General features: G+C 40.7%; 1 protein-coding gene and 1 pseudogene across 1 annotated transcript; one reads left to right on the forward strand and one right to left on the reverse strand.

Moving 5' to 3' along the window:
* Positions 1–16626: 16626 nt before the first annotated feature.
* LOC126474885 (cilia- and flagella-associated protein 45-like) lies at positions 16627–110520 on the forward strand. Its single transcript, XM_050102378.1, has 8 exons — positions 16627–16752; positions 21260–21424; positions 43053–43238; positions 61002–61175; positions 76008–76181; positions 87901–88116; positions 109926–110095; positions 110184–110520. The coding sequence occupies exons 1-8, from the start codon at positions 16675–16677 to the stop codon at positions 110245–110247; spliced, it is 1227 nt and encodes a 408-aa protein (XP_049958335.1). The 5' UTR covers positions 16627–16674; the 3' UTR covers positions 110248–110520.
* On the reverse strand, positions 61569–61686 carry LOC126476147 (5S ribosomal RNA; annotated as a pseudogene).
* Positions 110521–144179: the final 33659 nt, after the last annotated feature.

The raw sequence follows: 144179 nt of genomic DNA on the forward strand, positions 1-144179 counted from the left end.
GATACATAATTCAGGTATAGTTCTCATTTGTTGTACTAAATTACTCTTCTCTTTCAAACTGTGTGTGGCAAAGTTGTGAAGAAGAATCCCACAGCCTGCAGGTTCACACTAGTGCTACCCTACTTGGGTTTCCATGCTTTCTTGACTCCACACTAGCATACACTGTGAGCTCATTTGCTTGCCTACTCATCAAATGGAGTATGCGTATATGATGTTTATTTCGGGTGATGTTCTGAAAGTAAGTTTCATCATTGTTTCTGAAAGAGAAGATGGTGCACCAGATGACATATGAATCCACACAAATTTCTGATTCAGTGACGGAAGGGGCATCATCGGAGGAGGAGTGATGGATGTGCAGAGCATCAAAGAAGTGTACACATCACAATGTCAAACAGATGTGTACTGACTACGTGGTCACCAGGGCTCTTGAGTGAAGGTATTGTGTTCTTATACGAAAACACAAAACCACACACAGCAAAGCTCACACAGGATCACATTCATCGCTTCAGATGGGCAAGACGGAATCACCCATCCTACAGGTCCTATCTTTTCCCTTAGGACTTCCACATATTTTATGCACTGAAAGCCACACTCGTGGGATGACACTTCCAAACCAATGCTGAGCTGGAGCAGGCTGTGTGACAATTCCTTGCATCACAGAGCACTGAGTTTTATCAAAGTGGTTTCTTCAAACTGATTGCATGCTATGACAAATGTCTCAGTATCATGGTGACTATGCTGAAAAATAGTGCAGGATATATAATTCATGTTACCATGGTGTATTTGTTTTTGGCAATAGAGTTCCTTGTGGAAACCAGTAACGAAACATTCTTTCAGAACGTCTCTCGTACAAACTGTTAAAACTGTTTACGGCATTGAGATAATGTAAAACTGTGTACAGTATATGTGGTTAGTCATTTTCCTTAATAACAGGCACATATTCTATAGTATCAGTGAAGAAAATACAACTTTTATTCCTTATAATCTCACACCAAGGCCTGCAATCACCTCATTGTGGACATGGTGACTGGGAATATCAGGTAGTCATGCTTCCCAGAGCTCCAGTGGTCACTTGTACAAACTGCTCAGAAAACATCGCTCCTCACTTGAATCACAACACTTACTGAGTGGAAACTTACAAAGTTCATTGAGAATCATGAGGAGTCAGCAGTGCTAACTCAAAAAATCATGTAAAATTGTATTTGACAGCTCATATAAGGGAGGCTTTTAAACTTTAGTATTTCCCTTAGTATCACTGTTGTTTCTAGTTTTTGCTGGGTAAGCAGAGCTTACCTTCAGTCCACTGAATACACACCACTACAGGATTTGAAATTATTTTTTTGACAGAATGGAAATGTGTACACATGAAATTCCAAATTATCCAGTTTAGTAATCTTGCAAATAAAATAGTACACACATCTTTGCTATTTACAGGACATCCAGATATTTCAAATAGTGTTAGGCAATAAATAATACCTGTGAAAGGAATAAACACAAACATAAATATACCATATCAGAAAAGATACAATGCATAGAATAAATAATTCACTACAGATTGTGTATTGCTTACTCCTATTCAAAAGCTAAGGATGTTACATTGCAACAGCAACCATTTTTTGATCAAAGGCTGAATCAAGACTGATAATTTTAAATTTCAAAATATATTCTTAAATGTCCGCTGCTCGTGGTAGTGTTCTCGCTTCCTGAGCATGGTATCCTGGGTTCAGTTTCTGGTGGGGTCAGGGATTTTCAACTGCCCTGAGATGACTGAGTGTTGTGTCATCTTCATCATCTTCATTCATTCCCATTACGGTCGGAGGAAGGCAATGGCAAACCACCTTCATTGGGACCTTGCCTAGTACGGCAGAGCAGGTCTCCCTTATCATTCCCCTACGCTCTGTCAAGAAGCATGGGACTTCATTTACATTTTACATATTCTTAAATGAAATACCAGAGGAATGGAAGGTAGCTGTGATATGCCAGATATATAAAAAGAAAGATGAATCAGTATGTGACGACTATAGGGGCATAGCGCTACTCAGCATCTGTTATAAGATCTTCTCCAACTGCCTATTAGAACAAATAAAATCTATAGTAACAGACATAATTGGAGAATACCAAGGAGGTTTTCGGGCAGGATGATCAGTCACAGACCAGATTTTTATCCTAAAACAGGTCTGTGAAAAAATGTACGAATACAGCCGAGAGATACATCTCCTGTATATAGACTTCAAGAAGGCTTACAACAGTATATATAGACCTAGCCTGATTAGAATTATGACAGAGTTTGGTATGCCAAAGATATTGGTCAAACTGGTAGAGGTATGCATAAATGACACAAAACTTAAGGTTAAGGTAGGCAATAAAATGACAGAAAACTTCCAAGTTGTTACAGGATTATGTCAGGGAGATAGGCTATCACCTGGGCATCCAGAGCATTCAAATTAGCAATGAATACATATCTGGCCTATGAAGATGACATTGCACTATTGACAGGCACACAAGAAGATCTGAAAAGAAGTATCCAGATCTTGGAGTTAATGCCAGCAAGGATTTGTCTGCAAATTAGCTCTGAAAAGACTGAGTATATGACCATGGAAGAGAGATCCAAAACTCTCAAGATTTAATTGTGAACCACACCAGGTATAAACATATGAAAGAGTTCATATGTCTTGGATCAGTTTTTACAGAAGTAACATCAACTGAAGCAGAAATAAAAGCATGACTGTAAATGGGAAACAGATGCTATCACTCTCTAGACCCTATATTAAAATGTAGAAGTGTCTCTCAACAACTAAAGCTACAATTGTATAAGACATTAATAATGGCAGTAGTACTTTATGGTTCTCAAACCTGGAGCACTTGAAAACAAGACCTTAACCGACTGCTTACATTTGAAAAGAAGGTCCTCAGGAAAATATTTGGTCCAGTCCAAGATCAGATGCCTGGAGAATGGAGAAGGTGGCATAACATAGAATTAGAAGAGCCGCACAAGGAGCCCAACATCTTGGGAGTGACGAGAAGGAAAAGACTACAATGGGTTGGACATGTAGTTAGAATGGAGGCAACAAGGTGGCCCAAAATTGCAATGGAATGGATTCCGTCAGGCAGCAGACTAGTAGGAAGACCTAGAAAGAGGTGGATCAATGTTGTGAGAGAAGACTTGTTGCAGCTGGGAGTAACCAAAAACTGGTGACAGATAGCAGAAGACAGAGAAAATGGAGAGCTCTAACTGTGGTGGCACGCGGTCCACTGGGCATGATCGTGTGAATGATGAATGGTGATGATTCTTAAATATCAGCCCTTGCTTGATTACCTTATTTTGTACAAAAGTAATCTTGTTCCATGTAACAGACATTTCTTCTGGCGAACTGGATACTGATTCTGACACCTTAAATAGTGAGTATGACAGACCACATCTCAGGCTTACAACAACACCATCTGACAATCTTCAGAACCAATACTTTCTACTTTTCTAGTTTCCATTTCATTGCCAATAGTATGGGTCAGTTCTTTCATATGACAAAATGATTTAATACCTTTATCCGTCAACATTTCTTCCTGTAAGATTAAAAATTACTCTTATCCCACTTCAACAGCTGGGGACTGTGACAACTGCTTTATGTGCCATTGCAGGCTGTTGTCTTACAGCTATGCCAAACAAGCACAGAAGGAAGTGCTTAAATGTTTTTAATGAGTACTTTTCTTCTGTTGGAAAATCTGTCAATGACCATTTTAAGAATCTTCAGCATAGATATCGGGGCAGTCCAATCAAACAAACCATATACTTGCCCCCAACCAATAACAAGGAAGTCAAAAACATAGTAATGTCATTAAAAAAATACAAAATCAGCAGGCTATGATGGATTGTCTATCAGTACACTGAAAAGATGCATAGACAACATATCTGATGCCATGGCCACAGCAGTAAATGATGTAATTGCATCAGGTTGTTTCCCAGATAGTCTAAAGACAGCACAAGTAACCCCGATTCACAAGAAAGGTGACAAATCTAAAATTGAAAACTACCGCCCTATCTCAATCTTAACTGCATTTTCTAACGTAGTTGAGAAAGTTATTTATACTAGACTAATGAGATTCCTGAGTCAACACAATTTAATATTTGAAAATCAAAATGGCTTTATGAAAAACAAGTCAACTTCAGTAGCTGCAGCACAATTAATAGACAAAATAATAACGGCCATAGAGAACAAGGAGTATGTAACTGGAGTGTTCCTTGATCTAGAAAAAGCTTTTGATTGTGTCAACATCACCATATTACTTGACAAGCTGTGGAACCTGGGTATCAGAGGAACTGGCTATGAGCTAATAAAATCGTATATGAGCAATAGAAATCAATTTGTCTTGCTTAAAACAAACAGTGGGTCTTACAAATCTAAAATTACTGATATCAAATATGGAGTGCCTCAAGGTTCTGTCTTGGAACCCCTTATTTTCTTGATTTATGTTAATGATATACAGTATTGTTCTCCTAACTGTACAAAAATATTGTATGCAGATGACACATCAATAGTGTGTAAACACAAAGACTATGAGAGTCTGGAGGTACAGTGCAACAGTGTAACTAATGAAATAGTCAAGTATTTTAATGAAAGCCATCTAAATGTAAGTGCTTCAAAGACTGCAATGATGGAATTTAACACAAGGAAACAAATAGAATTTGACATGAAATTATCCATAGGAAATGACATTGTAAAAAAGGAAAAATGGACGAAGTTCTTGGGAATTACAATCCAGGACAGCCTCAAATGGGACATGCATATTGATTCCTTAGCATGTAAGCTGTCGAAGAATGTGTCTGCTATAAATATCATTAGCAAATATTGTAAGGACATGTGTGTACTAAAAACTGCTTATCATGCCCTATTCTCATCAAACTTAAACTATGCTGTAGAAATATGGGGTGCAACAACTCAAGCCAACCTAAGTACATTATTAACACAAAAAAAACTGTTATCAGAATTATTTGTGGTGCCAAACCTCGAGAATCATGTCGGAATCTGTTCCCAAAATTAGGTGTGTTTACCATTATAGGCGTATACATATTGAAAGTTATATTGCTTGTGAAAACAATAAATCCGAATTTCAACTGTGACCTGCACCAGTATGATACAAGGCAAAAGTTCAGATACCATGTAAATAGCCACAGAACAGCTTTATATGAAAAAAATGCACTTCATGCTGGGCTGAAGCTAGCCAATGCCCTACCAAAAAGTCTCACAATCATTCCTGCTATCAAATTAAAAGATCAGCTAAAAAGAATTCTAGTTGAAAACCCTTTTTATTCCCTAGACAAGTATTATATCTGTATGAAAAGTGCTTCATAAGTATGTCAAGCTCATAGTTTTAAGTAACCTGCAACTAATATAATGTTGATAAAAACAATATTTGTAATATCGTGATTGTATACTACCAAATGTAAAATCCATCAAAATGTAAAATTTATTAATACAAACAAATCTTTAGTTTGTAATTTATAAACTGACATATTCAGAAGAATAATCTGTATGATGTCCTGAAACTGTATTATTTCTAGGGATTGTATTTGATTATTCGATGTTGAATAAATATTATTATTATTATTAAGTTTGCCAATTAGTGTGGCTAAAAATGGGTCTGTGCACTATGGGACTTAACTTCTGAGGTCATCAGTCCCCTAGAACTTAGAACTACTTAAACCTAACTAACCTAAGGACATCACACACATCCATGCCCGAGACAGGATTCGAACCTGCGACCGTAGCAGTTGCGCGGTTCCAGACTGTGGCACCTAGAACCGCTCAGCCTTATGAAGGCTTCCAGCGTTCAGCTGTCCAGCTTTGAAGTCGAACCACAGCTGGCTAATAATAGTGATATTTGTGCCCACAGGGATGATTGCACAGCTTGTCATGCACCGAGCGAGGTGGCGCAGTGGTTAGCACACTGGACTCGCATTCGGGAGGACGACGGTTCAATCCCGTCTCCGGCCATCCTGATTTAGGTTTTCCGTGATTTCCCTAAATCGTTTCAGGCAAATACCGGGATGGTTCCTTTGAAAGGGCACGGCTGATTTCCTTCCCAATCCTTCCCTAACTCGAGCTTGCGCTCCGTCTCTAATGACCTCGTTGTCGACGGGACGTTAAACACTAACCACCACCACCACCACCAGCTTGTCATGCATGTGTATATACAAAAGTGGCAATTGGAATGTTCTTACATGGGTGATGCTTTTTATTTTTCACAGTGATAAATTGTGGCCCCCATGGACTCCACATTTTTAGAAAACTGGCAGCAGCAATTGCACCTCTAGGATAAGAAACAAGAGCTGCAGCAGGAACAGGTAAAGGAACTGCTCAAATAGAGTGCAGAATTTCTCCGTATGCACACCGTGCTAGTGGCAGTCCAGGGATGTGCAAAAAAGCCTTTCCCCCTGACACTATTCACTGGCTGTGACAAATGTACTAGGAAGGTGGGAGAATTACCTGTACCTGTTCTTGCTGCAGTACCTGGTAATATGGATAATTGATACAGTCAATAAGGCTGCCTTGTTATTGCCCAGCCGTGCAGAATTGGATGAAATCAGGCATAAGTTGATGCCCTGTGCCAAGCCTGAGAAACTTAACTTTGAGAAACCCTATAAGTTGCTCATGTTGTATTTTGATCATCAAATCCATGTGTCAGTGGCACAGTTTAACCAACAACACAAGCGCCCAGGGCAGTCCTATATAGTGTGGATCAGTGACCTTCAATGCCTCTTGTGCAAGTGTCATTTTGAGTGTCTCCAATGGGCTGGCTACATCTGGCACACTCACTGATTAAGAATGTGATCATCTGGTTAACACCCAACCCTCAGGTCCAGACTTGAGCGCTGGCTTTGTCTGACCCCTCTCTAGCCAAAGTTGCTAAGAATGCAGAATCACAACATGAAGGACATAGTGTTCAACAACTGTCAGGTGGCAAAGTTACATGCACATGGCAAAAAGACCCCAGTGCGCCATGGGTGAGCTAGGTGGCCTTGCCTTCCACTGAGCTTTTGTGTGCTGATACTGTTGATGACTTGCGTTTAGTAACATCACAGCGCTGCCCATCATCACTTGTGTTGGGCTCAGCTGGTGTGACTCAGCCGAATCGTTGTAATCCCTGCTCATGATGTTTCATGGGTTCTCAGTGTCACTTCCCTTCTATACCAGTTTCCACTCAGTGGGCAAGTCATAATCCATGCTTCAGTCGCCATTTGGTACATATTTGCAGGATTCCCACATTCAAATGCCATGTATAGGTAATGCCACAAAGTAGGCCATTTGGCAATTGTTTGTGACAGTTAGTCATGATCATTGGAGGCCCCAGTGCTGTCACTGGACTTGGAGGCTGTCTCTTGTAACGGGACCCCCGCCCCCCTCCCACTCTAGCATGACTTTTGCTCAACAGAAGAAGTCGATACCAAAAATATTTTCGAGTTTTTAAACAGGTTAATATTATCTCAGCTGTCTTTCTAAAAGAATTTCATATGAGTTTGTGCATGACGTGGTATAATTGGGCTAAAAATCAATAAAAAGAAATTCCTTTACTTTTGTTACTTTCTGTATGTACAGTTGAAATTATTTTCTTTTAGAAACATTTAAAATTACAAAATATTTGGCACACTTAAAATTTCTGTTTTTAATTATGCAATCTGACACTAATTGTTATGTTTACTTCTGACGATGATGTTTGGTTTGTAGGGCACCCAACTGTGCAGTCATCAGTGCCCGGACAAAGTCCCGATTTTTTCACAGTCCAATTATTTTCACAGTCCAATCTAGCCACTGTCATGAATGATGGGGATGATGATGAAATGATGAGGACAACAAAAACACCCAGGCCCCGGTCAGAGAAAATCCCCAACCTGGTCAGGAATCTAACCTGGGACCCCTTGATCCAGAGGTAGCAACACTAGCCACTAGACCACGAGCTGCGGACATGTTTACTTCTGGATTCATCAAATAATGATATAAATTGGTGGAGATTCGTTTGTCAAGAGAATTTGTAAACCCTTTGCAATATTGTTACCAGACAGTAAAGTAGTAGTCGGGAGACATGCCTCTGATGTGATTGGAGGTGTTTTCATTTTTCAGAAGTACAATGTAATTTTCAGTTTTGTTGAAGTGGAAATTGTAAAGACAGTGTGATATAGAGAAATGTGAGAGAGTAAAATTTTGACTAGAACAAAAAATACATCGCAGGATTACTTCGAAGTTATTACACCAATTGCAACCATGAGAACTTATAATATCAAAAGTTTCAGCTTCAAGAATCAGCCCCTAGATGTGAAGAGAAAAGAAGATGAGTTAAAAAAAAAAAAAAAAAAAAAAAAAAAAAAAAAAAAAAAAAAAAATTGTAATTCTTACTTCTCTCGAAGCTTATTAAAAGAGTTAACCATAAAGACAGTCAACAAATGATGTGAGGGAGAGGTAGATTACAAGTGTTGTTATCGTTCGGGATCAGTTGACTAATACTGAAGCTTTGTCTGCTGCAGAAGAAGGGAGAGTGATTTGTGTCATTTGCAGTTTATGTATGAATGAATTTCCGATCACGTGAAGAAAGAAGACTGTGGGCTGCCCAACAAAGTCGTATCAACAGTGATATATACTACCAACAATGACAGACTGGATCGAATGATAGAGGACTTTACAGCTACAACCAGGGAGATCAAAAAGGAAAGATAAGTACAAAGTATTTGTGAAATTAATTTATTTGTGAACTCGTGTGCTTGTTAATGAAATGAATAGAGGTGACGGCAGGTGCGATGTAGAAGTGAAAGCCGTGGGATCCAGTCAGGACATGTTTGAGCCAAGTGAAATCATAGTCGGCAAAGAAACAGTAAAAACTGATATTTTGCAGTTAATTTTGACAACGATAGAGGAAGTGAAGACAGATAACAATGTCTGACGTAGATCCCATATACCTGTTTTTGCAATGTAAATAGGGAGAGTATATGCCATGTGATGCAAAGAAGATATTAAACAGCATATTTCGTACACAAAACAATTTTTCAGTATTTGATGTGCATGCTAGACAGGAAGTTACCTATCTGTTGGACTATGTAATGAGAAATCTAGGAAGGAAACTGAAAGACGTGGGTGAATCTACTCTCACACTGCTGTATGGGTGTACCCTGCTGGACAGTCAACCTACAAGAGATCATAGGCGCTAGGTAATGTACTCAAGCATCTGTCAACTAAATCAGTGTCATGACTGAGATTTATAAATTGTTAACCAAGAATTTATCCTATATGAAGAATTCATGGAACCATTTGCTTAGAAAAATCATCACTGATACGGACAGTGTTAATCCACATAAATGTATGTTTTTTCAAGTAGGGGGATTAACTTCCCAATAATTGCATAACTTGAAATCAGTATGTATTTTCTATTTTTTATCAATTGTAAATGAATCTTCTAGGCCTCTATGTATGTTGGTTAATTTGTATGGACAGTTAGCAAATAGTGTGGAAGACATTTACTAGGATAGACAATATAACAAGATGTATACATGTCTGATTTCATACACTGATTTTGGTCCTCAAGTTACTCAATTATGTCATCATTCAAAGCTATTTATGACTCTGATTATCTGTATTTATCCTGAGTACTGCAATATTGTATCTGATTGAAACCTGAGTTGTGGGCAAACTCATGTTAACTCTTGTTTTGGGTACCCCTGGTCATTGTGACTGAGTGTGTATACTCAAGGAGAGTGTGCAACTATTGATTGAGGCTAGATGATTCTTTTAATTACTTTTTACCTGTGATTCAACTTATTGATTGATAATGAGCTTTTTTCATTTTGTTGTGTCAAAACATTTTTTGCTGGTCTGTACCTGGTGTGGTTTGGATTCATGCGTCAGTTCCCTAATATTTTTTCATTGTTTTGACCTTTCATGAGTTAACATATCCTTAAATACTCTGGTTTATGTGGCTGATTGATTTTATGCTTGCTCATCATTGAGTATAATCTTCTGGTCTGTATGTATCGTTGTGAGTTTTTTGAGTCGGCTCACTCGTCGTACACTTAGGCTCTGAAGTTTTTCTCTTTTCTTTTGAAGGTTTTGAAGGTGTGATTTTATAGATGTAAACTTGCAATTTGTAATTCTAGTAGTTTACATTGGCACTGCACTTGTTTCTATAATTTTGTGTTGTAATGTTGTACTTTTGACTTTGTATTATTTGTCTTGTGACAGAATGTTTCGCAGATCTGAAAATCTCAATTGCATGTCCTGTTATATGTATAAATTATGACCTGTATAATAGATAGTTTCTTATGTTTTCTGTAATATGTTATGTATCAGATACTTCTATACATCTGTATTCCATCTTTTGGCATTATTTTGTGCACCATTTGACAAACCTGATTGTAAGTCACAAAATATTTTGAACACATTGTTTCCAAATTTTGTGAGGGGGGATACTGTAAAGGGATACCCTCTAGCATTACTTTTCCTCAATAGAAGTAGTCGATACCAAAAATATTTTTGACTTTTTAAACAGGTTAATATTATCTCAGCTGTTTTTCTAAAAGAATTTCATATGATTTTGTGCATGATGTGGTGTAATTCAGACTAAAATCCATAAAAAGAAATTACTTTATTTTCGCAGTTACAATCGATATGTACTAGCTCTGTATGTTCAGTTGAAATTATTTTCTTTTAGAAACATTTAAAATTACAAAATATTTGGCACACTTAAAATTTCTATTAATAATTACACAATCTGAAACTAATCCCGCTCCCGGGATTGGAATGACTCCTTACCCTCTCCCTTAAAACCCACTTCCTTTCATCTTTCCCTCTCCTTCCCTCTTTCCTGACGAAGCAACCGTTTGTTGCGAAAGCTAGAATTTTGTGTGTATGTTTGTGTTTGTTTGTGTGTCTATCGACCTGCCAGCACTTTCGTTCGGTAAGTCACATCATCTTTGTTTTTAGATATATTTTTCCCACGTGGAATGTTTCCCTCTATTATATTAATTATTATGTTTACTTCATTTATAAAATAATGATATAAATTGGTGGAGATTCGTTTGTCCAGAGAATCTCTAAACCCTTTGGAATATTGTGAAGTAGTAGTGGGCATGCCTCTGATGTGATTGGACATATTTTTATTTTTTGGATGAACAACGTAATTTTCGGCTTTGTTGAAGTGGAACTTGTAAAGACAGTGTGATATGGAAAAATGTGAGAGAATAAAATTTTGAACAAAAAAAAAAAAAAAAAAAAAATACAGCGCAGGATTACTTCAAAGTTATTACATCAATTGGAACCATGAGAATGTATAATTCAAAAATTTCAGCTTCAAGAATCAGCCCCTAGACCAGAAGAACAGGAGCCAACTGCGAGAAAAGAAGATAAGTAAAAAATTTATTGTAAATCTTACTCCTCTTGAAGCTTATTAAAAGAGTTAACCATAAAGACAGGGACAATTAACAAATAATGTGAGTGAGGGGTAGATTACACTCTGACACTCCACATGCATTGCTCTTTCAGGTAGACACTGGAGCAATGGTCAGCCCCATTGACAATGACATGTTCAGGCTCATGGGATGGACTACACTAGTGTCCACTACCACAAGCTTGTCTTACAGTAAAGAGAGTACTCCTTTGAGGGGACAATTCTCCATCTCTGCATGTTGTAAGGAAGTGGAACAGCAACTTATGTTGTTAGCAGTTAATTTACCAATAGTGCAAAATATTTTTGGGTTAGACACCTTTTCTGTTTTTCCTTCCAGTTAGTTGACAAAGTATGTTTAATGTCTTAATCACTCCCCTTTCTGAACTCTCCCCTATGGTCATACTGTTTGGGAGAAAATTTCGAGGTACTCATCTCACTTAAGATATCAGCAATACCAAAATTTGGTCACCCCTGCATCATTCTCTTCACCATGTGTGATAAGGTCAAGGCTGAGTACAGCATTATCATTACACCATGGACTCGTATCCAAAGGAGGTTTTGGCAAAGTTGTCAGGGGGCAGTATTTTTCACACACCGACTTCGGCAGTGCATACCTGCTGTTGCTTTCTTAGAATTTTTTAATGCTCACCACCCTCTTTGGGCTTTGGTCTTTACCAGATTAATTGCTTGCCCTTTGGAATTGCCTCTGTACTATCAACAATATTTGGAGCAGTTGATTCAGGACATTTCCTGTTGCATCAACCATCTTGGTGAAATATGGGGCTCGGGCTCCAGACAAAAGGAGCATTTATGAAATCTGCATGTGCCTTTCCAATGCTGTTTGGAGAATGGTCTTCATTGCATCTTTTTCCCTGAATGTGCATTTTTTGTGACAATGGTTAGCAAAGATGGCTTTTTCCCTATGGATGAGTAAGTCAAAGCCATCATTAACCTGCTGGCACCCAAGAACTTGAAGAAGGTCCCATCCTTTATGGACAAAATTTCTTGTTATATTTATTTCATTCCCCAAGCCACATACATCTACCATCCTCTTACCCAGCTTTGCCAAAATGGTGTCAAATTCATTTTGTCTGTGAACTGTCTATGGACTTTTCAGTACCTCAAGAAGTGTCTGTGCTCCACTCCCTGTTTGGCTTATTTTACAGTTGGTAAATCATTAACCCTGGCCCACAAAGTGTCACAGTATGGCATTAGTGCAGTTGTGTCGCATTGGAACCCAGATGACACTGAGTAGCTCATTGCTTGCATGTTGAAGACACTTTCTGTGGTGCAATGTAACTACTTTCAGTTGGAAAAGGAGGCACTGGTTATCATTTTTGGCATTAAAAAGTTTCCTGGTTTTCTATCTGGAGCAACATTCCTACTCATTACTGAACATGAGCGTCTGGTTTCTGTATTTGGCCTTCACTCTAAGCACCTGAATTGAACTGCCCACTGTTGCAGAGATGAGCCCTCTTCCTTAGTAATTAGTGCTATGACTTGCTTGCTGGTGTACTGCCCAGCATGCTTAAGTGGATGCACACTCACAGTTTCTGGCAGGAGCTGATTCACAGTCCAGTCAATAGCAGGCTCCCATTTCGGCACTGCACAATATCGTGCAGCAGGCACTGCTAGATTTTCCTTCAGTTTCATGAGAAGTCACTGCTGCCATGGCCACTGACCCTCCTTTTTTGAAAATTGTTTTGTGATGCAGATGGGATACCTTGAGAGCAGTCCTTCAGGAACAGATTTTATGTGGCATACGTTCTGGATCAGTTCTGTGTTGTCCAGAGGATCTTCATGCTTGCCATATGGGAGCAAAGCTGATGATTGGTTGTCCCTCTGGCTTTGCATTCTAGCATACTTCAGTTGTGGCATATGTCACACTGGGGTATGTGTATGAAGGGTTTGGTCTGGTGTCACATCTAATGACCAGCGATCAAGTGCAACATTGAACATTGTGTGTGGGCTTCCGTGTAAGTTTTCCACTTGGCCAGTTCTGGAGAACCAGTAGGATAGGAAGAATGTCAACTTTGCTGACCTATTTTTGTGAAGTGTGTGGTTGTAGCTGGTCAGTGCATTGTCAGACTTCCCTTATTTTACTGTACTGACATCCATGATGTTGACAGCAGCTGTCCATGTGTTGTCAATCATTTTTGCTGTGAATGGATCTCCTCAGACCCTCATCTCCAACAGCAGTCTGCAGTTCATGTCAGGGGGAGTTTGCAGATTTATGCATTTGCAATGGTATGCAGCATCTGACTACCATCACATTTCATCCAGCTTCTAACTCAGAAGTGGACATGCAAATGTTCGTCTACTTCATTCTGTGATGGGACACCAGTTAATGGCTGCAGTCCAGTGGAATGCTTGAATGAATGGCAGCCAGGGGTGTTTTGGATTTCTTGCACGTTGAGTCACATGCCCCAGACTGTCACGGCCCACCATGTTTTCCTCACAGGGCTGCTGTTTGGACCTAGTCTGGCAGCAGGGGTGGCAGCTGGGTGTAGTGGTGAGTCACAAACATCGGCACTTGTTTGTGGTGGATATCGGTTGTGAGCAGCTGAGTTCTCATTCTAGTCAGTTGCATCTGTGACCTGTTTGACCCTTGACACCATTGTCTTCAAGCCAGCTGGGCGACAGGGTTGGTCACAATGTTTTTCCAGTGGGACACTCCTGGTAATGGCAGCACACCTATGTGGATACAAAAAGTATAATAATTAAACATAAAATTTAACATAAAAAAACCTTGTTTTAAGACTGTGGGAGAGTTGTTGTGTAAGCAGTACCCCCATTCTCAAAACATTCCTCCATAAGCAATTATTTTTTTTACTGGTAATCTCATTGTGTTTAAATTTAATCTTGAATACCAATTACTCAGTGATAATACAGCTCAGGACCTTCAGTCCATTTCCCAAAATTTAACCACTGTGAAAATCAGTTACTAGTCCAGAGGAAGTAGTGTTACAGTACTGGCTGATTTTATAGCATGTTTATTTGGTTATTGATTAAAAGTACTGAACAAATGTGACACAATGTGTTATAAAACTGGACTCAGTACAATGTGGCTTTTCATGATGTGGAAGCATAACATGGCAGTTTGTACAGTATTCTTGCAGAGGAATACTTCTGCTACGATGAAGGAACTGCATGAGAAGACGCCTCTCTTGGAAGAATGGGCTCAATCAAAAAAGACAGTGTAGGGTAGTCAAGAAAGCAGTGCAGCCCTTTAAAATTTATTTTAAAAGAAGTTCATATAAGAAACACGGGTACAAATATTCTGCCACTTTAATATCAGTAGAGATAGATGTAATATTAAGAGACTGCCATGTAAAGAGTAAATAAGAAAAAAACTTGTAGAAAGTAAGTAAGAATGCCACCATGGTCACCAAGCTTCTTGTGGAGAATGCCCATATAATATTATTATCTTTCGATGACTGATCCCTACACTGCTGTCGTTCTGCAGTGGCTTAGTATCATCTGTCAAAATGCAGTTAGAATTGTTGTGCAGATGTTCTTCATTCTCATTTTGCTACTGCTATGATTTTAGATGATCTTCAGCTGTACTGTTATCTATGTCTAGCAACTCATGTTAACTTCTAAAGATAATGAGAATTAACTGGCAGGACTCTATAATATGCAACTGAGAAATCATTCAAATTGTGCAACCATCATGTGGCAGCAGCAGTGGCAAAAAATTGTTTTATTTTTCTAAGAATGATTGAGCTTTATGGTGCCAAACTCCCTCTCATCCTTTTTCTTTCTTTCTTTTTTTATTTGAGGGAATCATTATACTTGATAATGATATGAAAGGTGAAATGTATATTGTTTGAAGGAAATATACAGTCAAATGAAGTGGTGCAGTCCTTCAAAAAATACTGTATGACTGTGGCTTAGTACCATTGACAACTTTTCGCAGCAATATTTTCTGCAGCTTTGTAGGAGGGTATCAGAAAGGTGGATTCCAATCAGATGTTGCTGTTGACTGCAATGCCTTCCTTTCTCTGGTACCATACATAATGTACAGGAAGGGTTGTCAACACATTTATCAAAAAATAAATAAATTGATAAGTTATGTCAAATAGTGTGTCACCATGCAATTCTTCTGAATGTAATATGCTAAAAATAGTTGACTTGCAAGTCATTATACTGAGGAGCAGAGAGTTCGAACACTGCGTAAAAATGGGCGTAGAGAACCAGTGTGAACGGCTGACAGACTAAGCACACAGGAAACAGAGCACGTCGTGAGGTGAAGGCCAGATCCGAGATAGTTGATGTTCATGTAAGAACTGCTGGGCCAAGCGTATTGCCACCGGCAAGTCAACACCTGGGTCAGTGGCTCTACCCATACAATGTTTCACACACATTCTCCCTGACAGTGTTCCGCACTGTTTCATTGTGCTATGCGCACCAGCTCACCTGCATCCATTTCAGTGTCCATTTGTTGGGGGTATATTAATATTTATATTTTGGCTACTTCCATGCCCTAGTGACATGCATGCACAAATAGATCAATAGGAGGTATACAAAAATTGAAAAAAATGCCAAGTGCTCCTCCTCTGAGGTACATATGATATTGCAAAGATTGTATTAAAATGACAGTTAAGCTGCAACCATGCTTTATTATGTTTACAGAATAATGACATTATTTAGAAAATTGATTACATTTATTAACCAAGTTTTTTGACTCGTTGCCACCAATTGTGGTAGCGTTGTTGCTTCCCGCGCATGGGGTCCCAGGTTTGATTCCGGTGGGGTCAGGGATTTTTCCTGTCTTGAGGTGACTAGGTGTTGTGTCGCCTTCATCTTCATCATTCATCCCCATTACGGTCGGAGGAAGGCAATGCCAAACTAGCTCCATTAGGACCTTGCCTAGTACGGCGGTGTGGGTCTACCGAATTGTCCCCTATGCTCCTTGGAGTATGGGACATCATCATCATCATCATCATCATCACCACCGATTATTTCAGATTGTTCCATTTGAAATCATTACCCTCCTCCATTTGTCATTTAGTTTGTTATTGGTTGATTTGTAAGCATTATAATAATTATAATTACTGTTTTTATTTGTAGTTTTAGTAATTACTTGTTCTCTATATCAGCTCTTATTTCCCCAATTCTTTCTTTTCATTGTGAATTTAATGAATTATGTGATTGCATGAATCATTAATTTATTTGTTACTTCTAATTAACGTAATTTGACAGAGGAAACACCATTTGGAGGACAAAGAGGAACTGCAGGCAAAACTAATGAAAGACAGTGAGATTCGCAAGAAGAAACTCCATAAGTGGGATGAAAAATGCAAACAGAAGCTTAAGCCAGAATTGGTAAGAAAAATGAAACTGATCACTTCATATTAGTTTTAAGAGATTCATTATAGGTGCACTAAACTTATACTTCGATTGTTAGAGAAATGTTACATAGATTCACATTTTGTGTATAATGGTTAAAAGTAATCTCTTAGTTCTCATATTACTCTATACTGCTTAAAGTTTTTCTGTGGTTTGTGATCTGTAAAATCATTTGCAAATTGTGGACTCAATGTATCTGAATTTGGCTCCCTTCTTTAAGGTAGTAACTTTCTTCATACATTGTAAAAAAAGAAACAGAATAACTTCATTAATTTTTGATGCTCTATTTGTCTCTCATGTTGTTGTGGACTTGTCATAGCCTCTTTCATCAATAAACTATTTGTGGCAATGTAATCATTTTATATTGCCTGTAAATCTGGGTGAACGGAGCAGAACTGATTACAACAATGTACTTTGTTATTATGTAATGCTAATGTAGCTTGATGCATTAATACTGATCTAGTTAACCTACTTACACTTCAAAGGCCACTTCTAAGCAGTTGCAATAATCCTCAGTATATTGCAAGTCAATTTTGGAACACTGTTGACAATGTCTGTCTGTTGTCAGTAGTGCAGGATCAGTAATAAAGAATCATAATTTTTTATTCAGCATTGATCATTTTACAATGAAATAGGCTTCATCATTATAGTAAAATACATGGTGCAGTAATATGTACGGGTACATAATAATAAAATAAACTAATGTCAGTTAACTATTGTATACATATTAAGCACAGCAATAATAAAATATACTAGGCCTACTGCCATTGATAAACACAATTCACTGCATTCCAATATCTGCTAGCAAATGTGAGAGGGGATTTTTCTCAAATTAAAATTGTTTTAACTCCTTTAAGGGCATTACTGCACCTGGATATAGTTGACAACTTGATGTTCATCAAATTAGTAGGATATTGAATGAAATTTTCACTGTGCAGATTTTCACTGTGCAGCAGAGTGCGCACTGATATGAAACTTCTTTGCAGGTTAATACTGTGTGCCAGACTGAAACAAGGTACTGGCAGAAGTAAAGCTGTGAAGATGGGTCATGAGTCATGCTTGGGTGGCTCAGTTGGTAAAGCACTTGCCCAAGAAAGGCTAAGGTCCCAAGTTTAATTCTTGGTCTGGTTTTGATCTGCCAGGAAGTTAAGTAGGACCTTCTTTACATCTGTCCTCCCCAACTCTTTATGTGGAGACCTTGTTCCTGAAAGGAAGTCACTTGGCTACAGATAGTAAAAATAAAGAGTAGAAGCAGGAGAAATATGATAGTTATTTTCTGATACCAATTTGGATCAGTAAAACTTCCAGGTATTTACATTAACTCCAAACTCCACTGGGAGGGACATATCACGTATATGACAAAATATATCTCAGATGTCATGCCTCATTTTGAAACTAAGGGATTTAGTGAGCTTGTATCACCTTAGGGTGACATACTTTGGACTGTTCCAGTCACATACGCCATATGGTCTGATTGTATGGGGAAACTCCCCTAACATCAAGAATACTTTAAAAATACAGAAAAGAAGTCCTATGTATAATGTGTAAAACAGGTCGTTACACTGTCATCCTCCTTTTTCCAGTCTCAGAATAGTCACAATTATAAATATATACATATATGTGTCTGATTAACTTCTCATGGTTGGGATTCACAGTCATATAATATTTCTTAAAAGACATCATAATTGCCATTGACTGTATAAAATATTTATTGTTACTATTGCAATTTTGGCCTTATGGCCATTTTCAAGTAACACTGCAAAGTTACATTCTGTCAGAATATAAAACTATGTGACACGAGTACATGTTGTCATCAAAAGGCTGCATTTTGATGACAACATGTACTCATGTCAGATAGTTTTATATTCTGACAGAATGTAACTTTGCAGTGTTACTTGAAAATTGCCATAAGGCCGAAATTGCAATAGTAATAATAAATATTTTATACAGTCAACGGTGACTATGATGTCTTTTAAGAAATATATGTGTCTGATTAAAAATAATTCAGAATTTGTTACTGGGAAGGGGGGGGGATTCATGAACACAATACCAGAGCTAAGGCTAATTTAGATATACCAAGGCACAGGTTAACAAGAACAAAGCAAACCCACTCAAAATTTTCAATACCAATCTATGTTTGGTCTACAGATCGAAATTTTTTTGAAATTAAGTGGCACAGCTGACTATCAGATCACCCATTATACCATATTAATGAATTCTTCTATGATGGACCACAACAATTTGCCTTCTGTCAAAGTCATTTATGTAAGTGGATTTCCTTACTTGCAGTCCGTATCATTGCTAGAATGATCCCCCGTTTGACTCTGCTCACTTATGTATTTTCCTTACATCATATACCTGCAATGCTATCAAGTGGCATTCGGTCTTGCAGTGGGCAATGGTCATAATGATCTGTCTCATCAGTGTATGTATTGACACGTAAGTGAAAGAATCTCTGGGTCCTTCAGCAGACTACTACAAGATGTTCAGTTTTCTACTTTACACCATATTATTATTGTATACTTCTACAGAATAATTACATGTTTTACCTTAGCTGTATTGCACTAGAAGACTATGCCATAGGAAAGCATTAAGTGCAAATACGTAAAGTGTTCTGGAAATCCCATGCACAGGTGAACACAGGAATAAGTTTTTCGTAACTGACAAAGGAACTTCTTATAATTGTTTTATAAGGACCTAATTTTACATATTGAAGTATGTAATTGATTCTGATCAAAGGATTCTTGACTACATTTTATGCAATGTGCAATGTTAAAATGTCAGTAAATGTTCTTAATCTGATTCTGAATATTGCAGAAAGTGTGTGTCCATGCAGTTTTAAAGTGGGCTCTTCCCTTCTATTTTGTCTCTCTCTCTCTCTCTGTCTATGTTTGTTTGTGTGTGTGTGTGTGTGTGTACTGTTATGGTGTAGCAAGTGTACTATCTGCGACTTTTCATTTATATTGTATACACTGATGAGCCAAAACATTATGACCACATGCTTAATAGCTTGTTTGTCTGCCTTTGGAATGAAATACTTCACTGACTGTTCATATCAGGAATTCAACAGTTTGTTGGTAGGTTTGCAGAGGTATGTGGCATTAGATGTCTATGCACAGGTCATGTAATTCATGTAAATAATGGTCTGCTGATATGTGTACGTTGGTGATGGTACCTGATAGTGACCCAGATGGGTTCTATAGGCCTTACATCAGATGAATTTGGTTGCTGAGACATCAATGTGAGTTCACTATAATCCTCCTCGAATCACTGTAGTGTGGTTGTGGCTCCAAGTCATGGATAGTTATACTGCTGAAAGATGACATCACCGTCAGGAAAGACATCAAGCAAAGGGATGCAGGTGATTCGCAGCTGTCAGAATGTCTTCGATTACTACAAAATGCCCCACATAATCACAGGAGAATATCTCCCATAACATAATACTGTGCCCATCAGCCCATGTATGTGGTGCACTGCATGTTTCGAGCCACTGTTCACCTCATTAATGGCGTTTGGGAGACGGCCATTGACCTTGTGTAGGAAAAATGTGATTCACTTGAAGAGCCAACATGTTTCCATTGATTGATGGTTGAATCTCAATGGTCCCAAGCTCACTGTAGCCATAATTGATGATGTCATGGGGTCAACATGTGAACACGTAGGGATGGTCTGCTGTGGAGCTCCCTGTTCGACAATGTGTGGTGCATGGTGTGCTCCGAAACACTTGTGCATGCACCAGCATTGTGGTCTTTCAGCAGAGATGCCACAGATCACCATCTATCTTACTTTACTTAGCAGACAAGCCTCCAAACCCCATATTCAGTGAAGAGTCATGGATGTCCAGCCATTTAGTGCCTAGTGGTAGTGTCACTGTTCTTGTACGTCTCTCCATAGACAGTCATGACAGTAGCACATGAATATTCAAATGTTTTCGAGATACTCATTCACAGACTCTGCGTAATAATAATCAGCCCTTTGTCAAAGTTACCTGTCTCAATGGATTTCTCCATCTGCAGCCCATATTTTCACTAGGGTGATACCTGTCTATGTCTGCTCCACTTACATACTTTTGTTAACATGTCACATGCCCATAGTGCCACAAGGCAGCATCCAGACATTGTTGTAGACAGTGGTCATAATGTTTTGGCTTATTAGTGTAAGGCAATATAAGATCACCTACTAACTAATTATTGAAACTGGAACAAGCAGAGAAGGGCCTGCAGAAATATGGAAGGTGGCTGATGTTCTAATTAGGCAGTTCATTCCAAAAGCACACAAAATTCAATGGTAAGGAAGAAAATTCAGTAAACAGACCTAGATATTGGTGACTCATTGAGTCAAGGAATATGTGTATGTGTATGTGAAGAGTTAAAAGTAATGTAGATATGTTTTAAAACTAAAATGTTGTGTGAATACCAAATATATGTGCTAAGAATTACATTTAGTCTGAATAAGTAATTATCAATAAATACATAAATTACAGGTTGATGGAACTGAGAGCAGACGGGCTTCTCATTTAGCTCAGAGGGCACTAGAAATGAGACTAGAACTGGAAGATGATGTAAAAAAAGCAAATCAGCTTATCCTCAGCACCAAATGCCATGCCATTCGGGATGCTCAAGTGCTGGAGAAGACGCTTATGCGGCAAGTTAACATTTTCTTGACAATACCTAAATGAGAGCATAAGCTAAGGATTTAGATACTTGAGTGTTACTTCAAGAATTACTTTTTCCTGAGATTAACATTTCTATATGAGCATGACTAACTAGTCATACATCGTTTTACTTTTCTACAAGTTTTGCTTTTATCTCTCATTACTTTGATCTTCAGGTGTACGTGCTAGTGTAATTTTTATACTGTGAGACCATATTGTTTTGTGGAATGATTTTGAGCATGGTGCAAAGAGTCTAAACAACATATTCATGTGGGAAAAGGAGCAATAAGAAGACAGAGCAAAAAGAAAATAGCTGAACACTACAATGAGGACTTTTCAGAAACCCCTGAATTCAATCATTTGATGTTCATAGTGAATAATTTCTGACTACATTATGTGGAGTATTGCATTGTTTGTTCATTATTCTTCTGTTTCATGATTTACAATGACTGAATGATCATACAGACTGCATCTGGAAAACCATCCAGCAGTTTGATGTACTGATCCTTCAAATTCTGTGCATTTCTATGTGGCAGTTTGCATTCCAGGTATAATGACGTGATGTTAGCTATACTATCATTTAGTAATTCACTCATCATGTACCGTGGATCTTAATTAGCAACTGATCAATTTGATATGGTCAGTGGTCAGATCTCATATACTAGTATATTTATCTTTATTTAGTAAACATTAAAATGTATAATAGTTATGCACCTATTATTGATATTAGTCTATCTTGTACACTGTTTCCTTCTGTCATTAATATTCATTCAAATTTGATTGCTCTCAGGAACATCAAATGAGTCAGCCATCAGAAAATGAACCAGACATTAATACATTAGTAATATTCAGTAATGTATTCATTTCTCGGATGTCTCTTCATCACCACCACTGTCTTCTGCTTATAATAATTTACAACTACAGATTATTGCCTGCTGCTACTACTACTACTACTACTACTGCTACTCTTAGTTATGGTAGTATTATTGCTATTAATGTTTGTAGCCTGCCAACTTTACACTCAGCGCATTAATTCACAAAAGCTCCCTTGTATAATTTTCTATATAATTTTTTTTTTCAGGAGTGTTACGCCAACAAGGTACGCGGGAGAGCTGTTGTGAATTTGGGTAGTAGGAGAGAGAGGAATAAGGGGTTGCCATAAAGTTGTAATAATCGTCTCAATCAAAATAAGTTACATAAGTAATTTTTTATGTAAATGCTTTAGGGTTAAAGGATACCACTCAGTGAAAAGCAGAAGCATTGAGTTGTTGATAGGCACACACAAAAGAAAGAAAACTTTTCAGCTTTCAGATTTGTCCTTTGATGTATGCCCCCACATGATGCCAACTAGACAGACAGTGCGAATGCTCTTTTGAAATAATGGACTGGACTAGTTGTGGGGTGGGGGTGGGGGGGGGTGGGGGGGAAGGGGGTAGTGTCAGGTGGGGTGGCTGGAGGAAGAGGGAAGTGGGAGGCAGGGTGAGGGACAGCCATGTCATACCCAACTCTGCGGCAAACACTGCACAGCATTTTGTATTGGTATGCCTACCAACCAGCTGTCCATCAGCATGAATGGCCACTGCCAAATTGTTGTCAAGAAAAAAGCTGACCACCTGGTGGCACAGAGTGCTCAATCTTAATGGCGAGCCACCTTTATCCTTCTCTCCACCACCAGCTTCTATGATCTACGCAGATGGGAGTTACCCTTACAACCTTACAACATATCTTCCACTTCTGTAACTGTCCAGGACTCAATCTCAGGTAGCCAGCTCTCCCCCCACCCTCCAGCCAAAAGTTACCCCTCCTATGTGCTGTCACCCCTTCCCAGTTCACATTCCCATGCCACCTTCAGGCTGTGCCATTTCACACTAGCATCTACAATCATGCCAGAGTGTATACCTGCCAACCCTCCCTCCCACTTTCCTAGCCAGCAAACCATCTGTCTTCCGCTGAGCCGTAACCACCAACCCCATTCATTTCCCTGCCTCCCTCTCCCTTCTACTGAGCACCATGTAAGGGCGAAGCCATTTGCATATATGTGTGTGTGTGTGTGTGTGTGTGTGTGTGTGTGTTTGTGTATTTTACTAAAGAATAAACCTGAAAGCTAATAAGTTTTCTTTCTTTTGAACACTTCTGCGTTTTGGTGAGTTGTCTCCTTTAATCCCAAAGTATTTATGTTCTACAAGAACTTTCCTACAATAGTAATTAATTTTTTGTTTGTTTGGAGGTACATGTATACAGTCCTGCTACACACTGAAATTCCCTCTAGTGGCTAGCATGGCTACCTCTGGATCATGGGGTCTGGAGTTCGATCTCCGGGTCAGGGATTTTCTCCGCCCAGAGACTGGGTGTTTGTGTTGTCCTCATCATCTCATCATCATTTGGGAAGTAGTGAGATTGTAACTGGAAAAATTGAGAACTTATATGGGCACTGATGACCACAATGTAGAGCACCCTACAAACCAACATCGTCATCATCATCTGAAATTTCCACACCACATTACTGTAGTGTGCCACTAGAGGAGCCAAAATGAAATGATGCAGCTCATTGGTAAAATGGAATATCATGCGGTTATTTGTTTTCTACTTTTGAAGGAGATCAACAATCTGTACTGACTTTGTGGAAGTGCACAGCAACAGTGTGCTAACATGTGACACAGTAGTTAAGTGATGCAGATTCTTCCAGTGTGGTCAAACATGTGGAATGACAAAGAATGAAGTCAAAGATATTTCTCTCTGCAGAACCAGGAATGCAAGAGAAGTGGGTACCCTGTTATTTAAAGACCGGTGTGTGACAATGGAGGAGCTAATACAAAAAATGAAAAATCAGTCACGAATCAGTTTTCATCTTGTGTGGTATTTTGATCATGACAGAGGCCACTGGCCGGATTCTGCGAGTGCTGAAACCCATTGAAAAAGTCCACAAAGTGAGGCAGCAGCAGAAATGTTGCAGCTGTGTAAGACCAACCCAGGTGACTTCCATAGCCACTAATCGCTGTGGATGTGTTGGGTGCATCACTATGATCCAGAGACAAAGGAGCAAATCAGTAGTTGATGCACCACCACTGAAAAAGGCGAAGATTTGACCTTCACTGGGCAACTTTATGCTGAGTGGTTTGTGGGACTGTCATTGTGTGATCTTAACAGGTAATGATGATACTGGGCAAACAGTGGTAGAACCTTAATACTGAACCTCCTGGCAAGTTTATGGGAGGCTGCCAAAACAAGCATCAGAGGAAGTTCTCCAAGGCATGTTTTTTCTGCACAACACTCCCCTAGTTCACTCAACACAGGACACAGTCACACATGCTGCTTCCTTGTGCTTCCAAACTTACCTCACTCCCTTTATTCTCTTGACATACCACCCAGTGACTTCTTCCTCTTTCCTGATATGAGGAAACCATTGAGTGGCTGGCATTTCCGGAATGGCAGTGGGGTGAATTTGAGTCCCAGCCTGACACACACACACACACACACACACACACACACACACACACACACACATACAGTTTCAATTTGCCAGGAAGCTTAGAAACAGAATCCACTCTGCTTTACAATAAAAGATTCTAAAAAGATTCATTCTGAATGGAAACTCTTGGTTTTCTGTCTCTCTCTCTCTCTCTCTCTCTCTCTCTCTCTCTCTCTTTTCCCAGTAAGGTCACTCTTTTGCACACAGTCCATACTTTCTCCATAGCTTGTTGAATCTGTATACAACTAGAAATACATTCCTAGCTGTTCATTTTTGGCCCTCTTTCTTGACCTGTTGAAATTCTGAAGACAAGTTTTGGTGTGGCAGATACTAAGCGTGTGTGAATTTTGGATGCTGGATTTTCAATTCTAGGTTCCAGAGGTGTGGCAGCTTCCAACCATCAACCAGCCTCTTGGAGGATACAGACAGCCACAGATTGAACACCAGTAGTATACTGAATTTGCTAGTAGATATTGCTGACATTGTGTGTTATTTTTCCCCAAACCCAAAATGTGTGTGTGTCATGAGGATGACTATGATGAATGTTTGTACTGTGTAGTATTATTTGTCTTTTCTTGTTATGGATAAGTATGGAATGAAACTGAGGAACAAAGTGCAACCTGTTGCCAGCTTAAAGCACACTTTTCGAGAATAGCACTGGCAGGGCCACTAAGCTTTAAGTCCCCGTCTAATGTACAGATCACCATCAGTAGTTTAAGTACCTTCCTCACATGATGAACTCCAGAATGGTAAAGAATTTAACACAGGACATTCTACATACATACTGCGCAAACTACTGTGAAGTGCGCAGCAGTTGGTACATTATTTGGTGATCAGGAGCTGTGTAGCACCACTGCTCCTCAACTCCCCAATCACATTTTGATGATGTAAGTATCTTTCACTTCCAGGGTTTCCTGGTTTCAGTTTCAAATCAGTGCACTCACCATTGGAGAACAGAAATTCATTCTGGAAACAATTCCCTAAGTAATTCCTCTACAATTGCACTATGCTGTAGTCTGAGAAGGTGGGCAGAACATCTGAGAAGTTTGGAAAGTAGGAGAGAGATGCTAGTGGAAGTAAAGGTGTGAGGATGGGTTGTGTGTCATGCCTGGATAACTCAGTGTATAGAGCATTTGCTCACAAAAGGCAGAGGTACTCAGTTCATTTTGTGATCCGGCACAGTGTTATAATCTGCCAGGAAGTTTTAAGATTTCTGTTGACTACCTTTAGGTTGAATACTGCCCCATCAGATGTTTAATAACCCCAGCAATGCAGGCAGATGTATTGAAGTATACTGGTTAATTTTTCGTCACTGCCCCTATTTTGTCACAAGGTTTATACATTATGTGTGCCCAGAGCAGTCGCAATTTTTAATTGTCAATGTAATCTGTACTTTTTTGTGTAAATTAGTTCCACTATTGAAGATGGTGGTTTGATGAACCCCCTGTCAGGCAATTAAGTTTGATTTGAGAGTATGCATGTCGTTTAGGTTATGACACTTTTTGTTTCTTCCAATATTGGTTTTGAGCTGTGGGAACTAATCCTGTAAAGAACCTTGTAGTAGATGTGAGAATGGAGAGAGAACAAATATGAGAAAATGTGAGCAGCTTTTATACATATTGCTTGGTAGCATGGTGATGCTGGTAGCTCTGTAAGTGTTTAACTTTGCAGTGCACATCACAGCTATTGAGTGAGGGAAAATAAGGGGAACAGAAGAAGAAGGCAGGAATGCATGGTCCAGTGAAGTAACAAAACAGAGAATAGATGCATTTTTAACAACACAGGCTATTTATGAAGATAGAAAAACCGACATATATATTATTAGACAAAACATAAAGAGAAATATATGATCTGTACACAGTTGAGATGCAATTTGCATGGCAAAGGTCTCAGTTCATTAATTTGAGTACAGAAACAAACATATGTTAAGTTCATAAGGCGGAGCCTCCACTAAGATTTACACAAGTTTGAAAGTTCAAGGGAAACACTATATGCCTGTCCCTAGCAGAGGCCACAGGAAATGGTGAGTAAAACTAAAAAAAGACATAATGGCTAGGCACCATCACGCGTGCGGGAAGAGAATTCAACAGGTCTGTCCTTGTGGATGCATGGCACAGGCACAAAGCAGTAAAATATACAGCGTGTTTATCTGTGCCACTGCACATGGAATTAAGGCCCTCCAGAAATCAGGAAGTGGCTCTCCAAAGCAAGTTGGAAAAGCTAAAACTGCTGAATTGCAACTGTTTCTGCTCAGACAGCAATGGCACTCGCAAACTGTCTGCCCTAAGCAACACACAAGGCTTACTCAACAGATTTGTCCTCAAATAATCATTATGTGGTGGCTCTTGGGCCTTCATTGAAAGCTCTGGTTTACAGACAAAAGCACTGGTTCACAAATAAAAGCACTGGTTCACAAATGAAAGGTCAGGTACACAAATGAAAGGAGGACCATTTGCATAGATGCTACATCAGTAATTCAGTTCTAGCACATGCTGAAGAATGCCTGCCTTGCACATGGATGGGAATGGTGGGCAGAAGCCCCAGTTTGGTAGCTTGCAGTAGTGGGGAGAAGGACATTTCTGTTGGTAGATGTTCACTTGGCATGAGTGCAACTGCAAGCGGGGAGTCATCTGCTAGAGAAGACTGTGGGACTCACAGAATTTTATAATTTAGGGAGGCATCACACAGTTCCCACTCCCCCACTCCCCCCCTCCACTGCCCCCTACCCCATCTTGGTGAGAGGACGACATCAGCGTAACAACGTCAGATGCAGCTCCAGGTTATGAAACACTAGTGTGGGTGTTGTGGCGATGAGTGTTGTTGATGATGGCATGGGTGGGTGTCAGGTGAGGTTTGCAGTACCTGACAGCCTGATGTTAACAGCTGGCGTGTTGACAATGGGGTTTGGTAGTGCAGAGTGCAGTAGGAGAAAACAACTGGCCACCACTGGGAGTTGGGGTGGTGTAATGGTTATAGCGATGATGTACTGTGCATGGTGGCGGGCAGTAGTCCGGAACACATGATGGTTGACTGGCACGGTGGTGCGCTGGACCACATGGTCAAAGGTGCACTTGTTGAGATGCGACATGGGGCTGCAATTCAGGAAAGAAGCTGCTGCATGGCACAGAGGCAGGTGTGGAGGAGGCGTTGGGCAGTATGAGGAACTACAATGTGCTGCAGTCTCACTTAGTGCGAGTTGGGGCATGGGTATTTGGGCAGGTCGGTCTCAAATGGTTCAAATGGCTCTAAGCACTATGGGACTTAACATCTGAGGTCATCAGTTCCTGAGACTTAGAACTACTTAAACCTAACTAACCTAAGGACATCACACACATCCATGCCCGAGGCAGGATTCGAAGCTGTGACTGTAGCAGCTGTGTTGTTCCGGACTGAAGCACCTAGAACCAATCGGTCACAGCGGCCGGCCCAGGTGGGGCATGTATGGCTAAGCACTACATGGCCAGCATGTATGGTTTAGTGGTTACTGGAGTATGCAGGTGCCAGAAATTCCTGCTGCTCCTGTTTCTGCCATCTGCCAGATCCCCTAGTCAGAGGCTGACATGGCAGTGGGGTATGGTGTTGACTCTGAGGTGCTGGTGTGTTTGGAGTCGTGGCAAGGGCTGCAGGGCTGCTGAAGGTGCAGTGTCTGTGAATCCATTGGGTGGCGGCAGTGAGGTGTTGGGCTCAGTGTCAGGCTCCATGTGCTTGAAAAGTGGCAGTGGGAGGGAAAGTGTAGGGGAGTGAGATGGCTTGATCTGGATCCCAGGTGCTGGTTGGTGGTTCGGCGGCACTGGTGGAGATTGTGTCAAGAGTGGTGCTGGTGGTGTTGGGTGTGGCACTGATGTTAGCATCAACAGTGACATCATCGGCATTGGAAGTGGGCAGGGAGACCTCAACTGTTGGCAGTGTATGGGCAGTGCAGAGGATGAGCACCTAAGCTGACTTTAACCTGTGAATGGACACAACTGATGGGACATCATGGAGATGCATGGTAAATGTTTTGTCATTTTGTTGTAAAATGATGTGAATACTTGAGTATTGTGGGCAAAGTGGGGACTGGCTGGCATTGATGCATAGTATCACATGAGTGCATGGTGCAAGGTTCCGCTTTCCAGTGAACCAATGAAAAGGTGAGGGAACAAATTTTTGGTAACACTAACTATTTATTGAAATAGACAAACTAATATATATTATTTAACAAAAACGTGAAGTGGGAGATATAACGTGTACACAGTTACTGTGCAATTTGCGCAGCAAAGGTTCTCGGTTCATCAGTACCGGAGAAACAAACACATGTTAAATTCATAGGTGGGGCCTTCACTAAGATGTGCGGAAGTTTGCAAGTTCAATGTAAACACTAAAAGTTCATCCCTAGCAGAGGTCATAGGAAATGTAACAGTAAAAGGGACACAGTGTGTAGGTTCTGTCATGCATGAAGGAATATCCAAAACTGCATGAGAATTGTATGGGATGGTCCACATGGACTTTCAGTGCTGGCACAAAGTAGTACAGTGTACAGGGCGTTTACCTGCATCACTGCACATGGGATTAATGGCCTCCAAAAAGTGGAAGGTAGCTCTCTAAAGTGACTTGGGAAAGCTAAAGGAGATGTAGCATGTGAGCCATAAACTGCAGATTTCAACTGGTCCTGCTGGGAAAGCTAAGGCACTCACAAGCTATCTGCCCTAAGCAATGCACAAGGCTGACTCACCAGATTTGTCACTGAACAATCATCATGTGGCAGTCCTTGGGTCCTCATTGCTCCACAAACAAAAGCTCTTGTTCAAAAATGAAAGTTCAAATTCACAAATGAAAGATCTGGTTCACAAATGAAAGGAGAAGCATGTGTACGGATGCTGCACCAAGGATTCGTTACCAACAAACACTGAAGAATGCCTACCTTGCACACAGACAGGAATTCTGGGCAGAAGCCATGTTAGGCAGATTGTGATAGTGGGAGGGGGGAAGCCATTTCTGTTGGTATGTGTCCACTATGACATGGGTGCTTTGGAGAGTGTCTAGATGCAACTGCAAGGATAGAGTTGCCTGCTACAGCAGACTTTGGGACTCGTGAAGTTTTAGACTTTAGGGAGCCACCATAGTAGTTATATTATAGAAGCCCAATTGGAACTCAACAGGCATCTGTGAGCTCCAGCTGAACTTCGAATCCTATAAAATAAAGAATTTTTTTTTCTTTTCCTGGTTTGAGCCATTTATATTATGCACCATACCCACAGTACAGTTATAAAGCAACTACGTTTGAATCGCTCCATGCAGAAGGGGCCTCAGTCCATTGTACCTAATTTCAAGGGGGGGAAAAAAAATCTAGACACTAGAGTTTGAGGTCAAAGCTAAGAGAAAAAATATATGTTGTTTATCGACCGAATATCAAGGTCCTTTACAGAGTTCCTTCAATGCTGGATTATTCAGTAACCAGTAATCTATCCCCAATGCTTCAAAGAATGTAATCCCCATGTGCAAAACAGCTTCAAACACCTGAGTACTTTTCAAATGAGTTCTCATGTTAAATATTTAATATTAAGCATGTATGTCCTTTATGCTTGAAGATGAAAAACCCTAATTATGTTGGTTCCATTAGTTTTGGATTGTTCACCCGGAGACTAATGAAAAAATAAAACACACTGGATGAGTATAGTTAGGGTAATTTGCAATCTGTTTTAACAAAAAGTAGTTTTTCACCCATTTCAATGTTTATGACATCAAATCTCCTGAACTGTGAGTAATATAATGATATAATTTTGCATCTTCATTTAGTGGTATATGTGGATACTGCCTGAAAAATGAGTTATGATTAGAGTCAGCAGTAAAGCTGTAATAAAACATCATGCCTGATGTTTTACTTTACTGCATGAAAACTGAAAATGTGCGGGGCATCAGTGAGAAAAATTTTCAGAAAGGTTTGAAATTATGTGTAAAGTTCATTGGAAGCAGGTAAGTGCTCTCATTCTCAAATACTTCATGAATACAGTCAGGGTAATTTGTGTGATGTGATTTATGCTCCTTCAAGACATATACACAGTTTCAGAGTTCAATACTTGTATTATTTCGTTAAACTTTAAATATAAGATTATACCTCTTGATGAGTAGATTATGGCAACATTTTAAATTTCTAATAATTATACGAAATACCAAACATCAAATGTTTGTTATCCCTGAATGCTGTTAGATAGGCAACCTGCAAATGGGACCAGTGTCCATTGCAGCTATTTAGTAACACAGATGACAGTAGTGTTCTCAATGTACTGTGCCATTTAGTATATTTAATATGCCACATATCTAAGTAGGTCATTGTCAGAGACAGGAAAAGAACAATGACAGAACCTTGTAAAATGCCATGTACAGTTATAAAGCAACTACATTTGAATCGCTCCATGCAGAAGGGGCCTCAGTCCATTGTACCTAATTTCGAGGAAAAAAAAAAAAAAAAAAAAAAAATATCTAGACACTAGAGTTTGAGGTCAAAGCTAAGAGAAAAAATATATGTTGTTTATTGACCGAATATCAAGGTCCTTTACAGAGTTTACAGGCATTTAAAGTGTTTTAATTTAGGAAAAAAAGTTTTTTGGAGATGGATTTAAGTCCTTTCTGCATGGACCAAAATAGCTTTTAGAAGTTTCTTGAGGAAAATATAATGATTCATTTATTGCTTTGAGGATATGCTTATAGTTTAGGAATGTGAAATGATCATGAGCATTAGATAAAGCAAAACAACTGGTTTTCAATCAATATTTATTAAGAAAATAACTGAGAAGAAAAACAATTCAATACATCATTTTGAGTTTCTTTAGTCATCTTGCTCTTAACTTTTAACAACGTCATTTGTGGGCCAGTGTGTCAGTTCGTGGTGGAATTCTTCATGTTCATTTGATATATAAGGTAGTAATCTAGCAATGACCTTAATTTTTGCTGCTTTTATTCGAACTTTCCCCATGGGATATGCACAGTTGGGTGGAAAAGTAGAATGTGACATATAGCCAGGTTGAGACAGATGGAATGTGTGTTTCACAATACCATCAACACACTGGGATGTTATTGTACATCCACAGAGTTGGCTACTGTATGAAAAGTGCATCAATGTACTGATTCTGAAATGTACTTTCTGGTCTCATGGTACTGACTTCGGTATAGTTTCTTCTGATATGCAGTTTCTTTTATAAAGAATTGGCCACTAGTTCTTGAAATCCAAGATATCCTCTGTTTTAACTTAACATACTCCAAATTTCACAGATGTGCTACTTTCTATGATCAGTTTGGTTATTTCATGCACATAATATAGTCGATCATGCCTTCTAAGGGTGCGTTTGATTGTAGCAAAATCCCTGTCACAGGGCAGAAAAGAATGATCTCTGACTGGAAAGAATTGCTCGATTTGTTTAAATCGGTCAGTGTCTGTTAAAAATAGAAGCAGCCTTGCTAAAGTATGGTTCTTATTCTGCCATGCACAGTTACTGGAATACAAATGTAGTTATGTAATTTCAGCAGGAATGTCCTGCAGAATTATACAAGAAAGACCTCATTACATCCTTTTCTGGCAATTCCCTCATGATAAATGTATATTTTAGCTTTATTTTTCTCGATATCATGAATGCAAAACACATGCGCAGGTAAAAAGTTCCCTGGACAGGGATCCCCGGTAACTGAATGTTCTGCATAAAATCTATTGCCAGAGATAGTACATGGTGTTTATCTTTCATTTCAGTTTCCACTTCAAGTTTATTATAGAATTTTTTAGCCCGTCTCTTGTGCACCATCAACTCAGCCACTGCACACCGTTTTGTCGCATCATTAATATGGGGATTTCGAATCTTAACTCATAATTCTTCACACAAGCAGCATGCATCTACCTGAGGTTGTCCAAATGACAGGGAGTAGTTTTCATTGAAAAACAAAGCAAATGCCTGAGTATGTTTCTCCTTGAACATTTTATATATCAACTTAATATTGAGTCTTGCATCTAAATACTTAGTTGTTCTCCCACTGTAGTGGCATTCTCTTACTGGGTAGCTATTAATGTGTTCTCTCATGAGTTATCTAACTTCGGCTGACAAAGCGTTTACACTGGGAGTTTTCCCTCTTTTATCATGTGGCCTCTGATCTGATATAGACAGCTTTCTCAGTCGTTTCACTCTCTTGTCAGTTAAAGCTAGAAGAGCCAGAAATGCTTTGTAACATACCTTCCTTTTGGTGTTACTCACAATTACATACTTTGTCGACTTGTCAAATTGAATCGTCTTTTCTAGGTTGACATCACTGGATGTTATGTATGTCTATAAGTGACTGAATATAAACATCTTGTTCATCTTTAGAAGGCAAGTTATGGAGCTGTACTAAAATAGATTCCTTTTCATCTGCACTGATGTCTTGAAAGCACTTGAACCTCTTGTACCTGAAGACATAAAAGAATCCTATGTTGTTGTTGTGGTCTTCAGTCCTGAGACTGGTTTGATGCAGCTCTCCATGCTACTCTATCCTGTGCAAGCTTCTTCATCTCCCAGTACCTACCGCAACCTACATCCTTCTGAATCTGCTTAGTGTATTCATCTCTTGGTCACCCTCTATGATTTTTACCCTCCACGCTGCCCTCCAATACTAAATTGATGATCCCTTGATGCCTCAGAACATGTCCTACCAACTGATCCCTTCTTCTAGTCAAATTGTGCCACAAACTTCTCTTCTCCCCAATCCTTTTCAATACTTCCTCATTAGTTATGTGACCTACCCATCTAATCTTCAGCATTCTTCTGTAGCACCACATTTCAAAAGCTTCTATTCTCTTCTTGTCCAAACTATTTATCGTCCATGTGTCACTCCCATACATGGCTACACTCCATACAAATACTTTCAGAAATAACTTCCTGACACTTAAATCTATACTCGATGTTAACAAATTTCTCTTCTTCAGAAATGCTTTCCTTGCCATTGCCAGTCTACATCTTATATCCTCCCTACTTCGACCGTCATCAGTTATTTTGCTCCCCAAATAGCAAAACTCCTTTACTACTTTAAGTGTCTCATTTCCTAATCTAATTCCCTCAGCATCACCCCAGTTAACTCGACTACATTCCATTATCCTCATTTTGCTTTTGTTGATGTTCATCTTATATCCTCCTTTCAAGACACTATCCATTCCGTTCAACTGCTCTTCCAAGTCCTTTGCTGTCTCTGACAGAATTACAATGTCATCGGCGAACCTCAAAGTTTTTATTTCTTCTCCATGGATTTTAATACCTACACCAAATTTTTCTTTTGTTTCCTTCACTGCTTGCTCAATATACAGATTGAATAACATCGGGGAGAGACTACAACCCTGTCTCACTCACTTCCCAACCACTGCTTCCCTTTCATGTCACTCTACTCTTATAACTGCCATCTGGTTTCTGTACAAATTGTAAATAGCCTTTCGCTCACTGTATTTTACCCCTGCCACCTTCAGAATTTGAAAGTGAGTATTCCAGTCAACATTGTAAAAGCTTTCTCTAAGTCTACAAATGCTAGAAATGTAGGTTTGCCTTTCCTTAATCTAGCTTCTAAGATAAGTCGTAGGGTCAGTATTGCCTCACGTGTTCCAACATTTTTACGGAATCCAAACTGATCTTCCCCGAGATTGGCTTCTACTAGTTTTTCCATTCTTCTGTAAAGAATTCACGTTAGTATTTTGCAGCTGAGACTTATTAAACTGATAGTTCAGTAATTTTCACATCTGTCAACACCTGCTTTCTTTGGGATTGGAATTATTATATTCTTCTTGAAGTCTGAGGGAATTTTGCCTGTCTCATACATCTTGCTCACCAGATGGTAGAGTTTTGTCAGGTCTGGCTCTCCCAAGGCCGTCAGTAGTTCTAATGGAATGTTATCTACTCCGGGGGCCTTGTTTTGACTCAGGTCTTTCAGTGCTCTGTCAAACTCTTCATGCAGTATTGTATCTCCCATTTCATCTTCATCTACATCCTCCTCCATTTCCATAATATTGTCCTCAAGTACTTCGCCCTTGTATAGACCCTCTATATACTCCTTCCAACTTCCTGCTTTCCCTTCTTTGCTTAGAACTGGGTTTCCATCAGAGCTCTTGATGTTCGTGGAAGTGGTTCTCTTATCTCCAAAGGTCTCTTTAATTTTCCTGTAGGCAGTATCTATGTTACCCCTAGTGAGATAAGCCTCTACATCCTTACATTTGTCCTCTAGCCATCCCTGCTTAACCATTTTGCACTTCCTGTCGATCTTATTTTTGTGACGTTTGTATTCCATTTTGCCTGCTTCATTTACTGCATTTTTATATTTTCTCCGTTCATCAATTAAATTTAATATATCTTCTGTTACCCAAGGATTTCTACTAGCCCTTGTCTTTTTACCTACTTGATCCTCTGCTGCCTTCACTACTTCATCCCTCAGAGCTACCCATTCTTCTTCTACTGTATTTCTTTCCCCCATTCCTGTCAATTGTTCACTTATGCTCTCCCTGAAACTCTGTACAACCTCTGGTTCAGTCAGTTTATCCAGGTCCCATCTCCTTAAATTCCCACCTTTCTGCAGTTTCTCCAGTTTTAATCTACAGTTCATAACCAATAGATTGTGGTCAGAGTCCACATCTGCCCCTGGAAATGTCTTACAATTTAAAATCTGGTTCCTAAATCTCTGTCTTACCATTATATAATATATCTGAAATGTTCCAGTATCTCCAGGGTTCTTCCATGTATACAACCTCCTTTCATGATTCTTGAACCAAGTGTTAGCTATGATTAAGTTGTGCTCTGTGCAAAATTCTACCAGGCGGCTTCCTCTTTCATTTCTTAGCTCCAGTCCATATTCACCTAGTATGTATCCTTCTCTTCCTTTTCCTACTGTCGAATTCCAGTCACCCATGACTATTAAATTTTCATCTCCCTTTACTACCTGAATAATTTCTTTTATCTCATCATACATTTCATCAACTTCTTAATTATCTGCAGAGCTAGTTGGCATATAAACTTGTACTACTGTAGTATGCATGGGCTTCGTGTCTATCTCGGACACAATAATGCGTTCACTATGCTGTTTGTAGTAGCTTACCCGCACTCCTATTTTTTATTCATTATTAAACCTATTTCTGCATTACTCCTATTTGATTTTGTATTTATAACCCTATATTCACCTGACCAAAAGTCTTGTTCCTCCTGCCACCGAACTTCACTAATTCCCACTATGTCTAACTTTAACCTATCCATTTCCCTTTTTAAATTTTCTAACCTACCTGCCCGATTAAGGGATCTGACATTCCACACTCCGATCCGTAGAATGACAGTTTTCTTTCTCCTGATAACGACATCCTCTTGAGTAGTCCTCGCCTGGAGATCCGAATGGGGGACTATTTTTCCTCCAGAATATTTTACCCAAGAGGACGCCATCATCATTTAACCATACAGTAAAGCTGCATGCCCTCGGGAAAATTTATGGCCGTAGTTTCCCCTTGCTTTCAGCCATTCGCAGTACCAGCACAGCAAGGCCGTTTTGGTTAGTGTTACGAGGCCATATCAGTCAATCATCCAGACTGTTGCTCTTGCAACTACTGAAAAGTCTGCTGCCCTCTTCAGGAACACGTTTGTCTGGCCTCTCAACATCTACATCTACATCTACATCCATACTCCTCAAGCCATTCCAGTCTCATGTTGGTCGTGGAAAGAAGGATTGTGGTTATGGTTCTAAGTGGGCTTTAATCTCTCTGATTTTATCCTCATGGTCTCTTCACGAGATACCCCTCCGTTGTGGTTGCACCTTAGGTGCGGCTGTCTGTATCACTGAGGCACGCAAGCCTCCCCACCAACGGCAAGGTCCATGGTTCATGGGGGGAAGAATCCTATATGGAAACATATTCTCAATTGATTGCCATACTAGTAGAGGCGATACCAAAATGTGTGCAGTGAACATGAGCAGTGTCATGGTCAGTCCATAATAAAGTTTAGTCCAAACACTAGTTACAGTGTTCAAAAAACTGTCAGTAACACCCAATATAATTAAAAATTACCTGCAGTCACATCCTGTAATTTTAGCTGGTATCCGTTGTCCTTTATAGTTAATATATTCTTGGCTTTTTAGCTTTGCTGTTTTTGAAATATTCCCCTTCCATGTTGAAGGATTCCTTTTCCTTTTCTTCTCTTGTCTACTTTCTTCTTGTCGTGTTACAGTGGCGCCTTCCAACACTTTCGTAAATAAAATTGGAAATATTGCCAACAAACGAATGTGTAGATTAACAACATACACTTTCAGCTGTTTCCTTCCACCGAATAAGTTGTGCAGCTTAGCCAACATGCCCTACACATTGAAGTTAACATTTCCGTGTGAAGTGTCCAACTTCGGGGTGAAATGCAGTTGCTTAGCAAGAAGGGCTTCAGTCCTGGACTGAATTCCTTTCTGCATATAACTCAAAACAAGAAGCTTCAGTTTGTGTATTTCCAAGCACTGGATGGAATACATTTTTGCTCAGAATGATGAGAACAGCCATAAAGATACGATTTCCATCATAATCTCATTTTCACAATTTTGTGACTGAAGCCCTTTCTGCATGGAGCAGTTCATTTGTTCTACTGTCCAACATTATCACTACACTAAGGTAACCTTCTGTTGAGGGTACTGTGTGGAAGTGCTATGGCTAAATTCAAACTGGCAATGCCTGAAGTACAAAATAACTAATCATTGTGAAATGTTGGCCATAAAATATACTGATTAGTTTCAGATGGATGATAAAAGAAAAGGATAGTATTGCAGGATGGTAAACAATGACTCGACCATGCTGTTTACAGACAAGTTACAGGAAAAATGCTGGGGAGAAGTTTACAAAGCATACAGCGTAGAAGCAGAATTTAACTGTTTATTAACAGCATTTTCAGTCTTGTTTTCCCCTAAAACAGACAAGGTTAAAATTGAACAGAAGCGAGGTTAAGTGATAGATAATTTCTGTGATTAAAGTATATTGTTTGAGAAGAAGAGACCCATATCTGAATCAGAGTATAATTGTTTGTCAAGAGTTGAAAATCCATGACCACCAGTATTGTAAAATCTACCAGTACATTTTTGAGAAAGTGAAACACATCATCTGTTACTATAGGTTATCCATCTTTAGCCGACTGCAGTTTAATTAAAAAGAATTACATCAGATACATTTCACTTTTCTGTTTAAAGCATCATCTGTGGTTATGGTGTTTCTTTACATATTCTGCTCCCTCCCTCCTTGCTAGTAGCGGTTGGCATCAAAAGGCTTCATTTCTCACGTGCACTTGACAGTTTTTGCCATTCTGCAGTATTTCCTGCCCTGCATTATTTACACTTCACTTTCTTAAACTGTTTAAATTGTTTCCCATTCACATTAAGAAAGTGAAATGTAAATAATGCAGCACAGGAAATACTGCAGAAAGGCAAAAACTGCCAAGTGCAAATGTGAAATGAAGCCTTTCAATGTCAACCACTGCTAACAAGGAGGGAAGGAGCAGAATATGTAAAGAAACACCAATAACCAAGGAAGATGCTTTAAAAATAAAAGTTAAATGCATCTGGTGTAATTCTTTTAATTAAATTGCAGTCAGCTCAAGACGGATAACCTATATTAGCAGATTGTAACAGCTGCTGTGGAAGATGGCCACGCAAACAAACATATGATAAAACACATCACTATGCACAAAAATAAAACCGTCCAAGAATATGTAAACAACCATTTAAAACATTATCAAACAAGAAACAAAGAAAAATAGTGATACAAATGAAAGTGAGTTCTAGAAAATAGCTTTGACGGCAATGGTAACACTTTCAAATAATTGGTTGCCAAATTCAGTGGTTACTTTGTCACATTGTGAGCAAACATTGCACCAGTAGCTGTAACTAATGCAAAGAAATATAAACTCCATTACAAGATTGTTGACCTGGTGCGACCATTAACTTGCTCTCACATATATCTCTACATATATCTTAAAATGATATGAATATAATAGAGGGAAACATTCCACATGGGGAAAATATATCTAAAAACAAAGATGATGTGACTTACCAAAAGAAAGCGCTGGCAGGTCGATAGACACACAAACAAACACTAACATACACACAAAATTCAAGCTTTCGCAACCAACGGTTGCTTCGTCAGGAAAGAGGGAAGGAGAGGGAAAGCCGAAAGGATGTGAGTTTTAAGGGAGAGGGTAAGGAGTCATTCCAATCCCGGGAGCGGAAAGACTCACCTTAGGGGGGAAAAAAGGACGGGTATACACTCGCATACATATACAGACACCAAATATCTTAAAATGGATTGGCAGGTTTAAATGTTGGCCAATGGCAGTTCCACTGAAGAACATCCTTTAGAGAATGTTGCCAGGTAACTCTTCTCATCATGGATTGCATATTTTGGAGTCCAAAAAATCATCACCACTTACAGAAGATGACAGGTTGGTTGTCAGTACTTACCTGACACGACCATAGGTATGCACCACATCAAAACCACTGGTTGCCATCCAACATCAAACACCATGGTTGAACAGTGGCATCACAACATCAAGGCAACATTAAGAGTCTGACTTTCAAATGACTGGCTTGACAAGTTACTAACTTTTCTAATGGGTCTTTGTGCTTGTGTGACTCCATAATATAACACCACTGCACCAGAGATGACTTAGGGTATGAGAGCTATACTTCCAGTTGATTTTTTTCATTCTACATCATTACTTCACCCCAAAAACCACATGGCATCACATAACCCAGTAAGTGTTTGACATCATGCTACAACATCTGTCTTCATCTATACTGAATTCCTGACCTGTTCACTTTTGTTCATAAGATACACTTTTACAACCTATCTATGATGGGCAGTATCTGGGACATTCACACTCTGAAAAGCACTTTGCTGTTGAAACACCTTATAATCAGATGACTATCTCCATTAACAGACTTAAACCAGACTTTCTGCTGAAGAGTATGAATCCCAGATCACCCATGTCAACATCAAGTAAACAACCAGCTCCAATCATCATACCTTCATAGTATCACAACCGAGCCAGAACTCGTACATGTTCTGGTCACACAGCGCACTTCCCAAAGAAATATACAAACACTGTCACTGGGGAGGGAGTAGTAAGTGGCTGTAATGGATGCAGTCTTTTGTTTCGGTTTATTGTATCCACTGCAAAATTGCTAAAATATAAGTGCAGTCATTATACCTTTACCTTGTGCTGTACATCTGTTTAGTAAAAGTAGTGCTAAATAAATAGCTGCCATTAACATCACAACACACACATCTGAATTTGGGGTGGTGTTGTGTCTGAGAAGCATGGAATTCTGTTGAACAGCATTACATTGTGTTTGGTGATGAAACACGGTTCTACACTACACTGGATGACCATCATTGATAAGCATAGTGGTGAGTTAGAAAGAGATGCCGTTCTTCCAACACTTTTGAGAGGCATGATGGTGCTATTCCTGGTGTCATGGTTAGGGAAACCATTGGATATGTCTTCGGGTCATGGACTTGAATGTTACAGTATTATGTCACAGACATCCTGTGTCCTCCTCATGTGTTACCTCTCTTGCAACAGCATTGTGCTGCCATTTTTTGACAGTACAATGCTTGTCCGCATGTGGCACATATCTCTGTGAACTGCGTGTGTGATGTTGAGGTACCCCTTTGGCCAGTAAGATCCCCAGGTTGTCCGTGATAGAATATGTTTGGGACCAGCTTGGATGTCAACTCTGTTCCAGACCTAGTATCCAGGATATGAAGGACCAGTTAAACAATTGTGGGCTACTGTTATTTTTATGAGTGTTGCTGTTGTCTTCAACTTTGGCTGATTGTTGATAACAAACTGCATTTATGAGTAAGTGTAAGCTAATCCAAGACTGATGTCAGTATGCTCAACTGCTTAAAGAACTTTCTGCACAATGTTCTAGAATGTACACCATATATTAGTCTTATCACACACTTGTATGGAAAATGCACTTATTTCCTCCATGGTGAGTCACTCCGGAATATGGTACAATAAGACATTAGAGAATTAAAGTAGATAAAGTAAGTCAACTTTTTGACATTTTCATCTCCATAATCTGATACTACTCATAATGCAAAAGCTTCAAAGTTTATATGTTTAAGACAGTCTGTAATATGTGACTTCCAGTTCAGTATCTTATCAATATAAACAAAGAAAGATTTAGAATATTATGTTTAATTTACTGATTTACCCTCATGAATTATTTCTAATAGTGTGATCAGGCCTTGTGTAATACTGAATTGCCTGTCTTGTGTTTTGTCTAAATTGAGTGACAGTCTGTTTCCAAAGAGCCAGTTATTACTTTTCGAGATATGTCATTCACATTTTCAAGTGTTGAAACTACTCCATTTGGTGTGATTGTAATACTTGCATCGTCAGCAAAGAGAACTATTTCTGCTTCTCGGGTATATGATGGAAGATCATTTTTAAATAACAAGAACAAGAGTGGACCAAATATCGAACCCTTTGGTGCACCTGTAATCATTATTCCCCATCCTAAAGATGCTTTTTCACTGTGTACACTCCCTAAGTTTCTTAATACAACACTCTGCATCCATTTAGTTAGAATGAAGTTAGAATGAAGTTAGAATGAAGCTGCATAGCCTCTGCTACAATAATATTTGAGCTTCTCTGGGGTAATACTGTGAACTGCTCAACCAAGTGTTTTTGGCAAGTGAAAGAAAATACCATTTGTCAGTATTTTGTCACTAAAGCATTATGTTATATTGATTTGTGAATTAAACAACAGCATGTTCTGTTGGGAGATCCTTTTGAAAACCTGGCTGAGACTGGCTAAGTATTTTATTTTCATAGAGGTGTATTATGGTTCTTGCTTGCATAATTTTGTCCAGTGCCTTTGAGAATCTGGTCAGTAGTTATTAATATCTATCTTACTACCTTGTTTGTGAAGGGGTCTGACAATAACTTATTTCACATAATTTATTTCATTCAATTTAAAAAAAATCTCCTGTGATATCAATGAGTTGCATATGCAACTGAATACATTGCACGTATGTGAAGAACAGGATTTCAGTTCTTTATTTGTGAAATTGTAAACTGTGTGAGTTGATCTCCCAAAGATTTTAAAAGGTGATTCAAAAACTGTTGGGTATGCTGAAGAAACAAGCATACAGTTCAGTGCTCCAAACTCTACCTTACCAGATACAGCTCAGATGATGTCTGAATAGACCTATGAGTGGTTCATAGCTAAAATTTTAATCTTATTGTCACTGCTGAATGGTGTTTGAGAATAGTGTAAAATCTTATAATTTACATAAGGTTTGAAATCTATTGGGAATTCGTGGATGACCCAGAGTATATTAATGAACTCCTAAGAGTAAGTTAGAAACACCATTTGGTGTAATTTAGTAGTAACAATTTGATTATGCTTCCATTTTTAATTTTTCACATTGTTATCACTGAATACCAGAGGCAAGAATCCATCTTTTCATAAATTCTTTAGTTGAGTAAGATGCTTATGGCAAGTGAAGATTAAAAAATTAAACACTGAGAATATATTTGTAAAGAAAGAAAAAAACTACAAATGAATTTAATAGATAAATTGCACAATTACATACAAATGGTCCAGTGTATGCTGTAGTCCATTTCTTCTAGTCAGCTGTCATGTGTTCAAAGTAACAAAAGGTTGTAAAACTCAAAACTACCTCCAGTCATTTTTTAAGTGTTGTGAGATGTATTAATTGCAATATTTCATTGGAGCAGAATCCTTTAGCCTGCCAAAACCTAGCAATTTTCATTGCTCATGTATCACGTTCCTATATGTGCACATATGCACCAGGTTCATTTCAGTGGCACAAAATGCATAAAAAGTGTTGCATGACTGCCTTGATGCTGATTGCTCAGTATCTAGTATGCCAGCACAAGTGTGTGTGTGTGTGTGTGTTTGTGCAATATAGAGGGTGTGTGTGTGTGTGTGTGTGTGTGTGTGTGTGTGTGTGTGTGTGTGTGAGAGAGAGAGAGAGAGAGAATTTGTTTACATATACTTGGTATTCTAGGATTTCTCTATTTATTCGGACAGCATAATGATCATAGTTAATTCTAATTTTATTTTCCATAAATCTATGAAGCATTTGTTTAAGTGTATTATTTAATGGTCTGCAAAATTTCTCCCTGCAGGAAGGAGCTAGAAGAGAATGAACTGAAGCTGGACCATATGATGGAACAAGAACGTTTACGAGGATTGAAAGAAGAGGAGCGTCAAAAAGAGAAGAAAGATTGTCAAAAATATGAATATGTACAACAGATTATGAAGCAAATGAAAGATAATGAATCTGAAAGACTTAAAGAAGCAAAATATATTGAAGAGGTAATGAAAACAACACATACATAAAAGAGAACCAAATAAAATACTTTATGTCTACACAGTGATCAAAATTCATGCTTGTTATGAGATTGATACAGCTGACTTGTCTGTGTAGTTAAAAAATGACAAACAGATCAAAACAACTCGAAGGTGTTTTTGTGTATCTTTTGTGTGTGGTCTGGGTGGGGCAGACCTGCAGAGAGGTGGGGCAGGAAGCTGGGCAGGCATAAGAAAATTATTTAATATTTGTCTCTTATGAAAACACATAAATACAATTTAGAGAAGAAACTGAGTGGACATTTTCATGAAGCATTCCAGAGTTACTGTATATATTACATTTCCTTTTCAGGCTTTTTTTAGCTTAACTACATTGTGTGGTCATAGAATAAATATTTCTGCATCAAGCAATGAGTTTTTCTTCCGAGGTGTGGTAAATAGCTTGAGTGCTATAATTTTTTTTAATGTGTAGGCTGTATGTGCATGCAACATTAACACTATGCCTGAACTCTTTTTGTTGATGTAAAAATACTTGAATTAAATTTGTGATGATAAGTAATATTGAAAAGCAACTTATTAATGTGTACTCATATTGTTAATATGGGATAACACTGTACATGGTAGAGTAGGATTGCAATAATATTGTGTCTCAATTTGCATGGAATTCTGAGCATCTTTTACAGTCCTATTAAATTTTATCATATCTGATTTCTTAGAGTTACTGTTTTGTAGCCACAGGAGAAATTTCATTTCCTGGATTTGCATTATGCTAATGCCAAGTACTAAATGCACTACCAGTACAATGTAGCTGGCCAGGACACTATATCTGAGCTGGTGTGTCAATCCCCGAACTCAAGGCTGCTTTATTTCTTTTATCTGTCCATCAGTTAAGTTGTATTATTTCTCGTTTCTTCCTACTTTCTTTCAGCTTTTTGAATGAGGAATTCCCTCACAGTCTATTAAAGCAAGGGTTTTTCTTGTTATTTCTAGTGTGGTTATATCTCCCAACAACTGATTGTCCTTGTAAGATCTGTGTTGATGAAAAGGGGATGCATGCTTCTTTTATTCAATCACGAGTTATCTTCATATGTTCTCAAGTAGTAAAACACTATTTTGTTGATAGTCATCTGCATGTCACAGCTATGCTAGTCATTTGGCGTATGGGAAGATAACTTTTTCAACCATCCTTTGAGTACTGCCTTCTGGCTTCCTGTTTCTTGGGAAGATGTATTAGCTGCCAAATAACACTTGACTCTCTTTGCAGATCCTTCTTGAACATTTACTTATCAGCACAACATTTGTTTCTTCACAATGCTTTCACACAATCTGTTACCTCTGCTATTTCCCAGAATGAAGTTGAACAAACTCTTCTCTTTCCTAATTAGTTAACTATGTGTAATGCTTCCTCTATTATTGTAGACCTGTGGTGGAATTGGGTTACAGATACATAGAGTTGTATATTTTAAACAAATAACATTAGTTATGATCAATTATGGAAAAATATATATTTTCTGAGTAGAAACAACAGAGGCACAAATGGACAGCTTATAAATTGATGCCATAGGATATCTTGTCTGGAAGAAGAGAGGAAATGAGTGGAACAGATGTGACTCAATAGGAAAAACCCTTTGACTTTTCTGGACGTGTTAATACATGCCATTGTTACTGTCCCCGGGTGTTCTGGATGCCCTTATGTGTGCCTTTCATCCTTCCATTAGGTGCTCTAGATATGTATATGTACACCTCCTTGTCACTGCCTTTGTTCTCCTGACTTGTTAACACAGCCAGCTGCTTGGGTCCTTCTGAGCTCCAGATGCAGTAATGCATGATAGAGCAGCCAAGGAGCTGCATTTCCATTCTGAGTGCTCACCGGGTTTCCATCATTTGACCTATGTTCATTTGCTGCTGCGCTCTTTATGTATTGTGGTTTCCACCTTCATTATAAACAGTGAAAGAAGTAGAAGTAGAAGTGCCAACGTGGTTGTACAGAGGAATAAATCATGTAGATGGTGACAGGCAACTACTCCTGGTACTTGGCATCACTGATAAAAGAAACTTAAGCAGAGTATCAGATGCCTCCATATAAAAACCATTCCAATAGTGTTGCTGGAGAGACTAGTTGGCAAGCTGACATCAGTACATGTTGCTGTAATGCATTCTAAAGGTTGTAAATAAACAAAAGATCTTGATTGAAACTGAAATAGTTAAAAATTTAGCTACATAGTGATTACATCTTGTGACATAACAACAAATAGCTCTCAATTAAAGTTGAATATCCCACACAGAATATCATAAATATTAATGTGTGCAATGCCACAATATTATTTCTTGACGAGGTATTACATGCTTTTAAGAGAAGTACATCTTTCCAACAGAAAAAAATTATAGTTATGTCTGTATCTCATTAGACAAAAGTAGCTTAGAGTCTTAATCAAATGTGAATATATCACATCTTTTTGCATGCTGTCATTTGCAAAAAAACCTTGTTTCTTGTTTCAATACCTTGAACCATTTATGAAATATGATGGCTGTTACAACCACGTGATTCGTGTTGCGCATGGACAGAACTCTGCGCACGATGGGTGCATTCTGCTCATAAATACAAAAACCAATATCTTGAGTATATCACTCTGCTCTCACATTTAAATACAATTTAAAAATGTTAGCTATATTTTGTAAGCAGTAATCAGTGTCATAAAATGAACTGTGCACAAAGTCCTCTCAGTGTATTTTTACCTCTGCAAAAATCTTAAAATATTGTGCAATGCTTTATTTGATTCGATGTAGCACTAAGACAAATAATGAAAATAAGTTTACTTATTTATTGTGTGAATAAATCATACTTTAAGATGCAAGAGAATCAAATTTTTTCACCAAATAGTTTTCATAATATTGAATGATATGTATTTCATATTGGTCAACAAGTCCACTCAAGCACATCACTGACAGTTTGTGTGACCCACCCATAGAAATAAAAACTAATATCTTGAGAATGGTGAGATATATCAGTCTGCTTTCAGCTTTAAATACAGTTTCAAAATGTTAGCTGTCTTTTGTATGCTGCGGTTAGTGTTATAAAATGAACCATATGCAAAGTCTACTGTGCAAAAATCTTAAAATTTCATTCAGTGTCTTATTTAATGTGATGCAGCACAGTACCTAAGATGAATAACAAATGGAAGTGCAGCCACTTATCGAGAGAAGATATCATAGTGTGAGATGTGAAAGAATAAAATTTTTTCACCAAATAGTTTTCTTAAAATCGGATGATAATTTTTTTTTTATTAGTGAACCACATGTGTGCTCAACAAAGTCACTGACAATTTGTGAATAGAATCAGCAAATTCTGAGCAAATAAGTTATTAGTGTGATTCCTAATGACTGCAGATGTATTAGAGTGATATCACTGATAGGGCCATCCTTTCCATGAGTTATTACAGTTGTGAACATAGAACAGCAGCTTTATTGAAGACTAACTATGAAAGAACCCTAAGTTATGGAGATGAATACAAAGTGACACACCACTTTTGACATAGGCTTCTAACATCATATTAAAAACTTAGGCATGAAACAGTATGGGCATACCTCTGTGTCTGTTTATGCAATGATTTATTCCCAGAGATATAAAATGAAAAATTTAAGTTGTTATAGGAACTATATTTATTTTCTATAGGGGGCATTTAAACCCAGATCAGCAAACAAAATTGTCATACACAACACACCAGGAATATTCAACTCAGGGGAGCCAGACCATAAGGCAGAACAAGTACAAAGATAGCATGCCTGGAACATAGTCTCCCAGCTATGGTAGCAGTGTGACAACAAAGCTGCACTCTCCTTGGAATGCAGCAGGTACATTTGTAGCAGTCAATGGGTTCATTGAGAACATCAGCCATATCCTTGACTGAAGGGAGAGAATAGGGTAAGTCTACAGGAAAGGCAATAACTTTTTATGAAAAATAATATTTTTTGTAACTTTGTGATGTCAGTGATGTATATCCCAGTGAATGTTCCCACAGAGCCCACACCCGCCCCCCTTCTCCCCCTCCTCCTTCCTACAGTGTGGAGCACTGGAGGGGAGACAAAAGTGGGGTCAGTGACTGCTTCAGTGGTGGGTGCTGATGTGAATGACTGCTCATGCCATGGCTGGGACTTCCATAGTCATGACCAAATCATTTCTCAAAGTGATGTTGTCCAGATGCGCATGAATAGTCGTGCCCTGGCTGGCACTTTCATGAAACACAATTGGATCATCTCTCAAAGTCACAGTGGGCGTAGTATGAGTGCTGAACAGGTGGTTTGGCTGAAGCTGATGTGGAAACACCCAGTGTGACCACACAGATGCTGGTGGTATGACCAAAGAGGTGGGAGCAGGGTGTCAATGGTGAGGAGAGAGACTTTGATCTGATCAAAGGAATGGAGGGGGATTTGCGGTTGATGTGAGTTTCTAATTTATTTGCTGGAGTGAAAATCAATGGGCGTTATCTGCACAGAAGTCATTCATGACAGAATTGGGACCATTTAGAGCTAGGAATGCAGGGCACCAACATGTTTTGGATCATTGTTCAAGTTGGTATAGATGACGATGCAGTCACAGAGTCTGGTGGTGTTGTCGCGAACTTGTGTCAGGAAGAGGTGCTGTAGTTGTCAGTGGGGGGTGAATGCAAATTGCGTGCTTGAAAATGGTTAAAAAGGAATCATAGAGCATCATGAGCCTGTGGTAGCTGTTGTCGAACACAAAACAGGTAAAAATTACCAGTGGAGTCAGTGTTGTCATATGAAAATCAGCTGCAGGCAGCAGTTGAGCTACATGGTGGAGAGTCGTGTGGAAGAGATGTGGCAATGGTGTGCTGTAGAGCTGGAGGGGTGTGCCCAATGATGCCAGCAGCAGGGTAGCTGGATGGCGAGGCAGGGCATGTTGTACTAATATGTGTGCTTTAGTGTCAGTGGCAATGTGCGTGCTGGGAAGACTGAGGAGTGAGCTATGTTGGATGTTGGGTTGGTGTGACTCATTGGAGTGGGGAGTGAGTATGATTGGATGTTGGGGGGACGTGACTGATTGGTGAGACTGGGGCCACACATGTGCTCCCACTCTTGTTGTCATGACAGTTAACTGACAAGATCATGAGCTGCTTGCACATCTGGGTGAGGGCAGTAGATATATCTTCATTACTTTGCAGGAGCAACATGTTCCTCATATGGAATGTGTCCAGTGATGCACAGCAGTCAGTGTGGTGTTGGTGAATCACCAAGAGCTCTTCAGCCGAGGAGGCACACTACTTGGGTGTGTCGATGGTTGTATGATAGTCTTCTTGTTGTTTGTCTTGGTGGCAAAAGTCCTGGGATGCAGCAGCCCATAATAAAGTACAGGAGTGTGGCTTGTCATATGACCAAGGAGAGGTGGAATTAGCATAAAACGACTATTGCTAGGTCTGGTTTTGTGCTGTCCTTAACAGGGAATGTCCATGTGAGGTGGCGAGATGGTGATTGTTGTACAGCTTGGGTCATCAGTTTGTGCACTGTGATCAATGATCTGGTAGCTTAGTGTGACTAAAATGTCGTAGGTTAGTCCTTTGTCAATGAGCCGTCAATTAGTAGAGGGTTGATGTCAGAACTTATACCTGCCACAGGTTGTTCATCAGAGGGAATGAGGCAGGCAGCATATTTGAAAGCATTGTCCTTGGAATTGGAACCAGCAGAGGTGGAAGATTTGTAGAATGCTCATCAGAGTCCAAGTCGATGAGAAGTTTGGAGATGTAAAGTCTGGTAGCAGTCATTGTAGGTTGAGTGAGAGAAGATTTGCTACTGTGTGGGCCTTGAAATGATTAGAATAGTCTTCTTGAATACCTGAACTTGTTGCAGGCACTATTGAGTAGTCACAAGACAGGCAACCGTTGCACACAGTCGTCAAATTGGGCTCACTTGGAGAAGGTGGTTTGTGGGGCATAGTTACTTAGTGTGATGCAGTTAGGAGTCCCTGTGCAAGTGTAAGCATGGTGGGGTTGGTGGCATGTTACGACAGCGCAGGTGCGATTTGGTAGCAGATGTTTTGCACAGGTGTGGGTGCAGTCATGTCAGTGGTATAACGTGGTTGCATGGGTGTGACATGAAGGGTGGTGATCTGTGTAGGGTCAGGTGCAGCATGACTAGCAGTGTTCTGTGTCAGTGAATACAGGGAAGCAAGGATTTGTTGATGTCATGCATTAGTCATCACTCCAAGTGAGCATTGTGATGTCAGATTTTCTGGTAGTTGGGTGGTGTTGGTCAGACTTGACTGCTGGGTGGAATTAAGCATGGCGAAGCTGGTACCGCAGTGCATGGCCACCAGCACTGTTGCCAGTGGTATGAATGCATTGTTGGTATTTGGTGAAGTGTTCTTGATGTAGTTGTTCATGTGTTGTCCATGAAGACATTGAATTATGGCAAATATGCCTGAATCCAAGCCAACAGAATGCTGTAGTTCAGCAGTTGCAAGATGGATGTGGCAATGTGGCCCCTTAGTAAATTGTTTGTTGTTTTTGATTGTTCAGCTCTAATGTTGTAAGTTGAACGACAGTAGTGATGCACATCACTTGCACAATTGATGTCTATTAACAGTCAGAGAGCCAGCTGAGAAGCATTACACTGTCCATAAAGGAAAACAGTGTAATCTGTGAATTTCGGCACATGATGGTTACATGTGGACTTCATTGTTGTTGTGTAGTATCTAGTTCAGTACATATTTGGCATAATTTCAGTCGTTGTGGGTTGCCAATGCAGAAATTGTATAGTGTGGGTACAATATAATTGAGGTATGACATGATACAGAACTATAATAATGCTTGACTGCACAGTAAAAGATATATGTCTGTTCTGCTTTGAAGCTAAGAACACACTGAAGTCTGTGGTCAAGTCACAGATATTCCACTTATCATACATCAGTGATGTATATCACAATAGATCAGTGTATGCTGCCACCCCCCCCCCCCCCCCCCCCAACCCCACATGCATACATATATAAAGGTATTGTCTCTGTCTGTCATCAACCCCTTCCACACAGGTTGGATAATTTGCAGAACGTAATTGGACATAATGCTAGTTTAAGTGACTGTTAACAACAAATATGGTTTTTTAATAGGTTCATTAAAAATGACTCATACCACATTCTAGTCTTTACCATAAACATATATGGAACATGTAAGTAAATAACTGACTAACAAATGAACAAGAGTGTATTGTGAAATGAATTCTCCTCCCAATATGATTGAATGATGGAGGTGTAAAATAATGAGAAAATACATTATAGTCTTCAAATCTAATGCAGCTATAGCCACTATGATCATACAAATCAGAATGTTGGAGTTTCAGTCAGAAACAAGATACAGAGAAAAAACAGTGGAAGTGACATTTAGTGTCACAGACATCAAAAGGTGTGTGAGACCTTTATCACAAAGGCAAATCCAAGAACTTTGGACATTTATCTAAAGAACTTTAGAAATGTCAAAAATCTTTTGTAGTGGATGAGGATACTGAGTTGAAAAGAGACAAAATGTAGGTAAATGGAAGTTAGTCTGGAATGTTAATTTGTTAATATCAAAAATATTATTTCCTCAATTTCACTTCCTTCTATTTCACTTGGGAGCTAGTACCTTGGAGATGTTTGCTGCTTAGTCCTTTATTAATCTTTTCTCTTCAGTCTAAATTGCGACCCTAGCCAAGGCTTCTAACATCTACCAATACAGTGGTACTTTACATTAAGTTGAACCAAATCTTAATAGTAGAAAAAATTTTCTTCATATCTAGCTGGCTGCAAAGGTGAGAAAAATTGTGGGGTACACTTCCTATTCAGTAGACTGTCAATATTCCAGCAAAGTGCATCCCTCGAAGTCGTCCAGGGTGCTCTTTGAGTCTGGTGCGGCTGGCGGGATGGGGGAGGTGCTCTCTGCCGGCAGTGCTGTTCTTCGACAGACTGTGCAGCGACACAATGGGTCATGGGCAGCACCGTTCTCGGAGGTGCCGTGGCCCGCGGTCGGCGGCCTTCCAGGGCTATTGGCATCTTCATGTAGTCAGTGTAAGATTATCATGTCTCGACAGTGCCTCATAAAGTGAGGTATTGTGACTCTGTTGATGGTGATCCTTCCATTGGATTGTTGTTGTTGTTGTGGTCTTCAGTCCTGAGACTGTTTTGATGTAGCTCTCCATGCTACTCTACCCTGTGCAAGCCTCTTCATCTCCCAGTACCTACTGCAGCCTACATCCTTCTGAATCTGCTTAGTGTATTCATCTCTTGGTCTCCCTCTACGATTTTTACCCTCCACGCTGCCCTCCAGTACTAAATTGGTGATCCCTTGATGCCTCAGAACATGTCCTACCAACCGATCCCTTCTTCTAGTCAAGTTGTGCCACAAACTCCTCTTCTCCCCAATTCTATTCAATACCTCCTCATTAGTGATCTACCCATCTAATCTTCAGCATTCTTCTGTAGCACCACATTTCAAAAGCTTCTATTCTCTTCTTGTCCAAACTATTTATCGTCCATGTTTCACTTCCATACATGGCTACACTCCATACAAATAGTTTCAGAAGCGACTTCCTGACACTTAAATCTATACTCGATGTTAACAAATTTCTCTTCTTCAGAAACGCTTTCCTTGACATTGCCAGTCTACATTTTATATCCTCTCTACTTCGACCATCATCAGTTATTTTGCTCCCCACATAGCAAAACTCCTTTACTACTTTAAGTGTCTCATTTCCTAATCTAATTCCCGCAGCATCACCCAATTTAATTTGGCTGCATTCCATAATCCTCGTTTTGCTTTTGTTGATGTTCATCGTATACCCTCCTTTCAAGACACTATCCATTCTGTTCAACTGCTCTTCCAAGTCCTTTGCTGTCTCTGACAGAATTACAATGTCATCGGCGAACCTCAAAGTTTTTATTTCTTCTCCATGGATTTTAATACCTACTCCAAACTTTTCTTTTGTTTCCTTTACTGCTTGCTCAATATACAGATTGAATAGCATCGGGGAGAGGCTACAACCCTGTCTCACTCCCTTCTCAACCACTGCTCCCCTTTCATGTCCCTCGACTCTTTTAACTGCCATCTGGTTTCTGTACAAATTGTAAATAGCCTTTCGCTCCCTGTATTTTACCCCTGCCACCTTCAGAATTTGAAAGAGAGTATTCCAGACAACATTGTCAAAAGCTTTCTCTAAGTCTACAAATGCTAGAAATGTAGGTTTGCCTTTCCTTAATCTTTCTTCTAAGATAAGTCGTAGAGTCAGTATTGCTTCATGTGTTCCAACATTTCTACTGAATCCAAACTGATCATCCCCGAGGTCGGCTTATACCAGTTTTTCCATTTATCTGTAAAGAATACGCGTTAGTGTTTTGCAGCTGTGACTTATTAAACTGATAGTTCGGTAATTTTCACATCTGTCAACACCTGCTTTCTTTGGGATTGGAATTATTATATTCTTCTTGAAGTCTGAGGGAATTTTGCCTGTCTCATACATCTTGCTCACCAGATGGTAGAGTTTTGTCAGGACTGGCTCTCCCAAGGCTGTCAGTAGTTCTAATGGAATGTTGTCTACTCCGGGGGCCTTGTTTTGACTTAGATCTTTCAGTGCTCTGTCAAACTCTTCACGCAGTATTGTATCTCCCATTTCATTTTCATCTACCTCCTCTTCCATTTCCATAATATTGTCCTCAAGAACATCACCCCTGTATAGACCCTCTATATACTCCTTCCACCTTTCTGCTTTCCCTTCTTTGCTTAGAACTGGGTTTCCACCTGAGTTCTTGATATTCGTGCAAGTGGTTCTCTTTTCTCCAAAGGTCTCTTTAATTTTCCTGTTGGCAGTATCTATCTTATCCCTCATGAAATAAGCCTCTACATCCTTCCATTTGTCTTCTAGCCATCCCTGCTTAGCCATTTTGCACTTCCTGTCGATCTCATTTTAGAGACGTTTGTATTCCTTTTTGCCTGCTTCACTTGCTGCATTTTTGTATTTTCTCCTTTCATCAATTAAATTCAGTATCTCTTCTGTTTCCCAAGGACTTCTACTAGCCCTTGTCTTTTTACCTACTTGATCCTCTGCTGCCTTCACTATTTCATTCCTCAAAGCTACCCATTCTTCTTCTACTGTATTTCTTTCCTCCATTCCTGTCAATTGTTCCCTTATGCTCTCCCTGAAACTCTGTACAACCTCTGGTTTAGTCAGTTTATCCAGGTCCCATCTCCTTAAATTCCCACCTTTTTGCAGTTTCTCCAGTTTCAATCTACAGTTCATAACCAATAGAGTGTGGTCAGAGTCCACATATGCCCCTGGAAATGTCTTACAATTTAAAATCTGGTTCCTAAATCTCTGTCTTACCATTATATAATATATCTTAAATGTTCCAGTATCTCCAGGTTTCTTTGATGTATACAACCTTCTTTCATGATTCTTGAACCAAGTGTTAGCTATGATTAAGTTATGCTCTGTGCAAAATTCTACCAGGCGGCTTCCTCTTTCATTTCTTAGCTCCAATCCATATTCACCTACTACGTATCCTTCTCTTCCTTTTCCTACTGTCGAATTCCAGTCACACATGACTATTAAATTTTCATCTCCCTTTACTACCTGAATAATTTCTTTTATCTCATCATACATTTCATCAACTTCTTAATTATCTGCAGAGCTAGTTGGCATATAAACTTGTACTATTGTAGTAGGCGTGGGCTTCGTGTCTATCTCGGACACAATAATGCGTTCACTATGCTGTTTGTAGTAGCTTACCTGCACTCCTATTTTTTATTCATTATTAAACCTATTCCTGCATTACTCCTATTTGATTTTGTATTTATAACCCTGTATTCACCTGACCAAAAGTCTTGTTCCTCCTGCCACCGAACTTCACTAATTCCCACTATATCTAACTTTAACCTATCCATTTCCCTTTTTAAATTTTCTAACCTACCTGCCCGATTAAGGGATCTGACATTCCACGCTCTGATCCATACAACGCCAGTTTTCTTTCTCCTGATAACGATGTCCTCTTGAGCAGTCCCCGCCCGGAGATCAGAATGGGGGACTATTTTACCTCTGGAATATTTTACCCAAGAGGACACCATCATCATTTAAACACACAGTAAAGCTGCATGCCCTTGGGAAAAATTACAGCTGTAGTTTCCCCTTGCTTTCAGCCATTCGCAGTACCAGCACAGCAAGGCCGTTTTGGTTAGTGTTACAGGGCCAGATCAGTCAATCATCTAGACTGTTGCCCCTTCAACTACTGAAAAGGCTCCTGCCCCTCTTCAGGAACCACACGTTTGTCTGGCCTCTCAACAGATACCCCTCCGTTGTGGTCGCACCTACGGTATGGCTATCTGTATCATTGAGGCACTCAAGCCTCCCCACCAGCGGCAAGATCCATGGTTCATGGAGGGGGTCCATTGGATTAGACATTAATTTTGGTGGGCATCTCAGTAGTATTAGAAATAGGGTATATGTTGACACTTGATTCAATCCCATTATGGTTCATCATCAAAACACTGCTGTAGTACCACACTTTTCATGCATTCATCTCAGTGATCTACACAACTGATACATGTTAGATAGTCAAATGTCACACAAGAAATATGCCAATACATGTGAAGAAAAGGACCAAAAAAAAAAAAATCTTTCAGAATAATGAGTTCTTTTTTTGAGCTCTGCATCGAAAAACTTTCAAAGGACCCATCCATCTTCCACATTGCCGTTATTTATAGATGAATGTACATTTATTTCCTCATGGTCATTTGATTTCAGCTTAAACCAGTTTCAGGTGTATCTTCAAACAATGTTCTGTACTCCATTGCTCTCTTTTACCTAAAAGACTGATGTAACAGAGGTTCCTAAGCTTGTGTTACTCTTTACTGTGACTCAAGTTTTCTCTTGTATGTAGTCTGAATATTCACTTCAAAATAGATTGGTGTGGTTAAATAAATGCATTTCATCATTGAATAATGCAAAGGTGGAAGATGAATATGTCCTTTTAAATTAGGTGGCTAAGTAGCAGTCCCACAGGTTTTCCCTCGATGTTGTTTCCTCTTTTACTGGATGACGAAAACTTTTATTCTGAAAGTTATTATTTCTGTGGCTTCATGTTTATCCCCCCATAAGCTGTAATCAAAAACACTATCTCTTGTATCCCAGCTGGAAACAGAAGACATAAATACAGCCAGCAGACATAAACATGAAACTGATCATGGAAGTTGTTGATGGCAACATGGTGGGGGGTGCCTCCAACACGGCTTTGCTTTCTGCACTGTCACAACATAACTGAGAGGGCACCGCTAATCTTCACATGACCTGCAAGCCCCACTAGCAGCACAATGTGACCTACATGGTTTTGCTCATCCAGGGCTGTATATAAAGTCAGCTGCAGGCAATTTGTATTTGATTCTCACCATCCTCCAGTTGCCTTATGTTTCATGCGCCATTGTTGACATTCCTGTGACCTGGACTCTGTTTACAGCTTTACCATCAAACCAACAAGTGAGTGCTGTGCATTAGACTCTGCCTCAGAATGCATCATGGTCTCCAGTTATGGACAAACTGTCTAATTTAGGAATGAGCACTGCCTCTCTGTACTCTGCTCTGGATCACCGCTGGACTCAGCAGATGATTATGCTGTGTACTGTAGTGAGCGTGTAGTAAATACTAGTTGAAGTAGAATGTTGGTGAAAAGCTAAAAGGACTTCAGGATGGACCCAGTTTTGGCGAAGCTGTTTGAACAACAATGGCTTTAACTGACACTGATGCAATATTGATTATCAGCTCAAGAGAAGAGGCTTCACCAGTTCTTGGAAGAAGTTCTACGTGTCACTCAACCATTCAAAGTTATGCAAGTGGTGTCATTCCTGTTCCTCTTCAGAGTCTTTTTCATTATTAAATGGCACAACAGTTCAACATTAGTGCCAATCGCTCCCATATGTGAAAGCTATTTCAAAACACGGTGACACTTCAACAGTCCACTTTGCTAGGCAAGCTGTGCGAAGTAGAGATGTTGATGACATCTTGCAGTGGTGTGTCAGAGCAGTAGCGCCCATTTATGCCCACCGGGGCCCCATATGGCACACGTGGATGCCAGCAGAATAAGGCCATAGACAACAGACTCACTTAGAGTGCCAAAACATGTGTTTATGGGCACAGCTATAGAGAATACTTTAAACTGACAACCATTAAATCTCACACTAGAGAATGTTTTCAACATATACTGGTTATAAGAATGTTTCTCAAAATCTGCACATACTTGTAGTAGAGCACATAGCAGTAGAGAATATTTTTGGGTAGACTCCTTTTCACCTTTTTCGTTTACTATCACTGATAAAATAAGCCTAGTTTTGTACACAAATCCATTTCAGTCGATAGAGACACTGCATAAAGTATTTTCTGCCATAATTTCATTCAGACTGGGATGTGAAACAAACCATACAGCCGATATAACTTCTCATATACAAATTCGTCTTTGGCTGTTCCCCATTTCCTTGTGTCTCAACCCATTCTATTCAGATTAAATGAGGCAGTTAACTCTGAACTGAATCAATTAGAGCAGCAGAGCATTCTCAAACAAATCACTTCAAATCAATGGGAAACACCATTAGTGGTTATAAAAGAACCAAATTCGAAACTATGCCTTTATGGAGACTTTAAAGTAACAGTCAGTTCGCAAGTAGTTACTGATGTTTACCCACTTCCATGCCCAAAGAACTCTTATTCAATGTTTGTGACAGACAATACTTTTAAAAGATTGATCTTTTTGATGCATAACTGCAGATCACATTGTAAGAAGAGTGTCAGTAGCTGTATTTAATAAAGCTTCAGTTTCTACCAGTTTCACCATTTGCCTTTCAGCATTGCTAGCACACTACCACTGTTCCAACAGAAATCAGAGGATTTGTTGAAAGACATACCATCGTTCATAAACTATTTGGATGGCATTGTTGTCATGAGAGCTAATCTGCAGGAACATATCAAATCTACACATTTTATTCAAGAAATTGCAGGCAGCTGGGCTATGAAGCAACTAGAACAAATTGTTTCAGGCATAACTGGAATATTAGTGGCACATACTAAAAAAAATGGCATCTGTCCAACACAGTATCACTTAGAAGGCACTGACCAGGTGCCAGTACCAAAGAATGGAAAACAATTGCAATCTTTCAAAGGCTAAGTAAACTATTACGTGAAATTTATTCATATACAGCTACTATTGTCTGTGTATTAACCAGCTGCAAAAGAAGGGGATACAGTTCAAAAGGTCAATAGCCAGCAAAAGGTCCTACAAAAAGCTGAAGGTACATGTATGATCCATCCCATGCCTATCATCATTTGAACGCAGCTGACCACTGATCTTTACAACTGATGCCTCATCCTATGGCTTAGGGATACTATTGCCTCAAAAGAATGCTAAAAAGGTTGAACAATTAATACTATATGCTTTAAAAACACTAAAATCTGCTCAGAAGAATTATTGCCAGATAGAATTGGAAACCTGAGCCATCATGTACAGCATCTAAAATCTTCACACCTATTTCTAAGGATTGTTGTTCCATCTAATCACTGATCATAAGCCCTTACTGGCAATATTTAGGCTGTGCCATGGCAGAGCAGACAGCACAGTGCCTGCAATGATGGGTCTTGCTCCTCAGTCGCTACAACTACAAAATTCATTACAAGCCCACAACAAATTGTTCCATTTGCCCATGGGTCCCAATTTAACATTTGATAGTAAGGAAGAGGGTTGCTTCCAGATCAACTCATCATCCCACTATGCTGTGCTAAACTTTCCTATAACAGGCACCAAGCTAGCCTATGCCACAAGACAAGGCTTAACACTTCAGCACATCCTGCTCTGGTTTCATCCAGGCTGGCCTAAGTTGGCCATCTCCACAGCTTCCCACTGCTGACCCTCTTTCGTTTGAAAAATTGCCTTTCAGTTTTTGATGGAGTTATACTACTAGCTGCAGATTACAATGAACTTTGCATAGTCATTCTCCAGTCATCAAGTTCCCAAATGTTACACCTTCTTCATTGGAGCCACTGGGTGAACATGGCGTACTGACAGCCAACATGTACACTGGCCACTGACTGATAAAAATTCCAAATACCAGCACATGTTATTATCAGATGTGCTGAGCATCAAGCAGTTCCATCACAAAAGAGTGCACCATGGGCAGTAGCCCTCAGCTCGTGGTCTAGTGGTTAGCATTGCTACTTCTGGATCACGGGGTCCCGGGTTCGATTCCCGGCTGGGTTGGGGATTCTCTCCACCCGGGTACTGGGCATTTGTGTTGTCCTCATCATCTCATCATCATTTGGGAAGTGGTGAGATTGGAACTGGAAAGATTGCGAACTTGTACAGGTGCTGTTGAGCACTCCACAAACCAACATCATCATCATCATCATCATCATGATCATGGGCAGCACTACAACAGCTGTCAAACAAGATACACCTAGATTTTGCAAGGTCTTTCCTAAATACAATGTGGTTCATAACGGTGGATGCACCATTGAACTATGGTTATGTGGTCAATATGAGGTTCACCCACACAGAAGCCAACCTCCAGGTGCTGACAAAAATGTTAGCAATAGAAGGCCTCCCATGCACCATAGTAATGGACAACAGTACCCAATGTACATCTAAAACCATTCACAGAATTCTGCTCCCAGTATGAGATATTGCACATCAGGATGAGACCTTTTCACCCAGCATCTAACAGTGAGGCAAAAAGAATGGTGTGCACATTCAAACAACAGATGTCAAAGGCCAGAGAAGCAATGTCAGCAGAGGCAAGGATAATCTGATTTCTTAGCACTTGTAGGATTATGCCAGCAAACAGTCACAGCCATGCTGAAGTACTCCATTTCTGACAACCATGCAACACCTACTCTTGCTGTGGGTGTCATCTCAGGAGGGCTCTACTGACAACCACTAACATCAGGGATTCTACATCTGTGTTGTCTCTACTGAGAATAGTGAAGTATGTGCAGATGCAGCCCTGTCAAGGCATGCAGCCACCGCCACCTCACCAGGACTTGTACACCACTGGAGGCAGCTCTTCCTCTTACACCTGAACTTCACCGAGTGCCAACATCAACTGACCTCCAGGCAGCCCCACATCCATCACCACAGACAGTGCAGAGACAACTGCTAAAGCACCAGCCCAGGTCCAGCTTGGCTCTCTGGAACTATTCCAGCATCCATGCAGCTTTCAGCCAACATACAGGCAACTTCTGCCTCTTCTCCAAGACGCAGGCACGAGGCCATCCATTATTAGCAATGTGCACAAATTAAAGGGGGAGGAATCTTGTATGCTAGCCAGAAACAGAAGACACAAATATGGAAGTAGTTCCAGAGACAGATGACATCAACACAAAGGGTACTGCTGAGGCAAGTGTACAGCCAGTGGACATAAACATGGAGCTGACTGTTGATGGCAGCATGGAAAGCACCTCTGACGTGATGTTAGTTCCCAGAGCATTGATGCACAGCTGAGAGGGTGCTGCTGCTTGTAATGTGACCTCCGAGCCACGTGGACAGCACCATTTGACATGGGTGGTTCTCCTTGTCCAGGACTGTATATGAGGCCAGCCAGAATCAGCTAAAAGCACTTTGTGTTTGATTCTTGCCATGCTCTGTTTGTCTTAAGTTTCTTACACTTCTTGTTGGCATTCCTGTGTTATGGACTTGTTAATGAGGCTTTTTCTTTCTGTCTTTTTTTAAAATCTATATTCTTGTATGGAAAGAAGTTTATTCTACTAAAGGAAAGAAAGGGAACAGATGTGTAAGAGATAAGAACAAATTATGTTGTTTCCTAAATTGAGAGCTATGATTATTGAGTGTTTGGCAGAATGTGAGGAATCAGTTATATATTTTTTTTAATCATCTGGCCCTCTCCCAACTGCCATCATTTTATCATCCTACTTTTACTGTACTTTGTCTTTACTCTCAAAGTGTTTTCTTTTATCAAGAGGCCATCACCTATGTCAATTTTTTACTACTTGACTGTTGCTTCTTGTCAATTCCTGGTATTTTTAATTTCCTGTTTCATTCAGTATTTTTTGATCTCGTGTGATTCTGAACTTTCAGCGATAAAACACTGCATTTTTTATCAGCTAGTATTTCTTTTATGTTGTTGTTATTGGAAAAGAACTCTAAGTGTAAAAGCTTTGGACCCATTCTCTTCTTCCTTCTTCGAGTGTAGCACACCATTTTAATTCTGCTGACAAAAGCTTGTTTTGGGTGTCTGTTGAAGACAGCTGTTTCTACAGTGACACTAATGGTGACATACAGATCTATTATCCATCATAAGACTCCTTTAGTGTTCATGATAACTGAATTAACTGTTAATATTTTATTAAGTTCCATAAGTTTACATTCTGAATTATTTATCATGTCCATTATAATTATCCGGGTTGTTATGCCATGGTCGGTAGATGAATTCTGTGTCAATTCCCACCGTTTCATCCCCGACTGCGGGAGACATCTTCAAGGGGGTCTGTAACTCGATGGAAGGTCCAACACACCAACTGGCTCGCTGTCAGTAGCGAGCCAGTGGGTGTGTTGGACCTTCCATTGAGCTACAGACCCCTTGAAGATGTCTCCCGCAGTCGGGGATGAAACGGTGGGAATTGACACAGAATTCATCTACCGGCCATGGCATAACAGCCCGAATAATTGTTATGGACATGACATTTCCAGCTGTGAAAGTCTACATTTTAGTATGAAATATTTATGCAAATTATCTTTTTATTTAGGAGAGTGAGATGATGAATAAACTGAGAGTTCAAATGCAAATAGAAGAGCAAGAAGCTGTACGCAAAAAAGAAAAAGAACAAGAAAAAATGAAAAAGGGACTCGATGAAGTGAACAGACAATTGTTGGAACTACAAGAGAAAAAACGACTTGAAATCCAAGCACTAGAACTCAGGGTGAGTATAATACTTCCATTTTATTGAATTTAAAGCTTCACAATCTCATGAAATAGAATAGTGAGTTGGTTTCAGTACCTTGAGAAGGAGCTTATGGTTGTGACTTGGTTGGCTGGTTCATTGCAAGGTCACCAGGCCCTTTGTGCAGGGGTAGTTCATCTGGAGTTAGTGACGACCACCAGGAATGTGTTCTGTTTATGAAAATACATAAACACTCCACCTTCAGGCCACAAGTGGCCCATTGGGACCATCCAACTGCCATTTCATCCTCAGCTGAGGATGCAGAGAGGAGGGGCATGTGGTCAGCACACCGCTCTCCCGGTCATGGTGGTTTTCTTTGACTGGAGCCACTACTATTCGGTCAAGTAGCTCCTCAGTTGGCACCCCAAAAAATGGCAACAGTGCATGGTGGCCCGAATGGTCACCTATCCAATTGCCGGCCATGCCCAACAGTGCTTAACTTTGGTGATCATATGGGAACCAGTGTATCCACTGCGGTAAGGCTGTTGCCCATTAAAATACATAGGAGTGATAAAATTGAGGCAATGAAGAAAGTACTGATGCCAGAACTGAGATAACCCATGGAGGTGAATATGTGCAGCACTTTACACAGGCCAGAGTGCATGAGGAGTCTCCCAGTGCTCATCCATGGCGAGAGGAACCCAACACACATTCAATCCTCACCATGCCAATGTGATTAAAAGCAAAGACAGTTACAGAGCAAATAATGTCTTCTAGTCAGGAGGTTCAGAACAATAAAAGTGAGAATGCTAAAAACATAATGGACCGTAGTTCGGCCGTCAGCAATAAAAATAAGATGCTAAGACTAGAGAAAGTTGAGGTGGGGGATGACAGCTGTGACTTTTGCATAATTGGTCATCATGTTGATGGGATGCAGGCGTTCATATTTTTTTCTTGCCTCAGAAATGACAGATGATAGAGTGATTTTTATTTTTGTATTTTCTTTTCTTTTTTAAGTACTGGGCAAACCAGTGAATGTGGAGCATGATGTTAAGTACAAATCGCACACAAAAATGGTTATTCACAAGGATGACCTTCATGGACTGATTATCTGCAGTTTTTTTCATTTTGTGTCTGCTGTGCACAGGGGACAACATATGAACAAAGTGTAAACACCGGGAACACCTCATGGGTTGCGGGACATAAGGTTTCACATCACACCTTTACACTTTAAAGGTGGTAGGATGTCAAATGGGCTGACTTGGAGCAGACCACTGGACATTTTAATTTCCACTGTCTATTCTTTTAAACTTTGTGAGCATGACCTGGAAGGATTCAAGATTCACACTCGTAGCAGAGGAAGTACAAAAACATAACAAAATATTTTTTTTTACATGTGAAATTTCATCATTTTTTCACTTACTATTGGCTGCATTTGTTGCTATAGGTACACTTTTCTTCATAAATAACAGAGATTCTTCAGTGAATTTTGCATAGCATACAAACCATACTTACATCTAAACATAACAAAATATTTTTTTTTACATGTGAAATTTCATCATTTTTTCACTTACTATTGGCTGCATTTGTTGCTATAGGTACACTTTTCTTCATAAATAACAGAGATTCTTCAGTGAATTTTGCATAGCATACAAACCATACTTACATCTAAAAACAAAGATGATGTGACTTACCATACGAAAACGCTGGCAGGTCGATGGACACACAAACAAACACAATCATACACACAAAATTCTAGCTTTCGCAACCAACAGTTGCTTCATCAGGAAAGAGGGAAGGAGAGGGAAAGACAAAAGGATGTGGGTTTTAAGGGAGAGGGTAAGGAGTCATTCCAATCGCGGGAGCGGAAAGACTTACCTTAGGGGGAAAAAAGGACAGGTATACACTCGCACACACACCCATATCCAACCACACATACACAGACACAAGCAGACATTTGTAAAGGCAAAGAGATTCGGCAGAGATGTCAGTCGAGGCAGAAGTACAGAGGCAAAGATGTTGTTGAAAGACAGGTGAGGTATGAGTGGCGGCAACTTGAAATTAGCGGAGTTTGAGGCCTGATGGATAACGAGAAGAGAGGATATACTGAAGGGCAAGTTCCCATCTCCGGAGTTCTGACAGGTTGGTGTTAGTGGGAAGTATCCAGATAACCCGGATGGTGTAACACTGTGCCAAGATGTGCTGGCTGTGCACCAAGGCATGTTTAGCCACAGGGTGATCCTCATTACCAACAAACACTGTCTGCCTGTGTCCATTCATGCGAATGGACAGTTTGTTGCTGGTCATTCCCACATAGAAAGCTTCACAGTGTAGGCAGTTCAGTTGGTAAATCATGTGGGTGCTTTCACACGTGGCTCTGCCTTTGATTGTGTACACCTTCCGGGTTACAGGACTGGAGTAGGTGGTGGTGGGAGGGTGCATGGGATAGGTTTTACACCGGGGGCAGTTACAAGGGTAGGAGCCAGAGGGTAGGGAAGGTGGTTTGGGGATTTCATAGGGATGAACTAAGAGGTTACGAAGGTAAGGTGGATGGTGGAAAGACACTCTTGGTGGAGTGGGGAGGATTTCATGAAGGATGGATCTCATTTCAGGGCAGGATTTGAGGAAGTTGTATCCCTGCTGGAGAGCCACATTCAGAGTCTGATCCAGTCCCGGAAAGTATCCTGTCACAAGTGGGGCACTTTTGTGGTTCTTCTGTGGGAGGTTCTGGTTTTGAGGGGATGAGGAAGTGGCTCTGGTTATTTGCTTCTGTACCAGGTCGGGAGGGTAGTTGTGAGATGCGAAAGCTGTTTTCAGGTTGTTGGTGTAATGGTTCAGGGATTCCGGACTGGAGCAGATTCGTTTGCCACGAAGACCTAGGCTGTAGGGAAGGGACCGTTTGATGTGGAATGGGTGGCAGCTGTCATAATGGAGGTACTGTTGCTTGTTGGTGGGTTTGATGTGGACAGACGTGTGAAGCTGGCCATTGGACAGATGGAGGTCAATGTCAAGGAAAGTGGCATGGGATTTGGAGTAGGACCAGTTGAATCTGATGGAACCATAGGAGTTGAGGTTGGAGAGGAAGTTCTGGAGTTCTTCTTCACTGTGAGTCCAGATCATTAAGATGTCATCAAAAATCTGTACCAAACTTTGGGTTGGCAGGTCTGGGTAACCAAGAAGACTTCCTCTAAGCGAACCATGAATAGGTTGGCGTACGAGGGGGCCATCCTGGTACCCATGGCTGTTCTCTTTAATTGTTGGTATGTCTGGCCTTCGAAAGTGAAGAAGTTGTGGGTCAGGATGAAGCTGGCTAAGGTAATGAGGAAAGAGGTTTTAGGTAGGGTGGCAGGTGATCGACGTGAAAGGAAGTGCTCCATCGCAGCGAGGCCCTGGACGCGCGGAATATTTGTGTATAAGGAAGTGGCATCAATGGTTACAAAGATGGTTTCCGGGGGTAACAGATTGGGTAAGGATTCCAGGCGTTCGAGAAAGTGGTTGGTGTCTTTGATGAAGGATGGGGGACTGCATGTAATGGGTTGAAGGTGTTGATCTACGTCTGCAGAGATACGTTCTGTGGGGGCTTGGTAACCAGCTACAATGGGGCGGCCAGGATGATTGGGTTTGTGAATTTTAGGAAGAAGGTAGAAGGTAGGGTGCGGGGTGTCGGTGGGGTCAGGAGGTTGATAGAGTCAGGTGAAAGGTCTTGTAGGGGGCCTAAGGTTCTGAGGATTCCTTGAAGCTGTTAATTTTCACACTGACAAATTTTGTATGTAACTTTTTGTTTAACTGTAACACACACTTGCGCTAGTGTGATATTAAGCACATTAACCTCTGTGTGCCATTGTTAATTGCAGTGTTGTTGTCTCAGGGTACAGTGAATGACCATTAGAAAATAAAACCTCTAGTTTTCAAAAGTTTGTAGCAGGTCTTTCACTGGCTTCAAGAAGCAAAAAGGAAATAGAAAATGATAAAATGAAAAAATGCATGGTGTCAGAAAATAGAAAGACGTTTTAAATCAGTCAAGGAGTGTAATTGCTAAGATTTAAATGTCAAACAACTGATGATGAACTGCAGGTAGTTCATGGATTACCAGTCAGAAAGTACACACAGAATAAAAGGAAACATATCAGAACATATGCTTTTCAAATAATTTTCTCCTGTCTTCCCATCTTCTTGTGATCCATATTTTCATCCTAGTTTTATCACTTATTTACCTTTAAAATATATCTTAATCCAGTGAATTTTTAAAGTTTTATGCTTTTATTAAAAATCTCTCATTTACATTCATTATGAAGTAGAGAGACTGTAACACTGAATCAGTATGGTGAGGTCATTGTAACGTGACACATATAATAATGCTTATTTATTCAGAAAGCAATTTCTCTTTTTACACAATGCTGCATACATGAATTTAGTAGAAAGAGGGAGAAACAGAAACAGCACTAGGTAAGTATAAAACGGATAAAAAATGTGAAAAACACATTTAGTAATGACAGCAAAACCTAATGCGAATGAATAGAGAAGGAGTATTGTGAAAAGGATAGTTGCTACTCACCATACAGCAAAGATGATGAGTCACAAATAGGCACAACAAAAAGACTGTGAGAAGGTGAGCTTTTGGCCAACAAGCCATTCGTCGGAAATAGACAAAACACACACACACACACACACACACACACACACACACACCACACCACAGTTTGTCGGTGGCTATTCATGCAGACAGGCAGCTTGTTGGTTCTCATGCCCACTTTGAATGCAGCACAGTGGTTGCAGCTTAGCTTGTAGATCACATGACTGGTTTGGGGGTGATGCTTGTGACTGGACTGGAGTAGATGGTGATGGGAGGATGTATGGGACAGGTCTTGCATCGAGGCCTATAACAGGGATATGAGCCATGAGGCGAGGGATTGGGAGCAGCGGTTATGTAGGGAAGGACGAGGATATCGAGTAGGTTCAGTGGCAGGTGGAATGACAGTGTGGGAGGGGTGGTAAAGATAATGGATAGGAAATTCCTCATTTCAGAGTACAACAAGAGGTAGTTGAAACCTTGGCAGAAAAAGTGTTTCAGCTGCTCCAGTCCTGGTGATATTGAGTCATGAGGGGAATGCTCCTCTGTGGCTGGACGGTGGGACTTTGGGGGGTGGTGGGTGATTGGAAAGATGAGACACTTGGTATATTTCAAGAGGGACCACTCGTCACTGTAGGTGTGATGGCCATGGGTGGCTAGGGTATATGGAAGGGTCTTCTTGGTGTGGAATGGGTGGCAGCTGTTGAAGTGGAGGTATTGCTGGTGGTTGGTGGGTTTACATCGTGGAACATGGCTTGTTGGGTTGAATTGGACCAGTTGAAGCAAATGGGGGAGAAGGTGTTGAGGTTCTGGAGGAATGTGGATAAAGTGTCCTCACCCTCAATCCAGATCATGAAAATGACTTCAATGAATCTGAACCAGGTGAGTGGTTTGAATTCTGGCGTTTAGGAAGGAATCCTCTATGTGGCCCATGAATAGATTGGCATAGGGTGGTGCCATGCAGGTGCCCACAGCCACATGTTGGACTGGTATGTACACTACTGGCCATTAAAATTGCTACACCACAAAGATGATGTGCTACAGATGCGAAATTTAACCGACAGGAAGAAGATGCTGTGATATGCAAATGATTAGCTTTACAGAGCATTCAGACAAGGTTGGCACTGGTGGCGACACCTACAACGTGCTGACATGAGGAAAGTTTCCAGCCAATTTCTCATACACAAACAGCAGTTGCCCCCCCCCCCCCCATGAACCATGGACCTTGCCATTGGTGGGGAGGCTTGCGTGCCTCAGCAATACAGATAGTCATACCGTAGGTGCAACCACAACGGAGGGGTATCTGTTGAGAGGCCAGACAAACGTGTGGTTCCTGAAGAGGTGCAGCAGCCTTTTCAGTAGTTGCAGGGGCAACAGTCTGGATGATTGACTGATCTGGCCTTGTAACACTAACAAAAACGGCCTTGCTGTGCTGGGACTGTGAACTTCTGAAAGCAAGGGGAAACTACAGCCATAATTTTTCCCGAGAGCATGCAGCCTTACTGTATGGTTAAATGATGATGGCGTCCTCTTGGGTAAAATATTGTGGAGGTAAAATAGTCCCCCATTCGGATCTCCAGGTGGGGACTACGCAAGAGGACGTCATTATCAGGAGAAAGAAAACTGGCGTTCTACGGATCGGAGCGTAGAATGTCAGTTCCCTTAATCGGGCAGGTAGGTTAGAAAATTTAAAAAGGGAAATGGATAGGTTAAAGTTAGATATAGCGGGAATTAGTGAAGTTCGGTGGCAGGAGGAACAAGACTTTTGGTCAGGTGAATACAGGGTTATAAATACAAAATCAAATAGGGGTAATGGAGGAGTTGGTTTAATAATGAACAAAAAAATAGGAGTGCGGGTAAGCTATTGCAAACAGCATAGTGAACGCATTATTGTGGCCAAGATAGACACGAAGCCCACGCCTACTACAGTAGTACAAGTTTATATGCCAACTAGCTCTGCTGATAACGAAGCAATTGAAGAAATGTATGATGAAGTAAAAGAAATTATTCAAACAGTGAAGGGAGACGAAAATTTAATAGTCATGGGTGACTGGAATTTGAGAGTAGGAAAAGGGAGAGAAGGAAACATAGGAGGTGAATATGGATTGGGTGTAAGGAATGAAAAAGGAAGCTGCCTGGTAGAATTTTACACAGAGCATAACTTAATCATAGCTAACACTTGGTTCAAGAATCATAAAAGAAGGTTGTATACATGGAGGAAGCCTGGAGATACTGGCAGGTTTCAGATTTATTATATAATGGTAAGACAGAGATTTAGGAACCAGGTTTTAAATTGTAAGACATTTCCAGGGGCAGACGTGGACTCTGACTACAATCTATTAGTTATGAACTGTAGATTAAAACTGAAGAAACTGCAGAAAGGTGGGAACTGAAGGAGATGGGACCTGGATAAACTGACTAAACCAGAGGTTGTACAGTTTCAGGGAGAGCATAAGGGAACAATTGACAGGAATGGGGGAAGGAAATACAGTAGAAGAAGAATGGGTAGCTTTGAGGGATGAAGTAGTGACGGCAGAAGAGGATCAAGTAGGTAAAAAGACGAGGGCTAATAGAAATCCTTGGGTAACAGAAGAAATATTGAACTTAATTGATGAAAGGATAAAATATAAAAATGCAGTAAATGAAGCAGGCAAAAAGGAATACAAACGTCTCTAAAATGAGATCGACAGGAAGTGCAAAATGGCTAAGCAGAGATGGCTAGAGGACAAATGTAAGGATGTAGAGGCTGATCTCACTGGGGGTAAGATAGATACTGCCTACAGGAAAATTAAAGAGACCTTTGGAGAAAAGAGAACGACTTGTATGAATATCAAGAGCTCAGATGGAAACCCAGTTCTAAGCAAAGAAGGGAAAGCAGAAAGGTGGAAGGAGTATATAGAGGGTCTATACAAGGGTGATGTACTTGAGGACAATATTATGGAAATGGAATGGGATGTAGATGAAGATGAAATGGGAGATATAATTCTGCGTGAAGCGTTTGACAGAGCACTGAAAGACCTGAATCTTAACAAGGCCCCAGGAGTTCCCTTAGAACTACTGACAGCCTTGAGAGAGCCAGTCATGACAAAACTCTACCATCTGGTGAGCAAGATGTATGAGACGGGTGAAATACCCTCAGACTTCAAGAGGAATGTAATAATTCCAATCCCAAAGAAAGCAGGTGTTGACAGATGTGAAAATTACTGAACTATGAGTTTAATAAGTCACAGCTGCAAAATACTAACGTGAATTCTTTACAGACAAATGGAAAAACTAGTAGAAGCTGACGTCGGGGAAGATCAGTTTGGATTCTGTAAAAATATTGGAACACGCGAGGCAATACTGACCCTACGACTTGTCTTAGAAGCTTGGAAGCTAGATTAAGGAAAGGCAAACCTATGTTTCTAGCATTTTGAGACTTAGAGAAAGCTTTTGACAATGTTGTCTGGAATACTCTCTTTCAAATTCTGAAGGTGGCAGGCGTAAAATACAGGGAGCGAAAGGCTATTTACAATTTGTACAGAAACCAGACGGCAGTTATAAGAGTCGAGGGACATGAAAGGGAGGCAGTGGTTGGGAAGGGAGTGAGACAGTGTTGTAGCCTCTCCCCGATGCTATTCAATCTGTATATTGACCTATCAGTAAAGGAAACAAAATAAAAGTTCGGAGTAGGTATTAAAATCCATGGAGGAGAAACAAAAACTTTGAGGTTCACCGATGACATTTTAATGCTGTCAGAGACAGCAAAGGACTTGGAAGAGCAGTTGAATGGAATGGATAGTGTCTTGAAGGGAGGATATAAGATGAACATCAACAAAAGCAAAATGATGATAATGGAATGTAGTCGAATTAAGTCGGGTGATGCTGTGGGAATTAGATTAGGAAATGAGACACGTAAAGTAGTAAAGGAGTATTGCTATTTGGGGAGCAAAATAACTGATGATGGTCGAAGTAGAGAGGATATAAAATGTAGACTGGCAATGGCAAGGAAAACGTTTCTGAAGAAGAGAAATTTGTTAACATCGAGTATAGATTTAAGTGTCAGGAAGTCGTTTCTGAAAGTATTTGTATGGAGTGTAGCCATGTATGGAAGTGAAACATGGACGATAAATAGTTTAGACAAGAAGAGAATAGAAGCTTTTGAAATGTGGTGCTACAGAAGAATGCTGAAGATTAGATGGGTAGATCACATAACTAATGAGGAGGTACTGAATAGAATTGGGGAGAAGAGGAGTTTGTGGCACAACTTGACTAGAAGAAGGGATCGGTTGGTAGGACATGTTCTGAGGCATCAAGGGATCACCAATTTATTATTGGAGGGCAGTGTGGAGGGTAAAAATCGTAGAGGGAGACCAAAAGATGAATACACCAAGCAGATTCAGAAGGATGTAGGTTGCTGTAGGTACTGGGAGATGGAGAAGCTTGCACAGGATAGAGTAGCATTGAGAGCTGCATCAAACCAGTCTCAGGACTAAAGACCACAACAACAACAACAGCAGTTGACCGGTGTTGCCTGGTGAAACGTTGTTGTGATGCCTCATGTAAGGAGGAGAAATGCCTACCATCACGTTTCCAACTTTGATAAAGGTAGGATTGTAGCCTGTCACGATTGTGATTTATCATATCGTGACATTGCTGCTCGTGTTGGTCGAGATCCAATGACTGTTAGCAGAATATGGAATCGGTGGGTTCAGGAGGGTAATATGGAACGCCATGCTGGATCCCAACGGCCTCGTATCACTAGCAGTCGAGATGACAGGCATCTTATCCGAATGGCTGTAATGGATCGTGCAGCCACATCTTGATCCTAGAGTCAACAGATGGGGACGTTTGCAAGATGACACCATCTGCATGACACAGTTGGACGACGTTTACAGCAGCGTGGACTATCAGCTCGGAGACCATGGCTGTGGTTACCCTTGATGCTGCGTCACAGACAGGAGCGCCTGCAATGGTGTACTCAATGACGAACCTGAGTGCACCAACGTCAAAACGTCATTTTTTTGGATGAATCCAGGTTCTGTTTACAGCATCATGATGGTCACATCAGTGTTTGGCGACATCACAGTGAGCGCACATTGGAAGCATGTATTCGTCATCGCCATACTGGCGTATCACCCGGCGTGATGGTATGGGGTGCCATTGCTTACACATCTCGGTCATCTCTTGTTCATATTGACGGCACTTTGAGCAGTGGACGTTACATTTCAGATGTGCTACGACCCGTGGCTCTACCCTTCATTCGATCCCTGCGAAACCCTACATTTCAGCAGGATAATGCACGACTGCACATTGCAGGTCCTGTACAGGCCTTTCTGGATACAGAAAATGTTCGATTGCTGTCCTGGCCAGCACATTCTCCAGATCTCTCACCAATTGAAAATGTCTGGTCAATGGTGGCTAAGCAACTGGCTTGTCACAATATTCCAGTCACTACTCTTGGTGAACTGTGGTATCGTGTTGAAGCTGCATGGGCAGCTGTACCTGTACACACCATCCAAGCTCTGCTTGATTCAATGCCCTGGCGTGTCAAAGCTGTTACTACGGCCAGAGGTGGTTGTTCTGGGTACTGATTTCTCAGGATATGCACCCAAATTGTGTGTAAATGTAATCACGTGTCAGTTCTAGTACAATATATTTGTCCAATGAATACCCATTTATCATCTGCATTTCTTCTTGGTGTAGCAAGTTTAATGGCCAGTAGTGTAGGTAATGCCTTCAAAGGAGAAGTCATTGCGAGTGAGGGTATTATTGGTCATGGTGACTAGGAAGGAAGCTGTAGGTTTGGAATCCATTGGTTGTTGGGAAAGTTAGTGTTCAGTGTTGGTATGGTCATGGGCATAAGGGATGTTAATGTAAAGGGAGGTGGCATCAATAGTGACAAGCAGGGCATCGTATGGTAAAGGAACAGGAAATGTGCCAAATAAGTGGAGGAAATGGTTGTTATCTATTGTATAGGAGGGTAATAAGTTGAAGGTGTTGGTCTACGAGAGCAGAGATTCTGTCAGCAGGAGTGCAGTAACTGACCGCAATGGGGCATCCTGGTTGGTTGGGTTTATGGAATTTAGGAAGCATGTAGAAGTTAGTGGTATGAGGAGCAGTAGGGGTAAGGAGAGAGATGGAATCCAATGAGAGATTATGGGATGGACCTAAGGAATTGAGGAGAGACTGGAGATCCTGCTGGATTTCTGAAATGGGGTCACTGTGGCAAGGTTTCTATATGCATGAATCTGACAGCTGGCAGAGTCCTTCTGCCAGGTAATCCTTGCAAGTCAAAACAACAGTGGTGGAGCCTTAGTCAGCATGTAGGATTATAAATTTGGGATCAGTTTTTAGGTGGTGGATTGTGGTCCCTTCTGCCGATGTAAGATTAGTTTGCTTGTTGAAGGATTTGGGGAATGATAGGTAGGATTGGGGGCAAAAAAGTGTTTCCACTGTAGGAACTGGAAGAAGGAGAGAAAGTCTGTAACAAGTCCTGCATGGTTGAATTTGGGAGTGGGACAAAAAGTGAGGCCTTTGGAAAGGACTATTTCTGTGGGGCTAAGGCTTATGGAGGAAAGGTTCATGACTGTGTTTCAGTTCTGTTTAAATTATGGATTCTGTATGGTGGTAGGAGGGAGTTTTAGAGGATGGGATAAATGTAGTAGGTCTGGAAGACAGGCTGTGTCAGCTATGAGGGAACATGGGGAAGGTTCGGGGGTTGTTGTGGAGGTGGTGGATAATGGTAGCCCAAGGCGGGAGTAGCAAGTGAACAGGGTGGAGACTTTTTTGAGGTCGTGTTATGTTTGTTGCTCTAGTTCCTGGAGGGCAAGAGTTTCAATGTGTGATGTGGGATCCAGGAATTCAGGATTTTGCAGATGGAGAGGAGGTATTGCAAGGAGGTTTGGGCCTGATTGATAAGGTTTTGCAGGACTATGTTGGTGAGGGTTAAGGAGTGGCATAGTCTGACCGGATGGAGGTCATTGTGGAAGTAAGGGTGGCAGCCAGAGATGGGTAATTTGATTTTTGCATTGTTTGAATAGAGGAGGAAAATGTTCAAACAAGAAGATAACAACTAAGAATGAAAGTGATGTGTCGGGAGCAATGGCATATGTATAAGTTGGGCACTGTATTTGTTACAGGCAGCGAATGTAGTGCAGTGACACACTTAAAATGTTCTACCTTACTACTAACATTGAAAGTACTCAGCTTAGTTGACTCTGCAGAAGCATGCATGTATTTAACTGTATGATGATACTTTAGGATTAAAGGGGACCACTCACCGAAAAGCGGAAGAATTGAGTCGTCAATAGGCACACACAAAAGAAGGAAAATTTGCTAGCTTTTGTAGCTATCCTTTGGTGAGCTAGAGTACACAAACACACACACTCTTACACGCATATACCTATGCCCCTACATTTTGCTGGCTAGACTGACAGTGCCAGTGCTATTTTGTGGCAACTAAGGCTAGTTCTGGTGGGGGCAGTCACATGGGATGGCTGAGGGAGGTGGGAGGCAGGGAGAGGGATTGGATGTGGATGGCTAGCAGCTCAGAGGGAGCTGGTTTGCTGGCTAGTAATGCGGGAAGGAGTGGTGGCAGGTATAGTTTTTGTGGCCGGTGGGAAGCAGCACATGCTGAAGGCTACATGGAGGCGTGAATTGGAGGGGTTGACAGGATGGAGGATGGGGAAACTGTTGGGTGGAGGATGCATGGACAGTGGACTACATGAGAGTGAGACCAGGAAAATTACAGGAATGGAGGATGTGCTCAGAGAAGATGGCAGTGGTGGGAAGGATCCAAATGATTTGGGTTGAAAAACAGCCATTGAAATTGAATTTGCTGTGCTCAGCTGCATGTTGTGCAACCAAGTGGTCAACTTTGTTCCTGACAATAGTTAGACAGCGGCCATTCATCCTTGTGGACAGCTGGTTGGTAGTCCTATTAACATAAAAGGCTGTGCAATGTTTGCAACAGAGTTGGAGTATGAAATGGCTGCTTTCACAGGTGGCCTGGCGTCTGATGGTGTAGGATAAGCCTGTAGGAGTAGGACTGGCATAGGAGGTGCTGGGTGGGTGGATGTGAGTCCTGCTTCTCAGTCTACTACAGCCCCGAATGAGAGGTAATCAATGCCTCGGCAAAGGATGTGGTTTAGTTGTTCCAGTCCAGGGTGATATTGTGAGATGAAGGGGAGGGGGGGGGGGGGAGATCCTTCTTTGTAGCTGATTCTTGGGGGTGGAAAGAGGATTTGGGGTTGTGTGAGGATATGGCTTGAGAGAGACACAAGCTACTTATATAGGTTTGTGGAAGAGTATATATAACAAAGTAGCAGCTCCTCTTCAATTAAGCAGTGAGAGTGAAAATTTCAGAATGTATAAAGTATTTGCTTCAAATCTAGAATAGCGTTGGCAAAGGATGGTGAAACTGAACAGAACAAATATGGCAGTACCTATGAAATTAATTGCAGTAGGACCAAAATAACATGCAGCATTGGCATATTGATTCCACACCAGGAAAGTTTCAGTTATTTGTGAAAAATCTTGATACAGTGTTAGAATTATAAAATACTTTGAAGAACAAAAGCCAAAAGCTTGTAAGATATTAATAGAACTACAAACAGAATTACAACAGTTTGTTCTAACTTAATGAGTCATGTTTTTAGTGATGTATGTAACATATAATGAACAATGGGAACTTTTCAGGTAAGTTAAGCTATGCCATTTTTAATCCTTTTTAAAAAAGCAGCATCATTTTTCAGTCTAGTCTGTAATGTAACGTGTGTAAGAGGAGTGTCACATTCAAATAGACATACTTTACGTAGTAAATCACAGTTTTTGGTCCTAGATGCATCTGTGTACCAAGGTAAACGTACTATAAATGTCATCATTTCAGGAACAGCTCAGGATAGTGTAATTGTGCTGCTCTTCCATTGCATTTAGTGAATCCACACAGAAGATGCTTATTGATCATATCTTCAATAGCAAACCTTTCCATATTGCTATGTAACACTGTCAACATAGAACCAACACTGCTGTCATGTGTCTCAGTGCAACTGGTTAGTTGTGGGTATAGACCCTCCTAATAAAGAGGTGTTAACTGATCCCTGTGTTGTTAAGGGACTATTTTATCCCTTAAAGCTATTTTCATTAATCAAGTATGTCAACAGTTGAAACCATTATTAACCAACATAATACTGTACTTGCTTAGCATAGGCATCCACAAAAAGGAGGGGGGGGGGGGGGGGGGGAGGGGGAGTAAGACTGGGAACTAAGACATTTATTCATTACAGTACTCTTATACATTTCTGGAAATGATGGTGTGTGTTCTGGCAGACTTCAGATGTAGGTGACTCGAGCATACTGAGGACAATAACATTGAGAAATAATATGATTTTAGCAATAACAGCATAACTTATGTTTGTTTGGTTGTTACACTGTTCATGTATTCATGGGAAATTAAACAGTTTCCTTTGGTGCAGTTGTTTGTGCTGACCCAATTTCACTGGAGATACTAACCACTGAAGTATACTGCTGACAAAGAGTCCACAAACATTTTTTGTGTTGATTCACACTTTATAAAATCTCTAACAAATGTATGATGTCCAGGCGAGGACCAAAGGAACAGTCCAGCAGCAGACTTGCCAACACTACGTACACTAATAGAAAGAGGCGGCCAAGATGCACGTGCTAACTCACGCAGGGTGGTGTGAGATCTGAAACAGGATACGTAATGAATGTTATAAAGAAAAGTACGTAGCTGCTGGAATACTTAACTTTAATCCATCATTTGTATACAGCGTTCTTGATGATACAAGTGAGACTCTGTAGATTCATGTAATGTAATGCTAATGGCGCCTTGCTAGGTCGTAGCCATGGACTTAGCTGAAGGCTATTCTAACTAGCTGCTCTGCAAATGAGCGAGTCTTCGTTCGTGTAGTCGCTAGCAAAGTCCTCCGTACAACTGGGGCGAGTGCTAGTCCGTATCTCGAGACCTGCCTTGTGGTGGCGCTTGGTCTGCGATCCCTGACAGTGGCGACACGCGGGTCCGACATGTACTAATGGACTGCGGCCGATTTAAAGCTACCACCTAGCAAGTGTGGTGTCTGGCGGTGACACCACAGTAACAAAATAAATTTTGACCAATATTTTGTGAATAAATTTTTGTGAAACTTATTTTACAGAAATTCTTAGTGCTAAGAAATGCAATAATTATGCTGCTCTTTGTTTTAGAATGATTAATGTGTCTATAATTATTATATCAATATGTTACACTCTGATATTTCATATGTTTTTAGCATTGACCATTAAAAACAAAAATTTTGCAGGTTCAGGAATACTTATGCCGAAAGGCGGCTCAACATAGATCTCGTCAACAACAGCAAGAGAAGTTAAGACTGGCAAAAGAACAGGAACTGGCCCGTTTACGTTCTTTGCAAGAACGGCAACAAGAATTGCAAGAAAAAATGGAAGAAATATACGCACAGCGAGTACAAGATGAGGTAATTTATAAATACAGTTCATAAAATACCAAATGACAATAAGAAGAGGCAGTTAGACTAGGACTGATACTCCCACATGAAGCAGCAAACACTGTTGAATCTCTAGCTTTAGAATATTTAAACATACAAAAAGAGTAGATAGAAGAAATTGATGAACATTACTACTGCTTTATTCACATATGATGTAGTGATTGTATTTTTGCTGTTGTGACAACAGATTAACTTTGTACTCTGAAGTTTTAATCTTGTGACCGGAAAGCTATAGAGAGAACACCCACTCAACTTAGAGACAAGTCAATGAAAATGGAAGTCATTACTGCCGAGCTTTTGAACTCACACCCTTCTTCAGAATAGAGGCTTGTCTTCGCAGACATATATACTTCAGATGAGAGGCATTACTCATTTGCAGGAGTTGGCAGTGAAGTATTTTGTTCCGAGAAATAAGCACACTGGACAAGAAATTAGTCACCCTCTGGAAGAATCATGCCAATACCATGTAACACCCTCTCCAACCTAGGCAGTAGCTTTAATTTGAGTAGGGAGGGACTCCACAAGTTTCTTCAGGTATGCCATATTTAGCTGAAGCTACTCATTGATTATTAGACCCAATAGATCTACAAAATTGCAGGGATGTTGAATGCTATGTTTCACCTATTGCTCTGTATAGTCTCAGGCATTTCCTATGGGAATAAGACTGAGTGATTTAGCAGGGCAGTTCAGGTGTGATGGTGTTCCTGAGTATGCATCAAACTGGGAATACGTGTATTCTGCTCTGTGATATGGCTGTCATCATCTTGTAAGACTCTTGAGTGTCCACAGTAGACTTATCATGAAGGTGTGGAAGAAAGGGCAACATTTGGTCATTGAGAATGTTGAACTAAACATCCTGATTCATGTTCTCTCTGTCTTGAATCAGTGGGTCAAAGTCATGACAAGAAAAACACCACAAAACTACCTTTAGGCTGAATTACATCCTCACACTGCCAGCTAAATGCCTCCTTGGGCCATTGGTGGACTTGATACCTTGCATCATTTGAAAATAGGTGAAACTGTGATATGTTTGATCACTCTAGACATCGACAGTCAGGCACTGTCAAATTTCTGTGTTGTTTGGTCCATTGTGGACGAACAACTTTTTGTGCCACTGCGAGAAATGGCATTTTGCGATGTGCCCTATTCTGAATACCTACTGCATGTATTTCACTTCAAGATGTTTGCTGGGAAGCTGACTAACACGCTCCTGCATTCTCTGGCATTGGCAATGCCTTTCTGGCGTGAAACTGACTGTCATTACAAGGTGTAAGACTCATCTCCGAGATGTTGGCTAGGATCTTTTTGTGGCACTGTTCATAAGGCATGTTACATGGCTGCAAGTGATACACCATTCCTTATAGACATATTGGTCAGCCACATTGATGACACAACTAGAATTGCCATGAAACTAAATATAAGAACTAAAGAAAAATTAAGAAATCGTGTATGTTACTTAACAGGAAACATTATATGAAAAACTGACAACATTCATACAGCATACATTGTGTCATAGATGAATTAAGAAATCAATCACTCAGACACCAAAATCTTGGACATAGGCATGTCTAAAAATGATTGCTACTTTCTACCAGCGTGTCATATCTTCATATTGACCCATATTACTGAACTGATTCCATACAACCAACTGGCACATAAACACCATTTGAATGGCTTACGAAAATGAAACAGGCGAAAAGGAATACAAATGTCTCAAAAATGAAATTCACAGAAACTGCAAAATGGCTAAACGGGAATGGCTAGAAGACAGATGTAAGGATGTAGAAGCATGTATCACAAGGGGTAAGATGGATACTGTCTACAGGAAAATTAAAGAGACCCTTGGAGAAAAGAGAACCACCTGCATGAATATCAAGAGCTCAGATGGAAAACGGAACCCAAGCACAGAAGGGAAAGCAGAAAGGTGGAAGGAATATATAGAGGGTCTATACAAGGGTGATGTACTTCAGGGCAATATTATGGAAATGAAAGGGGGCATAGATGAAGATGGAATGGGAGATATGATACTGCATGAAGAATTTGACAGAACCTTGAGAGACTTAAGTCAAAACAAGGCGTCGGGAGTAGGCAACATTCCATTAGAACTACTGATAGCCTTGGGAGAGCCAGCCATGACAAAACTCTTCCATCTGGTGGGCAAGCTGTATGAGACAGGCAAAATACCTTCAGACTTCAAGAAGATTATAATAATTCCAATCCCAAAGAAAGCAGGTGTTGATAGGTGTGAAAATTACCGAACTATCAGTTTAATAAGTTATGGTTGTAAAATACTAACTCAAATTCGTTACAGATGAATGGAAAAACTGGTAGAAGCCGACCTAGGGGTAGATCAGTTTGGATTCTGTAGAAATGTTGGAACATACGAGGCAATAGTGCCCCTATGACTTATCTTAGAAGATAGGTTACGGAAAGGCAAATCTACGTTTTTAGCATACATAGACTTAGAGAAAGCTTTTGACAATGTTGAATGGAATACCCTGTTTCAAAGTCTGAAGACAGCAAGACAGCAGGGATAAAATACAGGGAGCAAAAGGCTATTTACAGTTCATACAGAAATCAGGTAGCAGTCGTAAGAGGCGAGGTGCATGAAAGGGAAGCAGTAGCTGAGAAGGGAGTGAGACAGTGTTATAGCCTATCTGTGATGTTATTCAATCTGTATATTGAGCAAGCAGTAAATGAAACAAAAGAACAATTTGGAGTAGGAATTAAAATCCATGGAGAAGAAATAAAAACTTTGAGGTTTGCCGACAGCATTGTACTTCTGTCAGAGATAGCAAAAGACCTGGAAGAGCAGCTGAACAGAATGGACAGTGTCTTGAAAGGAGGATATAAGATGAACATCAACAAAAGCAAAATGAGGATAATGGAATGTAGTTGAATTAAATCAGGTGATGCTGAGGGAATTAGATTAGGAAATGAGACACTTAAAGTTGTGAAGGAGTTTTGCTATTTGGGGAGCAAAATAACTGATGATGATCGGAGTAGAAAGGATATAAAATGTAGACTGGCAATGGCAAGAAAAGTGTTTCTGAAGAAGAGAAATTTATTAACATCAAATATAGAGTTAAGTGTAAGGAAGTTTTTTCTGAATGAATTTGTATGGAGTGTAGCTATGTATGGAAGTGAAACATGGATAATAAACAGCCTAGACAAGAAAAGAATATAAATTTTCAAAATGTGGTGCCATACAAGAATGCTGAAGAATAGATGGTTAGATCATGTAACTAATGAGGAGGTACTCAACAGAATTGAGGAGAAGAAGAATTTGTGGCACAACTTGACTAGAAGAAGGGATCGGTCGCTAGGACACATTCTGGGGCATCAAGGAATGACCAATTTAGTGCTGGAGGGAAGCGAAGAGGGTAAAAATCATAGAGGGATACCAAGAGATGAATACGCTAAGCAGATTCTGAAGGATGTAGGTTGCAGTAGTTTTTCGGAGATGAAGAGGCTTGCACTGGATAGAGTAGCATGGAGAGCTGCATCAAACCTGTCACTGGACTGAAGACCACAACAACAACAACGAAAAGGCTGACATGTAGACTGACTTCCTTGCACACAATGCCAAATGCGCAAAACTTGCAGAAACAAATAGAAATGTGTGCAAATGTCATATGCTGCTTTCTGTAATTTTTGCTACTTAACATAATTCCACTTTTATTCAGGGTGATTATAATTAAAAGTTCCAGTTTGAAAACACTGTAAAAAAGAATCATTGTTCAGACTGACATGAAATTTCAACTGAATGAAAAAATGAAATGATCATACGGCATGAGGCAGAGTTTGGCTGTCGTATTGCAAGTCCTTTTTTTCAATTGACGCCACTTCAGCAACTTATGGATCAGTGATGATGAAACTGATGATGAAGGACACACAACACCCAGTCCCCTGCTGGGAATAAAACCCGGACTCCCTGCGTGGTGGGTGGAAACGATACCGCTACGCTACGGAGGCGGACTTCAACTGAATGTTATTGAAGAACTGGGAAATGAAACTTCCTGGCAGATTAAAACTGTGTGCTGGACCATGACTTGAACTCAGGACCTTGCCTGTTGTGGACAAGTGCTCTGCCAACTGAGCTACCCAAGTATGACCCACGCCCCGTCCTCACAGCTTTACTTCCGCCCGTACCTCGTCTCCTACTTTCCAAACTTCACAGAAGCTCTCCTGCTAACATTGCAGAACTAGCACTCGTGGAAGAAAGGATATCACAGAGACATGGCTTAGCCACAGCCTGGGGGATGTTTCCAGAGTCAGATTTTCACTCTGCAGCAGAGTGTGCACTGATATGAAATTTCCTGGCAGATTAAAACTGTGTGCCGGACCGAGACTCGAACTTGCGACCTACGCCTTTCGCAGGCAAGTGCTCTACCAGCTGAGCTCCCCAAGCACGACTCATGCTCCATCCTCACAGCTTTACTTCTGCCAGTACCTCGTCTCCTACTTTCCAAACTTCACAGAAGCTCTCCTGCGAACGTTGCAGAACTACCACTCCTGGAAGAAAGGATATCACGGAGACATGGCTTAGCCACAGTCTGGGGGATGTTTCCAGAATGAAATTTTCACTCTGCAGTGGAGTGTGTACTGATGTGAAAATTCCTGGCAGATTAAAACAATTTTATATGATCCTTGTTGTGGGATGCATGTGTCACTTTCCATGACATCCCAAATCCTCATCACAACTCTCTCCAACACTCTCTCAACAAAATATGAGGGTGTGCTGGAAAGTATTGCCCCCAAATTTTTAATGTGAAAACACTTAAGGCTTTTTAAATAAAACAAACATTATTAAAATTCTACATCTTTCTTCATCATGTCTACATAGTTATTTCCCAAGATAGTTACCCTGCCAGTGAACACATTTCTGCCAATAAGACATCAGTTTGTAGCTACTGTCACTGCAGAATGATTGACTTTGTTAACAGAGCCATAAACTCACCTCTGCTTGCATTGCTTCATCACTACCAAAATGAAGTCATCAAAGATGTTCTTTAAGTTTTATAAAAACATGAAAATCAGATGGGTCCAAGATAGGATAGTATGAAGCAAGATTGATGACATTGAACCCAAGGCACTGGATTGTTGCTGATGTCACATGGCTCATATGTGGTCTGGCATTGTCAGTGTGGAAACATGCAAGAAACTGACTGTGTCAGCCATCAACACCGCTCAACTGCAGCATAGAGGCTGATGGATTTATTCTTTGAAGCAAAATGGCGCCACTTGTACAGATAGGAACTACGCCCTAAACTGAATTCACAGACAACCAGATTGTCATACTTCCAGTCTCAGAAGACATGCCAACTACAATCACCAATGGTGCATCACATGCAAGGGGATGCCAAGTGCAACCACCAGTGCTGCATCACATGCAAGGGGAACCAAACTGCCTCCAGTTCCAATCCATTATAGAGGAGAGTACTTGATGCTTTACCATCCCATCAAATAGAATCTGGCGAGCAACTTCTTCTTTGTCAGATATGCAGGAAAGGATCTCTACAAGATTTTCCTACACATTGCTGAAGATCATGCTGTTGTAACTGGCTTCCTTATCAACAGTGTCTGCCTCCGGTAGCTGAGTGGTCAGTGTGACAGACTGTCAATCCTAAGGGCCTGGTTCAATTCCTGGCTGGGTCAGAGACTTTCTCCACTCAGGGACAGGGTGTTGTGTTGTCCTAATCATCATCATTTCATCCCCATTAACACGCAAGTTGCTGAAGTGGTGTCAAATCGAAAGACTTGCACCCAGCGAACGGTCTACCTGACAGGAGGCCCTAGTCACGCAACATTTACATTTCATCAACAGTAACTTCAGTTTCTACTCATATGCATTGGCTCCCAAGAAACCTATCAAGGTCATATTTAGAGGATTCCCAAACTCCATTGACCCATGCTACATCCTGGATGAAGTAGTTATCACAAGATACAATGAGCAATCAGTGTCTGACATGAAATCACCAAGGATACACAAAAAGATAATCGTGATTCTCGTCATTGTTCCTGACAGTAGAGAACAGGAAAATCTATAGTGTCACATCTGTGTGTACCTACTGAGTGACAATGGAAGGCCTAACACCAAGCACCACCATCACAGTAAGAGGATTATGTCACTCACCATTGTGCCATACCTCCTCAATGTGTCAAGTGTAATGGGGAGCACCATACCAATGAATGTGCCTTGACCTCTGCATACAGAAGCCCATCTGCACCCACTTTCTTTTCTCTCTCTCTCTTTTTTTTTTAGTCCTCAGTCTTCTGACTGGCTTCATGTGGCCCTCCACGAATTTCTTTCCTATCCCAATCTCTTCATCTCAGAGTAGCACTTGCAACCTATGTCCTCAATTATCTGCTGGATGTATTCCAATATCTGTCTTCCTCTACAGCTTCTGCCCTCTACAGCTCCCTCTAGTACCATGGAAGCCATTCCCTGATGTCTTAACAGATTTCCTATCACCTTGTCCCTTCTCCTTGTCAATGTTTTCCACATATTCCTTTCCGCTCCGATTCTGTGCAGAAGCTCCTCATTCCTTACCTTATCAGTCCATCTAATTTTCGACAATTGTCTATAGCACCACATTTCAAATGCTTCAATTCTCTTCTGTTCCAGTTTCCCCACAGTCCACATTTCACTACCATACAATGCTGTGCTCCAAACATACACTCTCAGAAATTTCTCTCTCTAACAAATAAATGTCATGTGACTGGGGCCACCCGTCAGGTAGACCACACCTCAAATGCTTCAATTCTCTTCTGTTCCAGTTTTCCCACTGTCCATGTTTCACTACCATACATTGCTGTGCTCCAAACATACATTCTCAGAAATTTCTCTCTCTAATAAATAAATGTCGTGTGACTAGGGCCACCCATTGGGTAGACCATTCGCCGGGTGCAAGTCTTTCGATTTGATGCCACTTCAGCGACTTGCATGTCGACTATCTCTAATTAAGGCCTTTGTTGGATAGTAGTAGACTTCTCTTGGCCAGGAATGCCATTTTTTGCCAGTGCTAGTCTGCTTTTGATTCTTCCTTGCTCTGTCCATCATTGCTGCCTAGGTAGCAGAATTCCTTAACTTCATCTACTTCATTACCATAAATCCTTGTGTTATGTTTCTCACTGTTCTCATTTGTGCTACTTCTCTTTACTTTCAGCTTTCTTCAAGTTACTCTCAGTCCATATTCTGTACTCATTAGACGGTTCATTCCAGTCAGCAGATCATGTAATTCTTCTTCACTTTCACTCAGGATAGCAACATCATCAGCAAATTGTATCACTGATGTCCTTTGGCCTTGAATTTTAATTCCACTCCTGAGCGCTTCTTGTATTCCCATAATTTCTTCTTCACTGTACAGATTGAACAGGAGAGGCAAAAACTACGTTCCTGTCTCACAACCTTTTAATCCAACTTCATTCTTGGTCGTCTACTCTTATTATTCCCTCTTGGCTCTTGCACACGTTGTATATTACACATCTCTCCTTATAGTTTATCCCTATTTTTCTCAGAATTTTGAACATCTTGCACCATTTGACATTGTCAAATGTTTTTTCCAGGTCAACAAATGCTGTGAACATGTCTTGATTTTTTTTTAGTATTCCTTTCATTATCAGCTGCAATGTCAGAATTGCCTCTCTGGCGCCTTTACCTTTCCTAAAGCTGAACTCATCATTATCTAATGTATTGTTAATTCTCTTTTCCATTCTTCTGTATATTATTCTTGTCAGCAGCTTGGATGTATAAGCTCTTAAGCTGTTATACTGATTGCTCAAGAGTTATTTCTTTTAATAAGCAACACAAAGCTCATGAACTATCATGAGGTCAGTCTAGTGCTGCTGATGCCTTCTGCAGTGCCCCACTCAGAGAGTGGTTGTGCAACTGGGAATGCACATTGAACGCAACAAAACATGACGTGCACTTTCCAAGTTTAGATGCAGACCACTGCTCAATGCTCAAACCAGTGCCAATGGTGCACCATGCTATCGCAACCTGCATCAAGAGCACTAATTAACTAATACAGCATCCAGGCAGTGCTGGCTCATCTCAAAAATGAATATTAAACCAGGCATCAATGTCAGAGTACGCAACTGGTGCTACTACTGGTCTGGTCACCCTAAAGTCAGTGGGGGAACTACAGTTTACATTTGTTCCATGTTATGCCATGGTCTTCTACATCTGTCAGCACTCATGACTGTTGAAGCAACTGCATTTGCTTTTGACACTGCACAGGGTTGCATTGCATCACCTTTAAAACCGGATTCCAACTGCTGAGAACACCACTGGATAATGGAGACTTCAAGCCATTGCTGTCCCTTGCAAGGAAGTCTTTCCGGGAATGTGATTTCAACGTGAAGTACGCCACTGGGATTCCAGGATCAGCAGTACCAGTGGCAGTTAGTACTGGATGCCATCAAGAATCATGACATGGTGATGCAGGGGCTGTGCCAACCTACCATTTATCCCAGCTAAGGACAACCTAATATAATTGACAATGGAATCTTCAAACTAGTACTGCATCACATATATGCAAAGGTAGACAGTGTGATATCTTCCAACCATGTACCTTGTTCTGTCTAGAAGTTGACCTAACCTGGACTCCAAAACATGGGATTCCTCCAAGAAGACAGACTGGGACAGTTACACGGTGCAGCTGGCAGCTGAATTACCACAAGTACCCAATCCAGGTGATGTAGAATCAAGAAAGCTCTATACTTGGATGCCACTTGGAATGCCACACATAGATCAACTTTGTGTCTGTCACTTTCAAAGCACCTAATAGAGGGCATTGCAGAAAGGAACAGAGTATGACATAATTATCAGCACAGCCAGAATTCTGCAACAAAAAGGCTTTTAAATAGCATGCAGTGAGATGCCAAAAAGGAACTAGAAGAGCATTGTAACTAAGCAAGGGTAGACAGGATTACTGCACTATGCATCGATGATGGAACTGCTTGGCAAGGTACCAAACATTTTGTGAGGTAAACTCTCCACATGCTACCTCTTCAAGTGGGCAATGAAGTGATCATTGAACTGAACGTGAAAGCAGAAGGTCTAGCTGATGTATGCAGTGACACATTCACATTCATTGATAATCTTTGGGTGACAACTAAATCGCCGTAGTCAACAACTGTCTCCCACCCTTCCTTGCTGCCAAAGAGGAAGAAGACAACATTGGACCAATCACAGCCAATGAGGTCCACCAGCAACTCAACTTTCTCAATACACAGAAGTCAAGGGAAGCTGACGTCATCAACACAACAACATGTTGAAGCAGATGCTGCAACTAAACACATATCTGGAATCTTCAGCTCTGTCAAAGAGACTGGAATTTACCCAAAAGCCTGGAAGCATGCAGAGATAGTTGCCATTCCAAAGCCTTGTGAGGCTGTATGAGCTCCCAAAAGCTACAGACCCATCAGCTTGCTGCCAGCACTATTGAAAGTTTCCAAGAGGGCCTACCTGAATTGCCTGCTCCAACATACTGAAGATGAAGACATTCCTCTTGATGTCCAGTATGCTTTTCATCATGGACATTCCACCACTCACCAACTCCTTCGTCTGGTTGAAGAGGCCATGGAAGCAACAGACCACTCACAGTACTTCGGAGACCTCCTGCTGAATGTCCTACAAACAGTTGACTCTGTATAGCATGAGGGTTTTCTGTACAAGCTCTTGCTGGGACTCCCAACATCATATGTGCAGCTGATACACAGCAGCCTCCAAGACCACACATTACATGCATGAGCTGGGTCTATTATCTCCATGTAATATTAAATCCAGGCTGGCATCACCTAAGACTCCATGCTTGGGTCGTCTGTCTATCCTATATACGTACAGTGGACCTACCATGGACTACATGAGTACAATTAGTGCTGTATGTTTGTGATGCAGTGCTATATAAAATAGTGGCAGCATACATCTGGTGCATTGGCAGTTTCAAATGATTGTCGACAACCTAAACAGTTGTCCAACAACATGGTGACCAGAAATGTGGTGAACTGTGACAGCTTAACAGTGACAAGGTTCACCCTCACACAGAATCCAAGGCACTTAGCTCAAATACAATTTCAAAAGAAACGTGCATCTACTGGTGGCAGAGGAAAGAAGACCCAACAGTCTCTAAAGGCACTAACAGAAGTCAGGGAAAGAAGAAGACAACCACACATCAACTGAAGGCAAAGCACTTCATGCTCTTACTTAACACAACACAGGGCAAGGGAGTCCTGTCTGTTTGGGGAGTGGTGGTGATAAGTTGCTGGTAGAGGAGTTGTAACAGCAGAGTGAGTCACTCAGGAGAGCTCAGTGACTTCAAATGTGGACTAGTCATTGAATGTCACCTGAGCAAAAAATCCATCATGGACATTTCAGCCCTTCTAAAGCAGCCCACATCGACTGTTGTTGGATGTGGTTTTGAAGTGGAAATGTGAAGAACAAACACAACTAAACCAAGACCAGACAGAACTCATGTACTGATGGACAGAGACCATCAAGCATTGGGAGGATGATTGTAAAAAGTTGCATGAAATCTGTGGAATGAATAACTCATGAGTTCCGAAGTGCTACCAGTGATCAAGCAAGGACAGTGACTGTTCGTAGAGAATTAAAAAGATTGGTGTACATTGGTCAAGCAGCTCCTCATAAGAAACATATTTCTGTAGTCATTGCTAAGCAATGTTTGAGGTGTGAAGAGCAATGCTGCTGGACAATGGTTGACTGGAAATGAGTGATTTGGAGTGATGAATCATGCTGTACCCTGTGACAGCCCCAATGGAAGGGCTTGAGTTTGATGAATGCTAGGAGAACATGACCTATCATGTTAGTGCCAACAGTAGATATGGAGGAGATGGTGTTACTGTATGGGGGGTTTTCAAGGATAGGATGTAGTACGCTTATTTCGCTTAAGAAAATGCTAAACTCAGAAGAATATGAACAAATTTTACAGCATTATGTACTGCTACAGTAAAGGAATAGTTTGGATATGATGACTGTTTGTATCAGCACGACAATCACCCTGTCATAAAGCAGCATCTGTGAGGCAATGGTTTGTGGACAATAACAACCTTGAAAAGGACTGGCCTGCCCAGAATCCTAATGTAAAGCCCTGGGCCCTTAGGGATGAATAATTAGAACATTGTTTTCATTCCAGGTCCCAGTGTCCAACATCAGTATCTTAACACTCAATGGGACACCTTTGGGGTGAGTTAGAACATTGTTTCCATTCCAGACCCCAATGTCCAATGTCACTATCTTATCTGAGTTCAGCTCTTGAGGAAGAATGGGCTGCCATTCCTCCACAGACATTCAGACAGCTCACTGAAAATGTCTCGAGCAGAGTTCAAGCTGTCATCAAAGCGAAGGATGGACACGCCCCATATTAATGTCCATCAATAGCTGTCTAGATACTTTTGATCAGATAGTGTATTTTGCTGGGCCATAATGTGTCCTTTGAAAAGTAATTCTCCTGGATTAGTCAATCCTGGCCTTTTTCATTGTTTCTTATGTCGAGTCATATTTTTGGTTTCTTAACACTATGTTTCCTATATTTTTCAGTTTAGAGTTTGGGAATGTTCATGTCTTCTATTTCTTTTTTTAATCTACTCCTATAGTTTACAGATATGTTTCTTCTGTGATAATCATGACTGACAAGGTTTGTTTTTGGCGGCCTCAAAATGCTAGATGGAACGTGAGTGGCGTCGAAGAGAGCTAGAGGCTGTCCGCAAGAAAGCACAGACAGATGAGGAGCTTAAGAAGGCACTTGCTGAGCAAGTCAAAGAGAGACAGCGCATTCAAGCACTGGAGATTGCAAGGGAAAAGCAGGAATTTGAGAAAGTGCAGAAGATACAGGAGCAGCTCGCAGAAAAGGAAAGACAGGAGCAACTGAAGAGATTACAGGTAAGAACATAAGTTCTGTAGGATTGTAGGATTGCCTTAGATACTGGTAAAAAATACAGGCACACTATGCCGAGAAAGTACCTAAAAAAAAAAAAAAAAAAAAAAAAAAAAAGGCATTCAGAGAATGTATGTTTCTCCTTGCAGGCAGTTATAATTGTGATTTTGAGCTCAGTATACTCCAAGTGATCTTGTAGTGGGAGAGAGTTATCACTGTGAATGTGGCCTGTGATATATGTCCTTTAACACATACATAAAATTCCTGGAAGGGAGGCTTACATCCATTACTCATGTCTGTAACAATGTTCATTGTAAACAAAATCTGATTTGGAGAACGCCCACAACTGTGAATCATGAGAACTGAATTAAAAATCTGTTGCAGTTGTAGCTAACATTCTCTTTTTCTTTCATGGATAGTTTTGGAGGCCTTACAGCTGCATAATCAGGTGCCTTCCAATAAATTGTGAAGTCGTGAGCCTGCCCACCATACAGTTCATCGAGTGGCACCTGATAATGATGGAGCTGTAAAGCCTCTGAAACTACACCGGGGAGGGGGAGTACATTAGCTACAACTAAAGTGATTTTTAATTTAGTTATAATGTTCCTTGTGCCATAAACAAATACATTTATGGTTAAAACCCCAAAATAAAATACTGTACCATATTACTGCCAGATCTGAAATGAGAAAAGTTTGTAAGTTGAATATCGCTATTTCTAGTTTATTTTTCAAACAAAAGTTTAAAGTTATTAACCTGTTGAAGTAACACACACTCAAAATTGCACTTCTTTCTCCAATTTAATTATTGGACATACAATTTTAGCTGTTATTTCAGATTAGCTGACATAAAGATAAATGTCCTAAATAAATAGGTAGCAGTCAAAAAATTCTCTTGTAACCATTCAAATCAATCCAAACAAAATATATTACATGCATGGGCCACAAGGAAATCCCAGATAATTCCAAGAACACCCAAATCTCCTTAATAATGTGCAGTACAAATCTCATAATCAGAATAGTAAATCTTTACAAAAGTAAAATCTTTATGCAACAGTCACTGCCATTCTAACTACATGCGTATCCCTATGTCTACCATACCATCTAAATCTACAGCTATACTCTGCAAACCACTGTTGAGTGCATGGTAGAGGGTATGTCCCACTGTACCAGTTATTATGGCTTCTTCCAGTTCCATTCACATATTCAGCATGGGAAGAATGATTGTTTGAATGCCTCTGTGTGTGCAGTAATTATTCTAATCTTATCCTCAAGATCCCTATGTGAGTGATACATAGGAGGTTGTAATATACCGGTATTCCTAGAGTCATCATTTAAAGCCAGCTCTTGAAAATTTGTTTTGATAGACTTTCTTGGGATAGTTAATGTCTGTTTTCAAGAATCTTCCCATTCAGTTCCTTCAGTATCTCTGTGACTCACCACGGATCAAACAAACCTGTGACCATTCATGCTGCCCTTCTCTGTACACGTTCAGTATTCCCTGTTGGTCCAATTTGGTACAGGTCCCACACATTTGAGCAGTATTCTAGAACTGGTCACACTGGTGATTTATTGGCAATCTCCTTTGTAGACCAATTGCACTTCCCCAGTATTCTGCTAATAAACCAAAGTCTATGACCTGCTTTAGCCACGACTGAACCTATGTGATAATTCCATTTAATATCGCTACCAAGTGTTACACTCCAGTATTTGTATGAGTTGGGCGATTGCAACAGTGACTCATTTATATTATAGTCAAAGGATACTACATTTTTTCATTGTGTGAAGTGCACAATATTACATTTTTGAACATTTATAGGAAGTTGCCAATTTTTGCACCACTTGGAAACCTTATCGAGACCTGACTGAATATTTCTGCAGTTTATTTCAGACAGTACTTCATTATAGATAACTGTATCATCTGCAAAAAGTCTGAGGTTACTATAAATGTTAGTCGCAAGGTCATTAATATACAACGTGAACAGCAAGGGTCCCAACAAACTTACCTGGGGCACACCTGAACTTACGTCTGCATCTGACGATGAGTGTCTACACGGGGTAACATGCTGCATCCTCCCTAAGAAAAAGCCCCCAATCCAGTCACAAATTCCACTTGATATGTCATATGATTGTACTTTTGACAATATGTGTAGATGTGGTACTGAGTTAAATGCTTGTTGGAAATCTATCTGCCTGCCTTGATCCAAAACTTTCAATGCGTCATGCGGGAAAAGTGCCAGTTGGGTTTCACAAGGTCATTGGTTTCAGAATCCATGCTGGTTGGCATTGAGGAGGTCATTCTGTTCGAGGTACCTCATTATGTTTGAGCTCAGAATATGTTCTAAGATTCTACAACAAATCGATGTCAAGGATATTGGGAAGCAGTTTTGTCAATCACTTCTACTACCATTCCTGTAGAAGGGTGTAATGTGCTTTTCCCAAGAACTGGGTACGGTTTTTCCAAGAACTGGGCACGGTTTTTTGTCTGAGGAATCTACAATAGATTATAGTTAGAAGAGGGGCTAGCTCATCCGAGAATTCAGGATAGAATCTGACAGGTATTCCATCAGGCCTTGGAGCATTATTCAATTCTAATGATTTTGGAGCATTGTTGAATTTTAATTATTTCAGCTGTTTCTCAACACCACTGACCCTAATACTTATTTCATTTATCTTTCTGGTGGTACGAGGATTAAATTAGGGCAATTCTCTTGGGTTTTCTCTTGTAAAGGAACATTTGAAAATGGAATTGAGCCTTTAGCTTTGCTATCCTCAATTTCTGTTCCTGTCTCATTCACTAGGGCTGGACACTAACTTTGATGTCACTAACATCCTTTACATATGGGGTTTTGTGAAATATCATTTGACAATATTCTATTATGCTAGAAGGCATCACGCATTGCTCTCTTGACAGCCAATCAGAACCTCTCCATCGATAGCCCTATGCTTTGTTCTACACCTATTATGCAGTAATCGCTGTTTCTTTAGAAATTTCTTTACAGTGACCATAAGCCATGGAGATTTCCTCCCGTTATGAACTGTTCTACTGGGTACATATCTATCTTGTGCGTAGTCAAATATTCTTTAAATTTCAGGGGCTATTCAGCAATGTGTACTCATATTTATGAAATGTATTATTTTACTTCCACATTAAGAAAATGCCTAATGAAAAAAGGATTTCATTACTTTAAGCACTAACTGGTGCTACTGATATTGATTTTTGAACTATCAAATGAGAAGTATAGCAAGTGTTGCTAAGACTGCATTCGTGGCATCGACAATGATCACCAGATCCAGTCACCAGAGGTCGCCTGATTACATTGGCCAACAATTTGGTTACGGTGCATCTGATCCCCTTCATCAGTTTTTGGCAGAATCGACAAGGTTAGGCTAGCTTAGAATTATTCTGTGAAAGGGGCTAGAATCTATTTTAACCTCATTAAGCGGGATGGATGCTTGAAGATGAGTGCATCATTGTGGCTTTTACTACTAAAGTGATACCAAATGTGTGTGAAGGAGCTAATCCAGTGGTTGTCAGATTTTTTTGGTCAAGAGCTAATACTGACATCATGGGACAACACTTCAGGCTTTGTAGATATCGATCTCATTATTAATTGGTAACCTATATAAATTGGTGTGTTATGGGCTACCAACAGACTAGCTATGGTAAGAGCACTAAAAGGTGGCCACCAGATACTGATCATAAAAAGTCGGGACCATTTGGAGCAGTTCCTATTGACTGTTCCCTGTTTAGGATTGCTGCCATCCTCACTGACCCAAAAGCTATGACACTGTAATTGCCTGGCAAAATGTTGTGTTGCCCATGTTGTAGCGGTTCTGCCTGCTTTATTTATTCCTTTGTTGCCCTTGGTGTCAATGTACTACATTGCTACACTGGTTGAAAAATGGGGTTTGTAATTTGGACACTGACTGTGGTAAATAATGTAGCTGACAGATGGACTGTCGCGTTTCACAGATGTTTACTTTTACTTTTCACAACCCCCCCCCCCCCCCCCCCCCCCCATATACACATTTAATGTGGCCAGTGCACTATTGTTTAACTTTCCATTTCCATAAGCCTCATTAATAGTTTGCAGGCGAACATCCACATACTGCTACAATAGTTTCCTGTTGAACGTCTACAAGCAGTAAAAACATAACCACATAGTTCACAGTTCTTGAAGAATAATCAGGTATGAATGGAGCAGACACTGTCACTATTTTAACATATGGCTTAATTGTTTAAGACTTATTACACTGTTAAGTTGGAGCATTGTTGTTGTTCTAACCAGCACAGGTTACTCGTCTGAAACTCGGACATGGACTGACTGAATTGTGACCAAAAATTGGGCCCTTATCATCACAATAATAGGTGCTGAAACTACACATTGTTCGAAGTTTAATTTACAGAAATTACAATAAACTTAACTCATTTGATTGACTGAATACATAGAAAAATTGGTTCTTTTTAACAGTTTCTTCTACTACAAGGGTTAAGCTGAATTATGAAATTAATATATATAGTTAAGCAAACAATACTTTTGACAAAACTGTTAATTACTTTGGAATTAATGAAGGGCTGGTTTTGCTAACATGTTTTCAAATAGAGCTAAATAGATCCTTTAGGAATACTATTTGTTGTTCCTCCAAATGTTTATAATTAGTACAGAATTTATAGTTGTTTATAGATCAACAATAGAATTTAAGTTATGAAACAATTACTGATTTCATCCTGTAATGTAAGATACGAACTAGTAATAGTTGAAATAAATTGTAGAATCAGTTACATACATAAACTAAGCACAACATTAGATCTGGTGTTATGTTCTTTAAAACTGAGGGCCAACCTTTCTCTTTTATGAAAATACAGATTATACTCATGTATGTTAATAGTAATTAGTTAAAAGTGGAAAAAAAAAGAAAACGAATTTAAGGAGGCAGATGGCAAAACAAGAGGGGAAGTAAAAATACCCAGCTTGTTTCGTCACATCACCCCCTCATTGGATTGACCAGACAGATATTGCAAATAGCCAACTGGACAATTCAATGACCACAAGTGACTCCAGAAATTGGGTTTAAAATCTGCACACAGAAAAATACATAAGACATCTTATCAAAAACTACAGTGCATATGTTTTTTCAAATTTATACATATGTGAACTGGCCATACAAAAATCCCCATACAAAATAATTACCTACTGTGTATAGTTGTACAGTATCACAAACTATCCACAAGTTATACTTTTAACAAAAATTACACATCTTCATCATATGTGATGTCCTTTTTTGTTAAGCAAAGATTACATTTTAAAATATATATCACTTTGTACAAGCCCTGTCTTGCTAAACAAAATAAATCCTAATGGGTTGCAATAGACAGAAAATTTCACTTGCCCAATGTTTAGTAATTTCCACAAGCACTTTCACTTTTTCAATGAGCTTTTACAAATTTTCTCACCAAGTTGTCCATGCCTTCAACAGGTCCAAGTGGCAGTTAGCAAGGAAATGCATTGCTATCACTTCCCTTGGAGGTGGTTCTCGTCCGCTACAGTACACGAAAAAATGAGACAAAATATCCTACTTAAGTGCACTTACTTTGACTTCTAACTTAAGTCTAAAAAAAGTTTAACACTAATGGCAAATGATATTAATTATATCATAAATAAATACATTACATAGTTCTCATAACATTAAAATAATTAGCACTAAAACTGACTATAGTATGAAAGGTGGTGACTAGAAAAAAATTTTAAAATCAAGTGTACATTACACTACCAAAACATTACTCTAAGCCATAACTGTCTGAAACTGGTTAAACTTGAAAGATCTGGGTCTCTTTTCCATTTGCAAAATATCAAAAACTCAATATGTGCAGTAGCATAGATTTACTAATTATTACATTATGGGAAAAGAATAGAGTCACCATCACATAACTTGATTACTATTCACATCAAGATCAAGGGTATGGAAGTTGTATCAAATCATTGCCCCACTTCACTACTCCACTCTGAGCTCTACTCTCATTCAATCGGAAAATTAAATTCTCACAAAACCACAAAATGTTATCAAATAGTTGACCTGTCAGAATATTCACATCACTCTAGTACCACCGTTATCAGTTAATCAGCAAAATTACTTTTCGTTATCCCAGAATTACCAATTTATGCTCATAGTAGAATTTTTCAGATAACCTATAGATCGGATGATGCACCATCATATGACTTGTAAATATTGCTCTTTCTGTTAATCTCTCATTTCAGCTGCAGTGTCATGAATTGCACAGTATAAACAGTACTCAATGTTGCCTAGTTCAAAATTAGATCATCAGTACAGTTACACAACATTTGTATGTATGCAGTCATCTTTTTCATTAATCATGGCTGTCAGTTCCATTATTTTACTTACATTTCTTATCTTGGTAACTAGTGGAGTGCTTCCTCAAAAAATATATCTACTGCAGAGACAGGCTCCTTAACCATTAAGACCCCAACATTATTCATTATTTTATTATTTCATTATTGCTTCATTATCTAATAAATAAACACCTTCTCTGCTTATCTAATGCAAAACGGACTCTACTGAAAAACACTCCACAGTAGCCGATCCGTATGCTAAGGCAAACTTAATTCTCATTACCGATCAGATAAAATCATCACTTAGACAAACTATTATTTCACTTTATTCTAGCCTGAAGGGAGATATACATACAAGTCTTGCTAATACATTCCACCCACATTACTCCAGGCAACTATGTTTAAAAGTTGTAATTCCTTAATGTTAGAAAAGGCTGTACCATGAGACACAACTATAGCAACTATAGGTAGATAGTTATCTCCATATACTGATTGCACTGAACACAAACACTTCTATTATACCCCAATTAATATTAATACCTAGTATTTAAAATGGTTTATACTGCATATTGATGCTGCACCCATGAGCTGATTACTTCAGGTGTTAATTACCCTCCACATATGTTGACAGCTTTCATTTCCAGTTTACCTTACCTCTTTGTTCGACAGAAATTCTTTGATCATGGTACCAACTAACTTTTTTCCGTCCTCCTATGACTCCATTACTTATAAGTAACACAACATAATATAAATAGATATATAGATAACACTAAAGAAAACTTTTCTAACATATTTCTATTCTAAAGTATGCTACTGCACAAAATTACATGATAGTCGAAGACAGAATGTTTGTTATTCACTTATAAAATACGGGTAGGATAGGAGAAGAGTTTGACAGCCTCAGGAAACATGAAAAATGAGACAGACAGCTGGGGTAAGCATTATTGCCACATTATGAATCCAACACAGAATGCTGAACCCCTTACTTGCTAATTGCACAAGAAATTAGTCCCAAATTTACATCAATGCTGAGATTTTGAATTACCAACAAATTGCATTCCAACAGCTGACCTGCCAATTTTACAGTTAATGGTACCTCTTGTTTCACACTCTTTGATATCTTATCAGTAGCATCAATAATTTTTATTCCAGAAACATGCATCACTACTATACCCTCTTTGTTCTTAATAGATTCAAAAAATGCATGTGAAATGCCATTCAAATCACTACTATTGTCCAATACACACTTAACATGTATACCTTGTACACTTGCTGTTGTTACAGGGTGCCACACTTCCTTTTTACTTACCATGTGATCTTGTTCATACAACAAATCCTCATTAATCTTTTCCCAGTCAAATGACAGATAGCATGGTTCTCTTCCTCATTATCATTCTCAAACTCCAACTCTTCACTAGGCCTAATATTATCCTCCTTTGTTCTTTCTTTAAGTAACATATTGCCCTCATTATCATTTACAAATTCAAATACCCCATTCTCATCACTAATGGATTCGTCATTGCTATCATCATTACAACTACTGTCAGAGTCAGACCCACTGTAACTTTCTCTACGCTTTAGATTTTGTACCACTTCCATGTTTTTCCCCATTTCAGTCAATTTTGAATCTACATTTTCACTTAATTTTCCCAGTTTTTCCCCTACCACTACTGCACCCTTGGCTACTACCTCAGTTTCTAAATCATTTTTAATCTTATCGATTTGATTCTCAAGTTTAACCCTATTTTCAGCACATTGTTTCTTGGAAACTTCCACCTTCATACTATTGTCTTCACAAAGTCTCTCGCTCTTCCACACATTTATGACTCATTGTTAATTTCTCATTAGTATTATCAGCATCCAACATCTTATTTAATTCTAAAAGATTAAAGCTGACTACCTGAATCTCCTTTTTAATTTCTTTCTTCAGTTCATCCTTTAAGCTAACCATGTCAGTTCTAATGCTATCAGTTTTCTTTTCCACCCTACATATGAGGGGCATTTGAAAAGTCCGTGCAAAATAAAAACTACTTACGTGTTTGCGGCAAACCTTTTTTATTTTTCGACTTAGTCTCCTTTTAGACCTATACACTTCATCCAATGATGTTCTAATTTGTTGATCCCTTCCAAATAATAGGAATTGTCCAAGTTTGTAAAATAGCCATTAGTTGCTGCAATCACTTCCTCATTTGAATAAAATCTTTGTCCTGCCAGCCATTTCTACAAATTGGGGAACAAATAATAGTCCAAGGGAGCCAAGTCTGGAGAATAGGGGGGATGTGAAATGAGTTGGAATCCTATTTCCATTAATTTTGCGACCACAACTGCTGGTGCATTGTCGTGATGGAAAAGGACTTTTTTGCGGTTCAATCGCAGGCATTTTTCTTGCAGCTCGATTTTCAAATAGTCCAATAGCCATGAATAATATGGACCTGTAATAGTTTTACCCTTTTCCAGATAGTCAATGAGGATTATCCCTTGCGAATTCCAAATGACAGCCGCCATAACCTTTCCGGCCAAAGGAATGGTCTTCGCCTTTTTTGGTGCAGATTCTCCCTTGGTAACCCATTGTTGAAATCGTTGTTTGGTCTCAGGGCAATAGTAATATATCCATGTTTCATCCACAGTGATGAAACGGCACTTAAAGTCCTGTGGATTCTTCTACAACTCTACATGTACATCCATACTCTGCAAGCCACCAGATGGTGTGTGGCAGAGGGTACTCCTGATGGTGTGTGGCAGAGGGTACTTTGAGTACATCTACCAGTTCTCCCTTCTATTCCATCTCATATTGTTCATGGAAAGAAAGATTGTCGGTATGCCTCTGTGTGGGCTCTAAATTCTCTGATTTTATCCTCATGGTCTCTTCGTGAAATATACGTAGGAGGGAGCAATATGCTGCTTGACTCCTCAGTGATGGTATGTTCTCGAAACTTCTACAAAAGCCCATACCGAGCTACTGAGCACCTCTCTTGCAGAGTCTTCCACTGGAGTTTATCTATTATCTCCGTAATGCTTTTGCATTTACTAAATGATCCTGTAACGAAGCGCGCTGCTCTCCATTGGATCTTCTCTATCTCTTCTATCAACCCTATCTGGTTCTTCATGAACAGCTGCAAACCACCCATGCAACACTTCACACGAGTCTGTTTTTGGTCAAGCGTGAGCAATCATGGAACGCATCTTGCAGATAGCTTTCTCATGTCCAAATGCTTATGAAAAATATTATGTACCCATTCATTTGAGATGCCCACAGCACTAGCAATCTCACGCACCTTAACTCTTCTGTCATCCATCACCATATCATGGATTTTATCAATGATTTCTGGAGTTGTAACCTCCACAGGGTGTCCAGAACATTCAGCATCACTTGTGCCCATATGGCCACTCCAAAAATTTTGAAACCGCTTACAAACTGTCCTAATCAAAGGATCACAGTTACTGTAATGTTTATCAAGCTTCTCTTTAGTCTCCTGAGGCGCTTTGCCTTTCATAAACTAATGTTTAATCAGCACACGAAATTCTTTTTCATCCATTTTTTGACAATCACTTTACTTCCTTGATTCACACGAATGCCAAACACTAAGAAATAGACCAGTATGGCTGAAACTTGGTGTGCATTCTTTTCAGAGATACTACTAACTAAACATGACCTTGATACGTGCTGGTAGTGCCAACCCTAATACTTTCCAAGGACTTTTAAAACACCGCTCGTATACTACTCATAATTTGCCTTAACATCGTTTCCAAGTTTCCGTCCGCCATAAACTGTTGCCCTTGCTGACTGTCGCTACTAGATTCCTCCTCCTTAACCTTAATGACTTCATCTACTTCAGTACTGTTTTTGTCCATTTTGCTCTTTACAATAGGACTTTCGTCCCCATCCTTCATAGTTACATTCATGTCTGATAACTATTATCGTCTACAGAACACATCACACTTACATCCTTGCATTCATTTAACAACATAACCTCTACATCTTTGTCCTCTGTCACACTGTCTTGTCCATTAAGGTCACTCATTATGTATGTCTTAATGCAACAGTTTTTGCTATGAAATTACCGTATTCTCTTTCACTCTTCTTCTGCTGCTCTGCTGCTGCTATTGTTGTTGTCGTCTGGATCTGCAAGGCTGTGGGAAGTTTTAATTCTCTCGGCAAGGTGTCTTGTTTATCTCATCAGCTGTGTCCACCTGCGTGCTGATTGGTTGCTCCTGTACTCAGTGGCTGCTGCCATAGAACCTGCTCGCTGATTGGCTGCTGTCCTACTGTGGCCATGAAATCCAAGTGGTGATTGGCTGTAGCATCTCTTCCATTTCAAACTGTGAGCTGCTCGAGTTCACACTTCACTGTCAAATGTCGTGAGTTCTAGTTTATTGTGCTCACATACAATAGTCCTCATGTTGGGGCACCGTATGTAGCAGTTCTGCCTGCTTTATTTTTTCTTTTGTTGTCCTCGGTGTTGATGTACTGCATTGCTACACTGGCTGAAAAATGGGGTTCGTAATTTGGACACTGACTACGGTAAATAATGTAGCCCACAGGTACACAGTTGCATTTCACAAATGTTTACTTTCACTTTTTACAAACCCCCCTCCCATATACACATTTAATATGGCCAGTGCACTATTGTTTAACTATCCATAAGCCTCATTAATAGTTTGCAGTTGAACATCCACATACTGCTACAATAGTTTCCTGTTGAACTTCTACAAGCAGTAAAACATAACCACATAATTAACAGTTCTTTTGGAATAATCAGGTATGTATGGAGCAGACACTGTCACTGCTTTAACACACGGCCTATTGATGTAACACTTATTCCACTGTTAAGTTGATACATTGTTGTCATTATAACCAACACAGGTTCCTCATCTGAAACTCGGCCGTGGACTGACTGACTCGTGACCAAAAATCGGGCCCTTGTATATCATCACAGTAGTAGGTGCTGAAAATATACATTGTTCGAAGTTTAATTTACAGAAATTAAAATTAAAACATAACTCATTCGATTAACTGAATACATAGAATAATTTATTCTTTTTAACAATTTCTTCTACTAAAAGGGTTAAGCTGAATTATTTGTTTAAATCATGAAATTAACATATTTAGTTAAGCAAACAATACTTTTGAGAAAACTGTTAATTACTTTGGAATTAATGAAGGGCTGGTTTTGCCAACATGTTTTGGAATAGAGCTAAATAGATCATTTAGGAATACTATTTGTTGTTCCTCCAAATGTTTATAATTAGTACAGAATTTATATTTGTTTATATGTCAACAATAGAATTTAAGTTACGAAACAATTACTGATGTCAACCTATAATGAAAGATACTAACTTGTAATAGTCGAAATAAATCATAGAATCAATTACATACATAAACTAAGCACAACATTAGATCTGGTGTTATATTCTTTAAAACTGAGGGGCCAACCTTTCTCGTTTATGAAAATGCAGATAATACTCATATATTTAAAAGTAATTAGTTAAAAGTGATCAAATGAATTTAACGAGGCAGATGGCAAAACAAGAGGGGAGATAAAAATATCCCAACTTGCATTGTCACAGTGTGAGCGAATGATTGATTTATTAATAACAGTAACTGTACTTATATTTAAATGCTTTATGCAGTATGAGACATAATCACCAATGTTAGGTCTGGGGGCTTGTACACTCCTGGAAATGGAAAAAAGAACACATTGACACCGGTGTGTCAGACCCACCATACTTGCTCCGGACACTGCGAGAGGGCTGTACAAGCAATGACCACACGCACGGCACAGCGGACACACCAGGAACCGCGGTGTTGGCCGTCGAATGGCGCTAGCTGCGCAGCATTTGTGCACCGCCGCCGTCAGTGTCAGCCAGTTTGCCGTGGCATACGGAGCTCCATCGCAGTCTTTAACACTGGTAGCATGCTGCGACAGCGTGGACGTGAACCGTATGTGCAGTTGACGGACTTTGAGCGAGGGCGTATAGTGGGCATGCGGGAGGCCGGGTGGACGTACCGCCAAATTGCTCAACACGTGGGGCGTGAGGTCTCCACAGTACATCGATGTTGTCGCCAGTGGTCGGCGGAAGGTGCACGTGCCCGTCGACCAGGGACCGGGCCGCAGCGACGCACGGATGCACGCCAAGACCGTAGGATCCTACACAGTGCCGTAGGGGACTGCACCGCCACTTCCCAGCAAATTAGGGACACTGTTGCTCCTGGGGTATCGGCGAGGACCATTCGCAACCGTCTCCATGAAGCTGGGCTACGGTCCCGCACACCGTTAGGCCATCTTCCGCTCACGCCCCAACATCGTGCAGCCCGCCTCCAGTGGTGTCGCGACAGGCGTGAATGGAGGAACGAATGGAGACGTGTCGTCTTCAGCGATGAGAGTCGCTTCTGCCTTGGTGCCAATGATGGTCGTATGCGTGTTTGGCGCCGTGCAGGTGAGCGCCACAATCAGGACTGCATACGACTGAGGCACACAGGGCCAACACCTGGCATCATGGTGTGGGGAGCGATCTCCTACACTGGCCGTACACCACTGGTGATCGTCGAGGGGACACTGAATAGTGCACGGTACATCCAAACCGTCATCGAACCCATCGTTCTACCATTCCTAGACCGGCAAGGGAACTTGCTGTTCCAACAGGACAATGCACGTCCGCATGTATCCCGTGCCACCCAACGTTCTCTAGAAGGTGTAAGTCAACTACCCTGGCCAGCAAGATCTCCGGATCTGTCCCCCATTGAGCATGTTTGGGACTGGATGAAATGTCGTCTCACGCGGTCTGCACGTCCAGCACGAACGCTGGTCCAACTGAGGCGCCAGGTGGAAATGGCATGGCAAGCCGTTCCACAGGACTACATCCAGCATCTCTACGATCGTCTCCATGGGAGAATAGCAGCCTGCATTGCTGCGAAAGGTGGATATACACTGTACTAGTGCCGACATTGTGCATGCTCTGTTGCCTTTGTCTATGTGCCTGTGGTTCTGTCAGTGTGATCATGTGATGTATCTGACCCCAGGAATGTGTCAATAAAGTTTCCCCTTCCTGGGACAATGAATTCACGGTGTTCTTATTTCAATTTCCAGGAGTGTATTTGTGTCAGTGAGTTGCTGAGTGATGGTGGGTTCTTTTGTTTGTTCTTGTGCCATGCGTTCTTAGTCATATTGTAGGGAGATTGCAAAAGGTTGTGAGAAATAACCGGTCATGATATTATCGCCTCCATGCACATATTGAATGTTGGTTGTGTACTGGCCGATAAGATGCAAGTGACAGAAACATCAAGGCTTTGCATCTGCAGATGAATCGCAAATGGCATCAACCAAGGTCTGATGATCTGTAAATAGTGTTACATGGTGACTTTCATTTTCTTGACTGAAATAACAAACAGCAGAGTAAACTGCAAGCAACTTGTGGTTGAATGCTGACCATTTTCACTGTGTGGTCAAGAGTTTCATGGAGAAAAATTGAAGTTGTTGTGGCACACCATTAACAGTCTGTTGAAGAACTGTTCCATTGCGGTGTTGCTTGCATCTGTTGTAAGTGTCAGTTGCACATCTGGTTGTGGGTGTGCCAACATTACAACCTGAAACTCACAATTTTTGCATGGTGAAATGATTCCATCATTTCTGGCATTGAAAGTAATTTCCTTTTACTTTGTTTGTGTTTGCCTTTGTAGGCATTTGTTAGTGGGATCTGTAACTTTCAACAATAGAAGTTGAGAATCCTGAGGAATTGTCATAGGCCATGATATATTTCCGGGCAAGGAAGGGCATATGTTCAGTTGTCAGCTTGATGCAAGCAGTGTTAAGAGTGTGCCTGATGAAGGTAACTTCTATCCACTGAAGTTGTGATTTTGTCTTGTTGATGACCACTCTGCCTCATGCAACATGGCCAGAATTTGTTCTAGGTGCTGTGAGTGCTTGTCCACAGAATGTGAGACGATGAGTATGTTATCAAGATATATATAGCGGAAGGGGAAGCACAATAGGATACTGTCAGTGAACCGCTGCCAAGTCTTTGGAGCATTTTAAGCCCGTATGGCTTAAAGGGATACTCAAACAGTCCAAAAGTAGTTATAATGGCAGTATTTTGGATGTTGTCAGGGAGAACCACATTTGTAGGTAGGCATGCTTGCAATCGATCGTACTGAAAATTGTAGCACCTGCGAGAGCATGCATAGTGTGCATGCTGGGGATGGGGTAGCTGTCATGTGCTGTTCGAGAATTCAGGGCCATGTAATTGCCACACAGTCAGGCATACTCGAACAGTCTGAACAGAGTTATAATGGCAGTGTTCCAGTGTCGTTGGGGTGCATCAGTATTTGTAGGGAAGCATGCCTGTAATTGATTATACTGAAAAATGTAGCATCTGTGAGGGCATGCATAAAGTCCTGTATGCTGTGAATGGGGTAGGTGTGTGTGCTGTTCAGGAATTGACCACCCTGTAATCGCCACACCATATGGAAGAGCAGTTTTTCTTAGAAAGGGATTTGATTCTGGAGGCTCCAGGACTATCTTCAGGTTGAGCAATTTCTGTTTGAGGGAGTTTGGTAACAGTGGCTTTGGCAAGTTGTAGATCTGCTGGGGCCAACTGTCATGGTTTATGTCAAACTGGGGACCCATCTGTGGTTATTATGCACTGTGTGGTTCCGTCATGAACAGTACTGGCTTATGCGCATATACATGGGGTGGGGTGGTCAGGTGCACTATTAACAGACACTGTGTGCTGTAGTTTACTGCTCTTGGGATGGCTGTTGGCGACTGGCAGCATCTGTGTTGGTGTGGTGTGTGTTGGAGGGGGAGGGGCATGCCCATGTGAGGGAGGCAGGTTTGTATCCAGTTGTTTGTTGTCTCCCATGTGGATATACTTGTGTGCTGCTCCTAGGTCTGCAACAGCAGCAGTGATGTGACATTGAAGCTCATCTTTTCCGTACAGTGTGATTATGTCTGCACATTGGAAGTGGTGTGCATTGTAAGTGGTATAGCGTCAATATGTGTGGAGAATGTCCCCTGAAAATTTGACATATTTGCAGGGAATGTCATGGACGGTGTGATCAAGGGGGAGTGCGATGGGTGCCAGTTGTGGAAGCAAGGAAGATGTAGAGATAGCTTGCACCTGTTCATCTGAGATGTAAATGAGTGTGGACTGTAAGACATTGGCGGAGGGCCAGTGATGTTGTAAAAAGTCGATTTCGATGACTGGTTCTACCACATCAGTAACTAGGAAGATCCATGAACACTGGAGTGTGTCTGACAAGTGTACAATGTGTGTGACAGTGCCACATACCCTAGTGTTGGAGTCGTTGGCAGCCTGGAGCATGTGGGTGGCTGTAGGCTCAAAATACGGAGTGGAGGAGTGCAGACACAAACTAACATTGGAATCCATGTGTACTAGTAGATACGGGTTTGATGCTTTGTCCAAGATGAAGAGATGTCCATGAGCAACATATGAGGCATGTGTGTGTCTGTGTGTGTGTGTTTTAGTTATTTTGGTGGGTAGGAGGCAACATGGTGAGGTGTTGCAGGCCAGAGCACCGACTGTGACTCACTCATGGAGTTTGGGTACCCATAAGGGTCCCGGCATTTGCGTGCAGTGTCACTGAATTACATATGATACTTGCAGGGAGCAAGACATGGAGCCTGTGTAGGTTGCATGACACTCTTGCTGTGGTAGCTTTGGGTATTGATGTGCATTATTCCACAGTTGGCAGAGTTTGCTGTGACGTGCCATGATTGTGACCCTTTGTGTCTGGTTGGCTGCATTCATGCTACATTGGGGTGTGGAGTCTGCTGTGCGTGTCGCTGAGTCAAATCTTGGGGCACTGTTACTTTTTGCCTATGGTGAATGACAGTGAAATTCTGTCAGCCATAGCCAAGAGCTGTCTGATCGGTTCTGCCTCATTTGTGATCATGGCAATTCGTAGGCCTGTCAATGGCTTGATGAACCACAGGGCACACAGCATGGCATCCGATGAAAGAGCTGGTTCGACTGAGTTGCAGAGATGGTGATAGAGATATGATGGTGTACTGTTGCTCAGTTGATCTCATACATGACCTCTTGAAGTTGCTGCTCTGGAATGTGGGATTACCTCTGTGGTAGCACCACCTAGGCTGTCTTGAATCTGTTCTCCAACAGAGGCAAGTTGATGACATTGTAAATTAGTTAAGAGTGGCCCGCCAGGTGGCTGATCAGATGGATATATTCAATTGGTCATTGAAAATGTTGACTGTCTGAAAAATGCATGTGATGACCGTAACCACAAGCTCGGATTGTTGGCACTGAAAAGTGGTAGTTTGAGCTGAACACCACCGCTACGTGTAAATTTACTGATGGTCGCACTATGTCCATGAAGTGTGTGAGGCAGGATGGCTGCCGACTGTTCATGCATAGTTAGTTGTTGCATGGCAAATTGGAATGCTGAAATGCATCACATGGTTAGAAAGATGCTGCTGATGTGAACATGGTGGTGCAGAGATAATTAGAATTGAGAAGGCACTCGAAGGAATCTGTGTAATTCCCTGGATTTAAGTCAGTGGATCATCATATGCCGTCATTGTTGATGTGGCATTGTACTGCTGTTGGCTAGTGGTAACGGAAATGGATAATTCACGTAGTCAGGTTTACACACCGGTTGCACTGAGACTGCACACATATTGGTGTACTGATTTGAAAAGATTGGTCAATGTCGGTCATCGGTGGAATCCCACAGTTTCAGTGGCAGTGTGATTGCAGCATGAAGCAAGCCATCTGAGTTGACTCTTATTAGCTCCATTGATATAACAAAGAAAAATCATAAACTTGAAATAACATTTTAGGACACAAACTGCTTAATTCATATACACACTGAAATTGACCACTTGACCAGGTTGCTTTTACTCTCAAGAAGTGGGAAGAGTGAAGAGCCCTGCACATGCATCAATTTATTGGCCAACCATCTGATAAACTTTGCCGCCAACCCCTACATGACCCAACCAACAGCATGCAGTGATCATAGCACTACTCTGTTTCTATTGCTGGCTGCCTGTTGTTGATGTTAGGTTCGTTGAGGTTTGTTGCTTGAGATTCTGCTTATTGTAAGAAAGACGCAAAAATGTGGGTTTGCCTCAACTGTTTTAGAACTGATAGCGCCTGAAAAAAATGAGAGAAAGCTGTGGGAAAAGAAATGGCTTACTCAAAGGAAGAAATTCACTCATACTTGGATCTGACAATTTCTGAAATTATTTAAGAATGGACGAGAAATGCTTTCCTGAGAAGCACAAGGAGAGGTGCGGATGCTGGGTACAGAATCTTGTTTTTGATAGACCATTCATATGCTGGTTTTCTGTTTGTCAGTAGTGTTACACAAATGGCATCTGGAAATGAGCTATCCAGTTTCTCATTTAGTTAGCACAATGGCTATTTCCACACAAACAGCCACTCAGTTTGGATAAGCCAAAATTTTAAAAAGTCAGGATGTAATCTGACAATGCAAGCACATTTTAAAAACTGTTTGTTTACATAGGAGTGAAAGTTGAGTGTGGAAGAGGAAATCGGGAAGCTACAGCCGTGTTTTCAGAATCAGTATTGGAATGTTTACGTGACCAACCAGGAACATTATTGGGAAATCAATTAATGAAATCCAGTTTTTTTGAGCCCTTTGTAAACGTAGTGATATTTTAACTTAGTGGTCATAACTGCAAATAAATATCAATCCTGGTTCTCACAGCATATGACTGGCAACAATCAGGTCGGTATCCTGCCGCTGTCTGGGGCATCTCCAGACATGTCTTTGCTGGTCATTATGGCTCAGTTCGAAAGAGGATTCATCAGTGAAGGCAGTTTTAGTTCAGTCAATAAGATTTCAGGCGACGGGACCCCTCTGGTTGTCATCTGCGACACGCATACAGCAAAGCACTGCTCAGTGATATTCTGCATCCCATATTGTTGCCGTTTGTGGCAAGCTATCCTGGGCTTATATTTAAGTAAGATAATGCCCACCCACAAACAGCGACAGTTTCTACTGCTTCTTACTGTGCTTGACAAACCCTACCTTGGCCATCATGGTTGCTGGATCCCTTCTAAACTGAGAACATTTGAAACATTATGGGCAGAGCCCTTGAACCATCTCAGTGTTTTGACGATCTAATGCTCCACTTGGACAGAATTTGGCATGATATCCCTCAGGAATACATCTAACAACTCTGTCAATCAATGCCAAGCAGAGTAATTGCTTGCATAAGGGCCAGAGGGGGTGGACCAACATGTTGTTGAGTTACTCGGTTTGTGAAGTTCTTTCTGTTGAATAAATTATTTAATTGGATCGATAAAAATCTACTCACCAACCAGCGGAAGAACACACACATAAAAGACTATTGTATTTGGCAAGCCAGTGGCTCCTTCTTTAGGCAGAAGGGTTGAAGGGGAAGGAAGAAGGGTGAAGGAAATGGACTGGAGAGATCTAGGAAAAGGGGTACATTTTGGGGAAGTCACCCAGAACTACAGGTCAGGGGAGACTTACCATAAGGGATGAGAAAGAAAGACTGATTGTTGGGGACTACATCATTAAAGGTGAAGGACAGGGTAATATGCAGACAGAGATTACTGCTTAAACATCATGTGTGTGCTAATAAGAGTGAAATGCTAACTGCATTGTACATAACAGAGGTGGGAGGGAGAAACAGAGTCAAGTAACAGAGGTGGCAGGGGGTAACAGAGTTAAGCTACGTGCAATATGCTGTAATGTTTGAATATAGTTTTAGTAATTTGCTGCTTGATAAAGTCACAATGATTAAATATCTAGGCATATTGTTGCAAACCAGAGTGAAATGGAACGAGCATGTAGGGGAGGTGAATAGTCGACTGCAGTTTATTGGGAGAAATCTAGGAAAGTGTCACTCACCTATAAAGGAGACCTCATATGTAACACAAGTGTGACCCATTCTTGAGTATTGCTTGAGTGTTTGGGATCCCCACCAGATCAGATTAAAGGAAGGCATCAAAGCAACTCAGAGGGATGGTGCTAGATTTGTTACTGGTAGAATCGATCAAAATGCGAGTCTTATGGAAATGCTCCATGAATGCAAATGAGAATCCCTGGAGGAAAGACGACATTCTTTTTGAGGAACACTGCTGAGAAAATTGAGAGAAGTGGAATTTTTGGCTGACTGCAGAATGATTCTACTGCTGCCAACATATGTTTTGCTTATGAACAGCAAAGATAAGATAAGAGAAATTAGAGCTCATACATAGGCGTATAGACAGTTGTTTTTCCCTTGCCCCTTTTGCAACTGGAACAGGAAAGGGAATGACGGTAGTGATACAAGGTATTCTCCTCTATCCTTCTTATGGTCGCTTGTGACTAGTAGTGGTATAAGGTGCTGCCACCAGGCACTTTATGGTGGTGTGTGGAGTATATGTGTAGATAGATATAACTGCAGAGTTGTCAAAACATCAATCTGCATTGTTTGTACTAGTAAATGCAATGATGTACCAGTTGGTTGTAACAGACATACTTAATTTCACCACAGTAAGTAAACTGATGTAAAAGAAATCGCAGCACCAAGAAGGAGCTGAGCGACATAAATGAAAGCTGGTAGGCATGTTTTTACATCTGAAAGATAATGTATATTCAAATCTCATGCCATTCACATAAGAGTAGAGCTAGTAGTGCCACTATGAGGATGGAATTCGGGTTTGCTTTAAATACACACTGTAAGGGTCATGAATGTTACTTACCTTTGAGACTGGACATGGTGAGTTCATGTTACTCAAGAATGCCTTTAAGGCAACAAAGACACCATTATCAACACCTCACTGAGTTTGAACAATGTCATATACTAAGGCTAGGAGAATTTGGATGTTCCTTCTGCAATATTGCGGGAAGACTTGGCAGGACTTGTAGCCACTGTACATGATTGCCGGCAGCAGTGCTCATGGGAATGTAGAGTCGCAAGAAGACTGGGCTCCAGATAGTCATGTGGCACTACGGAAAGGGAAAACAATCCTGTTCGGTGTATGGCTCTGGCACATATTCCTGCATCTGCAGTAGCAATTTGAGCAGCAGTTGGCACCTCAGTGACACAACAAACTGTTACAAATCAGTTACGTCAAGGGTAGGTCTGAGCCAGATGCCCTGTATTGTGCATTTCACTGATCACAAACCACCACCATTTGTGACTTCAGTGGTGTCAAGCAAGATGTATTTGGAGGAGGAGATTAGTGTTTAATGTCTTGTTGACAATGTGGTCATTAGAGACAGAGCATAAGCTCAGATTAGGCAAGGAAGGGGAAGGAAATCGGCTGTGCCCTTTCAAAGGAACCATCCCAGCATTTGCATGTATAGATCTAGGAAAAAAACAGAAAATCTAAATCACGATAGCCAGACAACAGGATTTTGAACCATCATCCTCCTGACCCAAAGTCCAGTGTGCTAACCACAATGACACCTCACTCGTTGAGCTCATTGGAGGGCCAGGCCGAGGTCTACTGTGTTTTTTCATGAAACCTGGTTCTGCCTCGGTGACAGTGATGGCTGTATGTTGATTAGAAGGAGGTGAGTTATGGGCCTCTGGTGACTGGACCTGTTGTACTGCAATTCATGAACAGCAGCAGGATAACACTCACTACATACTGATGTTGTAATCGAACATGCTATACAGAGTTCGACACCTTGCCTTGGTCTGCTTGATTACCAGATCTGTCCACAATCAAGCACATATGGGACATTGTTAGACGACAACTCCAGCATCATCCACAACCAGTATTAACCATTCCTGTATTGATCGACCAAGTGCGCAGGCATGGAACTCCATCCATATATTGACATCTGACACCTGTACAACACAATGCATGCGCGTTTGCATGCTTGCATTCAACATTCTGGCAGTTACACCTGTTATTAATGTACCATTTGCAATGGCTTATCTTGCACTTACATTAACCTGTGATCTTGTGATGTTAATTACTTACAGATATTACCTAGGCAAATGTATTCCTGAAATTTCATTACTCTACATTAATTATCTTGTGGTGTTGTGTTTTGTTTTGTCATTGTATTTTAGATTTTCCTGTACCTCCACTAGGATGGGGGGCACCCATTTCATCAAAAATAGAAAACTTTCTGAGTTTGACACATACCTAAAAATCTTTTAGTAAACATAAAACAATTTAAGGTAATCTTGCAAAACCATAATCAGGATGATTAGGCATGAATTGCAGCCTCATTAATTCTTGATATGACCACTGCAATGAACAGCATGGTTGGACAAAACGAGGCAAATTTAGAGTTCCTCACTTGTCAACCAATTACAAGAAAGCATGCAGTTACTTATTAACTTTTGCTTCTGATGATTGCACCTATATATTGATACAGAAGTGTTAATTGTGAGCAGAGCTACAGCTGCTTTTCATTTTTCTGTGTAGTCTACTGTTTGGTTGACACTTAAAGTAGAATTTAACTCTTCATAAACTTTTATTACTTGTAGGATCTTGAGGCACACAGGAAAGCCATATTGCAACAGATGAGAGAGAAAGAGATACAACGTGTTCGGGATAGAGAGAAAATGTACCAAGAGGCTTTAGAACAGCATAAAGAAAGAACACTTCATGACGAAAATGTGAAGAATGTTATGTGTAAAAAGATACACAATCTAAGGTAACACACCCTGATTACTTTGTGTGTGTTTGTTTGCAGAAGCGATTTTTAAAGTGTTTCCTTATATGAAGTTATATGTTTGTTTCAGGCATCAGAAAGTTCCAGAGCGCTATATTAAAGAGATTGAACGGGCACTCAAGCTTAAACCATAATCACTGGTACTCCAAACTGGATATTGAGCAGTGATGAAGGTCACTTAATCTATCTTCCACTATTAAACTGCTACCAAAACCTGGGAGCAATGCAGTTTCCATACATCTTATAGTATTTGGTTTGTCCACACGAATAATGAACAAGGGCCAATATTGTAATTAAGAGATGCACGTTTTCCATCAAACAATAGTTATTACAATGCCCACATTTCATAACTTGAATTGTTTGATGTAGTAATTATAGTTTTTCATAGATGCTTAAGAATTTGTCTAAGATGTATTTTTTCTATTACTTTGATGAAGGGGTATCATGTGTGTGCAGCTAGTTCTTAAATTTTAGGGACAATTGGAAACCCAGTGTCATTTAAACAGTAATTTTTTACTATAAAATTCAATTATATCTGGAAACTGGAAATATCCAGATACTAAAAAATAAAATAAAAGAATATCTGTATGGAAATTATTTTTAATTCTAGTATTATGATGGTGAATTTCAGTTCCAGTGCTATGGTTCAATCAGGTGGTGAAATAATTTTTGATTTAAAATAGACTATTGCTTAAGACTGTCACATTGTAACAACAACCAAGTACAAATCTGAAAGCAGGGTAGTAAGTGAAGTACAACACTTTACACTGAAAGGACATTTATTATAGACACCAACGTATGAACAGGACTGCCTACTGGATGGTGAGTGCTGCTATTTGTAGAAATACTGAGTATTCCAGAACATGCAGACATTGCAAACATAATACATTTTGAGGACCTTCTAGAAATGATAAATACAAAATAACAAATATTTACCAATGATAAAATCTGAAATGGTGACATGCAGCATGGAAACCAGTGATCCTAACCACTACTAGATTAGATTCACTTTTTGTTGCATTAGATCCATAGTGAGTAGGCCCTCCAGGATGTAGAACATGTTAGAAAAGTAGGAGTACACAGTAAATAATTACAAAGAAAAAAACTATTTAATTTACCTTGTGCAAATCCTAAATGAAATCACCTTCATGGATATGGAATAAATAAAAAAATCTTAAACATATTTTCATTTAAAAGGTAGTAAATAACTTGTCACAGAATGACTAAACATTCAGTGCACTAAGATGCACATGATAGTTTGTAGACTATAGTAGACATGTATCATCAAATAGAAAAATCATTTCATGACACTTCTTTTTTTTTTTTTTTTTTTTTTTTTTTTTTTTTTTTTTTTTTTTTTTTTAGTGCAGTCAGATTGTACATAATACTCACATGCATCCGTTAGTTATACTGAGAAATTGATTAGTGGAGTGGAAGGAGTTGGCCACCAATAAATCCTTTAGGCTGCTCGTGAACTGAAATTTGCTAGCAGGTAAGGTTTTTGTGGCTGCTGGCAAGATATTGGAAATGTGTGTTCCTGAATAATGGCCACTTTCTGGATTAAAGCAATTGACTTTAAATCTTTCTGATGACTACTCTTATTTCTAGTATTGATTCCATGAACTGAGCTGCTGGTCTGAAAAAAGAGATATAGTTTTAATAACATATTACATTAAGGAAAAAATAGATTTGGAAGCAGTAGTTAGTATTCCTAGTTCCCTGAACAGGCCTCTGCAGGTTGTTCTTGAGTTCACACCATAAATAATTCTTATTACACGTTTTGGACTCATAATACTTTAGCTTGGCTTGATGAACTACCCCAAAAAATAATTGAATGAAAATAAGCATAATATGCTAGCTTTGCAGATTTGGCATCTTGTAATGTCACAAACGAAAAGCTATTGACATACTGAAGAAACAGGCGGGGCCCTATGGTGGAACCTTGTGGGACAGCAATGTGATTAATTTCGACTTGGATGATGCCTGATAGCTTAATATATGCTGTGTTTTATTGAGAATCTTTGTTTCCTGTCAGAGATACAGGATTTGAACCATTTTGTAGCATTTCATATTATACCAGAATATTCTAATTCAATTCAAAGAATATTCTTATTTACTCAATCAGATTCATTTGACAGATCACAAAATACACCAGTAGCCTGTAATTTATTGTTTAATGAATTGAGCACATTTTCACTGTATGTGTAGATAGCTTTCTCAATATTGGAACCCTTTAGAAATCTGAATTGTGAGTTTGACAATATAATTTATCAGATATTCAAAAATCTGAATGTATATAACCCTGCCTGAAATTTCTGAGACTGATAGCAAAAATGAAACAGGAAGTAAATTTGATGGTCTATCTTTATCTCTTTTCTTAAACAAAGGCTTAACTTCGGCACATTTCAACTATTAAGGAAATCTTCCTGTGGTAAATGACTGGTTACACAGATAATTTGTTACTAAATGCAAAAGCACACTCTCTAATTATTTTTGTTGATATTTTATCATAACCACGGGAGTTTTTTGATTTAAAAAAATTATAGTGGACGTTACATCTACTGGTGTAGTGAGGGTCATATTCATATTACTGAAGTTATTTTTTAATGACTGGTCTGAGATATTCCATGGCAGCATCTACTGAGCCTGATGACCACAGCTTTGTTGTAACACTCTGAAATGCTTGCTGAAAAGTTATGTGACACTGCACACATCTGTTATCAATGTATCATTTACTGTTAATGCTATCTGCACCTCTGCTACCACCATTCCCCTCCTTCAATATATCCCGTATTGTCTTTATTTTGTTATCTAATGTGATTATCTTTTTCTCATAATGCATTAGCTCTGATGTCTGTATTACTGTCTTTTAACATTTTGCAATATGTCTTGCAATGAGCTACAGCATCAACACCAGATTTTTTTTCTGACTGAATGATACAGTTTCCTTTTTGTCTTACAAAATATCTTTATTCCTTGGGTTATCAGTTGCCTATTTGTAGACTTTGGTCTAATCTGTGCTAGTTTTGGAGGAAACAGTATTAAGACAAGATAAGGACTTTTTTAAAATAAAAGTGTTGTATTATTAATCCATGCCATGTGCTCTGTACACATCATTCCAGTTCATATCTTTGAGGGGGTTCTTAAAATAATCAATTTTTTTCTTGTTCCACAAAATTTTGGGGGAACTGCCGGATGTTTGTAACTTCTTGCCACAATATTTTGGCGCAGAGTCTTCGGGCCATCTTCAGGTGATACTGGCGAAAACTCCCTGAGCTCTTACAATATCTGAACTCCATATATGAAAACATAAAATTCACTTTGGAGTTGGAGAAGGAGGGTTGCCTGCCATTTTCTTGGTGCGATGTAAGAGCTATGGCACACTTGGTCATTCGGTGTACAGGAAGTCCACTCACAGAGACCTTTACTTGCAAGCCGCTAGTTGCCACCATCTGCCACAAACGATGGGTGTTTTGAAGGCATCGATTCACTGAGCCCACGTCATCTCTGACACTGATAGTTTAGAAATGGAACTGGAGCACCTGCAGACTGTATTTCTGAAGAATGGGTATTCGTCCCAGCAAGTGGAGAGAACACTGCAGACCTGTAAACGAAGAAGCAAAGAAGAGGAAGAGGCCTTTAAAATGACTGCCTATTTACCATATATTGGTAATATTTCAGCACAAATAGACAGAATACTAAGAAAATATAAAGTGAAAGCAATCTTTCACCCTCCTGGAAAAATTTCATCGCTGTTGTGATCTGTCAAAGCTGACCTAGATGTATGAAAGGCAGGTGTTTACAGGATTCCATGTGAATGCGACAAATCTTATATATGGCAAACGACGCGTACTGTGCAGGATCGCATTGTGGAACATCAGCAGCATACTCACCTTCTTCAGGCTTGTAAATCTGCCATCACCGAACACTGTATTTCCACTGGTCATGTCATGAATTACAATGAGACAAAAATTGTGGCCCATACATATAACTTTTGGATTTATATTATTAATGAATCCATGGAAATATGGTTGTCTGACAGGGAGTCTCTTATTAATCGTGACGGCAGTTTCCAGTTGAATTCGGCATGGACTCCAATCGTCGAAAAACTTCGTGTCCTCCGTAGCCAGTGTAGTTCTGTGATGGAACCGTGGGAAGATAATCGAACTGATATGGATGCGGTGAGTTTTCACCAAGGAGGGCTTGCGGCGCAGCAGAATTGAACAGTCTCAAGTACTGCACGTGCAACGACAAGTGAATCCACTACGCCTGTGCTGGCGGGGCCTTAAATACCTGAGCTCAGGGAGTTTTCACCAGTATAATCCGAAGATGGCCAGAAGACTCTGCACCAAAATATTGTGGCAGGAAGCTACAAACATTCAGCAGTTCTCTCAAATTTTTGTGGAACAATATGTATGCCGGTAAAGTTTTAAATCTCACAATTTTTTCTTACTGACTACCCTCTTGAGCTCAGATATAGTAGATTTCATATCCTGCTCAGTATTAACATTTGACAAAAGAAAGTGCATGCCACAATCTGAAAGGCCATTCAGCTTTGGTTTTGTAATATAAATTTATTTATTATACCTTTTTAGAAAGATATTAACAGTGATTGTTTGTGAGTAATCAGCTACCTTATTTGGCAAGAGTACAGCAGAAATTAAATCAAATAGTGTTACTAACAGTTATAAATTTACTGGGAGAGTTTTTAAGGAAATCTACATTAAAATTATGAGCAACCACTATTTCAGTTTTTTTTTGACCTAGAAATGATGGAGAGACTTCGTCCCCACCATAGCCCTCAGTGGTTCACAACCCCACAACAGGCTGCAGCAGTCCACTCACCTCACCGCCACCCCACACCAAACCCAGGGTTATTGTGCAGTTCTGGCCCCAGTGGACCCCTCCAGGAACATCTCACACCAGACGAGTGTAACCCCAATGTTTGCATGGTAGAGTACTTGTTGTGTACACGTACGTGGAGATAGTGTTCGCGCAGCAATTGCTGACAATGTAACTGAGGTGGAATAAGGGGAACCAGCCTGCATTCACTGAGGCAGAAGGAAAACCACCTTAAAAACCATCCACAGGCTGGACGGCACACTGGACCTCGACACTAATCCACCGGGCAGATTCGTGCCAGGGACTGGCACGCCTTCCCGCCCGGAAAGCAGTGCATTAGAGCACACAGCTAACCGGGCGGGCTCTTTTGCACATACTTCCATATGCTGCACTGGGCAAAATTTGTGAATGTCTGTGTTCTTAAATTTTTGACAATTCCTGATACATGTGGTCACTTCTCCTGTCTCCATTTCTGCTCTACAAAAGTGAAAGCCTAACCTAAATTATGTAACACTTAACAGATAAGTAGTTCATTCATACAGTTTCTTGGCCCTCAGATATTTTGATGGAATAAAGATAGCTGGTGTTTCATATTGACTGAGATAAAATTGGATGGAAATAAAGTTTTTGCTGACTGCCGAAAATTTTTAACCAGCAACTGTCTGTGCTGATGCAATCTGGCAAAATTAGTTTTTTAGTGTCATCCTAAAGCTGAAGATTTGTTTCAATCCTAACCTGTTTTAAAATTTTATTATTTTCTGTTCTTTTTCTGCTATTCCCAGCCAGTTTACCTTTCCTTTTCCTGTTGTGATGAAGGCCCGATAGTATAATTCCTACGGTCCTGCATCTGGCATAAGCAGCAATTCCAATGCCAAGTTAACTCTTCTGACAGAAGAGTTCAAATGAGGTCAGTTATTGCATCTCAGAACAGTTTCAAACTCAACACTGGTATGTTTGATGCAATCTTTACCAGGTCACACTCTACATTGCACCCAGCATCTCTGTTAGTACTATTGCCCAACCCATTCACTGTAGTCATGGTGATGTCTATAAGTGAAGCTAAATCATCTGTCACCTTCTCCAGACCAGCACTGGGTTTAAAAGAACTAGTGATCTGATCTCCACACTGCATGCAGCATTGCTCCTTTTCGTGACATTCTCCCTGTACCCAGCTACAGCAACCTATAGCTAGATCTTGTCAATGGTCCTTTGCATGGCGGCACTGGGAGGTGGTCATATTGTCACATCCTCTTCAAAAAGTGTACTGAGAGATAAATGGTCACAGAATAGGAAAGCAACTACAATAGCTTAGTACTGGAAAGGTGTCAGGACCAGATGAGATACCTGTAACATTTTACAAAGATTATGCGAAAGAACTTGGTTCCCTTCTAGCAGCAGTTTATTGTAGATCACTGGAGCAACTAACAGTACCTAGCAATAGGGAAATAGTGCGTATCATTCCCATCTTCATGATGGGCAGCAGGACAGATGCACACAGTTACAGAGCTATGCACTTGACGTTAAACTGTTGTAGAATTATGGGACATATTTTATGCTCAAGAATTATATGGTTTTTAGAGAACAAAAATCTCCTCTATAATAATGGACCTGAATTCCGCAAGCAGAGATCTTCCAAAATTCAGCTCACTCTGTTCCTCTATAAGTTCCACAGCACTGTAGACAATGGCACTCAGGTTGAAGCCGTGTTACTTGACTTCATGAAGGGATACAACACCATCTTGCTGTGCTGTTTAGTGAAAAAAACGAGCTTCTCAAGTATCGAACTAGATTTGCGACTGGATTCAGGAATTCCCTGCAAGTAGAACTCAACACGCGCAATTAGCAGAACAAAATATGTAGATGTAATTTTCGGAGTACCCCAAGGAAGTGTGATAGGACTGTTATTGTTTACAATGTATATAAACGATATAGCAGAAATTTTCGGATGCTCTTTAATACTGTTCGCAGATGATATGGTTGCCTATAACAAAACAGGTACACCCTGACCTGCAGAGGATTCATGAATGGTGCAGGTTTTACCAGTTGACCCTGAACGCAAATACAAGTGACATTTTGCGCATACTTAGGAAAAGAAAGCCACTACTGTATAACTAAAAACAATTCTGATAATATTTCAGCTGGTGTAACCCTTCTTAAACAACAAGCACCAGTAACCAAGAAATTCTCTTGGTCAAAAATCACCTCCAGCCACATTATCAAATCTATAAAGAAACTTAAAAATTCAAAAACAGAGGACTATTAAGGGCTTAGTAACAGTATTGTTAAACACATAGACACTGCAATCTTAATGCGACTAACATATCTGACGAATTACATACTTGAAGAAGGAATATTCCCAGAATGTCTGAAAATGACAGTTACACTCCCAATCTATAGGAAAGGTGACAGAAAAATGCCAAACAGTTATATAACTATATCAATAGTTCCCATTATATCAAAAGTAATAGAAAACTGCATATATATCCAAATTTACAATTATTTTGAAAGTAATAAATTATTGAGTAGGAACCAGTTTGGCTTTCGATCTGAACTATCGACAACCAAAGCAGTTGAATGCCTCCTTAGTAGTATATATGAAGGATATGAAAACAAGAAACTCACTTGTGCTACACTGTTAGATTTAACAAAGGCCTTCGACTCAGTCACACATGAAATAATGATAAAATACTAGAACATTATGGTATTGTAGATAAACCATTACAATTTTTTCAATCATACTTAAGCAATAGGGTACAATTAGTAAAAACAAACTATCAAAAGTCAACACCCATGAAAGTAAAGAGAGGAATTCCACAAGGCTCAGTGCTTGGCCCTTTCCTGTTCATTGTTTACATCAATGAATTCTCAAATTATATGCGGTGCAACAATGTACTGTATGCTGATGATATGACACTAATAACAGATGGAGAATATATGCAAGATGTCATAGAATACAACAAAGTAGTAACTGAAATGAGCAGTGACTGGTGCAGAGCCAACCTTTTATCAATAAACAAATTGAAAACTGAAGAAATTTACTTCACCCTGAAACCAATTGAACAGAATACAAAAAATGTCAAGTTACTAGGTTTACATATAGATCAAAAACTTACATGAGACAGACACACAAATTATCTATGTGGCAAAGTTGCTTGAACTCTCTTTCTATTACACTAGCTGAGACACGTTATCAGTAAAAATCTGCTAATCTCCACATAGTTTGCTTTTTTCCATTCACAACTGCAATACGGGGTACTTCTTTGGGGCAACTCAGTGGGTTCAAGTACCATCTTCAAGTGGCAGAAGAAAGTAGTCAATTGCATTTTAGGACTAGCACCAAGACAAAGTTGCAAAAATCATTTTAAAGAACTAAAGACAATGACACTACCCAGTATATACATTTATAATTGTTTAATATATGCTAAAGAGAACATAAAGAACTTTAATTTAAGATCTGAAGTGCATATTCATAATACTCGAAATAATAGTAACATAGACCTATCATACACAAGGCTGACATTAACACAAAAGAGCCATAAACACCTTAGCTTGAAATTTTATAACAAACTCCCAAAGGCTGTGAGCGAACTACCAATGAATAAGTTAAAGCAAACAGTAGAAGTGTGGCTCAAATGTATGCCATATTACTCACTTGATGAGTTTCAAAACAGTGACACAAAATAGATATGCTACATGAAACAAAAACTGCCATATGAATTATACCTATGTGTTTGTGACAGTAATGTACCAACAAAGACTTTTTACATGGATACATAAGATGTACCATAAATATATCTTTATACTATTGTATAATTAACTGTTATGATTTATTATTATTATTACCACTGTGAACGAATAATTGTTGTGTTATAAATATTATTTTAGCATGCATATCTGCTTGCCCTGCACAGGCACAATTATGTACAATAATAATTATTGTAATTAAAAAAAAATGTATGGAACACACTGACGATGCCAATTGTATGGAAAACATACTGAAAGGCAAATAAAGATTCTACAGCATTGAAGAGAAACTGCTGGAAGCACAATCAACTGTAAAATACCTAGGAGCAACTATCAAGAGCGACCTTAAGTGGAACGACCACATAAAACAAAAGTAGGAAAAGAGGATACCAGATTGAGATTCATAAGAAGAATCTTAAGGAATTGTAATCATTCGGTAAAGAAGTGGCGTGTAAGGCTCTTGTTCGACCAGTTATTAAATAGTGTACATTGATATGTGATCTCTACCTGGAAGGCCTGATAGAAGAGACAGAGAAGATTCAACGAAAAGCGGCGCGTTTCGTCACGCAACCGTTAAAGCAGCGCGTACGTTTGAACATTTTATTTCGGTTGTTCCAATGTGATACATGTATCTTTGTGAACTTATCACTTCTGAGAACGTATGCTGTTACAGCGTGATTACCTGTAAATACCACATTAATGTAATAAATGCTCAAAATGATGTCCGTCAACCTCAATGCAATACATGTAACGACATTCCTCTCAACAGCGAGTAGTTCGCCTTCCGTAATGTTCGCACAAGCATTGACAATGCGCTGACGCATGTTGTCAGGCGTTGTCGGTGGATCACGATAGCAAATATCCTTCAACTTCCCCCACGGAAAGAAACCCGGGGACGTCAGACCCGGTGAACGTGCGGGCCATGGTATGGTGCTTCGCTGACCAACCCACCTGTCATGAAATATGCTATTCAGTACCGCTTCAACCGCACGCGGACTATGTGCCGAACATCCATCATGTTGGAAGGTTCAAATGGCTCTGAGCACTATGGGACTTAACTTCTGAGGTCATCAGTCGCCTAGAACTACATTGCACCATTTAGATTGCTATCGATAAAATGGGGGCCAATTATCCTTCCTCCCATAATGCCGCACCATACATTAACCCGCCAAGGTCGCTGATGTTCCACTTGTTGCAGCCATCGTGGATTTTCCGTTGCCCAAAAGTACATATTATGCCGGCTTACGTTACCACTGTTGGTGAATGACGCTTCATCGCTAAATAGAACGCGTGCAAAAAATCTGTCATCGTCCCGTAATTTCTCTTGTGCCCAGTGGCAGAACTTTTTAATGTTCAAATGTGTGTGAAATCTTATGGGACTCAACTGCTAAGGTCATCAGTCCCTAAGCTTACACACTACTTAACCTAAATTATCCTAAGGACAAACACACACACTCATGCCCGAGGGAGGACACGAACCTCCGCCGGGACCAGCCGCACAGTCCATGACTGCAGCGTCATAGACTGTGGGCTAATCCCGCGCGGCGGTGGCAGAACTGTACACGACGTTCAAAGTCGTCGCCATGTAGTTCCTGGTGCATGGAAATATGGTACGGGTGCAATCGATGTTGATGTAGCATTCTCAACACCGACGTTTTTGAGATTCCCGATTCTCGCGCAATTTGTCTGCTACTGATGTGCGGATCAGCCGCGACAGTAGCTAGAACACCTACTTGGGTATCATCATTTGTTGCAGGTCGTGATTGACGTTTCACATGCGACTGAACACTTCCTGTTTCCTTAAATAACGTAACTATCCGGCGAACGGTCCGGACACTTGGATGATGTCGTGCAGGACACCGATCAGCAAATAGCACACGCCCGTTGGGCATTTTGATCACAATAGCCATACATCAACACGATATCGACCTTTTCCGCAATTGGTAAACTGTCCATTTTCACACGGGTAATGTATCACGAAGCAAATACCGTCCGCACTGGCGGAATGTTACGTGATACCAAGTACTTCTACGTTTGTGACTATTACAGCGCCATGTATCACAAAGCGAATAAAGTGGTCCAACTAAAACATTCATATTTCTTTACGTACTACACGAATATGTAATAAAAAATGGGGGTTCCTATTTTAAAAAACGCAGTTGATATCCGTTTGACCTATGGCAGCGCCATCTAGCGGGCCAACCATAGCGCCATCTGGTTTCCCCATTCAAGCTAGACGAGTTTCGTTCTTTGTAGTTTTTTCGTTTGACTCTTATTTCGTGAGATATTTGGCCCGGTCACCATCAATGGACCACCCTGTATATCTTACGTAACGATCATGATGGGAAAATTCGAGAAATTAGAACCAATACCGTGGCTTACCGACGATCATCCTTCCCACGCGCCATACGCGGGTGGAACAAGGTAAGGGAGATAAGTTAGTGGTACCAGAAGTACCCTCAGACACCGACACACACCATTAGGTGGCTTACGGAGTAAGATGTAGATGTAGATATAGATGATGAGTATCGAAGGCAACCCTCCCGTTGAAGCTTCACTGTCGCTGAGCTGGTCTTAAATTTCCTTGAACAAGAAGGTCCATCACTGATATGCGCCTCAGGACTATAGTAGAGCTTCATACGGTGGACATGGAGGACGTCTCTGCGTTTTTACCTTCTTGATGAAGGTCCATAGCCGTTGACTTCGTTCGTGACGTCTGGCAAGCGATAAAGGATAGGATATGGCCCAAAGAAGCGCTTTAGTGTTAGTCACACTTTCCGCACAGGTGTGAAAATGATACCAAGTCTCCTGGCCTGTACCTCACTGCTTATGCGAGCTAGCTGTCTTGCTTCTTTGATCCTGGAGATGGGATGTTTCACATAGTCATTCCGATTGTCGTCCGGGTGAAACAGGAACACTATATCGATTGTTTCGCTCTTGCGGCCGAGGTGCAGAAAGTCAGATGCGAAGTCGGTAGTGTCTTGTCTCGCTCTGCGATGTGCTAATGTCGCGGCCGACAGAATTAGATCAGTGTCTTGTTAAAGTGTTCTGTGAGACAATTCTCCTGTGGACGGTAGGAAGTTTTCATCCTGTGGGTGATGTCGTAAAGTGAAATTACCTCTGATACGAGTCTCGATTGGGAAACTCCTTCACGATCAGAGATCATCATATGGTGTACTTCGTGACTCAGAATGAAGTCTTCTGCTAGAATCCTTGTAATTTCCAGATCTTTGGCAGTCGGCACAGCTTGGGAGACAGCGTAGCAGGGACGAAGTGGGTACAGAATCCGCCGATTACCGTTTGTCGACGTTGTAAACCACTCCAAGAGGTCGATTCCAGTCCAGTGGAACGGCGCTGCTGCAGGCGGAATTGAAATCGGAAGCCCTGGAGGTAATTGTGGCACGTGCTTCCATCACTGGAATTGGTTGCAATGCGTCACGTAGTGCCTCACGTATTGGTAGAAGCCTGGTCAGTGATCTGCGCCTGATTCTATCTAAGGTCTTTAAGAAATCAAGATAACCAGAAACTGGAGCGTCGTAGTAATACTTCAGGAGAGCTGGCCGTAGATGAACTTGGATGAAGAGCAAACATTTATTTCCCTTTGGATAATACTTCCTCTTGTACAATGTTGAGTTTATTAACTGCAATTTTCCTTTGGTCTGTCCTCCTCCTTCAAGGCTTCTACGGTTTTCAGCAGTCTTGGATCTTTCCTCTGTTCAATAGAAATGTCATTTAATGTAGCGATGACTGAACCATAGTCCACGCTGCTGTGTTTCACCAAATGATCCTTTTGAAAGTCAGTCGGCATCCTTGTGTTTGTGTCCGGTTATGTATACCATCCTGAGATCATGCTCTTGAAGCCTCAGTGCCCATCTTTTCAGTCTCCCAATGGATCTTTCAGTGTAGACAGCAAGCACAGATAATGAGTTCTAGGTGCTCACAGTCTGGAACCGCGCGACCGCTACGGTCGCAGGTTCGAAACCTGCCTCAGGCATTGATGTGTGTGATGTTCTTAGGTTAGTTAGGTGTAAGTAGTTCTGAGTTCTACGGGACTGATGGCCTCAGAAGTTAAGTCCCATAGTGCTCTTAGCTATTTGAATTTGAAGAATGAGTTGTCAAATAAATATGACCGGAACTTGTTGATGGCCAAACAATGGCAAGGCACTCTGTCTCAGTTACTGAGCAGTTCATCGCAGACTTGCAGAGTGCTCTGAAAACACAAGCCATCACCTTTCCAGTACCTTCCTGAATTTGTACTAGAACTGCACATATCCCATAATTGCTAGTGTCAGTGTGAAGTTCTGTCTTGGCACTCTCGTCATACAATGCTACAACTGGAGAAAATGTTTGGGCCTCCTTAAGGACATGGAAAGATCTTTCTTGGATTTCGTTCCAAGCAATTTGAAGTCTTACTGAAGTAGTTCTTGCAATGGCTGTGCCTTGGTACAGAAGCTCTTTATGATCGGCTGTAGTATGGGTACATCCTGAGACATCGCCTCACATCACGAATGTGCTGAGGAGTCGGTAAATCTGTGACTGCTCTTATTTTCTCTGGATGTCCCCCAAGATTTTTATTTCTTGGACGACGAAGAGGCACATTTTCGGTTTCGGGGGGGGGGGGGGGGGGGGGGGGGGACTGCAGTCTGAACACTCTTCAACGTGAGGCTTAGATGTTTTTTAGATGTGTCTGAAAAAACGGCAGTGTTAGTCAGGTAGCAAAGACACGCCGTCCATTTAAGGATTCTAAACACTTTGTCCATCATATGCTGAAAATGACTGGAGCATTACATAGTCCAAACGGCATAACTTTGAACTCACGAAGGCCGTTAGGTGTTATGAAGGCAGTCTTTTTCAGGTCAGCCTCGTGTTGCGAGTAGCCTATTTGATGTCCATAGTTGAGAAATACGTTGCTCCTTTCCAGCGGTCTAGGGTGTCATCCATGAGTGGCAATATGTACACATCAGTTTTACGATTTTTTCAGTCGTCAGTAGTCGGCACAAAAAAAAATTTATGTGCCCTCCTTCTCCAGAAGGCCCACAGGAGAGGACCAAGGACTCTCTGAAGCTACAGTGAAGTCATCTTGCAGCATCATTTCCACTTCCTCCCGAATTGTGCGTCGTTCAGCCAGCGACATATATACACTCCTGGAAATTGAAATAAGAACACCGTGAATTCATTGTCCCAGGAAGGGGAAACTTTATTGACACATTCCTGGGGTCAGATACATCACATGATCACACTGACAGAACCACAGGCACATAGACACAGGCAACAGAGCATGCACAATGTCGGCACTAGTACAGTGTATATCCACCTTTCGCAGCAATGCAGGCTGCTATTCTCCCATGGAGACGATCGTAGAGATGCTGGATGTAGTCCTGTGGAACGGCTTGCCATGCCATTTCCACCTGGCGCCTCAGTTGGACCAGCGTTCGTGCTGGACGTGCAGACCGCGTGAGACGACGCTTCATCCAGTCCCAAACATGCTCAATGGGGAACAGATCCGGAGATCTTGCTGGCCAGGGTAGTTGACTTACACCTTCTAGAGCACGTTGGGTGGCACGGGATACATGCGGACGTGCATTGTCCTGTTGGAACAGCAAGTTCCCTTGCCGGTCTAGGAATGGTAGAACGATGGGTTCGATGACGGTTTGGATGTACCGTGCACTATTCAGTGTCCCCTCGACGATCACCAGTGGTGTACGGCCAGTGTAGGAGATCGCTCCCCAAACCATGATGCCGGGTGTTGGCCCTGTGTGCCTCGGTCGTATGCAGTCCTGATTGTGGCGCTCACCTGCACGGCGCCAAACACGCATACGACCATCATTGGCACCAAGGCAGAAGCGACTCTCATCGCTAAAGACGACACGTCTCCATTCGTCCCTCCATTCACGCCTGTCGCGACACCACTGGAGGCGGGCTTCACGATGTTGGGGCGTGAGCGGAAGACGGCCTAACGGTGTGCGGGACCGTAGCCCAGCTTCATGGAGACGGTTGCGAATGGTCCTCGCCGATACCCCAGGAGCAACAGTGTCCCTAATTTGCTGGGAAGTGGCGGTGCGGTCCCCTACGGCACTGCGTAGGATCCTACGGTCTTGGCGTGCATCCGTGCGTCGCTGCGGTCCGGTCCCAGGTCGACGGGCACGTGCACCTTCCGCCGACCACTGGCGACAACATCGATGTACTGTGGAGACCTCACGCCCCACGTGTTGAGCAATTCGGCGGTACGTCCACCCGGCCTCCAGCATGCCCACTATACGCCCTCGCTCAAAGTCCGTCAACTGCACATACGGTTCACGTCCACGCTGTCGCGGCATGCTACCAGTGTTAAACACTGCGATGGAGCTCCGTATGCCACGGCAAACTGGCTGACACTGACGGCGGCGGTGCACAAATGCTGCGCAGCTAGCGCCATTCGACGGCCAACACCGCGGTTCCTGGTGTGTCCGCTGTGCCGTGCGTGTGATCATTGCTTGTACAGCCCTCTCGCAGTGTCCGGAGCAAGTATGGTGGGTCTGACACACCGGTGTCAATGTGTTCTTTTTTCCATTTCCAGGAGTGTATATACAACTACTGGGTGATTCATGGGTGATTCTCAGTGCTGATAGTGTTTTACCTTGGGCCGCTTGATCTGTTTTTTCCCCACACTGAAAGTGAAAGCATTCGAAAATTGGTACAGAACAGCTGTTACTCGTCGACGTTGTTCTTTGGTCACGCCACATCCTGTTGGGAGTTCAATAGTAACTCCCTCCCCTGCGTTGTCCGCAGTGGTAGCGGAACACGATTCTTTGCCAATCGCACTGAGATATCCACTCGGGACTGGTTCAGCTGTTTCTAAGCACATACGGGAGCTATTCGGGAAGTAAGGTTCGATCGACCGTGAAATGGAAACCTCAGTTAAAACTCGACGAAACTTTTCGTAGATGTGTTGGACAGTGTCTGTAGTATGCCCGTCGATCGCGTCACGTCGCTCTTTTCAGTTCTGAGAGCACAGTGAGCACGTAAAGCTGCCTAGAAAATAGTTTGTTCGGCCTAGAAGAGTGTACGTGAGCGATTTCGCCTGATTTCATGCATCCCACACAACGTAACTGTCATGCTTCCCTTCTTCATGATAACTCTCGAGCGCATACTGCAGGGGCAACAAGGACGCTCCTGCAGCATTGTCGACGGAAAGTGTTTTTATCACCCACCATACAGCCCCGTCTTGGCTCCCTCTGATTTTTATCTCTGCATACATCAACCGATGGCTATGAAGACAACGTTTTGGCACGGACAGAAAACTGTAGGTCAGCGTAGAGAATTGGTGCTAAACATGGGCGGCTGCCTTCTACGATGAGGGTATTGGAAAGTAGGTGCAATGCTACGACAAATGTTTTTGTAGGAGTGGCAACTTTGTAAACAAGTAGCTGGAAGGTGTAACTAACTGTTGCAAATAAAACATTTTTGATTTTCACTGTGGTTTCCATTTCGCGACCAATCGGACCTTACTTTCTGAATAGCGCTCTTACCTTTAGGGATGAGCTGTGGCTGCTCGTGACGGTTAGTGATTCAAAGTTCTTCTTCACCACCTGCATTTCTTATGATCATCGGTGGTATAAAGATTTCTTTTGTGCACGTGAGTTGCGTTTTGCAGTCGACAAAAGCTTCTTAGTTTAATTGAGCATCTCGATTGACAACTAGAACGCGCCTCGTTGAGGACAGCCAGATAACAACGTTTTCAACGACCAACAACCGCCCAAGGCAATCTCTGTTATGCGAGCTTTTTCTACATCTACATCTACATTTATACTCCGCAAGCCACCCAACGGTGTGTGGCGGAGGGCACTTTACGTGCCACTGTCATTACCTCCCTTTTCTGTTCCAGTAGCATATGGCTCGCGGGAAGAACGACTGCCGGAAAGCCTCCGTGCGCACTCGAATCTCTCTAATTTTACATTCGTGATCTCCTCGGGAGGTATAAGTAGGAGGAAGCAATATATTCGATACCTCATCCAGAAACGCACCCTCTCGAAACCTGGACAGCAAGCTACACCGCGATGCAGAGCGCCTTTCTTGCAGAGTCTGCCACTTGAGTTTGCTAAACATCTCCGTAACGCTATCACGCTTACCAAATAACCCTGTGACGAAACGCGCCGTTCTTCTTTGGATCTTCTCTATCTCCTCTGTCAACCCGACCTGGTACGGATCCCACACTGATGAGCAATACTCAAGTCTAGGTCGAACGAGTGTTTTGTAAGCCGCCTCCTTTGTTGATGGACTACATTTTCTAAGGACTCTCCCAATGAATCTCAACCTGGCACCCCGCCTTACCAACAATTAATTTTATATGATCATTCCATTTCAAATAGTTCCGTACGCATACTCCCAGATATTTTACAGAAGTAACTGCTACCAGTGTTTGTTCCGCTATCATATAATCATACAATAAAGGATTCTTCTTTCTGTGTATTCGCAATACATTACATTTGTCTATGTTAAGCGTCAGTTGCCACTCCCTACTCCAAGTGCCTATCCGCTGCAGATCTCCCTGCATTTCGCTGCAATTTTCTAATGCTGCAACTTCTCTGTATACTACAGCATCATCCGCGAAAGGCCACATGGAACTTCCGACACTATCTACTAGGTCATTTATATGTATTGTGAAAAGCAATGGTCCCATAACACTTCCCTGTGGCACGCCAGAGGTTACTTTAACGTCTGTAGACGTCTCTCCATTGAGAACAACATGCTGTGTTCTGTTTGCTAAAAACTCTTCAATCCAGCCACACAGCTGGTCTGATATTCCGTAGGCTCTTACTTTGTTTATCAGGCGACAATGCGGAACTGTATCCAACGCCTTCCGGAAGTCAAGGAAAATGGCATCTACCTGGGAGCCTGTATCTAATATTTTCTGGGTCTCATGAACAAATAAAGCGAGTTGGGTCTCACACGATCGCTGTTTCCGGAGTCCATGTTGATTCCTACAGAGTAGAGTAGATCCTGGGTTTCCAGAAATGACATGATACACGAGCAAAAAACATGTTCTAAAATTCTACAACAGATCGATGTCAGAGATATAGGCATATAGTTTTGCGCATCTGCTCGACGACCCTTCTTGAAAACTGGAACTACCTGTGCTCTTTTCCAATCATTTGGAACCTTCCGTTCCTCTAGAGACTTGTGGTACACGGCTGTTAGAAGGGGGGCAAGTTCTTTCGCGTACTCTGTGTAGAATCGAATTGGTATCCAGTCAGATCCAGTGGACTTTCCTCTGTTGAATGATTCCAGTTGCTTTGCTATTCCTTGGACACTTATTTCGATGTCAGCCATTTTTTCGTTCGTGCGAGGATTTAGAGAAGGAACTGCAGTGCGGTCTTCCTCTGTGCAACAGCTTTGGAAAATGGGTTTAGTATTTCAGCTTTACGCGTGTCATCCTCTGTTTCAATGCCATTATCATCCCAGAGTGTCTGGATATGCTGTTTCGATCCACTTACTGATTTAACGTAAGACCAGAACTTCCTAGGATTTTTGGGATAGCTTCGTCATTCTGGAGCTCAAATATTCCAGTCTGTGGTTGCTTATGCTACCTGCATGAACTCCCGTCCGAAAATAATATCGTGACTAGGCCTATATTCTGTTAAAACGGCAGATTTGAAGAGCTATGTTCAGTATTGATAGTTATTCCTGCAGCACACGTTCTTGTTGGTTGGACGTATTTACCATTTGCAAGCTTTAGTACAATCGCTTTCAAATCATCGAACATATTCTTCTTTAGCTGGTAACGATAAGAATTAAACATTTCAGAAAAAGAAGCTCCTGAGTTGACTAACGTGCGGAGATGTTGGCCGTCGATGATGACGTCAATGAGATGTTTGAGATGTCCTGACATCTTGTTAACTGCCGTCCAAGGAGGACTTTCGTATGTTGTAGCCTCGCCTCCATTGATGGTGGCCCCACTTCGATTTCATGAAGCCGGCAGCTAGGTCAGCGGGGAACAGCTACGTGTGTTGGTGAGCTGCCTCTCCCAGGGTACGGTGATGAGCTTCGGCTAAATGGTCGACTACAGTCGCCTGCAGTTGACTGGCGTGAATGAGACGGTTGCGACGGTTAACATCTTGAGGCGTAATAGCCGTCGAACATTCGTCTTTTTCTTTTGGAGCAGAGTAGACGTGTTCAGGGCGTCCACAGCGGTGACGTACCGGCTTGTTGTCCTACATCCTTCAAATTTCTGGTCTTCTTCGAAGCGTTGTACTTGGCGGAGGAGCTGATCCGACGCTGGTTGTCGTGTGATGGCTGCGACGCAGGTAGGAAGTGGTGAAGTCCATTCATGGCGCGTTCGGCTGGTGATAAAGTTCGGTGCTAAAGATCGATACACCTTTTCTTCAACATTCTCTGTTATGACCTGACGTATGGGGTCGACATTCATGGCTGCTATCTCTTGTGTAGAGCCAGTATACTGACAAATGCAGTCAAATGCTGTCCCATTTGATGTCAGCAGTACAGTGTATAACAAGACATCATCGATTCAGGTGGTAGAGGTTCTAACAACCCTACCGCAACAAAGGTCAGCATTTGATAACGATTGTGGTGTTGCTCACGCTGCTAAATACTGCATTTTCGGGCAACAACAGTCATATTATGTGGCAGGTGTCATTAGAGCACAGTTAATAGTCATTTCATGTAATAATAAAAAACTAGGCACTCATCTTTTTGTGTTTCCCACTCTAGTCTCGTCGTAAAATCATGGCTCAATCGTTGACAATCTAGGTGGTTATAATTCCAAGCTCAGATGCAAGGAGGCCTAGGTTTTATCCTGCTATATTCAAAAGTTTTGTAGATGCGCTTCACAAACCTTTCTTGGAGATTACACTTTTGCAGGACAATGGTGATGTAAAAAAAGTAATCAGCACTCCGAATTTAAGTCACACTTCCTTTTAATTGCAATATCACGTAAACACAAAACATCACTTCACAATTCAAAACATACTCGAAAACATCTCTCTCGCAGTCCCTGTTAAAGTTCACATTTTATAAGCAGACTACATTATTCGTCTTTCCAACATGACGTCCAACACTTGACTTTCTCAACGTCCGACTCTCTAACAAGTTAACAATCAACTAATAATCGCTTGCGCTCCCAAAAATCAGGGTTACAAGTACGTCAAAGATCATAGCGACAAAAGAAAGAATAAACATAAGAATAATATCATTGCAATATAAACATATCGATGTATCAAAAGTGAAGTCAAATCTGAATGTTGTCTCATCTCTCTCGCAGTCACTGTTAAAGTTCACATTTTATAAGGAGACTACATTATGCGTCTTTCCAACATGACGTCCAACACTTGACTTTCTGAATGTTGTCTCATCTCTCTCGCAGTCACTGTCAAAGTTCACATATTATAAGCAGACTACATTATGCGTCTTTCCAACATGACGTCCAACACTTGACTTTCTCAACGTCCGACTCTCTAACAAGTTAACAACCAACTAATAATCGCTTGCGCTCCCAAAAATCAGGGTTACAAGTACGTCAAAAATCATAGCGACAAAAGAAAGAATAAACATAAGAATAATATCATTGCAATATAAACATATCGATGTATAAAAAGTGAAATCAAATCTGAATGTTGTCTCAGAAATATGTTAAGTAGTTAACAGAAATACAGTACAATATTACTGGCATCGAGAGGTTCAGGTGAGGTACCATAATGGTTACGTAATTCAAGTACCATTACAAGGTTGGTACTCAGTATGAAGGCAGTCGGCTCTGTGTAGTGTTGTGCGCTCATACGTGTCTTTACTGTGGACGGGGAATAGACACAATTAGTGACCGTGCATATTGTGCTCATAAACCACGATTGTGGGTTTTCCATGCGGAAAACAGTTACCATGAGATTAAAAAGCAAAAATTGACGCGTAAAAGGGATTGGGACTATCTAATCGTCAAACCGCCAAGAAGCTGAACTGTTCAAGTACACCGATTGATAATTTCGTTAGACTGGGCTCACGATATCGGCAGAGTGGAAAATAATGGGCGAAGTAGATAATTATCCGAGGCACCGAAACTGTTACTTTTGCGCGAGGCAAGGGTCACGAACTGTTATTCTTCGTATCTTGTTGCTGATTTACAAATTTCAGTAACTGCCAGATGTAAACGTCACATTTTGTCAAATGACAAGGATGTTGCATTCAAGAAACGACTGCAGAAACCTTCCCTAACACTCAAATATTAACAAGCTAGATTGGAATTTGCTGGAAAACATACGAGGTTTGCCCAGAAAGTAATGCACCGCATGTTTTTTCTTCAACAATTCTTTATTGAACGTAATGAGAATTACACACACGAAAGAACGGTGTTTTATCTACACACCCTACTTTTCCACATAATCTCCATCCAGTTCTATGGCCTTCCTCCAGCTTGAAACAAGGGCGTATATACGCTGTGGGTACCAATCCTTATCCTGGTGACGGAGCCAGTGCTTCAGTGCGTGAATCACCTCCTCATTGTCCTGAAAAGTGGAAGTCCGAGGGGGCTGGGTCAGTGTTGTCAGGTGTGACAGCCGTGAATTATCTCCCCGACCGTTGCAAATCATGGACCTCCGCCGAACCGCCTTCTGATGACCACACCTTCCATGCCCAGAGACTAACTGTACTTCTCTCAAGAGCAGATGCTCCATAGACTTTGCACAAGCATTTGTGAATATTCCCCGCAGTTTATTTCTATGAAGTGAGAAATTCAATGACAGCACGTTGGTTGTAAAGTACATCTCTTACAGACGCCATTTTGAAACTGTCCTGCAGCTACGCTATCTGTCGGAGGGCACGGAAACTTCGCGCGCTCACTCAGGAGGTTTCAAATAATACATACGTAACGTTTCGCACCCCTGGCATTGATTTTGGTTGAGAAAAATCATGCGTGCATTACTTCTGGGCAACCCTAGTACTTCAGGGCTTTCAGAATGGGATAAAGTGATCTTCAATAACTAGAAGAGGTTTAAAGTAAATCAAGAATTGCTTCGCTGAACACTAGAGTGAACTCTTAACATGTTCACTGAAATGCTAGCGACCGAATGGACTAGAATATATGGTGACCTTGGGAACGAAAGTCTAGTGTTTCAACAAGACAATGCATCTGTGCGTGTTTCTACCACAACCAAGAAGTGGTTTGAAGATAAAGACGTCGATGTCTTACCCCAGCCTGCACGTAGCGTGGTATGAACCCCTGGAAAACCCTTGGGGAATACTTGCAAGGCGTGTTTATCGCAATGGAAGGCAATTAGAGGCCGTGTATGAGGTCAAAAGTGTGATACGAGAAGAATGGGTAACAGTTTCTCCGAATGAACTACAAATCCTAACAAAATCAACTCCAAAGAGAATTTTCAAGGTAACTACGTAGAATGGAGGATGGACGAAGTACAAACAATGCAGTAACACAACAGGACAGTGAGTACATTTATACCAACTTCCATCTAGGAAATGCTTTATTTTGTACTCATGTTATGAAAGAAACTATGTAACTCCGTCATGACTATTTACGTCTTACATGTATCTATTATTTTCATAATAAATTCGATACAGACATTGTAGTATTACTCTCGTAGGAACTCTGCCTTTATACTGGTTTCCACTACTGTGTTATTTATTACCTGGCGCTTGAGACAGACGAGGTTAAGATATTCTTCTGCATTCGGGAGTCGATCATACCTCTGTCAACCAACCATGTTCCTTTTCCTCGATTCGCTGGCACCACTTGAAGAATTCTTCATTCGCTGTGACTTACTTACCACAAGAGCTGGGTACATGTCTTTTGCAACTCCTTTCATCAAATGTGATATTTTGTCGCTTTCTGTCATATTCGGATTCACGATGTGGCGTAGGGCCAAAATATTCTGAATGTAAAGCAGTGTCGTTTGCCCATGATGCTATGCCCTGTTCTTCAATTGTTTCTTCGCTAAGCGAGGTTGTCGCTGATTGCTACCAAATACTTTCTTTAGTTCCGCCTGGAATTTATCCCAACTGTTGAGCAGCTTGTCGTTGTTCTCGGACCACTGCCGTCGAAATAAAATTACACATTTGCCAAATACGTCATGCCATCACACCTGTTGTACTTAGTGACTCGGTCGAATCCTTTGTCATTTCGTCCGGTACTGACCAAAGTCTTCGGAAAACACTGATGGATGCCTTATATGCAGCTTACTTACTGCTGTTTTGGAATTCATCTGTCTCCTGGATATAGAGATCTTAGGAACGATGTACTGCCTGTAGTAAGTTTCCTATCCATGCAGGCGACGGCTTTTATGATGTCTAACTGCAGCAACGTAACCACAATGGAATCCAAATCAGGAAGCAGGGTCGTCAATGAATTACAACAATTAATACTGAAAGCAAGTTTATTATGGCCTCGCAGTATGCAGACAGAACAGAACTGCGTCCTGGATGGAGAGTGCTGCTGTTTATATGAACACTGAATATTCGAGGATGCGCAAATATTATAAAGATATGAGATTTCGAAAACCGTCTAGAAATGATAAATAATGTATAACAAATATTTTTTCTCGGTTTGAAAAGAAGTCTCGCACCACGGCAGCCAGTAACACTAACCGCTACTCCACATTGCATGTAGCATAAATCACGGAAATATAACTAAATCTTGAACTTCCATTTGTATTCCTTGGTTAAGAAAAATAGTGTTTGGACTTTAACCACCCGCACTTTTTATTTCTGTTGTCTGCGTAATTATCGAACGGACGATGATTGTGGTCCAATGTAGTTTCATGATTTGTGAAGTCCCAAGTCCTAGGTTATCACTTTGTGTCTATCTTGTAATCATGGGTGTCCGCAGCAATTTTTTCAACTGGGATAAGATTAAAAATTACCATTTGTTATAAAACTGAGAAAGTGTCTTGTCCTAAAACGTGCACAACATTTTTGTACCTCAAATGATTGGTAGTCATTCACTTAGTATTTAAGATTACTTTGCTGCATGGCATGTGATTTCGATAGTATATGCAGAGTATATTTTTGATGTTACTATTATAAATATGGATCCCAACTTTCTGATTCGGCGATCAGGAATTACATCTGCGTATGAGTAAATCCAGCGTATCTAATGAGTTATGAAATAAATCTAGAAAAGAGTTTTTAAAAATATTCATATTCCCATAATGTTAGGTTGAAACTGAAAATTAAAATTATGAAACAGAAAAAGAGTCAAAACGACTTAGAAGATCCAGTGGCATATCAAAAACAAAAAAAATGTTGCATTAATACTCCTCGAAATGGAAAAACTGGGAAGAAACTTTAAGAAAGGCTTATTTAACTTTGATCCACTTTACGTTTTCTTTGCTTGCAAAACTTCACACCTGATCACGTTTATGGACTTAGTGCATTAGTTTCAATTTTTTTATTTTTTTGGTACTGACTGGCATAATTGAGGTTGAACTAATGCGTTTTGGAAGCTACATTTATTAAGATAGTTAAGTAAAATGTACCCTAGTGCCAGTGTTCGACTACACGAACGAGAGAAGTCGATTCTGTAACGAATCGAACTCATATGTATAAAAAGCATCTCAGTGGTTATGACGCCATATCTCCTGAACTATTTGTCGTACAATTTTCAAGGAACATTCAATGGCATATGTGCATACTGTAGGGCCCCCCTAGACAGGTCAGGCGTGCACTACACACCGGAAGCAGCTACTAAGGTAGCAGAGTACGTGTGGCGTGCACACGGGGGTTTTTTAGGTTAGAGGGACCCCCCCTTGGGCGAAACGATAAAATACCTGACGGCTTACCAGAGAGGACATTATCATCGTTGATAAAGAACGTCCGTCCTCAGAGACCAAAAACGGGAAAAGTTAACGTAATATTGGTAAACTGCAGGAGTATCCAGGGCAAGGTTCCTGAATTAGTATCTCTTATTGAAGGAAATAGTGCGCATATAGTATTAGGAACGGAAAGTTGGTTAAAACCGGAAGTGAACAGTAACGAAATCTTAGACACAGAATGGAATATATACCGCAAGGATTGGATAAACGCCAATGGTGGAGGAGTATTTATAGCAGTAAAGAATTCAATAATATCCAGTGAAGTTATTAGCGAATGCGAATGTGAAATAATCTGGGTTAAGTTAAGTATCAAAGGTGGGTCAGATATGATAGTCGGATGCTTCTATAGACCACCTGCATCAGCAACCGTAGTAGTTGAGCGCCTCAGAGAGAACCTGCAGAACGTCGTGAAGAAGTTTCGTGATCATACTATTGTAATAGGGGGAGACTTCAATCTACCAGGTATAGAATGGGATAGTCACACAATCAGAACTGGAGCCAGGTACAGAGACTCTTGTGACATTATCCTGACTGCCTTGTCCGAGAATTACTTCGAGCAGATAGTTAGAGAACCAACTCGTGAAGCTAACGTTTTAGACCTCATAGCAACAAATAGACCGGAACTTTTCGACTCCGTGAATGTAGAAGAGGGTATCAGTGATCATAAGTCAGTGGTTGCATCAATGACTACAAGTGTAATAAGAAATGCCAAGAAAGGAAGGAAAATATATTTGCTTAACAAGAGTGATAGGGCACAAATCGCAGAATATCTGAGTGACCACCATCAAACGTTCATTTCTGAGGAAGAGGATGTGGAACAAAAATGGAAAAATTCAGAAACATCGTCCAGTACGCCTTAGATAAGTTCGTACCGACTAAGGTCCAAAGCGAGGGGAAAGATCCACCGTGGTATAACAATCATGTACGAAAGGTACTACGGAAACAAAGAAAGCTTCATCATAGGTTTAAGAGTAGTCGAATCATAGCTGATAAGGAAAAGCTGAACGAAGCGAAAAAGAGCGTAAAGAGAGCAATGAGAGAAGCATCCAACGAATTCGAACATAAAACATTGGCAAACAATCTAAACAAGAACCCTAAAAAGTTTTGGTCATATGTAAAATCGGTAAGCGGATCTAAATCCCCTATTCAGTCACTCGTTGACCACGATGGCACCGAAACAGAGGACGACCGAAGAAAGGCAGAAATACTGAATTCAGAGTTCCGAAACTGTTTCACTGCGGAAAATCGTAACACGGTCCCTGACTTCAGCCGTCGCACGGACGCCAAAATGGAAAATATTGAAATAAACGATATCGGAATTGAAAAACAACTGCTATCACTTAGTAGCGGAAAAGCATCCGGACCAGACGAGATACCCTTAAGATTCTACAGTGATTATGCTAAAGAACTTGCCCCCTTTCTACCAGCAATTTATCGTAGATCGCTGGAAGAACGTAAAGTACCTAGCGACTGGAAGAAAGCGCAGGTCGTTCCCATTTTCAAGAAGGGTCATAAATCAGATGCGAATAATTATAGGCCTATTTCGCTTACGTCAATCTGTTGTAGAATAATGGAACATGTTTTGTGTTCTCGTATTATGACGTTCTTAGATAATACAAATCTCCTTCATCATAACCAACATGGATTCCGCAAACAGAGATCATGTGAAACTCAGCTCGCCCTATTTGCCCAAGGAATTCACAGTGCCGTAGACACTGGCGAGCAGATTGATGCCGTATTCCTGGACTTCAGGAAGGCATTTGATACGGTTCCGCACTTACGTTTAGTGAAAAAAATACGAGCTTGCGGAATATCGGACCAGGTTTGTGATTGGATTCAGGATTTCCTAGAAGAAAGAACACAACATGTCATTCTTAACGGTTCAAAATCTGCAGATGTAGAGGTAATTTCGGGAGTACCGCAGGGAAGCGTGATAGGACCTTTATTGTTTACAATATACATAAATGACTTAGTTGACAACATCGGTAGCTCCGTGAGGCTATTTGCAGATGACACGGTTGTCTACAAGAAAGTAGCAACATCAGAAGACTCGTACGTACTCCAGGAGGACCTGCAGAGGATTAATGCATGGTGCGACAGCTGGCAGCTTTCCCTAAACGTAGATAAATGTAATATAATGCGCATACATAGGGGCAGAAATCCATTCCAGTACGATTATGCCATAGGTGGTAAATCATTGGAAGCGGTAACGACCGTAAAATACTTAGGAGTTACTATCCGGAGCGATCTGAAGTGGAATGATCACATAAAACAAATAGTGGGAAAAGCAGGCGCCAGGTTGAGATTCATAGGAAGAATTCTAAGAAAATGTGACTCATCGACGAAAGAAGTAGCTTACAAAACGCTTGTTCGCCCGATTCTTGAGTATTGCTCATCAGTATGGGACCCTTACCAGGTTGGATTAATAGAAGAGATAGACATGATCCAGCGAAAAGCAGCGCGATTCGTCATGGGGACATTTAGTCAGCGCGAGAGCGTTACGGAGATGCTGAACAAGCTCCAGTGGCGGACACTTCAAGAAAGGCGTTACGCAATACGGAGAGGTTTATTATCGAAATTACGAGAGAGCACATTCCGGGAAGAGATGGGCAACATATTACTACCGCCCACATATATCTCGCGTAATGATCACAACGAAAAGATCCGAGAAATTAGAGTAAATACGGAGACTTACAAGCAGTCGTTCTTCCCACGCACAATTCGTGAATGGAACAGGGAAGGGGGGATCAGATAGTGGTACAATAAGTACCCTCCGCCACACACCGTAAGGTGGCTCGCGGAGTATAGATGTAGATGTAGATGTAGATGTACTATCCGCACAATGTATTGCGAATAGAATCAGTAGTAAATGAACAATAAATTAAAATCTCGTGCCTGATGCTGAAGTTTTACAGTTTGCAGCGAAAAAGTAGTAAACGATAAACTTTGTTCCTGTGGTTATTTTGTGCGGGGGAGGGGGGCGGGGTGTCAGCGAGAAAAAAATCTGAAAATGTCTGAAATTATATGTAAAGTTTCTTGGAAGGTGCGAAGTGCTCTCATTCTTAGATACTGGATGAATATATTGTGGGTAATTTGCGCACTGTGAGTCAAGCTGCTCAAAATACAGGGTGATTCAAAAAGAATACCACAACTTTAAAAATGTGTATTTAATGAAAGAAACATAATATAACCTTCTGTTATACATCATTACAAAGAGTATTTAAAAAGGTTTTTTTTCACTCAAAAACAAGTTCAGAAATGTTCAATATGGCCCCCTCCAGACACTCGAGCAATATCAACCCGATACTCCAACTCGTTCCACATTCTCTGTAGCATATCAGGCGTAACAGTTTGGATAGCTGCTGTTATTTCTCGTTTCAAATCATCAGTGGTGGCTGGGAGAGGTGGCCGAAACACCATATCCTTAACATACCCCCATAAGAAAAAATCGGAGGGGGTAAGATCAGGGCTTCTTGGAGGCCAGTGATGAAGTGCTCTGTCACGGGCTGCCTGGCGGCCGATCCATCGCCTCGGGTAGTTGACGTTCAGGTAGCTGCGGACAGATAAGTGCCAATGTGGTGGCGCTCCATCCTGCTGAAATATGAATTGTTGTGCTTCTTGTTCGAGCTGCGGGAACAGCCAATTCTCTAACATTTCCAGATACTGTAGTCCAGTTACAGTAGCACCTTCGAAGAAAAAGGGACCAAAAACTTTATTGGCTGAAATGGCACAGAAAACGTTCACCTTAGGCGAGTCACGTTCATACTGAGTTGTTTCCCGCGGATTCTCAGTGCCCCATATACAGACATTGTGACGGTTGACTTTCCCGTTAGTGTGGAAAGTTGCTTCATCACTAAACACAATCTTTGAAACGAAAGATTCATCTGTTTCCATTTGAGCAAGAATAAAATCACAGAAATCGATTCTTTTAATCTTATCAGCTGCAGACAGTGCTTGAACCAATTTCAGACGATAAGGTTTCATAACTAACCTTCTTCGTAGGACTCTCCATACAGTTGATTGTGGAATTTGCAGCTCTCTGCTAGCTCTGTGAGTCGATTTTCCTGGGCTGCGAACAAATGCTTGCTGGATGCGTGCTACATTTTCATCACTCGTTCTCGGCCGTCCAGAACTTTTCCCTTTGCACAAACACCCATTCTCTGTAAACTGTTTATACTAACGTTTAATACACCACCTATCAGGAGGTTTAACACCATACTTCGTTCGAAATGCACGCTGAACAACTGTCGTCGATTCACTTCTGCCGTACTCAATAACACAAAAAGCTTTCTGTTGAGCGGTCGCCATCTTAGCATCAACTGACGCTGACGCCTAGTCAACAGCACCTCAAGCGAACAAATGTACAACTAAATGAAACTTTATAGCTCCCTTAATTCGCCGACAGATAGTGCTTAGCTCTGCCTTTTGTCGTTGCAGAGTTTTAAATTCCTAAAGTTGTGGTATTCTTTTTGAATCACCCTGTATATAAATAATTTCTAAGTTTAATACCTGACTTATTGTGTTAAAACTTTCATGTAAGATTAAACCTGTTGAAAAGTAAATAACGATATCACTTTAAATTTTTAAATTCGGTGAATAATTGTACAAAATATCAAAAATGAAATTTTTGTTGCCAGTAGAAGGCTATGGGACAGGCTCTTGAAGATAGACGCTAATTATCCCGAGAAACTCTACTAACAAAAGTTTCAAGAACCAACTTTAAATAATGACTCTGGAATTATACTACAGCACCAACATGCCACTCCAATAAGGATAGTGAGGACAAGCTTCGATTAATTACAGCTCGCACAGTGGCATTTAACCTTTCAGATCTGAATTTTTTATGGAGGATGGAAAATTTTTCTTTATGTGGTACTAATGTTGCCAGGAGATTTTTTGATGATTTTAGACGCAGGATTTATACAAAAATATGCATCCGTTTTCAAAACATACTTTGTGCACTTGGCTTCGTTATAGTGACTAAAATACAGTAACTAATCACAAAATATTCTCTGTTGCAATAAATAATAAAATTATCATTAAATAATTACCACGCAAAATAACAATAACAATATTCAGCTGTACAGTGGAATGCAGAGAACCAACCGCATCCGTATCTTCTGGCAGTCACGAGCTGTTGTGCACTACCACACTGACTTGCTAATATTTTCATAGTGATGCCCAACAGTTGGCACTTGTTGCACATTTTGAAAAGGTTGAACATTCACAAATGTGTACATCAACTTTCCACTGGGAAAAAATACTTCCGCTGCAGCTAAGACACACTAAAAGTTAATGTACACAATTGTAATCACAGGGTCTGAAAGGGTTAAACAATCGTTTTTCCCCGCCCACCAATCGTGAATGGAACGGGAAAGAGCACTAATAACCGGTAACGTGGTATAATGAATTATATATTGTTATTGGGAATGCAGCTTGCCGCTAACTTGGTGTAATGTTTTGTCTGTAAAGACGTGTATTTGTTGCCTTTATGATTCCTTCACTCTCACACATAAATCTGTACCGTAAAGTAAGGGCCTCCTGTTTTGTCTTTAGGCTGATCCGTGATAAGACAGAGAAACAATTATACTAATGGAGGATTCTGAGTATTTTCTCTAATTTCATTCACTCTCTCTCTCTCTCACTCTCTCTCCTTTATCTATGTACAATTTTAAATATAATACTTCATTACGTGAAATCAGCCCAATAGAATCTCTGGTGGAGCCCTTCGTCTTAACATTCAGCGGCTGGCTTGCTGTAAAAGATTTATATCTATTATTATTGTTAAGCGCTGCATTCAGTTGGGAAAATCGATCGTTTGAACAATTCGTTCCTTTTACGACAGATTTTGAATTTCAGATGTGTCCGAAGCCTTTTTGGACGATTTTATAAAGACTTGTCGATTGCAGGCTCTCTTCGTCAAAGCTGAAACTTCCCCACTAATTACAGGGCCAAGACAATCATCAATGATTCAGACAAAGAACTCATTCGTCATTCACTCTAGAATAAAAGGGTCACAAACCTTATTTTTGAGGAAAATTGTATATTCAATCCATCTCCATTACATGTTCCGTTTTCTGTTGATTCCAAGTCTTACTTAATTTGCATTTACAGTTTTTCTATCTCTTCAAATAATCCGCTAGTGGCACAAACGTTAATAGCTCGCTTTAGCAAGAAGAAGAGCAAATATGTCTCTTTTAGAAACCCGACAATCTTCCAACAGATACTTCCGAAGCTGTCCTCGTTACCCGTCTATAATAACCATGGAGAATACATATATGTCTCTCTGTTATTCCAAAGAATAAACGTACTGGAAAATACCTTGGCGTCAACGAGCTGTCGGCGCATATATTACTAGAAAATCCGATCAGATGCTTTTCAAAAGCTAATAAATGTGGATGATTTGATTGACCATTATTAATTATTGCGTGGTAGAGGGTAATTTTCCGTGGGGAGATTACAGTGGGATGTACATTCTGGACTGCACTTCGCAGTGGCTCGCAGAGTATTAATGTAGATGCAGATGTAAATAGATAGGTAACTTGAACTGGGAGTGTCCGCCCATGTGCCCGTTTTAGCTGTTTAGCAATGTAGATTTCCCTTTTATTCCTCTCACTCTTGATGGAGCGCTTTGGAGAGTAATATGGATCGAAAATTTGTGGCTGCACTGACGATTTAATTTTCTTGTCGCAGACCACGGGTAACTCAGAAAACTCTGTATTGGAGTACATACTGTGATCATAATTTGCGACAGGTTAGAATTACGCGTATATGCTAGGCCGGTATTCGAACCCATAAAACCTACTTTTAGCTGTTTTTTATGATACGGAGAGAAAAGCGTGACAACTCGAAGCTTTGAGTTAGTCCACAAGCTGTGCACAGATGTTGTAATGGATAGCGCAATGTCTGCGAAAGGCAGGGCATCTGGGTTTAAATCCCGTCCAGTACTTCAGTTCGAATTTGGCACAACTGTTCATTTATTGGACAAGTGTCTGGGATAGAGTGTTGCACCATGATTTGTTTGGATAGTGTTTTTTTGCGTTTTTAGCTTTGTATTGACTGCGTTCTGTCCTGATTTAGTTTGTAACTGCAACTTGTTCATTTTAGCTACTTCTATTTGATTTCTCGTTCTATCAACCAGATCGAACGTTCTTGTTTTAGAAACGTAGGCGTCGCCTGCAGGGGACACAACGAGTGTTATTGGGAGACGCCAGGCAGGACTGAATACGCAGATTTTTAGAAATTGTAATATTTTCTGAACGTCGTACTGGAACATTTTTGACACTGAAGCATAGTGTGGTATTTTACTTAACAGAATTATGAAACTCCATGTTATAAGAATATACGTTCGTTGATTAAAAACTATATATATATTCAAAATGGCTCTGAGCACTATGGGACTTAACTGCTGAGGTCATCAGTCCCCTAGAACTTAGAACTACTTAAACCTAACTAACCTAAGGACATCACACACATCCATGTCCGAGGCAGGATTCGAACCTACGACCGTAGCGGTCGCGTGGTTCTAGACTGTAGCGCCTAGAACCGCTCTGCCACTTCGGCTGGTTAAATATATTCCCCACCCTTTGCATTTTGCTCGTTAAAATTGTTGGAGGATTGTATCGAACATGAAATTATAATGCGTGACGAAGTCATTTTTGTTGCAAAAAAAAAAAAAAAAAAAAAAAAAAAAAAAAAAAAAAAAAAAAAATATTGCTAATTGGATTGTAAGTGGTTATAAACCTGAACTTGTCCATCATCTCACGTAGTTTGTCAAACAATCTGACTTCTTCTTTCTTGCTGAAACCTGATGCTCGTTGCAAAGTCGTGTATACGCTAATACTCAGTCTTAAGTCTTCAGATCATTTCGTTAAATGATAGTTAAAGTCTGCTCATTTTCATTTTTGTCTTAATGAACCGAAGGTTTACTTTCAGATACTCTGCATATAGATTTAAGAACTCATCTTTACGCAGAGCCATAAACTGGCTGTCTAAAGTTTTTAAACAGATGATCGTACAATTAGGCGTTCTGTCCATCACGTAATGAAATCGGAAAAATGTTTGAATAAATTCGGAAAAATGTTGTCATCTTAAACTGGTTTAATTGCCAACTTTTGTTTCCCTGCACAGCTTCAAGTGGATCGCCGAATGTACTTCTTGGAACTGAACATTTCTCATTCGTCTCCCTGACCGTCATTTCAAGGAGTCTGAGTATTTTTACGGCTTTCTTCGTGTTATTTTCACCTCATTTATGTCCTAACTTCTCCATCTTTGCCTGTTAAAGAACAAAATGTCAAAATTTAAGTCTTTATGCTACCCGCTTTGTCCAGTACAATCCGAAATTGCTTTGTCCGACCCAACGAGAACGTACCGCTGTGGCAGTTCAACATTCCCAGCGTTATTATACGGGCTAGACATTGTCATGGCTTGTAACAAAGAGAATGATGTCAGTTACCCCACTTCATACAATAAAAATATAAAATCGCTTACTTACATATTAAATATTTCTGTTTGGAGTCCGTTTTTGTTGCCTCCTTGACGGCATATATTGTTTTGGCGTCTTGTCTAGCGAAACAGTTGCCTAGCAACTGTCTTTCTGTGAAAGTCATTACCGAAGTACGCTGTTCAAATCGTCTTGAATTATTTGGGTTAATTCAAAACGTGATCGAATTTGCGTCGTTCCAGAACACGGCCTGCTAGCCAACATGCTTCGAGTCGCAGAGTGTGTGTAGCCTTGCCTCAGTAAACAGAAAAGTATTACTCGTAGCCAGCTGTTAGTGCGACACACTAAGTTTGGTGGCATCTAAGATGAGGCTGAGTGACTCCAGCCCCTGAAAACTCGCCAACGGCACTGCAACACTCATCAACAGGAGTTCTCCAAGAATCTCCAGTAGAAGAATTAGGCGAAATCCAGCCGACTGTCAACCAACTAGAGTGAGTGAAAAAAAAAACAGTGTTACTTTAATGGATATCACGGACGTTGCCGTGGTCACCCAACAGGATCATGGTGAAAAACGATGGAGCAGTGCAAGTAAAATGAAGAAACACGGAGGTAAGACTCAATAATTGTTTCTTGCAATACTTTCAGTCGTATGAATACATTACCAACTTCTCTTTCTGAAATCAAGAAATAAAAACTTACGGTTTTTTCGTGTTTGCAATAAAATGGGAGGCCCCTTCCGGGGAAGTTCAGTCACCATGTGCAAGTCTTGTTTTAGTCGACGCCACATTGGGCGACTTGCGCGCTGGTGATGAGGATGAAATGATGACGAGGACAACACAACACCCAGTCCACGAGCGGAGAAAATCTCCAACCCAGCCGGGAATCGAACCCGGGCCCGCTGCACGGGAGACGAGCACGTTACCACCTTTTTTTCTTAATCTCATTTTGTTCCTTTTCCTTCGTTGTATCTGCTCTTGGCGGACGTCACAAGATTTCCGTTTCAGTTCGTCGTTGATCCATTAGCTCAGTTTTTTTTTTCATTACAGAGGGCAGCTAACCCTCTGACCGAACACGCTGAGTTACCGTCCCGACTTTTTTTTATATCGTTATTGGTCGTTGTATTTGTTGGGGGTGGATGTCCCATGAATCTTGTTCACGTTCAACGTTGATTCATTAACTCCGTTTTTTTTTATTACATAGGGCAGCTAATCCTCTGACGGAACACGCT

Source organism: Schistocerca serialis, chromosome 4 (genome assembly GCF_023864345.2).
Source record: "Schistocerca serialis cubense isolate TAMUIC-IGC-003099 chromosome 4, iqSchSeri2.2, whole genome shotgun sequence".
NCBI classification, from domain to species: Eukaryota; Metazoa; Arthropoda; class Insecta; order Orthoptera; family Acrididae; genus Schistocerca; species Schistocerca serialis.

Excerpts from the sequence above, each read along its gene's own strand:
- LOC126474885 (XM_050102378.1), top strand. The coding sequence starts at position 16,675 with ATGAAAGACAGTGAGATTCGCAAGAAGAAACTCCATAAGTGGGATGAA. Across the intron at positions 21,425-43,052 it reads AGAAGACGCTTATGCGGCAA|GAGCTAGAAGAGAATGAACT; the intron begins GTTAACATTTTC and ends CCCTGCAGGAAG. Across the intron at positions 110,096-110,183 it reads AAAAAGATACACAATCTAAG|GCATCAGAAAGTTCCAGAGC; the intron begins GTAACACACCCT and ends TGTTTGTTTCAG.